This window comes from Coffea eugenioides, chromosome 7, assembly GCF_003713205.1.
Source record: "Coffea eugenioides isolate CCC68of chromosome 7, Ceug_1.0, whole genome shotgun sequence".
Lineage (NCBI taxonomy): Eukaryota > Viridiplantae > Streptophyta > Magnoliopsida > Gentianales > Rubiaceae > Coffea > Coffea eugenioides.
In genome coordinates, this window is record NC_040041.1 from 4035799 (window position 1) to 4158523 (window position 122725).

A 122725-nucleotide genomic window follows, 5' to 3' on the forward strand; every position below is an offset into this window, starting at 1 on the left:
GATAAATAAATTTGAATTTGGATGATTATGACTAAATTTTAGACACAATTTTTGTTGTGTTGTTACATATAATTACTAGTTTTAGTACTTACATTTATTATTTTAATGTCTGTATTCCTTGGATTAATGTGTATATTACACGGTAGAGTTGTCACTGATAATTGTAGAAGTCTAGAACCCAAAAATGGGGATATTCATCTGCTACGGACGTGGGCTTCTTTCTTGTAGCTTTGTGGGTACTGAGTTGAGTCCTATTCATCCTCCAGATATCGTCAACGTCTATTTGAATACCTTTTTCCTTGTGTCACTAAATTGAAATCATCATGAAGATTTTTAGATGGAAGGCAAGATACATAGTTTTGGAAGACGAGATTCTTTGACATCCATGAAATGAAATATCAAAATGAATTATAGACATATACTTTGAGAATTTAAGTAAATTGCAACTGCAGAAAATGAAAAGGACAAGAGTTTAAATGCAAAATAAGGGATTAATTTCAGCAAATAATCTAATCAAAGACCAAAATTTTTAGCCCTCAAAAGTGTTCCACGGAACAACGATAGTAAGATCCACGCCAACTGCACGATATTGTATTTAGTCCATTTCAGAAGCAGTTGTGAGGAGAAAAACTTGGAAAAAGAGCCGTAGACTTGTTATATTATGGATCATAAGTTTATAAGAAGTGAACCCCAGATGAGCTCCACATGAAATGAGATATCAAATTGAAGCCATGGAGCCTGTAAAGAGATGATCCTAATGATTTCTAAGCACATTTGGCATGTCGAAATCAAGAAAGAAACAAGGGCAATTTGCTTTCAGCATTTGTAATTTGAGTTGTTAATTGAGAAACTAGTTTTAAAAATTATGAACAAATTTAGCCACAAGAAGTTCGTTTTTCTATTTTACATTGATTCCTCTATTTCATCCTAATCTTCTTTGACCATAGAAGAATACTTGGGGCTACACGTAAGAAAATTAGTTAAGGGCTAATTCCATTAACAAAATATAAATTTCGTATCTTATTCTTGTTTAGTTTCAGAAAAAAATTTCACAAAAAGGTTGATTACTAATTCTTTTGTTTTTCATTTAGTCCAATATACTATGTTTCATCTATAAAGTGACAAAAATGCCTCTACAAATGTAGTGTGAGATCACGTGTCATGAATAACCGAGCAAGATCGAATGATCCAATTAATCACTTTTAGGAGCTTAGTTAGTAGGGGTACATTCGAATCAAGTTGAATTTGAGTAGTGTATTACTCGAGTTCAACTCGAGATAAAATAATTGAACTCGAATTCGACTTCAATTTACCTTACTCAAGGTTGAACTCAAACTCGAGTTTAATTAAATCTAATGGAGTCAAAACAAACTCAATCAAACCTATTCGAGTGTAATCGAGTTCAATTGAGCCTATTCAAGTCTAATAAAACTCACGCAATAGAAATTAATATTTTATATATAATTTTAAATAAAGGATATTATTGATATTTCACAATAATGAATATAAAAAATTTAAAAATATATATTGTAAAAAGCTCGATTAGGCTCGTCGAGCCTTCGAGTACAAAATATTGGAATTCGAACTCGACTTATGAGTTCAAACAAGTAATCCAACTAGAGTTCGAGCTTGGTCAAAACAAGCTCGAGTCGAATTATTGACTGAGTAGCTCGCGAGTTTAAGTCGAACTACTTGGTTCAGCATCATCTCTATAAAATAGTATAGTAAACTAGATGAAATTTTGAAAACATTTGGTGAATGATGGTGCAATTTATTCTTTGATTCACACATATAATCTTCTTTTAATGCTTTCTTCAGCTCAATTTTTTTATTTTAGAAAAGTTGTCAATATAAACTTTTTTATAAATTTCATAAGCTATAAAACTAACACAATTTGGTCATACTTCACCAAAAAATCCAATGATATCTTACTATCTGCACCAAAAATTCAGTTTTTTTTTTTCAAATTTTATAGCTAGAGCAATAGTTAGAATTACTAAAGTATTTTGTTCCCAAAGAATTATAAACAAAAAAAAAAGTAATTTTAAACCCTATTTAACTGATATTGAATAGGTAAATGAGCTTATCTTCAAGCTTGGATTAGTTATAGAATTCAAACCAAAAAATTTAACAAGGTCCAACTTTGACTTTGTTATCCCTCTATGATTTTCATTTTTACAAGGAAAAAAATCTAAGCACATTAATTTCAAATCTTGACAATAAATGTCATGCAAACCCTTAAGATTTTGAGTATTGATTCAAATTTGAAGGACTAATTCCATTGTGCATTCACCTAATAACTTATACTCAATTCTAATTTTGCATCTTAAATTTCAATTTTGAACATATTGCGCTATAAACTCTTGGATCTAACCCATTTGAATCCAGTCTAAAGAGTTTCTTATGTTGCCAATGTCATAATTTGAGCAATAATTCAATTTGCCAAAGTTTTTTAAATTAAGCTTGTTAATTATTGGATCAAACTCAAATATACTTTTATCAATTCAAACTTGAGTAGCCTGAAATTTTTTACGCAAATCTCAAATTAGCATAAGGTTGAGTTGAATTTAAAAATTTACACACTCAAAATGCTATTCATTTCGGTTTGATTAGTTAGTGATCCTCTGAAATGAACTCTTATTGAACCGTACTCAATTTGAATATCAAATAAATTGATTTTCTCTTTCAACCCTAAGTTTAAATACGTATGGGCTCCAAATGGAAAGCATTAATAAGCTCCAATAATGACTTTCTTGGTCTTTATTAATTTCGTTCTTACAAGGAAATAAATCTAGGCCCATTAATTTCAAAATGCGACCATAAATGCATGCCATGCATGCAAACCCTCCAGAATTAGTCAACTTGAATGAAAAGCACTAAGCAGTATCATTTACATCTTAACTACATATTGGCAGATCTGGTAGTAATTTAATAACTACCAATTTAGCAAATCTCCGTCCAATTTTTTGACTATAAATAAGCCTCGAGGGATACGTTGGTTGTATCACTTACAAAATCACTGCTCCATCATGGAGAATAGCCCTACAAACTCTGTTGCTAAAAACAACCCTTGTCAACCAAAAATTCCACCGAGGGATACTGAAAGTAGCCCTGTTGCTAGTGACCAGCAACCTCCAACTGGTGATCAGGTGGATTTGCCGGCTGATAACGTCCCAATCCAAGTCCCTGATCACTCCGCTGGAGCCCTCGACCAAGAGGGAAACTTCCCTTGCTATTTCTGTTTTAGTTCGTTTACAACACAAAGAGCCCTTCTCGAGCACTTGAGGATTAATCCTCCTCCTCTAGTGTACTCTAGGGAAGAATTGATGCATCTCGGATTACTGCAGAATCCTGAGACGGATGATGACGATGAGGAAGTTGCAGCAGACGTTGGTGGTGGAGGGGAGCTGTCTGAGGAGGCTCCACCAGATCATGCAACAGCTGAAGCTGACCAAGGAGCTAGAGCTACAACTAGAGCTCCTCTTGGGATTGATCTCAATGTGGAACCCCTGCCGGAGCTGCCTGATTTGAACCTTTCTCCTCCACCAAATGATGGCAATGACTAGAAGATCAAAGTTCTTTGTTTTGCATGCTTTCTTTTGGTTTCGATCAGTTGTTCTCTGTTGTTGTTGCGGTGTTGTTATTATTTTCTATTCTTCTTGTTTTTTTTTTCTTTTCGGTATTCCAATTAGAAAGACTCATGTTGTCCAAAATGTATAACACATTTCTCTCAAAGTCTTAGTCTGTAATGCAATTATTCTGGTTTCGAATGATTTGATCTTTTTTGCTTCACGTCTTTTTTGTTTTGTTTTTCCTTTTTGTTTAATTTTTTTGGTGTTTTACTTGATTACATGTTGTATATAATATTTTCAAATCTCTATTAATGTTATTTTTGTAAAGCGAAGTAGTATTTTGGTGGAAGGAAACTAGTATAACTCTATCCAGGATGGGTTCCAAAAAAAAAGCTATTATCAATAAAGTCTTTGGAACTTTTTTTGTAGTGTAACTTGGGTGCATTTGATGGAACTAAAATCTGAAAACTGAAGTTTGAATCTAAAATATGAAATTTGAATCTATTAAGTTATTGAATTATTAAGTATTAAATCTAATATATTTGAGTGTATATCACATTCAGTGATAAGTGAATAACTTATCACTTAATTTTGGGAGCAAATTTTATTTAAAAAAATTCGGTGCCATCTAATTAATTTAGATGCTCAATTTTTGGATATCAAACGGTTTGAATGTGTTAAGATTTGAATCCATTAAATTTACGTACTTAATTGGGTCATCAAATAAGACCTTATACTCCCTTCCTCATACCACCACCCAATCCATCCCCCAAAATCCTTGGAAATTGAACAAGATTGAATTTGTAAATTGCTCATAAATCATGTTCTTAGTGCGTTATGTTTTTTTTTAACAAACCATTTTTTTTCAGAATGATATGGCACAATTTAATCAAATGGAATCACTGAAATTATGTATGTAATGCTCAATAATATTCTTTTGGACTCTAGGGCTCCTTGTGGCTACAAAATCCTAATACACTACCATTTGATCGAAGGTGGGTTCAATTTCTTTGGTGCCAATCAATGAGGTATTATATACTACCATACGTGCATGGCATTCAAATGCAACGTGCAGGTTAGTAAGCTGGACTGTTGCTGTGAAACTCTACTTAGAATATGCTCTAAACCTCTGAGGTACAAAATGGACAGTGCAAAATCAGTCTTTCACTTGTATGCACGTGCCCCAATTCCCTTCATTTCCCCCATTACACCATAATTCTTAAGCAATAAATTGCTGCAGAATAATACGAGACAAAATAGATAATGGACCAAATGTGCTGGCTGCTCTGAATTTTTTTTGAAAACTTATCCATGTCAAGATTAATGGTATTCACATAATATATTTTGTGGACCTAACTTTCCAGTTATTTTTCCTCAAAAATTCCAGCCTCAAAACTTCTTAAAGCTTTCCCTTAATTTTGGCTAACTTTCTGTAGCCTCAAATTTTGAAGTGTTATCTATAGAGTAGCCGTGGCGTCATTTTTACCGAAAAATTTGCCTATCTGAGTCCAGACAAGAGAATTATAATCTCCTACTCTAGTTGCACAAACACCCATTCCACTTTGGATTCATCGAGCCATAGATAACTCTTTCCATTTTTTTGTGTCAATTTGCTCAGAAAATTATTCTACGTGTACTAAATTGTGTATTTTCTTTTTATTTATGGCTTTGATTATTATATGTTATGTCATTTTTTCTATTAACTAAAGGTAATGTTATCACTCTGAAATATGCGTTTTCAAAAGAGGTAGTATTTTTTTCTTTAGATTTTATTGAAAATATTGAGTGTTATAAAGTTTGAGAAACAACTTCTAATTAAAATAATCAAAACAAGAATAAGAAGCTCGAAGAATACATATTCAATAATTTCCATCCAATTCCAATGGAAGAAATTCCGAAGATACATTTACTAAACTAATCGGTTTGGCATATCAGTTGCAGTGATAATAACATTAACCCAAACACCTGAAAATCCCCACCAATCTGCTATTCTTATAAGGGAAAATGATCAGTTTCATCCTTCACATTTCACAAAAATATTCTTTTCATCCTTCACTTTTAAAAGGAAGCAATTTCCTCCTTGACATTTAAAAACTGAAGTTCTTACATCCCTGAACCCAAATTTCAATTTGAATCAAACCACCAATCAACCTGATTACAAATTTTGGGGGTCTAATTGATAAATCACTTAGTTAACTCAACTTGATATTCATGTAAAATTTAATGAACCCAAAAATAAAAAATTATAACATAAAAAAGAAAGATTAATCTTTCCTATATTATCATTGTATACACTGACGGTTTTATGTACCGCATATCATTTCAATTTAAATTTAAACATCAAATTTTGTATTTATGATACACATCTAGATTCGCAAGTCGATATACTGACGGTGTATGAAAAGATTTATCCAAAAAAAAAACTCTACTATTCCAAGACAAAGAATGGTCTTTTATGTTATAATTTTTATTTTTTTGATTTAATAAATGTCATGTGAATATGATGAAATTGATCGAGTTATCTATCAATTCTATTTCCTAAATTTATTATTGGGTTATTGAATGGTTTGATTCAGATTGAAAATTTGGTTAAGGGATGTAATAGCTTTAATTTTTAAATGTCAGGGACGAATTTGTTTCATTTTAAAATTGAGAGACGAAAAGAATATTTTTGTGAAATGTGAAGGATGAAAAATATCATTTTCCCTTCTTATAAGCCTAATCCTTGATCATGGCTTACTAAAATCAAAGGGTCCATCAGATCCAACGGTCTGTGGACTTTTCTAGGCGTAAGGGATGTTCCAGAGAAACTTAACTACCATCGACGAAGAATATAAACGGGCCGTGTGCCATTCCCTCCTCTTAGTTCGTACTCAAACACTTAGAGCCCAAAATTCCTCTGTATCTTCTTTTCTTCAACTAAAAGGGTCATCAATGGATCCTTACAAGGTACAGAATTTCATTCAATAATGCTTCAAAAATGTTTCTTTTCAAGTTTTCTCAGTTGGGTCTTCAGTTTAAGTACAAAAATTTTATTGTTTTAAGCATCTTTGAGGCTGGAAACTAGAAATAGTGATTCGTTTCTTTAAATGTGTAGTATACTATTTTATATTGCCTTTAGTTTCCAATATTTTTGGTGAGTGGCTGTGGCATTTGGATGTTTTTGTGAAAATTTTCTCAGTAGTGATTATGCTTTTCTTCATGATGTGGTGCAGTTTCGTCCATCAAGTGCATACAACTCTACATTCTTTACTACAAACTCCGGGGCTCCTGTTTGGAACAATAACTCATCTCTGACAGTTGGATCAAGAGGTAAGTCTTATGCTTCATATGGTTTTGCATGGTCTTTGTGCTTGTGGACTTCATGTCATTCATTTTGCGGCTTTATGAAGAGTAATTCTTTCTGAACTTTAGTGTTCCACCAAAATTGGTTAATTAATGCAGCAAAGTTTTTCAGACTTCTAAGAGAAAAGAAATGATACATGGAATCATCCTCATAGCGTGCAGACTCTTCCGTCTATCATCCTGTAATGAAAGACCTGCAAATAGGGAGGAAGAGCTAAAACAAGCAAAGAAAATAAATGAGGAAAGGCCAAAATTGAGGCTGATATAAGCTGATTTTTCTTAATAAACATACCTATTATCAACTTAGAGTATGTAATCAACAAACCTTATTCTGCATTTATATAATTATTTGAGTAGCTAAAGAATCTTAAGTGAGGTATATGTTTGTACGTTTTATTATAGAGGCTTCCAAGTTCCGCTTTTGGTCTTCAGCAAGATATATCTTGATCTGACTCGTTGAAACATTTTTTCCATGAGAAGAGGGTTGCTTATATTGAACTGAGCTCATTTATGCATTGATGTTAATTCTTAATTCATGTGATATGCAGTCTATGTAACGTTTCATTTCAAATTTTGACATTGACGCCCCATATATTACTGTCTCATTTATGTTCATGCTTGAAGAAGTGCATAACTCATGAATATTAGATTTATTATAAGAAATAAAATGATAAAGTTGATAAGCTCATCTAACTGCACTTAATTTTGTTTCTTTCACATACAACCAATGATTCGAAAACAAGTGATGCATTGAATTTTTCTCAAAATTTTTCCAGGTCCAGTTCTTCTGGAAGATTACCATTTGGTGGAGAAACTTGCCAATTTTGACAGGGAACGGATCCCAGAACGTGTTGTTCATGCCCGAGGGGCTAGTGCCAAAGGGTTCTTTGAGGTCACACATGATATATCTCAGCTTACTTGTGCTGATTTCCTTCGTACCCCTGGTGTCCAGACCCCTGTCATCGTGAGGTTTTCAACTGTTATACATGAAAGGGGCAGTCCTGAAACTTTAAGGGATCCTCGAGGTTTTGCAGTGAAGTTCTACACCAGAGAGGTGTGACATATAGTAAATTGCGAATGGCTTTTCTCTTATACAATCTTCATTTTTCTCCAACTTTTTGTCTTTTGTGGGTCAAATATAAAGGTCTCTACAAGGATACCAAATCAGTATTTTGGCTCGGAGGCATGAATGCCAGGAGCTTGCTGGTGCGAGACACTAGCACACAATCACTAATCCTATTTTAAGTGGTTGTCAGCTTTGCTTGATTTTGTGTCAGAGACAGATTTCAGGCTGTTCTTTGGGTGTTTACTGATGCATGTGTAGCTCCAATTCTAAACATATTTCTATTTTCTGATTCGATGCAAGAAAGAGATTTTCCCCCTTTTTGATTGACAAGCACGAACACGTACTGTACTTTTGGAGCTACAGTATTTCTTTGTGATAATATGATGTATTAACAGAATGACAACTGCTTCTTTCATCAGTATGCATGCAATAAATTATGTATTTAAGGAACTAGTTTTACTTTCCTTGGTAAGCATGCCTACGCGATACATACTAGTATATTATCTTCTTGCCTGGTAAACATGCATAACAGTATAGATTAACTCTATTCTCCTTAATTTGCATGTTTGTTAACAATGAACAGTTTTCATTGATGTTGACTTTAATAAGCCTCTACATGGTACTATGCCATTGTTATTCTGAGGAATGAATGCTTGGGTTACCAGAGTGTTAGCTTCTTAGTTTATGACTAGCACACTCCATTCAGACCTGTTTTTATATGCTTTAGTTTATCAGACTTGCTGCAGTGTATTAGCTGTCTTACTGATTCAGGCAGTATTGATATTTTGAATCATGCAGCAGATACACAGCTTGTGCTGTTTCTGTTTGCATGAACCTACGAGTTTCTGCATGCTTAGAATTTTGCTTCACGTTGTCTATAATCAAGAGGAATCTTTAAGTTGTTCATTTAATACTATCCATTCATGATGCTGTAGTCATTATGGAATAGATGTTTATGCACTTAATACATATGGACCCGTAATGTTTTTCTCATTAAGCATGTGTGTTTTATACACACACCAGCTGGTATCTTTTCCCAGATAAGCATGTCAAAACATTTTTAGGCAATGTGTGGTTGTTCATCAATTGTTAATTCAACTGAAACCCTGTTATTCAACGAGTGTTCCATCATGATATTAAGCTTATCCATTTGATCTCATTTGAGTTTTCCAACTTCTGAGTGTGATTCTTCTTAATCAGGGAAATTTTGATCTGGTGGGGAACAATTTTCCTGTCTTTTTCATCCGTGATGGCATGAAGTTTCCTGACATGGTCCATTCTCTGAAACCAAATCCCAAGTCCCATATTCAGGAAAACTGGAGGATCGTTGACTTCTTTTCCCATCATCCTGAGAGTTTGCACATGTTCACTTTCCTCTTTGATGATATAGGTGTACCACAGGATTACAGGCACATGGATGGATCTGGTGTTAACACATATACATTGATCAATAAGGCAGGGAAAGCACATTATGTGAAGTTTCACTGGAAGCCCACTTGTGGAGTAAAGAGTTTGCTGGAGGAAGAGGCTATTAAGGTTGGTGGAGCAAATCATAGCCATGCTACTCAAGACCTCTACGACTCCATAGCAGCTGGAAACTACCCTGAGTGGAAGCTTTTCATCCAGACAATTGATCCTGATTATGAAGACAAATATGACTTTGACCCACTTGATGTGACTAAGACTTGGCCTGAGGATATCTTGCCCCTGCAGCCAGTAGGCCGTCTAGTTTTGAACAGAAACATTGATAATTTCTTTAATGAGAATGAGCAGCTGGCTTTCTGCCCTGCTATTGTGGTGCCAGGAATACACTATTCTGATGATAAGTTACTCCAAACCCGTATCTTCTCCTATGCTGACACACAGAGGCACCGTCTTGGACCCAATTATTTGCAGCTACCCGCCAACGCTCCCAAGTGTGCTCACCACAACAATCACCATGACGGTTTTATGAACTTCATGCACAGAGATGAGGAGGTTCTCTCTCTCTCTCTCTCTCCCCACAACAGATTGCACATTTTGTCCTTGTGTCACATTGTTTTACTTGCACTAGGTAAACAATAAATGATTTATTATTTTAGCATATCAACATCAATCTTAGTAGCAGAATGTTCATTATAGTAGCACTCAAAAGTTATCTGATATGTGCAATCTATTTATGTTAATACTACCATTTTTACTCCCATCAGATCCTCATTTTGCAAGTTAGTTTGTTTGTGTTAGGTAATCTGATGTGATATCAATTTACAGGTGGACTACTTCCCCTCGCGGTATGATCCTGTCAGGCATGCTGAGATGCACCCAATTCCTTCTGCAGTTCTCACTGGAAGACGTGAGAAGGTACATTCCTTTTGCTGGTGCTCCTTATAGATGAGAAGCTGAACTGGAATATGGTTTATATTGCATTGTGCAATCTTCATCCATTTCTAGAACTTGTTTCTCTGTAATTCATTTTTGGGCCTTTATGTGGTCTTGTAACACTTAGCTGCAATATTTTTATATGTTTATGCCAAATAAAGTCGTTGCATTTTTCTTCTTCATAGGATTTTTAAAACCTGCTTGTTACAATTCATTCCTGAGAGTGAAATGGGGTGATTAAATTTAAGCATCTACTCTGTTGTCTAAATGCTTATTGCTCTTATCTCAGACTATAATTCCAAAAGAAAACAATTTCAAACAACCTGGTGAGCGCTACCGTTCATTTGCACCAGACAGGTTTGTTCTTTATTCATGTCCATTGGGTGTGTTATCAAGTGATCTCTTGTTTTCTGCCTGATACAATCTAATTGTCTTTGCAGACAAGAACGCTTTATCTGTCGCTGGGTTGATGCCTTATCTGACCCAAGGGTCACTTACGAGATACGCAGTATTTGGATCTCATACTGGTCTCAGGTAAACCATCTCTTTCTTTTCCTCTTTCAATGCGTCACATATGTTTTTGCGTCATTCTTGTTCTCTCGACTTTTGCAATGTGCTTTGCTGGGAACTTGTAATTTCTTCATGACACCAGCCTTGTCATGGAAAATGCAATACTTGCTTGATGTGAAAAGTGACTACAAATATGTTACATGCTGCAGGCTGACAAATCTCTAGGTCAGAAGCTTGCTTCTCGCCTCAGTATCAGACCAAGCATATAAAAACGTTACTGCAACCTGCGCCATTCCCTTCTCGAGAAGGTGCTGCAGAAAAAAGAGGGAAAATGGTAGTTTTTGTATGATGGTCATCCTGGTTGACAGAACCTGCAGTAAAGACAGTATTCATTCGGGTGCTGAAATAATTTCTTTTGTTGCTAGTCCAATTAGGTACAAGATTAACGGATATTTTTACTGTTCGATGCCTTATATCGATGTATCATTGTTCGTTCATTTGGTTGGTTGATATACTGATTTACAGCCACCCAATTTTCTGAAAGTATAATGTTAACAATGATGCAGGTGTATAAGCAGTATCATTTCAAGGTTTTACTGCTTATATTGCCAGTGTAATACCTTATCCTGCCAAAGTTTTAGCCTACAAGGCAAACATTAAGCTGCTATAATCCAGCAAACTGGCTGCTTGTCAACCAAATTTATTGTGTTAATTACTTAATTTGGTTGATCGTTAATTAATGAGACTGCACAGTGAATTGAAACCTTGGCTAACTTGGTAATAACCTCAAATTCATGGCATTAAGCTTTTTAAAGATTTCAAACTTGATTATAGTTGAAACCAGTGTTGCCTAAACTGGACCGAATTAAGCAGTTATGTTAAATTCTTGGAAATTTAGCTAGCAAATCCTCTAGATGTGGATGAGACATTATTATAGTTCATAGAGTCACGGTTTCATGACTTTAAAGGTGATGTAGGTTATGACGTTGGAACTCATCTTGATTTAGTTCATGTTGGAATAGGTTTAGGCATCCCACTTTGTGTGAATATAACATTTTTATGGGTTCTATTTTTTTTGTAGTGGTGATTTAGAAAAGTACTAAAAGAAAAGAAAAAGAATAGTACTATTTTTTCTTTGTTTTTTAGAGCAGGGAAAGTGTGGAATATAAGAAGTGGGGAGAGAAATATGAACCCAAAACTTCTAATTTCCGAAATTTCAACCTTTAACTACCCACAGAAAAAAAGATTCATGTATCGAAACTTTTCTTTTTTTCGCATTGCATTTGCTCCTCTCTGGCTTTTTTATATACATGGTACCATCCATGCAAAATTGTACCTATTTTTCTTTCTTTGTGTTTTTTCTTTACTTTTATTTTTGAAGGAAGTATACCTGGATTTTTTAAAGCAAAATTAACTTACTCGTATACACAATGGAAATCTTTGCTTTCAAATCAAAGCTATACATCCTTCTTTGGCCTTTTTCCATGTTTACTGATAGCTTAAACCAAGGAGTCAAGGAAGAATCTTTAAATAAAATAAAATCTAGCAATCCTTAAAGAGATGCATCAAGCCTTTTTCCTTAGTTGATTTAAGGGATAATTTCAGAAGCCTCCCTTAAGGTTTCATGAAATATCACTTAGCTCCCCTAAACTTTTCAAAATCTCACTTAACACCCTTGAAGTGATAGTAGGGCCATATACTAATATCAAAGGTGATGAATTGTCAATAATACCCTCATATTTAAATTTTTTGAACTTGGTTTTCTTTCTCTAAATTTCCTACTTTTCTTTAACAATGTCTATACAAACATACATACATACATATATATATATGTATGTATGTATAATTGAATTGCAAATGTCAATGAAATATAGGATTTAATCAATGAAATATTCAATGCATTTGGAGAAGAATAGCTGCAGGTTCTTTTTATTTTTTTCCTTTTTTGGTGTTTCACAACTTTATTTATTTATTTATTCCTATTCATGTAGAGCGCAAGAGAATTAAAGTAATTGAAACTCCAAATAGTTTTTCAAATTCGGACTTTTTCTATAATAAAATTTTCATATTTTACACCCATAAAAAAAGTCTGTCTATTTTGAGTAAATTTTTTGTATGATATTGAAGTTAAATTTCATCCATTACTTAGTTTTTTTTGTTCAAATATATGATTTTACATGCTAATTACCTTCAACGCTATGAAGGGTTCTATTTGTAGAAATGGTTTAAAAAATAGTATTTGCTTTTACTATCTCTTGCTACTGTAGAAGTGACTATTGGCTGTAACATAAAATCTTATCAATTTTCATCTCCTCACTTTTAAGATGGTTCCAATTTAGTACTTTTTTTTCTTGGTTTGTAAAATGTTCATTTTTTATAGCCTAAGGGTATTAAAGGCACTAAAATAATCTCTCTCCTCAAACATGAATTTTTTAATATTACTTTTGGTTAGAAGGGCTTCCAATGTTACCAAAATGTCAATTCAATGGGTGATAAGTGAGATTTTGAAAACTTCAAGGGTGCTACGTGATACTTCATAAAACCTCAGGGGAGGTTTATAAAATTATCCCTTGATTTAAACTTGAAATTTCAAAATGACAACCATCACCAAAGTATTTTCTCTTACTCTCCTTCCGTTGGAAAACTTCTCATATATTTCATATCAAGCTACGTACATGTATGGGAAATAAGAAGATGATAATTCGTAAGAGTTACGGACACATCTAAGTCATTAGATGATTTGAAGTATCACACATGAAACTTTTTACGGGCCAATCGGCAAGTGCAATTGCTTTTTGTTTTGGTGACGGTTTCTTTCCTCATTCTCTCTTTCCATGTCCACATTAGTCACCCTTTCTACCTTTCTTTCTACCTTTCTCTTATGTTGTTGCATTTCTCTCTTCTCCCTTCCTCTCACCATCGCACTATCTTTAGAGTTCTCAATTCTTCTATAACTTTTTAAAGTAGCATATTTCAATCGGCAATTCCTACCTTTTTACCAAATAACATCTACCTCAATTTTCTTCGAACCCTAAATTGAGACTAACAATTATGCATCGATTCAATCTTTGTATCCAACTTTAAACTAAGAAGTTACTCTGCTTTGTAACCAATGACCAATTAGAAGGAATTGGAATTTTTTACAGAAAGTGAAGATTCTGCCGTGACTAAATTGAGCATTAGTAGTTGTGTGAGGTAGAGTTTTCTGGCAGTTGTTTGTAGTATGTGTTGAAACTTTTGTAAATCTAATTGTAAAATTATATTGGATAAATTACATTTTACCCCCCCTCCCCGTGGTTTAGTATTTTTTTACATAACTCCCCTATGATCTCGAAAGTTATACATAATCCTTCATAGTTTGGATTAAAGTGTCAAAGTGAAGGAAATAGTCATTCGTAACGAAACTTCTAAAAATGTCGAAATTATCCTTATCAATACATGACACACTAAACCCGTATGATTTTTATATTTTACCGTATAATCCCCTTATGATTTAATATTTTACCATATAACCCCCTTATAATTTTCAAAATATACACATAACCCCCTTTGGTTAATAAATAACTTTCAACTTTACATAAAGGGCATTTTTTACGTTTTAGATGATTCCGTTACGAATGATCATTTCCGTCACTTTGATACTTTAATCCAAATCATGAGGGGGTTATGTATAGCTTTTGAAACCATAAGGGAATTACGTAAAAAAATACTAAATCTCTGGGGATAAAGTGGAATTTGCCCAATTATATTCATTAGGTTGAACAGATTTCCAACTAGGTTATCCATTTTTCAAGATTCATTGTAATTCGCCAATTTGTGATTATTTTCAACGAATAATAGATGACCATCGCCAGTTCTCGGTATGGCATCGTTCTTGCTTAAACTTTGAAAAGCAAAGGAATTTTAGCACCAAAAACCAAGCAAAATAAAAAAGAGTAAAACTTAAGCTAGACAACTGGTAGATATAGCATTTGTAAGTTTTGTTGTTGTTTAAGTAAGGAAAAACAAAGGAATTTTAGTACCAAAAAACAATCAAAATAAAAAGAGAAAAAAGTAAAACTTAAGCTTAACAACTTGTGTGCATATGTGTGTGTGTATATATATATATACACACACATGTATATATAAACAGAGGTTCAATGATAGTAAAAGAAAAATCTTTTTGAACGATTATAAATCATATTGACATTTTTATTAGTTTACAAAGATGTACAAATCATGTACTATTTTAACACGATCAATTGATATGTTTAGAACGTTAATTGCTCATAAGCAATTATTATAAATGGTTAATAAGCGGAATGAGGAGATTCAAATACAATTAAAAAATAATGTACGAGTTTGGCAATCTCACATTTGAGCAGAATTAATACGAATGGTGCCCATATTGAAAAAAAAATCTCGGTTTAATTTTTAGACCCTTTTCTCGTAAATGAGGATATTTACGTTTCCAAAATAAAACACACAAAAAAATAAAGGAAAAAAGGAATCCCTCAAAGTGGATAGGCACGACGACAAGTGGTGGCCTACTCAAACAACAGTGATGGATTACTGGCCGGCTGGTCCTTTCAAAACAGCACTGCAATCTAATCATTCATTTTTTTTTTTTTATTTTGCTATTCTTGCAATATTTACCTTGCTTAGTGCTTCGGGTTCGAGATCCATGGTGGTAGTATTTGGTCCGATATTCCGTAACAAGAAAGCGTTTTTAGCGTTCAAATTCTTCAACTGCTTCTTTCTTTGTGCTTAAAAAGTTCTCCCTCGCTTTCCTCCCTCCTTTCTGACTGTTTCCTAATTCCAAGAGTTTGGATTGGATCTCTTTCTCTCTCTCTCTCTCTCTCTCTCTCGTTCTTGAGAGGCCTCACTTCTCCACTCAGGTACTCATTTTTTTTCTTTATCTTTTTAATTTTGATCTGCGGATATTAGTCAATTGACGTGATCAATTTGCAATTTGGCTTTTCTCGATGCATTTTGCATCTGGGTTGTTGCTATTTTCTGTTTTTTCTCCATTAAAGTATGCTCTTTGGCTCTTGCCCAACCCGGGATGCCACTGTGTATACAAAGCGGGCTACTGCCAGTAGTCGGATAAGCTGAATTTTTGCATGGTTAGATTGTTGGCGCCTAAAAGGAAGATGGGTAATTTTAAAGAATAACCCGTTTGTTTTAAGCCTGACTTGTCTACTTGGGCACTGAATTTGATTCCTTAGTTTCGAGCTTGGATGCTTAATTGTTGTGATCAATCTGGCATTTCTTGATCCATTTTCATTTGAGTTCGAGGTATATTTTCATTCTTTCTGGGAAATAATTTGAATGATGTTGGCCTGCCCGGGGAAAGGGGATGCGTATATAGCTTTGAACTTTAAAACATGCTAAAGAATATGCTGACCTTTTGCATGGTATTGTTTAGTTGTTGACGCCTCAAGTATCCTGTTTACTTTAGATGCTAAATGCTTTATATCCATTTGGGATTTTCTCTTGATTTATTTTCAGCTGGGTTTCCACTTTTATTAGGAGTAAATATTTGCCAATGCTGTAGCAGGTAGGCTAAACTTTTGCAATGTATGGTTTGCAGCTTCTTAAGAAAAGTTTCTAATTTAAAGGATCATTATCAGTTATTTAGATACCGAGCAACTGACAGTTTGAATTCTGTATTTATTTTATAGTGATTGAATTCTCAATAATGATGGAGAAGGCAGACCCTGCACAGAAGCTCTACACGAGGTTGCGGCTCTGGGAGTTTCCGGACGAATATGTTATTGAGCCCACTGATGGTTCTTCTGGTTCCTCCTTGTCCATCAGTCGTGTGGATGGATCTATAAAGCTCATTGGTTGGTTAATTCATGCTGCTGTAGTCTGCAAGGATATTCTCTTTCTGTTAAGTTTTAAGTTTTTATATTGTCTAGCAGCTGGAGTTCGGCATCTTAAAAAGTGTCGATTTGTTTCTTCCAGATGACATACCACAGTGCACTTCACTTCGTGTTCCTAAAATACAGACCATTTTTGGTGTAGTCGGGCTGTTAAAGCTTCTCGCAGGCAGGTTTTTCTTATCCAAAACCTAATATTTTGAAGAAATTTCGGATGTGTTTTTATCTTTATGTGATTGTTTATCTAGTATAGCTGCATGGCCATTTATAGTTTTGATAACGAGGCAAATCAGCATTTTTTTAAAACATATGGAACATTGTCTTTAGTTCTTTTGTTTGTTTATGCCTCCCTAGCATAGAAGAGACTATTGGGGACGACCATTTAAACATTGTGTGGGTAGTAGATTAGTTTTGTATGGTTAAATTCTTGTGGAAGTTTGTATAGTCAAGATGTTGGATTTAATTGAGCTCACATGTCATCCTGGAGTCAGTGTGTCAGAACTGTTGTTCATATTGTGATATGGAATGTTTGAAGGCTGCTATTGTTTTTAATTTAGTAGTTGATGATCCTGGAGTAGTACAATCATTACTATAGTGCTTGTTATTAATTTTTTTTGTTGATAACTTTGTGTGCTTTTAGGGTCGTATTTATTGGTTATAACTGAACGTGAATGTGTTGGATCTTACCTGGGGCATCCAATCTTCAAGGTCTCATCAATGAAGGTTTTTCCTTGTGACCATTCTCTCAAAAACTCTCCAGCTGAGCAGGTCTATTCTCAATCTTCTTTTGCCTTATATACTTTGATTTCAGTTAGCGTCCGTTGTTCTTGAGCAAATAGTAATATGTGAAGTATTTGGCAGAAGAAGATGGAAACTGAGTTTTCTGGACTTCTTAGTGTTGCAGAAAAGACTCCTGGTTTGTATTTCTCTTACGATGTCAACATCACGCTCAGGTAATTCTTGTTTTGATTTCTTTGTTTCATTTTGAACCTAGAACTGCAATTGAATGAGATTGTCTAGTGGTTTGTTAATGAAAAAAAAAAATTCAGACATACCATTGTTTTCAAATTTTGAGCAATAAACAGAAATAATCATTTTTCTGCCACATGAAGTCAGAAATCATGTTATGCTTCAGAACTCTTTTGGTTTTTCGTTGATACAGGGAACCTTGCTATACTGTGTGGTGGTCTTCATCAGTCTAGATATGGTTCTTTTTCTAATGTTGTATGCATGTCTCTGGGTAGAAAGTTGAAGCCTAATGATGAGAAAAATCTTCTTCTTTGAAGATTTAAGATGCCAAATTTTTAATGTTCTCATTAAGCTATGCACATGTGTCTTGCTCTAGTGCATTAAATCATTGTTTTTCTAATTTAAAGGTAGAAATGTCTATGAGGAAAGTGTATTGGAGAAAAGCTTTGTTTGAGATCTTTCTTTTGCTGTACTCTTTCTTTCAGTCCTCACATGAGATTTGAAGGCAAGGAGTTGAGTGTCCCATCTAATGGATCTAGTGTGTTTATTCTACAAGTGCCTTTCTAGTCTCTAGGATTTGTACAAGAAATTTCTGTTTATTTTGCAATCTAAAATCATTTTGAATCATGAAGACACTGTTTAATTTGTATTGCAGCGCACAAAGATTACATGATTTAGGTGATGAATCAAAGCTACTCCCTTTATGGAGACAAGTAAGCTAACTTGATTTTAATGTTGCTTCAAAACATTTGCTTAGAAAACAAAGGTTGATGTTATCACTACCAAACCTGAGTTTTGTTTTAGTTGGTTGGGCTGAGTACAAGCATTTATGTCTCTGACATCACCTTACGCATTCATCACAAACATTTTATTCTTCAGGCAGATCCTCGATTTCTTTGGAACAATTATATGTTGGAAGTGCTTATAGATCACAAGGTTAGAAATTTCCTAGACTAGTGATGTCAATTCTTAACTCATTCTCTTAAAGTTTCTTAGACATTTCTGTCTTATGTAACATGTGCAGCTTGATCCTTACTTGCTTCCTCTGGTTCAAGGGAGTATCCTCCTTTGTTAATTTGTAAAATTTGGATTTCTGAGCTTTAAATTTAGTTGATATACTTGAGCTGGTTCGCTCTGAAAAGAGGTTTTATGTATCAATCCATGTTGCCAAAACCTTAACTTCCTTTTTTGTTTATTTGTAAAATGTGGATTTCTGAGCTTTAAATTTAGTTGATATGCTTGAGCTGGTTCGCTATGAAAGAGGTTTTGTATATCAGTCCATGTTGCAAAAACCTTAACTTACCATCAGGTTTCAATCACTTTCAAGCTGCTATTGGAAAGGACATCATTGATGTTACACTGATTGCTCGGAGATGCACCAGGAGAACTGGTATTGAAAATTCTGGCCGTTAACTTTTATTACTCTTTTGTCCTTTTTCTAATTTAGTCTTTGCATAGAAACAAATGTCCGAAGATATTAAAAATTTGAGGAACCAAAAAATGAGAAAAGAGGAGCTAAGTTATGGAAGATACGGTGGGAAGTTTTCATGTACCACTTCCAGTTTGAGTTTCAGATCTGATCATGATGTATATACTTGGAATTGGCTAGAACCCAAATTCTTTGTCTTTCTACCCAGCCTGCTCTTCAATTGGATGTGATTGTTCAATCTTGGAGTATGTGCTCTCAGTTGCATCTGATGCTTGATAAGTGGTATTGTAAAAAATGCTTGGCAGAAAAGTTGCTTGAAAATTGAAAGGTTGTTCTTGTAATTAAAGCTCTGAGAATTTAAAAAATATATATATGGAATAAATCGTAAAAAAAAATATATGAAAAGGCATTTGTGTCATTTCAAGCTACATTTTGCTGAAAAGAAATTGGATGAGGTTAGTTCAGTCAATTAAGAAGTTGTCTCTAATTGTTTCTTACGATTACTTCTTTCCAGTTACACTACCCAACGAAAATGATCTCTTATATAGCTTCATTTTGTATCTTACCTGCATTGTCTTCGGTACTGCTTAATTTTGTTGCTCCCACATTATTGACCCTGTGGCTGGATACCATTCAACTTTGTGTTGCTTTGACACTATTGTTGCAACCGAGCATGGATAATGTCAACATATTGAACCACCCATGTACTCAAAAAAGAAAAGAAAGGAAAAGTTTCTTTGTGGTGTGATACTCTTCATTATTCAATTTTCTTGGCTGCCCTCTCAACTAATGCTGATAATGTTTGAAGGTACAAGAATGTGGAGAAGAGGAGCTGATTCTGATGGTTTTGTGGCAAACTTTGTGGAAAGTGAACAGATTGTACAGTTGAATGGCCATACAGCATCTTTTGTTCAGGTTCAAGTCTTCATTTTCTCTCTTCTAATCATTTCTAGTTTTTTTTCACATGCCATTTTTGTTAGTTGAACTGCTTTTGGTTTTATGAACATAGATGACTAAACTTATTAGTGGAAGAGCCAGGAAAATATCAGTGGAAGCACAAGTATATATGCATCATTTTTTAGTTCTATGGTATGGAACAATAGTGATATTCACACAGAAAGTGATAACAATTAGCAAAATAAATAATCAGTAAATTTTATGCTTGGATGCTGCTCTATTTTCTTGTGTGATATCTAGCCTTGACGCTGCTGTATCTTCTTGTCTGATATCTAGCCTTGACGCTGCTGTATTTTCTTGTCTGATCTCTATAACCTTGATGGATAAACAGCTAATAAGTCTGATAAGTCTAATATTGCTCCAGCTAGAAACTAATGCTTCCTGTTGTAAGGAAGATGAGGTCCTTTTCAGGATCTGACAAAATCTTGAGTTGCAGACATGCCAGTTCTGCATAAGTCTTTTACTTAACTTTTCAATTAAATTCTTCCATTGATGTTTTTCTTATCAGCTGCTACTGTCACTGGAAACTTTTCCATGTCGCAATCATCTTTGTCATGAGTTTAGCTAATTTAATTGAAGAAATCTGTTCAGAAACCAAATATTTTAAAAAGACTTGTCCTTGAACATGATGGAATGCAAGCTTTTGTAGTATATAGTAGTGATGTCAAATTCTTGATTGAAGATACATTTTAGTAGCATCAGTTTTATCTTAAATATAATTATTCTGATAATGTTTCTGTTTCAGGTCCGAGGTTCAATTCCATTAATGTGGGACCAGATTGTTGATTTGACATATAAGCCTAAGTTTGAGATTGTGAGGCTTGAGGAAGCTGTAAGTGGCAAAGCTCTGTAATTCTAGATTTGCTTCCAAAACCTGTGCCCTTCATTCTTTTAATGAATCATGTAAAATGCTGCAGCCTCGAGTAGCTGAGCGCCACATTTTGGATCTGAGAAAGAAATATGGAAACGTTCTAGCAGTAGATCTTGTTAATAAGGTACACTTTTGCTTTTATCATCCCAATTCAGATTTATTTCTATGGAATTAGTTGGGACATTTCTGCTGGAAGTTACCTTGAAATGCTTTATAGGGATGCCAGCACCTGTAATTACTTGTACAATTTTGAGATATCATATGCCAAATTATAGCTTTCAATAAGCTGAATGAACGAGAATCAACTGGACATGTTGATAAATGTAGTAATGCTTTTGATTGGTGTCAGAGTACGTGTTTACTCGTTCATAACATCGATATAATTTTGATCTGATGATGGCATGAGTTAATTCAAATCAGGTGGTTGAACATAGATTTTGGTTGTAAGTTTTCTGGAAAGAAGAGATAGATTTACTGGTTCAATTTAGGAAAAATACATTATGACTCTGATGATTGTTTGCAATAAAGCAAAAGAATTGATGCAAAGTTTGTGTGACTTGTCTAAGTAATTTGATAGCTGGGTTGTTCATAATATAGATGAAGTTTTAAGCTGGTGGAGCATTCTGAACCATACTTCTGCCTCCTTTGTCTTCCCCCTTTTTTTTTTGGGAATGATAAGCTTCTTGACGTATGTGCATGCATGGGAATATACATGCAATAATGTCTGAATTCTTTGTTCTTAGCGTTTCTAATATCTTTACCAGCATGGAGGTGAGGGTCGCTTGTGTGAAAAGTTTGCCAATGCAATGCAGCATGTTGTTAGTGATGATGTGAGGTATAATCATTTCCACGTAAGGCTATTTGTCAATTGAATGTTAAGTGAACTATAATTTTTGTTTTAATATCTTCTGAGTGTTGCAGATACCTGCACTTCGATTTTCACCAAATATGCGGGCATGTTCACTTCGAGCGCCTCTCTATCTTATATGATCAAATTGAAAATTTCCTCATAAAGAATCGGTATGGATTAAAAGTTCATCTGCTGGATTCAATATTTAGTCTTGTTAGACTGATTGATCATCATTGATATCACATACTAATATTGCTTCTTAACATAATTTTGTTCATAGAGTTTATTGTTTCTTCTTGTTGGCCTTTCCTATTGAATGGCAAAATATTAGGACTATAATATAGCATTTGTGAGTTAAAATGTGGAAGGAAATATCTATTGAAAATTATGTAAAATCTGGAGTGGCCCAATTTGCTTTAATTGGTGGGGTTGACAATTTCAGGCATTGAGGATCATTTTGGGGGTGTCACTTAATATTGATACTTTTCAATCCATTGTCCATCATCCAGTGTTTGTAGTGCCTTACGCTTTTTCAATCAGATTCATACTTATGCTTTTGAGATTGTAGGTACTTTTTGTTAAATGAAAAAGGTGAGAAAGTTGAGGTGCAACTTGGAGTTGTGAGGACCAATTGCATTGATTGCTTAGACCGCACAAATGTTACCCAGGTACATTTCTCCTCCTATAATGGTGATGTTCGTTAATGTTAATGTTTAAAGGTAATTTGCTGCCCCTCCTGTTCCTGTACTTTATTTATGGTTGTTCAACTCTCCGAAAAAGTAATGAGCCAATCACCCTCATTTTGAATACTTGTGTCCTTTGTTTGTGTAGGAGCAGGTTGGATGAATTTTGATACCTCTTCTTAATTTATATCTAACGCAACATGTTAGAATGGGTTGTTTTGTGTCATATTTGCTATATAGTTGATGTGGAAAAACCAATTTAAGTGGTATGATCACCCTCTACCTCCTTGAGGTTGATGTGAGCATATGCATGTTAATGTTGAGGTTAATGTTGCATAGATGATTTCGTAGAGACATCTTACTTGAGTTTCAGTTTTGGTGAATTTTATAAAAGCAACTCCCTCTCTTAAAAATTGAATGCGTGTTCTTTACTTTTTCCAGTTAAGCTGTTGTCTCCTAGAGGTGCATCTGTTTGATCTTTTTAAGCAGAAATACTTAAAAAGCATTAAATAATTGGGAGATATGTTTGTGTGGAATGACTTGAGAAAATTCTACTATGCGGGAATTTGGCTTTCAGAAAAGTGTAATTTAAGGATTCTGATACTTTAAGGAACTGACCACTATCTGATCAAGTAAAATCGGGTAGTAGATTTCAGACTAAGTAATAAACTCTGAGTACTTCTGTGGAATAATTTGAACGAGGACAATTCTGCCCATGCTTTGATTAAAGCCAGGGTTTAAGATTAAGTTAATTTTCTTTGCCACTTTTTTCTAGTTATACTAATTTCTTCTCATGATGGTTTTGGTTACAGAGCATGCTTGGTCGAAAAATGTTGGAATTTCAACTTAGAAGACTTGGTATTTTTGATGCTGAAGAAACTATCAGCACACATCCAAACTTTGATGAAAGTTTCAAAATTTGTGCGTATCTCATTGTAGTCTGTTACAATGAACCTCTGCTGACTTGGTTCTACTGAGTCTTTTGTTATGCTTGATGTGTACTTGTTAACTTTGGTTTTTATGATTCTCTTTACGACTCTGGCTTGTTTTAAACCTTATTTTTTCTGTCCTTTCCTTATTTATGCCTTTGTTGTCCTTATTTCTTCCAGTGTGGGCTAACCATGGTGATGACATAAGCATCCAGTATTCTGGTACTCCAGCTCTAAAAGGAGATTTTGTCAGGTACCCTTTTATGATCTTCCTTGATTGCATTTTCTGCATCCCATAGAAGATATTAGTCAAGGGCAATGTCCCAAGATACATATGTTTGAGCTTCTAGTCAAGTGTTTTAAGTTGATATCCTTTTGGGAGCATAGAGACTCTTGTATATAGAAATGGTTCAATTATGTCGGTGAACCCTTTTGTGTACGCCAAGGTAGCCAGCAAAGAAACAAATCATCAGTAAACACTATCATGGCACCGGAATTTTGTACTAAGAATTCTGTTTTTTTTTTTTTTTTTTTTTTGTTTTGGATGCATCAGTTGTACTTCCTTTTTCTTTCACTTGTTATCTGGAGAATAGAGGACCAAAAAGCTGGAGAATAATAAAGGAAAAATGAATTACATATCCAAATACTTGTGTTACGATAAGACTATTGAGTATGTATTTCATTAGAAGAGAAGAAGGGACTGGAGAAAACAAACAAAAGACAGCAGTCTAGCTTACCTTGTTCTGGTGAGATTTGATACACAAGGCACTTTTCTGTGGGCTTCGCGGAAAGGAGTCTAGTTGCTGCCTCCATGGTGTTATTTCAACAGAGTTTTCCTTGTGGAAATAAATGTTTTGTGGGAAAAACCAAAATGAATTTCTTTTCTACCTCATTAGCGTGATGAACTTGCAATGTTCAAATATTCATCAAATTTGTCTTCTGGTCACTTTGTAGATACGGTCAGCGCACAATCCAAGGAATCCTGAAAGATGGCTGGAATGCTCTTATGCGCTATTACTTGAACAACTTTTGTGACGGTACAAAACAGGTTTGTACACTTCAGCACATATGCCTAAGACGACATTATGATACATAAATCAGTTCCATTAAATTTTATGTTCTTTCTAACATGACACATTGAGATTTTTGCTTATTGTGTAAGAGGTGAAGAGTCAAGCCTCTTTTTGTATATGAATGTTTCGCTGGCATCATTGATGTTGAATATTGGAAATCTTGATTGTTAGTGAAGCTGCGGATCTGTTTTCTTTTCTGTCTTTGGATATAGCAGATATAGCTTTTTGAATGAATTGCAGTTTCTTTCTTTGTAAACTTAAGAGAAAAATTTGGGTTGGCGTGCAGTAAGATTCTCATTGTTCCACTGTTTTGGTAATAGTTTTTTCCTTACCGTCTTCTTCCTCTTTTGCGTGCTTTTGAAGGATGCAATTGATCTGCTACAAGGACATTTCATTGTTTCTGTCTCTCGAGATATGACTCCCACATCTCAAAAGGGAGGAATTGAGGCTATAGCGGTGAGCATGAATTCCTTGCATTTTCTGATTTGTTCTGGATGCTACATTTTAATACTAATTCAACACTCTAACACAATTCTATTTCTCTCCTCTGGTTTTACTAAAAGAACGCTAAGCAAATTTTTGTACCAAAAGATCATCATTAACCTTTCTTTCTTGTTTTGCAGTCCTTCCCATTAGCGTTATCTGTGATAATGACTGGATTCTTTTTTGCACTCATGTCACTAAGGCGAGGTGAGTTCACATATATATCAACAAATTTCTTTTCTTCTTATTCACAGCAATTATGTTGTGTTTTTTTTCCTCCCAATTGTTTTCATGAGTTTTTCCCTTTCCAGCTTTAGCCCTCACGCTCAAACGCATAATATGTCTTTGGATCTAGAATTTTTAGAGAAAAAGCATATGTAAATTAATATTAAAATTGACTGGACAATCACTTGTAATTATCCTTATGAATGAAAGAAATCAGTCTTTACACTTGAAATTCGTTTTGAAGCATTATTCAAACAAAGAGGACCTTGCCAGATAGACAGACGAGTCATGGCTATTCGACTGTAATTCTAAGAGGAACTGTTGACCTTTGAAAAGGAATTCTTTTGAAGGCATTCAAGACAAATCCTTTTCTGCAATGCAATATACAGTGCTTCCCTAGGGATATAGACCCATAAAGAGAATGTCTTATTTGCTCATTTTCATCTCGACTGCAATTCTAAGAGGAACTGTTGACCTTTGAAAAGGAATTCTTTTGAAGGCATTCAAGACAAATCCTTTTCTGCAATGCAATAGACAGTGCTTCCCTAGGGATATAGACCCATAAAGAGAATGTCTTATTTGCTCATTTTCATCTCGACGGAACGTTTAAGATTGGTAACCCCTGTTGATTGAGCAGCAGCATTTTACCATCAGTCAGTTGTAGACAATGCTCTGCATCGCATCTAGTAAGATGTTGTGAAACCTAGCAAGATGCTTTTGTCCCATTTTAGTCATAGACAATTCTGCGTCGTACTTATTTTTCAACTCTCAATAGCTTTTTCTCTATACTAAATCTTTGCACATAATTGCTTTTTTTGTTTTCCCCTCTCGGAACAGTTCGAAGTGATTTCTGGCAATTGTTATTCTCAATTTTGTGGGCGGGTGGAAGTTTGGCAATAGCAGCTTTTGTGAAGGCAAATGGTCGAGTTTTCTGTAACCGACCTCGTCTGCACCAACCTCGACGTTGATTCTGGATCGAGGGAGGACACCGAGCATTTGATGTTTATCAGTGAATTTACAGCATAAGATCATCTTCATATGTATGCTCAGACTAATTCTTTGCATTTATATGGTTTCGCACATTGCGTTTTTGGTTACACGAGTCTTTCTGTTGCTCAAACTGACGCACCATTGGCGCCTTCAACAGCCAAAATTCATTTGCTCAGAGCCATTTTTGGTTAGACAAATTGCTCTGTAAATCGAGTACTTTTTGTCCAGTTATATCAATTGGGTAAACTAAATCAAATTTTCAATTTGTTGAATCTTTGAAAGGATGGCATCCTCTCAACTCACAGGTGCCGCTAAGGTCGTCCTAGTTTTTTCTTTCAACAACCTTGCAAGATAATTGCTGACTCTGTTAACTTCTTCAGGTGGATTTCGAGAAAGATGAGCTGACAATTTTTGTTTTTTTTCTTCTTTTAAATACCAAGATGCGACCGTCGAGAAAGACAAGTTTAAGAAATCTCAGAAAGAAGGATGCAACCTTCAACCACCAACCCTACAGTTTTGAGGATGTATGCGTAAATAATCAGCAAAGCATCAAATTAGCATGGAAATGAAGTCATAAGAGTAGCAGAGGGATTGGGTTGTAGTAGTCATTCGTTATTATTGCTACAAGTATCTGGGGTGGACAATTGAAATGACAAGAATCAATAATTTCCAGATCGAATTCGGAGTAGCGTTCTTGTACCATCATTACCTGTGAATTTTTGTGAACTCCGGACGAAAAGCAGAAGATGCAGCTTAGGTTGCTTGAAGCTTTTCAAAATTGCTTCTTTCTCTTCTCAAAAAGTGGATGAGCTCTCTGGAAATTCAGTATAGCCCAGACAAGGTGCTCCAAACCAACCTCGGGCCAAAGAGCCTTTGGTGAATACAACAGGCCATTCCATGTCTGCCAGAGAAGGAAATTGCTAAGCCGAGTTTCCCCTGAAGATCTTACCAGAATATCCACATCAGGTGCCACTCCCATGTACATGTTCCTCTCAATATCTGATAGCTTTATATTTGGTTGAACCTCCTTCATTTCTTTGACAAAACCCTTCTGCTCTTCTTCACTCTTCTCCTCCAGCTTTCCATTGCTCAACTCCTGTTTTTCTTCACTTGCATTCTCCAGCTTTTCCCCGTTGGGGAAATCCCCCTGCTTTTCTTTGCCCAATTCCTCGTGCTTTTCTTCTTCGCTCGGTTCCTTGCTCTTTTCTTCACTTTTATCCTCCCGCTTTTCGCCATTTGCCTCCCCTTGCTCCCTTTCTTCAGGTTTCTCCTCCTCCTTTCCATTCATTATCTCGCTTATCTTCCCAAATGGAGCTCCACTTAGCTTTTCTCTCGCTATCTCGTTTATCTTCCCAAATGGAGTTCCACTTAGCTTTTCTTTCGCTATCTCGTTTATCTTCCCAAATGGAGCTCCACTTGGTTTTAGTGCTTGCAATTCATTGCCCAGCTGTTCAGAAGATTCTTGAGCAGCATGCACCATCTCATGCAATTCCTCGCTTATCTTCCCAAACGGAGCTCCACTTGGTTTTAGTGCTTGCAATTCATCGCTTATCTTCCCAAATGGAGCCTCACTTGGTTTTAGTGCTTGCAATTCATCGCACAGCTGTTCACAAGATTCTTGAGCAGCATGCACTATCTCATCAGTCGAAGTATAAGCAACGCAGATGAGGAGAATGCTCCTGCTGTTCTTCGCTGTGGCTTTCATTGCCTGTTCAGCTGCATGCCTGACATTATCATCCAGAAGTTTCAAGTCCCCTATAAAGTACACCCTCACCCCATATTCTTCCACTATAGTCTTTTCCTTGAGCATCCCTTCAATCTTCTCCAGCATCAAATCCATCAAACACTTGACCTCATGAGGCTTTCTTTTGAAATTATCAATGCTGAATGCATAAATGGAGATGTACTTGATCTGCAACTCATAGCAATACTTGATCAAGGACATGAGGGAGAGAAATCCAGCTCTATGTCCCATTCCTTCTCCCAACTTCCATTTCCTAGCATACCTTCTGTTTCCATCCAAAATGAAGGCAACATGGTTGGGGATTGGACCAGCAGACAGAACATCAAACAGAAATCTTCTCATGTGGCTAATTGAGCTGCCACATAACCTCCCAACAAGGCTGTGCTTTTGAGGCTCCATTTCCTGCCTAAAGCTAAGCCACAAGATTGCTGCAAGGTGAAGTGGAAGTTAAGCACATTTACACCGACAGGGCAGAAATGGAAAAAGGCAACGCCGACTTCATATTAAGATTAGATTTGTGTGTATCAAATTATTAGACTCTGTTTACCTTCCAAAGAGAGATAAAATCATTAAACTAGCACTAAAGCACGAATTTAGAATCGTAGGTAGAACTGCAGAAGTGAGAGCAGCCTAGACATTAACCTGTATGCAGAATCCCCGGTAAAAGAAGTCGTATACCAGTTCAGAGCTTGCACCAACATATAATCAAATACACTGGCAACTACAGTGACGGGACTTCCAACAACCAGATCTACGCTGATTTGTTACCATCTTTTGGTTTCAGAACTAAAAATAATTTTCATGTTGCCATCAATCACTGTTCTTGGTTAAGTGCCTTACTTTCAAAAGCCAACAGCTGTTCTTAATTTGTTCGGTTTGTATTCCACTTCATTGGCACCTATGGCATAAGAACGACAAAAAAATGGAATAAAACTAAACCAACTCTTAGTTAGTTCAAAAGCTCTTGTTTTCTTTCATTCACATCCAAGCTAGGACACGGAAAACACATGCAGATCAAAGTCAAGCCCAGGAAACAGAAGAACAACAAAGTCAACAAATGAAACTTCATCACATTCACTGAAAGAGCTCGAAAACAACGAAGAGTACATCCGAGTTCCCTTGATGGATGAAATGGAAGTATCAAAAACCCTTTATATTCGAACAAGAATATAACCAATTACTTCAAAATGGCATAAAGTATAGTAAAAGAAACCAGATGAAAACGTGAAAATAATTATAACTTCTCACCTAGAAGACAAGAAGCAGAGTGGAGTGAGCAGCAGAAACTATAAGCTATGGGAACTGGTAAGGAATATGGTACTACAATATATTGTTGTTAATGGCTTGTCTTAAAAAGTCTTGAAACGCACCAGCGTTTGGAAACTTAATGGCCTGGGCTTGGGTAGTACCGGGAATATCTACTTATAGGCCAAGCACAAGCAGTACGTACCACAATGGTTTGGAACCTTAACAAACGTACGTACCACAATGGTTTATATGTTGAACGAAAAATCAATCTGAATTTACATGGTTCAAAGACTCGGCCGAGTCATCATCAGGGCGCTCCGAGACTGTTTCTAGAGATTTTCTTTACTAAATTTTTTTTTTACTATTTTTGTTTAGCATTTTTTAAAATAATTATTTACAATTTTTAAAATAATAAATGCTGTAAAATATGCATGTCGTTGAAACATAACTGATATGTCGAGATTGATTTGAAATGAGACAGATCTGGGAGCTCAAGGTTATTGAGAATCACACAGATTTTGTGTGTTTCAGAATTTTCTTCATGCAATCCCATGTCTGTTGAATTCTTCCTTAATTTGTTTGCTGTATAAAGCGTTCGATAGCGTAGAAATAATGCAATGGTCCCGTGTTCTCATTTCTCACTTCATAAAAAAGGGAAGAACACCCCAAAAGTGACGCTTCCTTTCTATCTGGCATTTTGTGGATGTAGATTTTTGTGATCCATAATTCAAGCTTACCTCTGAGTTTGCGCAGTAGAATTTATGATGATAAAGCTAGCTTTTCTTTTCCCTTCCCTGCCAAAACCAAAAGGTAGAAATTATTAGTAGAATCTTGAAGTAGTAAAAAATAAAACAAATAAATAAAAGAGTGATTCGTCTTTTGACTCTCTGGAGATACTTTTTGGGGCAGAAACTTTTTGGTGTCTACATTTATTTTTTTTTAATCTGAGTGCTCAAATGATTGTCAGATTGGTGGGACTGGAAAGCATTCAAGTAAATCTACTGTAACCTGACACGTGATTTTTGTGCCCTATGAATTGTATGTACGTACCCTTTTGCTTGCGTTATTGCCATGTGTGACCGGAGCAGTTAGGTTAGGTGGTGTAGAATAATACTAGGCTAGGCCGGGTTTCGTTACTAGAAACTGCATAATGATGATCGGATGATTAATTTCTTTAGAAGTGGTCAGTCAATCTTGAGGATACTTTTCCACTAGAAAAAGAAAAATGGTTCGGAAATGTCCTTTAAGATGTTGGGATTTCTTTCTAATTGTTTTGGCCTCTCAATTTTCTCATGATTTTTATCTATCCCCTTTGGGGATGGGAGGTCGCTTGGAAAAAAAAAAATATATATATATAGGACCTTCCCCTTGTTTTTTTCCTTTTTTTTTCTGTGGCTTTAGATTTTTTTTGTTTATTCCAAGATAAAAACCTAGGATTTTCTAGATGCTGGTTTTTGTTTCTTCTTTCATGTTTTCATTATTTTCAGATGGTAGTATTATGTGTTGTTGCGAGATCATGACCTCTATAAATTTGGTGAATTTGCGCCGCCCATGCATGCTCTGATACGGACGAATGAAGAATCTTGTATGGTTTTAAAATTTCTTCGTGTACCAATAAAATATAACTTATCTATTCCCCAATTTGATCAACCCTGGCGGTCACTAATACCCCTCCAAGAAACATCACACCAAGTTTTTCTTTTAAACTAAAAATATTAAAATTGAAATTAATATATTTGTCCAAAAATTTTTTATTGTTTAGCACATAAATTGGATTTATCTACAAGAGTTGGATGCCAGACACCGCACCAGTCGATGTCAAGACCACGTTGGCAGGATTGCGGTCATACGGCATTGTCTCGTGGCATCAATTTCCAGTGGAAACCAACAAGCAGTAGGGCAGATAACCAACCTCCCCCACCACCTCTCCCTCCCCCTGCCGGAAGTTGCAACATCAGAAACAAAACAAAAAAATTATTTCTTTTTCCTCTCTCCTCCTCTCCTCCCCTTTCCCCTCCCCCACCGCCTCTCTCTCCCTTGTATAGGTTAAAGTAGGAATAGAATAGATGTTGCCATTTGATTTTTAAAAAAAAAAAAAAAAAACCAGTAGGGCATATACTTTAACACAAAACAACCAGTAAAGCATATATTTTACCTTCTTCACAGGGATTTTCTGAAAATTTCACCGGCGAGTGCACGTGCATCCATTTGATTCGACGGTAGTTCAGTTCTCTTCCTCGTAACATAAGACAGAAGTAGGTGCAGAATAAAAATTATTATATATGCAGACTTCAGCACATATGCCTAAGTTTGAGATTGTGAGGCTTGAGGAAGCTGTAAGTGGCAAAGCTCTGTAATTCTAGATTTGTTTCCAAAACCTGTGCCCTTCATTCTTTTAATGAATCATGTAAAATGCTGCAGCCTCGAGTAGTTGAGCGCCACATTTTGGATCTGAGAAAGAAATATGGAAACGTTCTAGCAGTAGATCTTGTTAATAAGGTACACTTTTGCTTTTATCATCCCAATTCAGATTTATTTCTATGGAATTAGTTGGGACATTTCTGCTGGAAGTTACCTTGAAATGTTTTATAGGGATGCCAGCACCTGTAATTACTTGTACAATTTTGAGATATCATATGTCAAATTATAGCTTTCGATAAGCTGAAAGAATGAGAATCAACTGGACATGTTGATAAATGTAGTAATGCTTTTGACTGGTGTCAGAGTACGTGTTTACTCGTTCATAACATCGATATAATTTTGATCTGATGATGGCATGAGTTAATTCAAATCAGGTGGTTGAACATAGATTTTGGTCGTAAGTTTTCTGGAAAGAAGAGATAGATTTACTGGTTCAATTTAGGAAAAATACATTATGACTCTGATGATTGTTTGCAATAAAGCAAAAGAATTGATGCAAAGTTTGTGTGACTTGTCTAAGTAATTTGATAGCATAATATAGATGAAGTTTTAAGCTGGTGGAGCATTCTGAACCATACTTCTGCCTCCTTTGTCTTCCCCCCTTTTTTTTTGGGAATGATAAGCTTCTTGACGTATGTGCATGCATGGGAATATACATGCAATAATGTCTGAATTCTTTGTTCTTAGCGTTTCTAATATCTTTACCAGCATGGAGGTGAGGGTCGCTTGTGTGAAAAGTTTGCCAATGCAATGCAGCATGTTGTCAGTGATGATGTGAGGTATAATCATTTCCACATAAGGCTATTTGTCAATTGAATGTTAAGTGAACTATAATTTTTGTTTTAATATCTTCTGAGTGTTGCAGATACCTGCACTTCGATTTTCACCAAATATGCGGGCATGTTCACTTCGAGCGCCTCTCTATCCTATATGATCAAATTGAAAATTTCCTCATAAAGAATCGGTATGGATTAAAAGTTCATCTGATGTGAGGTACTGATTTGATCATCATTCATATCACGTACTAATATTGCTTCTTAACATAATTTTGTTCATAGAGTTTATCGTTTCTTCTTGTTGGCCTTTCCTATTGAATGGCAAAATATTAGGACTATAATATAGCATTTGTGAGTTAAAATGTGGAAGGAAATATCTATTGAAAATTATGTAAAATCTGGAGTGGCCCAATTTGCTTTAATTGGTGGGGTTGACAATTTCAGACATTGAGGATCATTTTGGGGGTGTCACTTAATATTGCTACTTTTCAATCCATTGTCCATCATCCAGTGTTTGTAGTGCCTTATCCAAATTGCTCTGTAAATCGAGTACTTTTTGTCCGGTTATATCAATTGGGTAAACTAAATCAATTTTCAATTTGTTGAATCTTTGAAAGGATGGCATCCTCTCAAGTTACAGGTGCCGCTAAGGTCCTCCTACTTCTTCAGGTGGATTCCGAGAAAGATGAGCTGACAATTTTTACTTTTTTTTTTCTTTTAAATACCAAGATGCGACCGTCGAGAAAGACAAGAAAAAGAAATCTCAGAAAGAAGGATGCAACCTTCAACTACCAACCCTGCAGTTTTGAGGGATTAGGTTGTAGTAGTCATTCGTTATTATTGCTGCAAGTATCTGGGGTGGATAATTGAAATGACAAGAATCAATAATTTCCAGATCGAATTCGGAGTAGCATTCTTGTCCCATCATTACCTGTGAATTTGTATGAACTCCGGACGAAAAGCAGAAGATGCAGCTTAGGTTGCTTGAAGCTTTTCAAAATTGCTTCTTTCTCTTCTCAAAAAGTGGATGAGCTCTCTGGAAATTCAGTATAGCCCAGACAAGGTGCTCCAAACCAACCTCGGGCCAAAGAGCCTTTGGTGAATACAACAGGCCATTCCATGTCTGCCAGAGAAGGAAATTGCTAAGCCGAGTTTCCCCTGAAGATCTTACCAGAATATCCACATCAGGTGCCACTCCCATGTACATGTTCCTCTCAATATCTGATAGCTTTATATTTGGTTGAACCTCCTTCATTTCTTTGACAAAACCCTTCTGCTCTTCTTCACTCTTCTCCTCCAGCTTTCCATTGCTCAACTCCTGTTTTTCTTCACTTGCATTCTCCAGCTTTTCCCCGTTGGGGAAATCCCCCTGCTTTTCTTTGCCCAATTCCTCGTGCTTTTCTTCTTCGCTCGGTTCCTTGCTCTTTTCTTCACTTTTATCCTCCCGCTTTTCGCCATTTGCCTCCCCTTGCTCCCTTTCTTCAGGTTTCTCCTCCTCCTTTCCATTCATTATCTCGCTTATCTTCCCAAATGGAGCTCCACTTAGCTTTTCTCTCGCTATCTCGTTTATCTTCCCAAATGGAGTTCCACTTAGCTTTTCTTTCGCTATCTCGTTTATCTTCCCAAATGGAGCTCCACTTGGTTTTAGTGCTTGCAATTCATTGCCCAGCTGTTCAGAAGATTCTTGAGCAGCATGCACCATCTCATGCAATTCCTCGCTTATCTTCCCAAACGGAGCTCCACTTGGTTTTAGTGCTTGCAATTCATCGCACAGCTGTTCACAAGATTCTTCAGCAGCATGCACTATCTCATCAGTCGAAGTATAAGGAACGCAGATGAGGAGAATGCTCCTGCTGTTCTTCGCTGTGGCTTTCATTGCCTGTTCAGCTGCATGCCTGACATTATCATCCAGAAGTTTCAAGTCCCCTATAAAGTACACCCTCACCCCATATTCTTCCACTATAGTCTTTTCCTTGAGCATCCCTTCAATCTTCTCCAGCATTAAATCCATCACATACTTGACCTCATGAGGCTTTCTTTTGAAATTATCAATGCTGAATGCATAAATGGAGATGTACTTGATCTGCAACTCATAGCAGTACTTGATCAAGGACATGAGGGAGAGAAATCCAGCTCTATGTCCCATTCCTTCTCCCAACTTCCATTTCCTAGCATACCTTCTGTTTCCATCCAAAATGAAGGCAACATGGTTGGGGATTGGACCAGCAGACAGAACATCAAACAGAAATCTTCTCATGTGGCTAATTGAGCTGCCACATAACCTCCCAACAAGGCTGTGCTTTTGAGGCTCCATTTCCTGCCTAAAGCTAAGCCACAAGATAGCTGCAAGGTGAAGTGGAAGTTAAGCACATTTGCACCGACAGGGCAGAAATGGAAAAAGGCAACGCAGACATAAAAACATTGCTTTTCAAATTCATCACTGATTGATCACAGAACTTGCATGCAAATAAACTGAAAAGTCCAGATGAGAATACATCACAAGATAAGACTACTAACTCTAGAAATACACACACCTTGCAAGAACACTGTTGGACTCGTTGTAAAGCGGCAGAAACTAAAGGTCCGATTCTGAACTGGAATATTCTTGAGATACAAAAATAAATGAAAGCCTCAAAGGAAGTGAACAGAACACTCCCTTCCAGTTAAAAGAAAATTGTTATGCAAATTCTTGCATCTACAGCCCACTTCATATTAAGATTAGATTTGTGTGTATCAAATTATTAGACTCTGTTTACCTTCCAAAGAGAGATAAAATCATTAAACTAGCACTAAAGCACGAATTTAGAATCGTAGGTAGAACTGCAGAAGTGAGAGCAGCCTAGACATTAACCTGTATGCAGAATCCCCGGTAAAAGAAGTCGTATACCAGTTCAGAGCTTGCACCAACATATAATCAAATACACTGGCAACTACAGTGACGGGACTTCCAACAACCAGATCTACGCTGATTTGTTACCATCTTTTGGTTTCAGAACTAAAAATAATTTTCATGTTGCCATCAATCACTGTTCTTGGTTAAGTGCCTTACTTTCAAAAGCCAACAGCTGTTCTTAATTTGTTCGGTTTGTATTCCACTTCATTGGCACCTATGACATAAGAACGACAAAAAAATGGAATAAAACTAAACCAACTCTTAGTTAGTTCAAAAGCTCTTGTTTTCTTTCATTCACATCCAAGCCAGGACACGGAAAACACATGCAGATCAAAGTCAAGCCCAGGAAACAGAAGAACGACAAAGTCAACAATTGAAACTTCATCACATTCACCGAAAGAGCTCGAAAACAACGAAGAGTACATCCGAGTTCCCTTGATGAAATGGAAGTATCAAAAACCCTTTATACTCCAGCAAAAATATGACCAAGAATATTACCAATTACTTCAAAATGGCATAAAGTATAATAAAAGAAACCAGATGAAAACGTGAAAATAATTATAACTTCTCACCTAGAAGATAAGAAGCAGAGTGGAGTGAGCAGCAGAAACTATAAGCTATGGGAACTGGTAAGGAATATGGTTGTTAAGGAACTGGTAAGAAACTACAATATTGTTGTTAATGGCACTACAATATTGTTGTTAATGGCTTGTCTTAAAAAGTCTTGAAACGCACCAGCGTTTGGAAAACTATTAATGGCCTGGGCTTGAGTGGCACCGGGAGTATCTACTTAGAGCATCCACAATACTATTACACCCTGTGTGGAGTGTAATCCACATGCCACGTCAGCATTCCACTTTCTCCTCTTTTATTACACTTTCACTCACAATGGATTACACTCCATAAGGTGTAATAGCATGGGTCCACAATTAAATCAAATATTTATTTTAATAATGTATAACTCATATCCCATAAATAAATAAAGTAATTTTTAAAAATAATTTTGTTATTTTTAAAAAATAAAGTACTAACTTTCATTAAATTTTTTACATTTTGAATTTTTTATTTTCTAAAAATGATATTATTAATTTTTAAGTTTGAATAATATATCTTTTTCTATCTTTCAAAAATAATATATTGTTTTTTTTCAAAAATAATTATGCAAGAAATTAAACAAATATTTGATACCTCAAATGCGAAGATATCATAATAATCCATACTTAATTAATAATTCAGAATGTAATTAGTTGAACTCCATAACATAATATTACATAATTTAAATCAAATAAAATACAAATAATAACAAAATGAATACTAGTTTTCATTGTCATTGCCTTCGAATCGTTCCCAAATATGCTAAAATGTGTTGTGTGCTGGCAAATTAACTGTTGAAGCAAAAATTGAATGTAACCGTTGGTGGCTAAAATTACTTTACATTTAATCATGGATCCCACCTTCTAATGTAACCGTGTCATGATGGGTGTAATCTCCATGACATGGAGCGGTGTAATGGCCCTCCATTACACCCGCGCTGCTGTTGCTCTTATAGGCCAAGCACAGTCAGTTTGGAACCTTAACAAACGTACGTACCACAATGGTTTATATGTTGAACGAAAAATCAATCCGAATTTATGGTTCAAAGACTCGGCCGAGTCATCATCAGGGCGCTCCGAGACCGTTTCTAGAGATTTACTTTACTATTTTTGGGGCAGAAGCTTTTCGGTGTCTACATTTTTTTTTCTTTTTAATTTGAGTGCTCAAATGATTGTCAGATTGGTGGGACTGGAAAGCAGGCAAGTAAATCTACTGTAACCTGACACGTGATTTTCGTGCCCTATGAATTGTATGTATGTACCCTTTTGCTTGCGTTATTGCCGCCATGTGTGACCGGAGCACTTAGGTTAGGTTAGGTGGTGTAGAATAATACCAGGCTAGGCCGGGTTTCGTTTCTAGAAACTGCATAATGATGATCGGATGATTAATTTCTTTAGAAGTGGTCAGTCAATCTTGAGGATACTTTTCCACTAGAAAAAGAAAAATGGTTCGGAAATGTCCTTTAAGATGTTGGGATTTCTTTCTAATTGTTTTGGCCTCTCAATTTTCTTATGATTTTTATCTATCCCCTTTGGGAATGGGAGGTTGTTTGGAAAAAAAAAAAATATATATATATATATATATATATATATATAACCTTCCCCTTGTTTTTTTCCTTTTTTTTTCTGTGGCTTTAGATTTTTTTTGTTTATTCAAAGATAAAAACCTAGGATTTTCTGGATGCTGGTTTTTGTTTCTTTTTTCATGTTTTCATTATTTTCAGATAGTAGTATTATGTGTTGTTGCGGGATCATGACTAGGGGCAGGACAGTAATGTCCTTGTCCCCTATAAATTTGGTGAATTTGCGCCGCCCATGCATGCTCTGATACGGACGAATGAAGAATCCTGTATGGTTTTAAAATTTCTTCGTGTACCAATAAAATATAACTTATCTATTGCCCAATTTGATCAACCCTGGTGGTCACTAATACCTCCAAGAAACATCACACCAAGTTTTTCTTTTAAACTAAAAATATTAAAATTGAAATTAACATATTTGTCCAAAATTTTTTGATTGTTTAGCACATAAATTGGATTTATCTACAAGAGTTGGATGCCAGAAACCGCACCAATCGATGTCAAGACTCAAGACCACGTTGGCAGGATTGCAGTCATACAGCATTGTCTCGTGGCATCAATTTCCAGTGGAAACCAACAAGCAGTAGGGCAGACAACCAACCTCCCCCACCACCTCTCCCTCCCCCTGCCGGAAGTTGCAATAGCATAAACTAAAAAAAATTTATTTCTTTTTCCTCTCTCCTCCTCTCCTCCCCTTCCCCCTCCCCCACCACCTCTCTCTCTCTGCCGCCGGAAGTTGCAACAGCAGAAACAGAACAAAAAAAAAAATTTCTCTCTCCCCCTTTCTCTCCATCTCCTCCCTCTCTCCCTTGTATAGGCTAAATTAAGAATAGAATAGATGTTGCCGTTTGATAAAAAAAAAAAAAAATACCAGTAGGGCATATACTTTAACACAAAACAACCAGTAAAGCATATATTTTACCTTCTTCACAGGGATTTTCTGAAAATTTCACCGGTGAGTGCACATGCATCCATTTGATCCGATGATAGTTCAATTCTCTTTCTCGTGACATAAGATAGAAGCAGAATAAAAATTATTATATATACACGCTCTTTAGTACAGTGGACAAAAGCTTTAATTGCAAAGGACAAAGACGTGACCAGGAGCACTCCTCTTTTCAAGTTCAATCTTTTTTTATTTTATGCCTGCGAGTGAATAGGATCATAAATAATTGTGGGACGTCCATTTAAAGGTTCCGCTGTATTCAAAGATGAGTGTGCGGATTTATGCGATCTCGTGCTCTTTCAAAAGGCGAGCCTGGATCTGCATGGGGTCTTGTCTGTGTCTTGACTTTTGTGCTGGGCGGACAATCTAACCATGATGAGAGGAGGAACCCCTGAACGTGGGGAATAAAAAAACCCCCTATCAATGGGGGCACGTAGCACTCTTTAACACGACACAGTGCTTGCTTACATTTATTATGAATTCTCTAGCAAATTCTTATATAAAAGGGTAAACACTTTTTTGTCTGTGCTGTTGGGTAGCAGCAAAAGGTTAATAATGATTTCAAAATAAGTACTGGATGGAACAAAGATCGGTAAACCTAATGGTGCATCAATTATGAGATGAATTTCTTTTATTCAACGACAACAATAATCTACCCTACTCCTCGGACTGCTCCTATCCTATACTTGGGGAGCTGAATCGGGTTCACTGCACCTATAGAAGAACTTTTCTTTTTTGTTGCCCTTTTTGGGTTGGTGGGGGGACATTTCGTGGTAATTTCTGAATTGTATCACAGTTTGTACTTTGTACTGGCTGATCGAATCAACGCAGGAATCCAGATCGATGCATGCCCGATTGGTGGATCAATCATAAATGTTTTTGACCTCACGTCCAATTCATATCCGAGACATTGCTAAATCACAACAACCACCCTCCTTGTGAATCATATGTTGCTGGGGTCACCGAAGGAGAATGATATTAGCACTAGAAAAAAAAAAAAAAAAAAACTCTAGCACTTCATACCCTTTTTTATGCTTCTAATAAAGAAAGGATGGAACGGAACGTTAGCGGTCTTTTATTAAGTGCCAATGACATATCCCGTAACAACCAGAGCTTAGTTTAGTGGCCACTAGGAGGGACTTGGGCTGTAGGTAACAAAAAAAAATCTAAAGATAGTGTCATACCACTTTTTCTTGATCTAGTTGAGTCTGTTCCGTATATCCACTAGTCCCTAATACACAATCCTTCTTAAAGTCCTCCTCCCCATAGAGTAGGTTATACGATGTATTTTTGCTGGAAAAAAAAAAAAAAAAAAAAGAAGACATATCCCGTAGCAACTGCGCCTCACGTGTTTATCGTGGTTGGTTGGGAATTGGGATGCGTGAACCGAAACCCCAAAATTCAATTCCGCAAACGCAATGCTACCAACAACTAAGACCACACTCTACATTTTCTGTCAGGAAACATGTGCACGCTAGCCAGTTCAATGGAATTGGCCCCCTGATTTTGCACCCCACCAATCCGTGACTAACACTTGTTTTCTAGTCAGGACAACACCAAGAAATAATCTTGTGACAGACTGCCAGACCCATTTATCGTGGTTTGTTTTTTACCCGTTATTCTTACCTTAATGATGATATGGTATTGGCAGTTTTTGTGCTTTCGTCTTCTCCTGGGAAGAAGTTGGGCAACCAGAACACAGGAATTGGTTTGTACGTTTTGATGACGGTCTAAATTTTTTTATTTTATTTTTGGGTCATTCAAAGAACATATATTATTATTATTATTATTATTATTATTAATCTAATCTCATTAAAGTACAATATTTGCCACATCTACATAGCTACTTGCAATTAACCTGGCATTCTATCACACGATACAGAAAAAATCATGGTTTCTTTTTCTCACATTACAACACATTCTCTACTATAAAAACAAAAGATGAAGGAATAAACCAAAATTGGCAAAAAGAATTGACTACATGGCAGAAAAAAAATTGACAAAAGTTGTGAGTGATCAAAATTTGCTGCTACACATTTCAGGTAAGAACAGACAAATTGACACCTTGCACTGTAGTGTCAACTTCCAGCTCCAAACCCAGGCCCATGGTGGCTTGGATGATAGGGAGATCGCCGATGACTGGAAAGAAGGTCGCGATGAGAAAATGAAGAGTGCGAGGAATTAGAACGGACAGACCCACTTTTGGATTCTTTGGGCTTCTCTTTGATAGCCTCAATCTGTTCCAGTATTTCTATCACTTCTTTCATGGATGGCCTCTTTTTGGGCTCTGCTTCTAGGCATCTTAGAGCAAGTTGAGCAGCCTGCAAAGCTGCTTTCGAAGAATACTGCCCTTCAATCCTAGCATCCATAATGGTCTTCAGCTTTCGTTTATGAGAAATCAGCGGCTTTGCATAATCCACCAAATTATGCTGCCCGCTAGGCCTTCTAGTATCTAGTGCTCTTAGGCCTGTCAGCATTTCAAGCAGCACAACCCCAAACCCATACACATCACTCTTCACGTATAAATGACCTGGTGTTTTAGGAAACGAGGTCAGAATTTAACAAGACAAGTTTGTCACAAAAAAACATCATCATTGAGATCAGTTGAAGCAGCAGTGAGAAAGGCTCCTAACGCTATGAAGGCTCCCGCGAGTTATGTTACGCAGCCAGTAATGCTAGATTAAAGAGATGCGAGTTGCTCATACATGTTGGTACCAACCTATCATTCGCACATCACAGTTACTCGTCCTGAAACCCCAAATTTGCTGCTTTGGCAAAGTACATATATTCTAAATGACTTTCAAGTGCAAGGAAAACCATCCAAAAGTAACTTCCAATGCCCTCATTCACAAGCAATGACAAAAGCCAAACTAAGGCTCTCATGGCTAAAATTGCACCAGCTGGGGCAGGATTCCCTTCTAAAGATTCCTCCACTAAAGTTACAAGACTATTTGTCCTACCTAGAACGTTTGCTACAAGAGAGCCATCTCCAGCATCAAATTATGCTAATAACAGTATAGCATTTCCCACAATCCACTCCTATATGCCCGCTTGCACTAGCGCCGTCAAAATGCACCTCTTTCCATTGTCAGACACCTCAACATTGGCCACTTCCCCAAATCAGCCACCAATTGCAATGTACTTTCATCAGGAAGAAAAACCACTATGACCAAAAAATTACCAGAATTGCCCATCACAAAACCCTCAATTAGCTTGCATAAAATCTATCCACAACCACCACATCAATAGCAACTATACGCATCCTTCCATTATTTCACCAGTCATTTCATTGTGTGTGTGTGTGTGTTTGAGAGAGAGAGAGAGAGAGTCATATTAATATTGCATATCAAGATGAGAAGAAAGGTTTTGGTGCACTTTTTGGGTTACTTCTAATCCAGTAGAGATGAGGTACTGGCAGTATAATGTTCGTGGACATTATACATAATCCAGGTGGTTGAAGGTTTGCATAAGGGTAAGGTTTGGTGGGTATTCAACTTCAGCATATGTAGGTCAAGTTTTAGTCTAGTCAACATGGATTTTATTATCCCTAGCAACCACAAGGATTTTACTATCCCTAGCAACCACAAGGATTTTACTTTTCTACATCTAAGCAATTATAGGTAAACGGTTTCATTCCCTTCCCTTGATTATGGTGCCAAAATAATGCTAATTGAAACTTAATATGAGACCCAAGTAAGATTCCCTTCTTTGTTTAGTGCACAAAGCAAAATGCACAAATTAGCTTAATTATTCTACCCTTTCCTGTATATTCTCTTATCCAGCTCCCAATCAGTAGCCACCTTAATAAACTCCTGCTTCAATACGCAACTTGCAACCACGAGTATCTATAATCACTGCTTCCATAGATTTCAAAAACATCTTTTTCACTTGAAACAAATGCCTACCTGTTGCAATGTATTCAGGAGCAGCATAACCATATGTGCCCATAACTCGTGTTGTCACATGGCTCATTCCACCTGAAGGCCCCAGTTTTGCTAAGCCAAAATCAGCTAATTTTGCATTATAATTCTGCAAGCAACAAAGCAAATCTAAATCTGTAACATAGAAAAAGTTTCCTTTACCCTAACTCCACAATTATGACAGGGAAGAAATTTTCATAAGCAAATTACGCTATAACACAAAGGCATGAGTTGCAGAAACTTACCCCGTCAAGCAATATATTAGAAGCCTTAAAGTCCCTATAAATGACTTGCTTTTCCGAAGAATGCAGAAAAGCAAGGCCACGTGCTGCTCCTATGGCAATTTTCAACCGTGTATCCCAAGAGAGTGGTTCGACAGCTGAGCTTCCTGCATAACAAAAGTAAGCCAGGGATCAAAACTATGTATCAGAAAATATTTCACACACCCCCTCCCAACTCCTTCAAGGGTTTTAGTTCAGAATGAGTTCTTACTCCTAAAAAGATGGTTTTCCAGGCTTCCCCTCTGCATAAATTCATACACAAGCAGCAGTTCTTTATCTTCCCAACAGTATCCTAACAGCTTAACTAAGTTGGGATGTGAAAGTCTTCCCAAGAAGTTAACTTCTGACTGCACTTTCAAACAAAGAGACCTATAATTAGCCACAAAGGAAATGTTTAACTAGTGATAACATTAAATACAAAAACCAGTAAAACAAATAGTACTACAATTTACGGGAAAGATTGAAGTGTACAACAATAAAAGTCCACTTGTCATCATTTCAAATTGAATAATCAAGAGTAAACTTGTAAGTTGATTCCCCAAAAGTGAGGTTCATCAGTATCCAAAAAGTATGCACCCCCAGTGACAACACAAAAGCATAAAAAAAAGATCATGTAACCAAGTCCAGAATTTAGCTAATGATCTACAAGCTATCAGATGAGAAAAGGATGCATAGAAGACATATGTAGGAAACATCAATCTTTCCAAGGAATACATCAAACGGACCTGGTAACAATCTATATATAGCTCCACTAAGAATTCTTAATGCTGCCCAAAAATAAGATTCTAGAAGATCAGAATCTTAATAAAAGCATTTGGCCCGTTAACAGAGAAAACTCACAGCAAATCAACAAAATAGGTCAAAGTAACAAAGACTCAGGTATTTGTTGCAGGAAGATGTCACAAACTAAAAGCAATTGAAATGTAAACAGTTAGACTCTGCCAAGGGACAAAGATCAGATCATTACAAGTGTTGTAGATGTATAGTGTTAGATTATTGCTTGTAAAAACATCTAGACATTTGATAAAAATAGACTTCACCATATATATGCTCAGGCACTCATTAAAATTCCCATAACCAATTCCAAAAATTAAATGTATCTGTAACAGGGCAAGTTAGTTTTTAATATTTCAGGGGCCATTCAGGTGACCAATAGTATAAAGGGGTCAAATTGTCAAGAAATTAACTTCATACTTCACAAACAAAACCACTGGACCATTTAATTTAGATCATACTGAATCCAATTTCCATAGAAGCAGTTTCCCTAGCCTAAATACCAGCTAAATAAACTATTTCTCAGCCCCTTAAAACCACAAAAAAATTCCATGATTTGATTTGGGTTAGTATTTCGGGAGGAAGCTACTTTGGCATTGCCTAGTCTAGACACATATTGTCAAACATATAGCCTACGACCATATTATCAATTTGGTGTACTAATTCATTCCCAAAATGCCGATCTTTTGACTGCAACCACCACATGAATGACATTTCAGAAGAATATTTGTTTCTTAAATAATCTATTCAACCACATCTACTATGGGAATCTGAAAACGGTAATTGACAACAATGCTAAGCCACTAAAACAGTAAACAGACAATTTAAGGTGTAGTACCTGCCATTCTTCAAAGCCTTGCATACTCTCAGGATTTAGTTTCTTAATAGCAACAATCATCCCACTACCAAATTTAGCAGGTGCAAGAGTCTTTTCATCAACCCATCCCTTAAATACAGTCCCAAAACCTCCCACTCCCAACACTGTATCGGACCGGAAATTCCTTGTGGCACTCTTCAAATCAGCAAAACTATACATCTTCAAATTTGGAGTGGGCAATATTTCACCTGGCGACAAAGGTTCCTCGCTTATTGCTGCCGAAAATCGGCTTTGGCCAGCACTGCTGCTTGTGGCAGAAAGACCACCACCATTGCTGTAATAATTTGATGTTCCTATAATCACAGATCAAAAGTCAACTCCAAGTATCCTTACTCCCACCTATTATGCAAATAACTACATTACCACAAAAGGGGTAACAAAATCCGGCTCTGGACAAATTTGATATGCCAATTACAGCATTATGTTCGAATAAAATCGAAACTTTAACATAACCCCGTGGATGATCTTGCAAGAATAATAAATTTCAACCAAAAAGATCACAAATTTACAAGAACATGCACTAGAACAGTGTCAAAGCACTTGATTTCAACTTTCGAAAATGACCTAAAAAGTTAATAAAGGGGGAAAAATCAAGAAACACGTGAAAACAATAAAAGCCCAGAAAAAGCAAAGACCATAAATGTAAGAATTTGGGGTCATTTCAGAAAATTACCAACACTAGAAGGCTTGGTTAAGTTGCTGGAGTTGATAGTGCTAGGGCTTGTACTAACTGATTTTGATCCAAAGCAGTTTCCCATTAATCGCAACCCCCAGATTATGCTTCTCAGATCTTCCTCTGTAGCTTTAGCAGTAGCATAACTAAGAATCTCCACCAACCAAAAATGCAGAATAAAATTAATTAAAAAAATAAGTGGCCAGGAAACAAGAAGGCAAAAAACAAGAAAAGAGAAATGGGGTTTGGCTTGTTCTTTACTGACAGAAATTCCAGGTTTGTTTATTAATGACTTTCTAGGTTGGACTTTGGACGCCTTCAACAGTTAGTTATTTTCTAGGGAGTGATGATGTTGTTTCTCTCTGATTTTTCTTTTTTGTGTGGATGGCAACAATATGTATATATATACGGGTACAAAACACTTTTTTCTTTGCGCCATTTTTTGGTACTGTATTCGTTTTATCTTCTTGATAGCCGCTAATTCTTGCAGTGATAGAATTTTTGCAGTCAACGGAGCCGTGTTAATGTTTTGAGTCATGTGCGCCAAAAAATGGGCTTGGACCTTTTGGGCACTCGGGTCTTAGTTGAGATTTTCATGATTACATATTTTTTTCTCCACAAACAAAAAGTTATACAAGTTGTAATACAGTTAATTTAAACAATAATGATGTTACATATGAAGTGACATAAATACATTTCAGTAGAAAGATATCTTTTTTAAAAAAGTTCAAATATATCTAAGATAACATGGAACCCATAATAAATTTACAAAAATTAAAAGATAAAACTGAAATTTGAATCTATTAAATTGATGAATTATTAAAGTACTAAAATCCTAATATATTGAGCATATTCTGCATTAAATAATAAGTCAGCAGCATATCACTTATTTGTCCCGAGTAAAATTTTAAGTTATATTTTTTATTATCAAATACGTTTGAACATATTAAAATCTAAATTCATTAAATTTAAATATTGAATTTAGTTATCAAACAGGATTAGTCATTCACACCGTATTAGTAAAACATAACAATCGAAAATCTGAAATTTCAAATTTTAAATTATATATATCACCAAGAACTCTGGTCTAATCTAAATCAAAAGGTATGACAAATAAACTAATAACCGGATTTTGAGTAGTGGAGGTTGATAGTAACTTGAATGAGAAGTATAAAATGATTAAGTGAATCTTGAACATTTGAATGTGTGAAAATGATAGGACATTACGCGTACCTTCCTTAATGGTCAGAAGGATGTTAAGCAATGAGGAGGAGGAGTAATGATTTGTCAAGGAGGTTTGACAGTTAAAAAACTGTGAAATGATTTATGCGTTGAGAGAGACTAAAATGATTTATTGAAGAGGTTTGGTAGGTTAAAAAACACCACTTAAACTATGGGAGAAAAAAACAGTAGAATGTTGACATGATTATTAAAAGATTTTTGTTCAATGAGACTTCACCATACGAGAAGCGTAAGAAGGATCTGACTAGAAAGTCATTCGGACTTGATGGAAAAACTAATGTCGAATGAAGCAAAGAGTTGACTGTAAACAAATATTAGTTTGAAAGGCTTGTTGAATTAATTCTTTTAGAATTATGGATTTCAACAAGAGGAGATTTCAGGTAATCAACAAAAACGCAAGAATTTAAAAGGCGAATTAGTCATAGAGAAGTAAGCATTTACATCTTGATAGTATACAAAGATTTTATAGTTTCTCCTGAAAACCATAATCTCAAGTTTTCTACCGTTTGTAGACATATATTTATAGCATTTCAACTTCTATTTTTTCCTCTTCTCAAACTTGGAAGACTGCGAACAGATTGAGGGCCAAACAAAATCAACCTCATGTCTAGAGAACAAAGCGACATTTCTAATCTTTTTTTTATTTTAAAATACGGGTGAAAGATTTCAAATCGAAAACTTCTCACTTATACTTCTTCCTCCCTCTGTACCACCTAATTCATCTCTCTCCCCACAACATTTTTAATCCTAATCCAACCTTAAACTCTTGTAATCATCTGCCCTTCTTCTTCCACTCACGCAACTCCCTCCTATGAGCTTGTTCCACGACATATATGTGTTGGAAGGACAAATTCTGTCAACTCAAGGCGAGGCTTTAAAAAGAAAAAAAAAAGTCAAAAAGAGGATGCAATATTTTCTTCAGTCAAAGCCTAACTTCAGTGACAAAATTATTTCTAGAAAGCTAGTATAATTTTTTATACCAAACTCTGCATGATTTTTCTATCTCTCCCTGCTAATACTAATTTAAAATGGAAAATTTTCAATCAAAAAAACAGATGACTAAGAGTAGATGTGTCAACGGGTCGGATTCGAGTCAGAATTGAAAATTTCGGACCCGTTTTTATGTAGCAAACCCCCATCCAACCAGTCTACCCGACGAGTCTCGACCTTATAGTCCAGAAACTGGGTCTGATAGGTCCCGAGTCGGGTCCAAGTCTACCCAAAAAGAAAAGATCCAAATTTAAACATTCCAAAATTAAATCCAAGACCAATCTCCAAACTTAAACAAATCAAATTACAAAGCTAAATCACAAATAATTCGCAATATTCAATCCAAAACTAATCACAAATCAATCTATAAATTGGGGCTCTAAATTATTATACATTCATTATGCTCCTCAATGATTTAAAAATTATTGCCGATTTGATCCCCAAATTTATTCATAATTTAACACATTACTCTTGTTCTAATCATTTTGTATTTTAATTGGTATTCATTTGATCACTTATACCTAGTTATATCTTGAATCCTTAATCAATGATTTAAGGAACAAATAAAAATTGATTAATTTAAACTAGAATACACCTTAGACTGTAAAATGATTAGTTATAATTTACAAATTTATAATTTACAATGATTAGTAATAAGTGACATTAGTTACAAACTTATAATTTACAATAATTAGTGATAAGTTACTAAGTTACAAACTTATAATTTATTTCAAATAAAAATACAACTTACTTACTTACTTATGTTGTTGTGTAGTTGTATACACAATGTCACTTATTTGCTTATAAATTACAAATTATGTAATGCATTACACTTACATTTATTCTTATTTCTTATATAACTTTTTTGGAAAAATTTGCAAATGACTTAATTGCTTTTAATAGTGAAAACCAATATACTAATATGTTGATGTGCAATTCATATGCATTCACTTAGACTGTTTAGTTGTCTTGTCTATGCTTAAATCCTTGAAATTAGTGAATAGAGAATATGAATTTTCATATTAAATATGTAATGTAATTTTAGAGCACACCAATACTTGTAAGTTATAAGTTACGCATTCAAATATTCAATAATTCAAACATGAATGATGTACCAAACTACCAATATCTAAATTCTAATTATATTTATTATTTAATATTTAGTATTATACCTATACTTATTAATTATTATCTAATTTTAGTCATGTATAAAATGATAAGTATTATAGTCATGTTATGTATTGTTATATATTTGTATTATTATAGTCATATAACAATTAACAAATACTAAAATAGTATAATGTACATCATTATATATTATTATTATCATAAGTACATGATAATACCATATACTAACTATTATTAATAGCATTTACCTATATATTATATAATTTTATAAATTAATTTGATATTCGAACGCGGTAATACGTACTCTATTTCATTTTATCGAATTTAAATTCGAAATCGATTATTAACAAATTCATAATTTCATTACCTATTTCATACCATATTAGAATTCGATAAATTTACTAAATACCGCTTTTGTACCAAATTACCAAATATACTATTTTAAATTACCAAATTGAATTTGAACTCAAGTATGAATTCGGTTTCGTACCGAATTTGCTCACCCCTACCTTAACTAGGTGGAATTGCCATGAAAATTGAAATTGTTTTCCTTGAATCTTCCATTAGATGAGAAAAGAAAGTGGCGTAGTACGCAGTAGAATATACTCCAAAACGATGTTAACTCGACTGTGGAAGCACGATGCGTCCTACGTGTGGGCGCTTGTTTGGTTATTCGGGCATTTGCAGTTTAAGTGAAGTACAGCACAGTTATTTCGGCCGGCTTTTGATATGCGGATCAGAAATGCTTTCCTTATTTGGATATTTCATCTCTGTGTCTCAATTGAGGGTTGGTGGTACGAAAAAGGACGATGACTAGTTCGTAATTAAAGTCAATTTTGTGAATGAATACTCTTCTCATGTTGCTGAATTTTGGAAACATCATTATTATTATTTCCACTCATGCATTTCTTGCTTCTATTCTCCATTTTTTTCCCATAATAAAGGAATATTTTGAGATAAAAAGTTAAACCAAATTTTGATGATCAAAGAAACAACTGCCGAAAAATTGCAACAACAATCTTTTCGCTTTTTTTTTTTGGCTATAAATAAAATATATACCTAAAAAGACCAAAAAGTGAAAGTATTCTCTTATGAAAGTCATTAGGGCACACCAAGAATGAGGTCGGGGTTCAATTATTACTCATCCCAAGTTGTGAAAATTTTTAACCTGAAATTCTAAAACTTTTGCAGGCAAATTAATCTGGAAATCATCTTTCATCAAAAGAGCATGGAATAGAGAAACCCAAAATTAAATTGAACCTTGTAATTTTCTTGAAATAAAAACTATCAATAGGTGGGCTTGTCTCGTTCTTTTAAGTTGTTAGGAACGAGAACGAGCAGTGTATCATTTTCTCATAAATCTCAATATACTTAAAAGCTTAAGCGAGTCTTAATAATCCAAGTTCACTAACCAAACAATGCCTAAATCCATGTGAAATTATTCCATGACGGGATATTTTTTCAATCGAGTAAAAGAACCATTAAATTATCTTCATCCAATCTATTGCCGGGTCGAGAGAATTGCCACGGTTATAACACGTAATGAAAGCCATTGAAAGTGACAATTAGAAGACTTTGGTTAGATGCATCTTCCCTGTTTCTTCCTGCCGAGACTCGCATGCATGGAGATGGAGCCCCCTCCTTCACTCGTTTTCCAAGACCGGCGGGACTTTGTTGAATTTCTGGTCAATTGGATCCATCCTTTTCGTGATATGAATGGATAGAAAGTCTCTTTTTTCCTTCCAAAAAAAAAAAAAAAGATCCATCCTTTTCCAAGTCTAATAGTATAACGAAAAAGCTTACATTCCTTTGTCCCTACTTTTCCCAATCATGATTCATGAACTAAGCTGTAGTGTTATTCATTCATGAAAGCATATATATAAATGTCGCAACGGAATTCATGAACCCTACCGACCAGCTGCCATGTTCCAGACTACTCAGCTGTTATCTACTTTCTACATACGTGAAACACTGCACCAGTTCCCCTCGTGCGGCTTCTTTTAGATTCATCTGGGTTGGGTGCGTAATGCATCCATATAATTTAATGATGGTTTAATTCTCGTCGGTTTCTCATGACTCTCTGTTAGGTCATCTCCTAGAATAAGTTCATGCCCCTTTAAAAAAATAAAATAAAATGCTGTGCCAGGAGTTGGAATTTGACCTAAAGTGGGGATGTTGCTTGCTCCACAACCAACAGGGAGCCAGTTCTATTGGTCTATGTATTGCCTCTAGCACTACATCTTTCTTGCACTCTTGGCCAATGATAAGCACTTTTAATTCCTTCCTTCCTTCCTGTGACCCAAAAAGGGGGGAAACAAGAAAAAGAAGCAAGCTGTGGTTGGTGAAAGAACACCTATTTTCTTGAAGGATTTAGCACAAGTACTAGTTAATTGGGCTCGACCTTTGATTGCTCGTTGGTTAACAAAATATTCAACCATAACCAGCAGAAGTTCCAAGTTTATATAATCAATCACCAAGGGCAACTCCTTAGAGCTACAAGCTCAAGTACAAGCTCAAGTGTGTTATATATATATATATATATTTAAAGTTGTATTTAGTGTGTGTGTGATACTGCTAGAATCGAAAGTCCATTTTAGTTATTAAATCTAATTTCATTTGTATTTCCTGAATTACTAACCGGAAAATACTCAATTACGTGCACAAGCTTTTGTTGTTTATTGGAATTTGTTGATCATATACTCTACTCTCCATAGATATTAATGCAAAACGTCGTGATTATGAATTATGAATAATTCATTGGTCAAATAAATGACCGGAAATGTGTAGGAAAATGAATCATCATCATTGTCAATTGACTAAGGCAGCATATGACCACTGACGAGGAGACCCAGTTAAACTAAGGGCCTCTTTGGCAAACAACTTTTTAGCCAAGTTTATCTGTTATAAGTTTTTCAACAACTTTAGCTACAGTAACTTTAAAAACTTTTCAAAGTTTTTAAATTATATATTTCAAAATATTTACGCACTTTAAAAATTTTTTCTATAATTTCTACGGTAAGCTACAGTAAAATTTTAGACAAACATCCAAAAAATCTATTTGCCAAATGGGGCCTAAACTGAAGGTTGAAATATATTTTCAAGTGTGCTCCAGTGTTATGTCGCCAACATTAACTGCTGTCGTCAGCACAAGTGACGCTATCCTTTCCTTTGCTACCATTAGTTTTATTTTTCACCAAAAATTTAGTTGTATTAAAAAGGACAATTAGTTTTAAAATGAATCTATTGACTTCTAAAATGAAACTCCAATCTCCCTTCTTTGACCGTTGCCTGGGAAGCTGCCGGAAGAGGTGCCACTGGATTTTTGGTTAGAGGAATTGGACAGCAATTTCCAGGGAAAGAACACTACAAATATTTGTTGTTGTTGTTGTTGTTTTTTTTTTTTTAAATTCCCTTTTGGCTGCATAAGAACAGTAGAAATTCTGAAATTCATGCTATATTGGAAATGGCATCATTACGGTTAAATTATCTACTATTTGATCCACATGCCTTATGGGACGAATTAGACTCGATCCATTCAATTATGAAAATAACAGTTGGAGAAGTAACTGCCATAAAAATTTACAGGACAGTTTGCAATTTGCCTTATTTATTTATTGATAAATAAAAGTTTGATGCATTCGACTCCGATCACTATCAAGGATTAGTACATACTCATGAACTCATAAGTCGTAAGTCGTTTATAAAGGTTCTTATAGACTACTCATTAATACAGTTGTTATATTAGCAGAATTCGAACAAAATCGTCCTTAAACACAGCTCTCATATCAACAGCGAAATTCGAACACACACTACCTTTTTAAGCGGCCTTGTCTTTAATAATTAAGCCACCTTGTATTGATGCCCCTATTCCCAACTTTGGCCAGCACATAAGATAAGTATTAATACAGTTGTTACATTAGCAGAATTCGAACAAGATCGTCCTTGAACACAGCTCTCATATCAACAGCGAAATTCGAACACACACTACCTTTTTAAGCGGCCTTGTCTTTAATAATTAAGCCACACAACACAATCCCCCAATACACACAACAACCCAAGCCCACAACAAAGGGAGAGCCAAAGGTCCTTTGATTCTTTTTGCCAGATTTGGCCGGCCCAATTAAAGTGAAGCGAATGTTCATTCATTCATTCATTCTTCACACGACAAATTGTGTTCTGCAACAACTCATTCCATCGATCATATTTTCCGTTTCTCCAACTAATAATCGATAATGGCAGATTCCTAATGTTTGATCTTAGACATGATTTTGACAAGTTATAGTATTTGATGAAAGAAATCAAACAAAATATGACACAAAGTGCAACCTTCGTTGGAAAAGACCCCGCCCACTTTATACTGCTGAAACTGAAAAACCTATATCTCTTTTATCTATCTCGTGTTTTAGAGTAATGAAGTTTTGTAAAATAGCACGTTTTTAATAATAATTTTATTTTTAGTACACAAAACTGTCTATTAAAATCACTATATACATTTTCTTTTTTTTTCATTTACTTGTACAAGTATTTAAAACACTTTTTTATCACCTTTTTTTTTTTTATCTTTCCTATCATTAAAAGTGTTATAGTAATTGCCCTATACAATTTTTCCAAACACACTCAGCCTGTTTTGGATAATATTCCAATAAATATACAATCTCATTACACCACCTATTCCAATAAATACACAATCTCACTACACCACCTAGCTAAAGGTTTAGAGTAACAAACTTGCTTAATGTACATACAAGTATATGTATTAGAAAAAAGGTAAATATTGGGACAGAAAAGTGCAAACATTATATAAACCTTCAGCAAGTTGTCATCCATAACCTGCAAACAAGCCAATTCTCTCTTTCTGTATGGCCACATCTACATTGAGAACTTATAAATCACAGAAAATCATCCAACGAAGAGACAAAAAGGCAAATTTGGCGAATCATATAGGAACAAGATCATCAACTATATTCCAAAATGATCAAACTCTAAGATGGAATAAAAGTTTAAGTTAAGTTGAACCTTAGTATCAAAAAGCAGGGCATATGGTGAGAGATATTTTTACAGTTTCCATATGATGATTCCTTGTTGCTTTAATCCCTAATTGTATTTCATGCTCTAAAGCAAGGATAATGTTCGAGATTGGTTTTCAAGAGCTCTAGCCCTATGCCTTCTCTTAAAGATATCTTGCCTGAACTTTTTGGTTTCCCACTGTATGTCCAAGAAGGGCTTCTTCTCTATGCTTTCTTTTTCACTTTCTATCATTCGCTGCCTTTTTGCCACTGCCATTGCTGCAGCTTCATCCTCCTCCAGCTGCCTTTTCACCTCTCCCTGCAGATAATAACCATAGCTACCATTAATCATTCTACACGCGCACATGCAGTGCCACATGCAACCCTGAATTCATAATTGATTAGGTTGTTTGTATCTTTCAATACGATAAACTCTATTGACAGAAGTCCAAAAGTACCTGTAAAGACTGATTGTATGTGATTTCATTTTCCCAACCTTAAAAGCATTCACATAATTATTTTCAAATGCAACTTGAACCAAAAGTACTACCAAGGCAACAAACCCTTGGTAGGATAAATGCATTTGGGAAGAATAATGTGAATCATGATATGTATTGCACCTACGCTAACCTGCTCAAAAAGTGTTTAAAATACCAAAAAATCTGTGTTAATCAAGATTGTCCATTGTCTACTTCATTCTTCACTTTATACTAGACAGATTTGGTCTAGATCCTGAGGAATTTGTGGCTGCTTAGTCTCAACTCGCAAAAGACAGGGAGTTAGGCCAGACAATCCCCAAAGCACTCCAAACCTCTCACAGTTTCATTAGAATCCATTTGCAAGAAGGTGACTTCTGAAAATTGGAGTAGACTGCTGAAAGAAAGATCTATAAATATGGAAGAATTCTAATCAAATTACTTAGATCATTCCTAAATGAATGTAAACGCAACCGAAGATAACATTAACAAACAGAGGATCATAAACCTGGAGGTCCTGAATCAGACTATCAAGGGATTTGATCTTTCGATGTGGCCAACGAGGAATACCAAATTCTCTGCACTTCTTCTTGAGTACTGTAAGACCAACTTTAAGATTCTTTGAAGCTTCAATAATTGGAAGATCAAAGTACTTGGCAAGATCTTCCAATGCAAGTCTTGCTATATCTTTGGTTGCAGCCCTCTTTTGCTTCTTCTCTACTACACCTGCAATCTTCCATCTATTTATAAACCAGTAGACATTAACAGAAAACAAATTCCCACATGGAAAAACATTTAAAACTTATATCCAGTTATCTTCTATCGTTCTGGTGAAAATGGTAAAAGAAACCTTCAAGACAGACTTGTTTTCCAACATGCAAACTTTCTCAACTGGTCTACAGGTTTACATATATGCTGACACCATTTGCCTGTGATTAAGATCAAAATTGAGTTCTAGCTCTCATCCTGAAACCTTGCTAATAGCAACCTTCTTAGAACTCGTGACTTGAGCTCCTTCGGAATTATATCTCAACCATGAATATTATAAGGAAGTTAGGATTTTCCAGAATTTCAGTTTAGCAGGTTCGTTTGTGAAAAGAAATTGGATGATATGGAGTTCATGCCAAAGCATTCCAAAGAGGCGATAGAAGTTAGAATTCATTTCTGTCAACTCCTTCAGAGTTCTTATGTGTATCACATTCTGTAGAGGACCACAACTTCAATCGGATACCATTTAGAACAGATGTAGATGGAAAAAAATCTCTGACACCCTCCTTCAGCTTATTTTGGCGCATTAAGAAGGATAGTAATGCAAAGCAAAAATGTCTACATCCGACCATTTTCTCAATAGATAAACCATCACCTTTTATAATTCTTGGAGCTTGTCAAACCTCTTCTTTTCCATTCCATGGGTTTTAGAAGAAATTGATTTCTTTGAATAGTAAGAGACGTGTTTTTCTTAGTAGCATGAACATCAATTACAAAGCTCTAGTGACAGCTGATACTTGGACAAGTATGATTTTGTGTAACTTTTTGAAAGTGGAAAACAGATGTGCTACTTGCTAATACAAGTTATTCTTTTTTATCCTAAAACAGCTCATAAAGAATTGATTGGGTTTAATATAACAACCCTAAAAGCCTTTTCGCCAAATGACGAACCACAATGTGTGTCATTCCCATTCCTTCTCATGACACCATAGTCCAAATGAGAATGAAAGTGTAGCTTTCTAAGATGTAATTGGTTATATAGTTGAAGTAAAATATATGTAATTGGTTATATAGTTGAAGTAAAATAAACATTAAATCATTGAAATACGAGAGGTAAGTATTTTAAGAGAATTCCTTTCTTCATGCCTAAATGTCAAGAATCACATTTACAACAAACGACCGTGTGAAAATTTCAAGTCTCTAGTTCAAAGACCACCTGTCCACCACAAATGAGTGAGGGGTACCTAAAAACTATATTAAGCATAACATTTGTTTTTTAGGGTACATAAGTATATTGTTAAGGAAAAGGGTGGTGGGAGAGAGACAGGTAGGATGCTCAGCTTCAGGTTTTGGAGGACAACATTGATCATACACCTTAGACATTCTCTTTTCTTTTCAGAGACCACAGAAGTCGAGCGGCTCAGATAGTTGCATTTTGGTACATATTCATAGTATATATAATGACCACAATTCATGTATACTTGCGTTTTAAGTGTCACTCTCCATCTAAGGAAAGTAAGTCATTGTGATCTGAATTTATCTATTTCGTTTAATATGTCAAGGCCACGTACTTTAGAAGCACACTTCCCACGTGGACAAGGCGTTCGGCTTCAATTCTGTGGATCACTGACGCAACAAGGAAAAACCAATGAAAACACTTCACTACGTCAGTCGTATTAGTGACCTCTACTAATCTACCCCACCCTTGAACTTTTTCCGTTTTCCTTGCGTAATGATAAACTTTATTCGTTTGTCATAGCAAATAAGTATATTCTGCGTTCACATAATACACATGGACTTTACTTCAGAATCACCGAAGACAAGCTTCCAAACTCACTGATCATCTTTTGTCATGGAGAAAGAAAATGACTTTCTCTTATTCATTTAAATAAAGAGTTTTGAAGTTTAACCTGCTGCATTCTGGTTATTCTCTTCATTATCAGATCCAGAACACGGAAGTGAGTTAAGATCCAACACAGGCACATGCTGAGCCCTTTGAGTAAGATGACCAACATCACTGTGAATTTCCTCTCCTTCCTTAGGTAAAACTTTTGATGGATCTCCACATTCTATTTTGTGTCCCAATTTGAAGATCATTTGAAGATCATTTGACAAGGACGGGATTGATGCCAGCTTAGGGTTTCTACATGACAATGGGCAGCAACAAAGCAAGTTAAAATGACCTTTAATGAAAGCAAGATAACAACTATCAAACTTGAGTGCAGAAGAAATCATTGTGTCTTTGGGAAGACATCAACGTCATGCTAACCTGAATTTGAATTTCTAACCCGTCTTGACTCTTGAAGAGTAAGCATATCACAATACATCATGATGTTTGATGTAATTGTCAGACAATTACAGAGCAGAAATCACTTCCACAAGGAGTAGGCCTTAGCCAAAAGTTAAATACTAGAGCTTAATTTGTGAATGTTCAACAAAAATTCAATTGTTAAAGGGGAGAAGCTTCAATGACGTAGATGGAGATGTTTTGATTGGGGCCAAAGACAACTTTTAAGGCTCTTAGAATACGACTGGTGCCACAAATCAATACCAATTCTGGTTTATCGCCCACTAGTATCCTTTCAGAATCATCATGTAAAAGAAGCATTAATAACATGAAAGTTGAATTTTGAAGAATTCGTCCTGAAACAATCTTGAAAATAATTTTGTCATCAACTCTTATACATTCAAGCCATATCACTGGTGAAATGGATGAGGTATAGAAGAATCAAGTTCCAAGATATGGAACAACTTGGTGGATGTACCCTATATTTTCTTAGAAATACAAACACCTTAATCAATCAATTTAGCAAGTATACAGTAAATGTTCAGCCAGCTCACAAGGTTATGGAGCCATAAATGACATCAACAAGTTTTCCTACTGAATAAATCAGCCTTTTAGTTTCACTGTCTGCCTTTTACAGGAACAAACGTAAGGGGAAAAATGTGCATTTTTACCATGTTCAGTCACCCCTGTTGCTATTTTTCTCAATGTTAGTTTCATCAATTCATTAAATTTCTGAAGTCCCACATCCAAGAACCATTGCTAACAGCAGCGAATTGCACAGCGGGTCAAAATAAACAGTTCTTGTAAAATATAAATAATCAGAAAATTAATTAGACTTAATCAGGGATAAATATTATTAACAAAGAAAAAAATATAGGAGATGGAGAACTCAGTAAATTTGTGATACCTAGTAATTGACAAATCCTCCGGAATCATTTCCAGATTAGGCTGCTTGTCTAAGTCCATGTTAAACACATAAATGCAATCCCAAACACCATTAGCCATCCCTGCAAAATGTGCTGAGACATCAAATTTCTGCAGGGTGAAAACTTTGCCAAGGAACTTCATCTCCTCATATTCAAGATTCTCAAGAAACAGATACTCCCTCTCTACGACCTCCTCTGCCCCTCCCTCCAATTGGTACACATGAATACTCCTGATCAGCTCTGAGAGAAAAGTTCAAAATTTTCAAATAAAAAAGAAAAAGAAAAACATACATGCAACATGAAAAAGTTGGCAAACATATTTTATCTGCATATTTAAGGATATCCCAAATGGAATTTTTTTTTTTTTAGTTAATCATGCAAAACAATTCAGAACCAATGAAATTGAATAACCGATGAAATCGAATAAAGAAAAAAAAATAAAGAGTGAAAATGAAAAAGACTAACCTTTGTGAATGCGGTTTCGAAAGACAACAAGTGCTTTGAGAGGCGGGGATGCTTGGAGTGAAGCCATGGAGAAGAGAGTGGGGAAGTGATATTAGTAACTGTTTTGGGAGAAATGAGAGAACAGAGAAGAAAAGAAAAAGATGAAGTAGTAGTAGTAGAAGAAGAAGAAGAGGAAGAGGCTTAAAGAGTTAAGAAGAGGCTTGCATGAGCCTCAGTTGTCACTTCCAAGAGGAGAGAGAGAAGCAGAGTGGAGAAAGGTAGTCAACATATTTATTGCAACCTTTTTTCTTCTTTTTTTTTTTTCTGTGTGCTGTATTTTGTTTTCTTTTCTAACCTCTTTTGTCCCTTGGTGCAATGAAGGCATGGCATTGAAAGCTGATGAAGAGCTCATCTTTAAAACTACTTACTACCAAACACTGAATTTCACTGGATTTTGATCCCTTTTTACCCGTCTTTGCAAAGATTTTTCCCTTTTCGAGACTAAGGATACGAGTGAGGAGTATCTACTGCCTAATGCACAGAGTCAGGTTTTGATAAATGTGTGTCTGTGTGTTGTGCCGCCGCCCGCGCGGGGAGGGGGGGGGGGGGGGGGAGCTATTTGATTTTATTTATGGAACGTCTATAATAACATAAATCACAAGCAAAAATGTAGTTATCTTTTAATTTATCTAAAATACCCTTATTCAATGTAGGTTGTTATTAGTATAAATTACCTTATTTAATATAGATTGTTATTGAATATAACCTACCCTATTTAATGTAAAATGAGGATTGATTTTTTCTTGACCATCAATTCAAATTCCCATAAACTATTAATTCAAATTCCCATGAATAATTGATATAAAGTTGTACTCTGTTTAATGTAAGAGTATTTTAGAAAAATAGTAATTTAAATTTATTTTTCCAACAAAGTTAATTTCTTTTTCTTAAATTGTGTGAAAAAAAAACTAGAACTATCAAAATGGGACAGAGGGAATAACATAAGCCACTAGCATATTACATTCAACTGGAACGTCTAAAAAGGATAATTAGCAGTACATTAATGAAATAGAAAAAAAATTAATTAAATACTAGAGCATTTATTAGTCAAAAAGCATATGGTAAAGATTTAATTTAGTCATGTATCCGTAACCTTATTTTTGGTGGAGGTTTCTTATGGTACGAAAGATGTGATTTCGAGAGTCATAATCACATATACAAATTTAAATTATGAGATTTTAAATAATTATTACATAATTGTCTATCTAATAAGAGGTGAATATGCCATCATTATTCTTGAGAGATTCAACATGTAATACCTGTCTACGTTAGTAATTTTCCCAGGAACGTTGGGAACTAATATCGAATTTCCTTTCCCACAAGTTGTAGTAGTTCAATAGTGCATTTAAAGGCTTGCGGCTTTATGAGATTACTGCCTTCTCTAACAACGACGACCTTTAAAGGCGTGTTCTTGCACTAGTTTCCAGATTCTCATGCCTTGAAACCGTCTCTTGAAAGCTGCACTATTCCCAAATGTAAATTCTGAAGGCGCAGACTCTGGCCTCTAAGTATCGAGAGTCTTGATAGATTTGCCAACAAAGGCGTGCTTTCTCCGCTTCCCGCCTTTTTTTATTGAACTTTTCCCTGTTCGAAGGAAGGTTTTATCCAAGACCAAGTGTTAAATATTTCTTCATTCTGTTCCTCGGTCGAATTAATCCTCTTCATGTTTAGAGTAGAAAATGAACATCTCTGAAGATGTTCACATTTTCCTTTTTCTTTATTAAAAAAAAAAAAACTGGCGTTGTTTGCATTTGCTTCCCTTTTGAGATGTGGATAGGCACGATGCTCTATCTGAAAAGATATCTAAATCAACGCAAATTCTTTATGTGTTATCGAGTAAAATTTTTATATTATCTAAAACCAATTAGTGGTGAGGAAACAAATGTCCAAGAGGGCAAAATCGATGCTTTTCTAATGTTCAAATGACTATCAACATTTTGCCGAATTCGGCAAAATATAGATAGATAGGAACACCCAATCCATTGTTTGGATAGGGTATTATTTGAAATAATTACTGTAGCACTTTTTGTGATGTGATGTATGTAAGATAAAAAGATGGTTGGAAATATAAAAAAGTGAATTGAAAAATGTGTTTATAATGCAAACGAAATATTATTTGGGATAAGTTAACTATTTTAGTAGATTATTAAATGGTTCTTGTAGAATGTGAATGAAAAAGAAAAGCTCAACTTCCCAAATGTGCATAGAGGAGTCCTAATCCCATCATTGACTTGAAAGATCGTAAAGATGAAAAATGACCCCTTGCACCAATGCACCAGCTTCAAAATCAGAACTTTTTAGCAGTTTCAGTTCTCCTATTACTGCCCTGTTTGGCACGTGATTTTTTTGCCAAGTTTGTCTGTTACAAGTTTTTTAAAAACTTTAGTTATAGTAATCTCAAAAAAATTTTAAAATTTTTAAACTATACACTTCAAAATATTTAAAAATTTATACACTTCAAAAAATTATTTTAAAACTTTTACAATAAGTTATAGTAAAATTTTAAGCAAACATCCAAAAAACTCACTTGCCTAACGGGGTGGTTTTCAAGGCTCGAAGGGCAGGGTCTGTTTCCTGGAAGTATTGTCCTTCCAATCCAAACAAATGGAAGATCATAAAGTCCTGGCCCAATAATCAAGAGCCTGGAACCAAAATGCCTAAGAGGGCTTTCTCACAAGCCAGTTCCAGACTTGCACGCAACATCACGGGGTTAGACACTTAGACCTTCCACTGTTGGTGCTGGATTAAATTTGACAGTCCGATGAGCAATCCTCTGCGCCTCTCATTATCAATTTTCTTTGTATTTGGTCAACAAGCGAACTCTTTTCTTTTGGGTCAATTCCAGTAATTTTCCCCTTGAATGTCTAATTAAATCAATTCACCTCAAATTTCTCAATCAGCTACTGCAGAGCCCAATTTCAGGCTAAATTTGAACATGTTCAGTTGACCATTTTCACGAGACAGTTTGGATAGCTGTTATTTGGTGCATCACAAACACAATTTTCAATTTTCAACGCACTTTTTTATCTCACGTACATCATATCATAGAAAATGATATAATAATTATTTCAAATAATCTCAAATCCAAACACAAGTGTTGATACACTCGAATACTAGGCTACATTGTGTGCAGTGCGTAGCGAAACGTTTAGGCAGAAATGTCATCTCAATTATTATCGTACGTATCTTTTTTGTTCTGCCAAACTAGAAATGCGTTAAAATTTGATCGAGCCATTTGCTTCATTATACAAGAGACTAAAAATGGGCAGGTTGGGACTCACCTGCGCTAAGAATGAAGCCAGGTGACAAACTGCAAGAAAAAGGAAAACAAAATCATTGGCATTAAAGATGAAACCGTCCAATAGTACAAGTATAGATATAACTCCACAACTCAGGTGATTCAAATACGATGCCATACAAGATGTACATCAGGGGGACTTTTATCATCTCCCAGCTCCAACTAAGCGGGAAAGGACAAAATTTCGATAAGTAAAAGAACAAAACGGAGCAAAAATTACAACATTATGGTGCTTATCCTCCGGAGACGAGCATCAAAAATTACCCCGGGTAAACTAGGGAGGGAAGATCTTTGGTTTTTGTTTTCTCAGGATCCTCATTCTCGCTAGAAAAAGATCAAAACACCTAGGAGTCTAATTGCTCAAACGCGCCATCTTCTGCAACCTCAATGGATGAGGTCGCCTCTGGAAAAAATTCTTCGTTGGGATACATCTTGTGAAAAAGCTGCCATTAACAACACAAGTGTCCTACTTCAGTAAACATGTTAATGAGCAAAAGAAAGAATTCATCTTTAAGTGTCAAGATAGAAATATTAAAATGGCAGTTTTTCTAAATCTAAATAGAGCATCTTATACCTTAGTCGTAGCATCTAGAAGGTTGTTGTATTGTAGATTCCCATCAGGCATAAAGGTTGAACTCACACAACCAAATGCACCCTACAAATTACAAACAAATAAGGGCCATTTGCTCAAGAACTTAATGCACATTCTCAATCAAAATAATATAGGGATATGGAAACCAACAGAGAAGAACTGGAAAAACAAATGACAAATACTTCCAAGCATAACCATTAACACAATGAGAATCTCAACGAGTAGCATAGGAACAAAATACCAACCATTGTGAGCTCCTGTATATAAACTGTACTCCACAGTAAACTGGGTTTCAATCCTAACACTGTATTTTCACCATGAGAATCAGTAGAGTTTTCCTCGGGTTTCCCAGAAATAGGAATTGAAAACAAAGCATTCATTGCTTCATTTACTATCTTCTTCCCTTGTCCAACATCTTCGCATAGAGTCGATAGGTAAACAACAAACCTGAACCAGGGAAGGAAGAGCATCAATCAGTGCATTGCACTCAAAATCTCTGAAAGACTCATTAGAGGGCAAGGTAACCATGCAAGGGCTAAGTGAGACAAATTTATTCGGTAACTTACATGCCAGAGGGACAAGCAGCAACATTGCTACTCAATTGGAAAACTCGGACGGATGTCATCTGCTCTGCAAACAAAGCTGGAGACAGAAAGTTAAATGTAAGCTAGTTAACTAAAATCAAAAACAAGAAATGACAAGATAAATGCAGAACTCACATCGAGGGGGAAAGAACACCAGACAATTTGCAACATCCAGTTTTAGGGAACTTTTTGTGATGCATATTCCCCTAACCACCTTTACTTTTTCATCTAGCAGGCCAAAATCATGGCCACCATCTGGCTCAGGATACAAGTAAGAAGGAGCGAAACCTGATGGAAGAATGAATGAGGGATCAAGGATCAGCTTATGGCTGAATAATTCTTGACCAGAAAGCAACTTAACACCCTTATAATTCCCAACTTCCTGCAAAATGATGAATACAAATTCATACCTTTCTCATCATTTTTTAGACAACTATATATTCCAACAGGGGAAAAATATCAATTACCCAAAAATAACATAAAATTCAATTAGACCTTATCTGCTAGTAGACCAACCACAGGCATTCGCAGGACCTGCATGAAAATTTTGAAACTTGAGGTGAGCGTGGGATTTCAACAAAATAATAAGAACTCTATAAAACTCACAGCAATTAAGCCCTGAAACAGAATAGATTTAAATAAAAATAAAAAGTACAGAATGAAGTAGGATAAGAATAGTAGATACACTTTGGGAAATCTTTCTCCTGTCATTACGTTTTCTCTTCCTAAACTGATCTATTCTTTTCCCTTCCACTTTTGGTGACGAAAACCAAATAAAAAGAAATCTAGCACAAAATAAGCAAACCAGAGTTGCTCAAAAAATATGTTTAATCTATCAGGCAGTACTTACATGGATAGAACCTTTAACGGCAGCACGACGGCAAAATGCTTGTAGAAGTTCTCCTTGCCCGTAGAGTGGATATATCATGGCACCAGGTGCATTAGGAAACCTAAAAGCATAATACGAGCACAAAGCACCCATTAATGTGAACCTTAAGGAGCGCACAGAATCAGCACATAATATCTCTATTCTTGGTTGACAAGAAAAGAAAACTAGTTGCAATAAAAAGTTGAGACAACTTTGCTTCAAGACAGAAGCCAATCATTGCACCTAGCATTGTGGTAAATTCATACGATTAATCTTGATAAAGTAGAGGATGCTTATTGAAGTCAATGTCCTGTAAGCTCTCCACCTCCAATATTTCAACATGAAAGAATCTGTTCCTATCACCATATATAAGAAATGTCAAGCAAACAGGGTACACGAAATAACCTGCCTCCAGATTTATGATAGAGTATTAAAAGATCGATTCCGTCTTTCGTCTCGAGGACGTCCTTGCAGACTTCCAAGTTGTCTTGTTCATAATGTGCCATCGAAATTGCATACAAAATAATCCTAGACAAGCAGAAAGGTTGTGTAAAACATATGCTAGAAATGCAACTCAACTTTAAGTGAAGTGGGAAAATAAAAAGGGGAAGGAAAAGGCCTGGCAGAAAAAAAGAACAAAGATATAATTTAAGAACTTTTGAGCATTACAAAATGCAAAAAGGCATCAATAGTTACCACAGGAGGATCAAGCATAATCAGATCACGTAATAACAGCTTTTTAACAAATGGATCCAAGCATATGTCCAATCATTTCCAAATGAAGCTTATGAAAAACCAATATAACACACTCAAAGTTAAATCCTTTCCGGATCACAATTAGAACCAAAACAGCAACAAAAAGAAAAGGACAAAATTCCAGGATATAAGAAATGCAAATTAAAATTCAAGTTGGATTCGTAACTAGCCTAATATTTCGTAAGCATATGAAAGCATAATGAAAGTGTAAATAAACAAAGCGCTCTCACTAACAGAGAGAAAGAGCAAGTGCAAGAGCAAAAGGCGAATCGGATCAGTACGATTTTAGCTTCTGCGACAACCCAATCTTCCGGCTCAAAAACTCCACAAATGGACTCTTTAAATCTTCCTCAGAAATTTTCTTGCTTTCCTCGTCACTCCCATCACCAAAATGATCCTGAACAAGCTTGAAGAACCTCATCAACTGATTCTTCTCTGTAAAGCTCAAGCTCTTATCCTTGAATATGGCACTTCGCGAATCTGGTACATTCCGCAAATTCCCCTCCTCACCCTCACAAATAAAGCTAGCATCTACACTCTTGAACTCCATGCAGTGATTAATCTCCGTTTTCAAAATCAAGTCGATCATCTTATCGGCACAGAACAAGACCCTAGGCCCTGCTAAATCGAGGTTGAATTGGTTTGACTGCTGGAGAATTTCGGGGGAAAACACGCTAGTTTCGATGGAGGAGTAGACAGGGCTAGTGGTGAGGGGAAGAACGTTGAATTCGCCGGAGGAGCTGGGTTGGGTTTCGGGAGCGGAGGGTAGGGAGTGGGTCTGGAGGAATTCGGTGAAGTCGTGGAGATGTAGAGAGGCGAAGTGGCTGCCGTAGTAAGGGTTGGGGTCGAGGTGGAGGACGGTTTTGCCGGAGCTGGACGCAGCGGCGGCAAGGATGGATTCCGGGAGGCCTGTGCCGATGACGATTAGATCGAAGTTGGCGGGTTCTATAGGAGGATACGACATCGCTTCGTCCATGACAAAGGAGGGAAAAATTTTTATCACCAAACTAGCGAAGCACCAGACTTTATGACTTTATAGTTTATTCCCCGGCATTTCTTTTTCTCTTTTTTTTTTTTTACTTGTGAATCAATTTTTCTTTTCTTGGATACGGCATGCCGCATATCATATATTTCTTTTATCCATCCTTCCATAAAAACATAAATCTGGATACTATTTTGTTTTGTTCCTTCTCCAATATAATTCTATCATTTAGTTTCTTTTTATTTTTTTTGTTCACACAAAATTATCTTCTTTGCTTTTATCTTCTTTTTGCTCCTAATCATTTCATCCGAAAATATACTTCATTCTTTTACATCTAAGAAAATTTTCCGAGGAGAATAGTGTATCCACACTTCGGGTACAGAATATTTTACTCTCATACCATCGGCAATCTTGCATCTAGTGACTAGTTTCCTTTTAGTGGAGATTTTTCTATGGCGATTCTTAAGACGGAAGCATTCCAGTTAGGAGTAAGGGCCGTAAACTTGCTTTATAGACCCTGTGAAATACTTCTCAAAAGTGAATAACTGGAAGTTGATTCAATTTGAGCTTTGTTGCTGCTTTCATTTGTAGTGAAGCAGTTATGTCGTACTTGTTGGAAGCACGCTGTTCAGAGAAATGTAGATAGTAGTGTGTACCAATGTTAGTTCAACCGCGCGGCAGCAAAAGCGAAAAAATTCAACTGAACTTACACAACATTTAGCTTTTGATGTATTATAGAATTGGCTAGATCCCCAGTGTTTTATATTTGTTGTTTCCTCTGAATCCTCACTCGAGCAAAAATCCCAACACTTTCGCTCGGATGCACCATCTTCTATGACCTCATTCGATGAGGTTTCCTTTGAACGAATTCTTCATCACGATACACGCTCTGAAATAGCTGCCATGAAAAGTACAAAAATCCCCATCGCAGTGAGAGTCTTAACATGCAACAGAAAAGGTGTCGAGATTGGCGAATAATACCAAGACAATTTTCGTTAAACTAACTAAAATATCACCTACCTTTTCTGATGCATCTACAAGATTGTCGTGTTGCAAATTTCCGTCAGGCATAAAGGCTGAAATAACACCATCAAATACACCCTAAAAACCAAACAGAAATAAGGGCGATCAGCTGGAGAAGTCAGTGCATATATCAGACCAGGAAAAAACAGACATGGAAACAAAGGGGAAAAATGTGAGAAACAAATGAATAGAGTAATTAGTTGCCAAAGTAAAGATGCGATGATTCAAAAAGTAAAAGAAGGAAAGCAGTAAGACACAAACCACAGTTTGCTCTTGTATATACACAGTACTCCAAAGCAAAGTGGGTTTTACTTTCACTACTGTATTGCACTCTGATGATCCTCAGAATCTTCCTCAGAGTTTCCAGAAACAGGAACAAAAAACAAATCATTTATGGCTGTAGTTAGTAATTCTTTCCCTTGAGCTGCATCTTCACAAATTGTTGATACATAAACGACAAACCTGTAGCATGGGAGCAACAAAACGAGATCAAATTTGACTCCACAGAGCAGAAACCTAGTTAAACGAACTTTCAAGATTCAAAAGGCTGAAGACTGATGAGACAAAATTTGTCATTAGGAATCTTTGCCCAACAGCCTAAACCATATTTTGGCACCTATTCAATGTGTCTTAGAAGATGAGTTGTAGAAAATCTTAATTGCATGTCATTTCTCTCTTTCTTTCCTTTCTTAATGGACACTGTGATTGGGCTTTTCATTTTCCCCCTTCATAAAATCAACAAACTAATGCACGAGTAGCTTACATGCCAGAAGGACAAACATTCATATCACTGCTCAAATGGAGGACTCGGATTGATGTTAGCCGCTCCGGGAACAAAGCTAGACACAGAAAGTTTGGTCATAACTACCATACAAAACCAAAGACACGTTAAAGGAAAAAAAAAAAAAAAAGATTGAATGCAGGGCAGACCTTGAGGGGGATATAGCAGCAGACAATTTGCTATATCTGGTTTTAAGGAACTTGCTGTGATGCATACTCCCCTAAGTACCTTGTCTTTGGCATCCTGCAGCCTAGAATCATGATTATAGGAGCTAATCCTGAGGGAAGATTAAATGAAGGAGCAAGGATGAGCTGGTGGCTGAATAATTCTTGACCACAAACCAACTTAACACCCTTATAATCCCCAACAACCTAAAATATAGGCAAAATGACAGATAAAAGCACCTATAGTTCTTATAACCAGATATGTTTACTGCAAAATCCAGAAGAGAAAAATAAAATACAACAAAAACAAGAAACTTGGTCAAACCTTGTCTGTAAGTAGACCAACCACAGACATCCCTTGACCCTGTTTGAACAATTGCAAACATAAGATAAGCATAAGGGTTCAACAAAATAACAAGCAATCCTCTAGAGGACTCATAGAAATTCTGCCCATCAGCAAATTGGATTAAGAAAACAGAACAAACAAGAAATAATGGGAGTAGATGATATTTCTTCTCCGACAGTGATGTTTGTCTTTGCCTAGTTATCTTCCCTTTTCCCTTGTACATGGGGTAGACCATAGCCCAAACCAAAAAACTTAAGCTAACTGGTAACCGAAAAAATCCACCACAAATAAAAATGTAGCACAAATCATCAACTAAAGTTGTCTAGATGAAATACTTAACGTAAGTTTTAGCACTTACATCAAGACAATCCTTGTCAGCAGCATGAGCACGACAGAAAACTGCTAGAAGTGGAATTACGCCTTGCCGGCAAGGTCGATATATCATGCCACCAGGTGCATTAGGAAACCTTTACAAACGTTGATAGTACTATGACATACCTTAAGTATCAACTTTCAAAATTGGAAAAGGAAAATATAAAATAAAAGTACTAAAACATAGGGCTTTCGTATCTATTGACAAGAAAAGAACAATAAATGACAATTTTGCTTCAAGACAGAAGCCAATTACCAACAGATAACAGTGCCAAATTGATAGACAAATTAATCTCAAACAAATTCTGCTTGCGTGTAGATTAATTGGATATGAAAAGAACTGCATTTTACTGAGGAATCAATATATCAAATGTATATTAAACAGGGGAATGGATCTGTTCTAATATGGACATGCATCATGTATGTACAACAGTAAAAACATGCAAGAAACGAGGTAAAAAATATCCTGGCAACTGATGAATGACAAAGCATTAAGCGATCTATTCCATCTTTTGTTTTAAGAATGTATTTACAGTCTTCCACATTGTCTTGGTCATAATCTGCCATGGCAATTGCATACAGAATAATCCTAAACAGGTGAAAGAAACTGAAGTCAAAAATGCTGAATGCAGGTAAAATCAAAAGTTAAATAACTCAACAACAGTGATTATAAAGATATGAAATTCTGAACTAACTGAGCAAAACATGAGCTACAGAGTAGAAGTTTTAGCTTTGAGAAACCTAATTATTTTGTTATTCTTGAACATAATCTATAAAGAAAAGAGAAAGGGCTAAATGGGTATCAGTTTGTACGATTTTAGCTCCGAAAACGGACTCTCTAAGTCCTCCTCTGGAATTTTCCTATCTTCTTCGTCATTCCCATGTCCAAAATGCCCCTGAACCAGCTTGTAGAACCTCATCAGCTGATTCTTCTCTGCAAAAGTCAAGCTCTTATCTATAAATATGGCGCTCCGCGAATAAGGCACAACATTCCACAAATTTTTACCGCCATCTTCATCAGTCCTACATATGAAGCTCGCATCCATTCCAGGCAATTGAACCTAATGAACTCGTCTATATCCACATTTAAAATCCTATCAGTTTTCAAAATCAATTCCATCATAGGATCAGCACAGAATAAAACCCTAGGCCCCGCTAAATCAACGCTGAATAGTCCATAATTGTCAATAATTTCTGGGGAATATACGCTAATTTCGACAGAGGAGTACATGGGGCGAGTGGTCAGAGGAAGGACGTTGAATTCGCCGGAGGAGGATCCGGGTTTGAGTTCGGGTTGCGGGCATGATTTTGAGTGGGTGTGGAGAAAATCAGTGAAGTCTTGCAGAGGGAGAGAGGCGAAGTGGCCACCGAAGAAAGGGTAATGGTCGACGATGAGGACGGTTTTGCCGGCGAGGGATGCCGCGCAGGCGAGTATGGTTTCTTCGAGGCCGGAACCGATCACAATTAAGTCGAAATTGGTAGGTTGGATGGAGGAAGGAAATTTTTGGGAAATCTGTTGAAAATTGCCGGGAAGGGGGAGGAGACCGTTAACTTGGGACGTGAAGGAAGATGTTGGATTTTGGAGGGAAAGTGTATATAAGTTAGGACTGGTTCTACACGACTACATGTGATATTATTGGATTACGAATCTCAGGGCATGTTTTGCTTGGTTAAGATTTTACAAAAACTAATTAGAATTAGTCAAAACCTATTTACAAAAAAAACTTTTTAGTAAATTATGAATTTTAGATTTTTTGACTTTTAAAAAATCTAAAATCTATCTACAAAAAAATCTAAATAAAAAAGAACATCAAGGGAAAAAAACTAATTATCCAATATCAAAATATATAGTTTGGTGAAATAATTGATTAAGAACAAGCGTTCCAATATCAAAATCAAGTAAAATAATCAACGGAAAACAAGCACTCTAATAGAGAAATTGGAAAAAGTATGCTCTATCTCATGAATTCTGATTTTTACCACCAAGGGAAAAAATATTCATGCAACCTTTCACTTTAACCTTATTTTATCTAAGGAGATAGCACAACTTTCATTCTATTTGCAATTATGCTAATTTAATTACTTTGTGCATATCATCATACTACTAGAAAAGTAGTTCTTGACGAGAACATTAATTTATATATATATATATATATATATATATATATATATATATAAAAGTAAGAGGTCTTGAATCTTGAATTCAATACCTCTTAATTACAATTTTTTCCACTTTACCACTTCGGGCAGAACGTTTAGATTGTTTTCTTTTAAGCCAGCGTCTACACTGCCCATGCGACGAATTGAGTGGAGGAAGCCATTTGCGTTAAGTTGATTGTGCTTCTCGCATAGACTTTTAGGTATCGGATATAGACTTGAGGAAGCAAAAGGACCTTTGGGAAAGCTAGTGAACTCGGACTTGTTCTGTTTAAAATTTAAGTACTGGCAAACCCGTCTTAAAGGACCTCGTGGACTGCCTGAACCTTTGCAAACTCTTTTTTGGTAGAAAGATTGCGATGAGGAAGACTTCCCAATCGGACGACAAACGACGACGTCTCTTTCGCTGAACTGACCCAAAAGCTTACGCTTTCACATCTTCTATTCGCTCCTGACGGATAAAGCTACCATTTAATTCTGATTCTATACTTACGATATCAATTTTGAAAAACAAATAAGTTTTTTTTTTTACTACACGTCGACAGAAGAAACCTCATATTCTTTCTGTCATTGCTAAACCTAAACTCATCAACTTTTAAGTACGCTTTATAGATAAAATTGTGGTTCTTTCACAATTCCAAGGAAGATTATGGGAAATTCCTGAAATCGACGCTAGGTACGCTATTATATTCTCTTCCTAATTTTTCCTCATGCACACATCGCGCTACTGATCAGGTGTAAGCCTATGTTATTTTTTCACTGTCAGGGGTTTAGCATTCAAATCCTATAACCAGGAAATTGGATGTGAGAAAGGTGCGAGGAGGAGGGATGGAAAAGTATATAATAATAATAATAAAGTATGAGCCCATCCAAGGCCTCTACCAGCTCACAATAAATTGACACGTCTGTATCATAAGCTCACCGGGTGGGTGGAATTCCGGAAGATTTGACCGAAAAGAATGAATACAGAATCTCTTTATTATTAACAGTACAATGTGGCCAAAGTCAAGCAAGTAAACAACCGAAGTTATATCTTTTGCTCCTCGCAGGAAAGAACACAACAAAGTCGCTGGACTGCCATCTATGAAAATTCAAATGTCGATGCTTACACTCAGGTGTGTGCCAACGAGAAAAGGGCCAAAGGGATCTTCTGACCAAAGGAGGCGGCAAGCTGCGGCTACTCGAATGATTTCACAAACTCTCTGATTACACCGCATCAGGTCAGGTCACATAGTTTAAACAGTTCAACGATGAAAAATTGAAACCAGGTTTAATGTATTGTGTGACATACGCGTTAAATCAAAGCCCTCTTTTTCCTTCAAAAAAAAAAAATTTATTAATCAAAGCGCCCCCCCCCTTCCCAAAATAAAGTAGTATATATTCATTCACATTTCACAGGTGGTGGTGCTAAACTAAACCAGGTGCCTTCTCTTTTGCCTTCCCTTTCCAAGATTGCTCTGTCTTTTTGATCAAATTCACTCAATGGGTTCGTTTTTTTCAAGTCTTCGTAACCCAATGGCCGATCAAAACACCGGAACTTACTACCGGCAACTGTTCACAAGCTTCTCCGAAAACTTTATGGCTGCCTGGCGCAACATTTCCGACTTTCTCTCTGAATTTGAGCTCCCCGCAGCCATTTTCCCTAATGACATCTTCGTATCCACTATGACGGCCATCCTTGCACTTCTGCAGCTGAAATATCACCAGGACGGCTCAATAAATCCGTTTGAATCGCACCCCATAATTTCCGCGCTTGCCATTACTAGTTTGCTGCTATATGGCTTAGCATACAGCGCTGAAGTCAGGTTTTCATCCGATCATTCCGGGCGTTTCAGAAATGTAGTTCGCTTCAGCATGTGGCTCACTGGTTGCTTTTGTTTAGCTTCCATGGCATCGTTCCTGTTCCCTCAATCGGTTAGGCCTCTAGTATTTGCATTTTTCTTCATAATGCTGTCAGCTGAAATGCTGTATTGGTTTTATCAAAGATTTCATCAGGAACTTGGAACATTTCACGGAGGATGGAGGCGCATCCGACAGAGCTTCATGGGCATCTGGAGGCGCATCACTCAATGCTTTACTAATCGGGGCCCAATTCTTCCACTTTGACCACATAGATTGTTTGCTTACTTGGAGTGTTACAGCTACAGAGATCACATTTGTAATTTGTCATTGCTAGATGATCCATGTTTCTTTTTTTTTTTCATTGTTTACTTGAAGCGATTTTTACATCAGTGGCGATGGAGTGCACGAAGAATGTTGTAATTCCAAGCAATATTGCGACCTTTGAGCCCCAAAAAAATTTGTAGGAACGTGAGTCAGACACTTAAAAAGTCTTTATAATTATCAAGCTTGTCATAAATGGGGGTGAGTCCGTTAATTGTAACTGGAAAACAAAATAATAATCATACTTTTTCTCTTTTGTGCAACACATGCACTACCACAGGCATTAAGAACCAGAAAGAAGAGACTGTTCTTCGAAAAGAACAAAAGAAAGGACACATGCATCACCGCTGATTGATTTTTCTACCCATGAATTCCTTCCTTTTTCTAAAAGAAAAAATAACAAAAGAAACCAAGTCATCAAACAGGCCTTTAAGGACCACATTACTTGTTTAAACAAGCGATTTAAAACTCACAAGACAGTTCCAAGTATTTAGTCCAAAAATGAAGTGTAAGACCTATAGATATTCAACCTGTAATCAACACAGAAATACTGTTCTTGCTTTTCATATCAAAGGTGTTTCACTGTTCTGGCTTTTCATATCACAAACCAGACCCAATAATTGTCACAGAGTACATCACAAAACCCAAGACAAGATACAGTTGTCATGGTAAAGAAACCCAAATGACCCATTGGAAGAGATGACAAAACTAACATATCAGCTATTTCTAAACATCATTTATCTTCACTGTCTTGATCTTGACTCTGCTCGTCTAGCTTCATCTGGCGTTGAAGGGAACAGCTCTATGTACCGTGTACCAATCAATTTGTTGTCCCTACACATGGCTTTCTTGGCCTCCTCAGCAGAACTAAACTCAACATATGCTTCTCCAGTAGCTTTTCCATCATGACGATACCCAATATGCACTTTGTCATCTGTCAGATTAAAGTCTCCAAAAAACTTCACAATATCTGACTTCTTCACAGAGTAAGGGAGGCCTCGCAACTTCAGCACCTCAGTATACTCCAACTTATCCTTGTCAAGAGATCTCTTTGGACGAGGAGGCGGCGTTCCATGATAGTCATCATAACCACCATCATAATGCATCTCAGCAGCTATAGCATGATAATAATCCTGCTTTTTGCACCTGAAAACTTCCACATATCTCCTTCCCATGTTCTGCCTATCTCTCTGAAGAGCAAATTCAGCCTGCACAGGAGAAGCAAAGACAACAAAAGCCTCCCCAGAAAACCGTCCACCTTTGCTTACCAGGAAAACATCCACAATGTCCAGCCCAGCAAAGAACTTGAAAATGTCAATATCTGTGCAGTCGAATGGAAGACCCCTCAGACGAACCACAGGAAACACAGAGGACTGATATCCACCGCCAAAGCCATAACCGCTTGAACCGCTGCCAACTGCGAAGTAGGGATTCGATTCCATCATTCTTGGTCTCTTTGAGCCGATCTCGTACCCGTCCGAAACCCCCCCGCTCCCCAACATTGCCCTTCAATTATTCATACCCAACAAAAAGGAGAAACCCCCACTCAACCTTGTTAATAAAACCAAACCCAACCCATGATGTTCCTAAAAACCTAGAAGTCATACTCCTATTTTGCCTACAAACAATTTATTCATACTTAAAGCAACCCACCTTTGAACAAAAAAACACATACTCATATACACTTACCTATAAAAATAATAACACAAATACAACCAGAACAGGGAATATTTGAAATGAGAACGCAAACCTATATTAACCATGATTAGAATTGCATCTTTATGCAAAATAAGATCCCCGAAACATCTATTGATATGCCACATTACCAGGGCAAATGACAATTAGCTGACAACGTAACAGATTAGGCTAAATGTGAATCATTGTGCAGGGAGCTCGTGCAGGTAACTTAGTAACTAAAACCTGAATTTATTTTATACTTGCAAACCTGAAACACTTTTTTTTCTAAAATTTCATATAAAAATTAACTAAAGAAAGCAATCAGTTATTCACAAGTCAGGACCAAACAAGAAAAAAGAACAGCTTAAGAAGCTTCATGCATAGGAAATTGATTAATGATCTCCAAAAAAATCCCAAAGTTTGTTACAAAATTGACAACCACCCTAAATGCCCAAAGAATGTAACATATATAATTACATATATTTTTTTCCTAATTCTAAACTAGCTAATGGGCCTGGGAAAATAGGGAAAACAAACAGCAGGTCATTTGTTTTATTGATTTCATTCAAAAGCTTTCGATACCTTTTGATTTAAAAACATGGAATCAAAACCAAACCCAGGACAAGCTGATAAAAATCACAGAGGAAAAACCAACAATCAGATAAAAATCAAAGAGAAAAACCAACAAAGAAGAACCCCCCCCCCCCCACAAAAAAAACTTGTACCATACCACAAAAACAGGGCAAACATGATATATAAAACAATAAAATTTGACATTTTTTAATGTTTGTAGCAAGATTCTGAATAGGTTTTCCGTTTCCGTTACAACATAACTTTTATTCCCTAGCAGTCAATCCTAAGGAAAAGTCGAACTAAACCTAAATCAAGCAGCAAACAATTAAAGAATTAAACCTAAATCAAGCAGAATATACAGATAACCCAGAAATCAGATTCCATGACATACATCAATTATTAATCCCTTCGTAAACCAAAAAAAGAAAGAAGCAAAGCAGCCCACTACATAACGATTTTAATCCACAATCACTGACATAACACATAAAATATCCAGAATGAACCAAAAATCTGGCTTAGAAGCTTACCCCCTTGATCCGTACATGGCTACAGAATCTTCTTGCGAAGTCCTCCTCCGGAGAGAGCAAAAAAAACCCTAGAGAGAACAATCACGCGCGATGACACTGATCGTAATTTAGAAATATGCCCAGCTGGCGAATGTGATACTGTCATAAATACCTGTTCCCGTTGATTCTCTGGTCATTTACATAAATACCCTTATAGCTATAACACATAATTTAACACATAAGGGTAATTTAGGAAGTAACTAAAGACTGGAGACAAGGTCTTTCTTCCGTCTCACGACACCGTTTTGAACGGTCAAATAAGGAAAGTAAATACCGTAGTTCATCAAACGTGTTAATTCTTGGAAACACATAAGTGTATTGTTATATTTAGGAAAGTTACCCATTAAACTGAGCCTGAGAAATCTTTCTGACCTCTCAAACTTGGCCCAACAGTTTGCCTTTCACCCTACTATTACTACATATAGATAGTACACTAATCAACAAATATTGCTCCGTCTTTTTTCAGTTGTAGTTTTGCTCTGCAGTCTCTCCTTTCTTGCGTGTAAGAAGAAATATCGTTGACAAGTAAGAACTAGAAAGAAGGCTTTCAACTTTCAAGGATGGTGGCAATGGCTACCAATTCAGAAGAGGAGAATCGGGGGAAGGAAGACAAGAAAAACAAGCGCATTCATCCTACCATGAGAGCCAAAAAGCAGAGTTTCAGGAAAAGAAAAGACTGTGTTCTGAAGAAAAGTATGGAACTCTCTGTTCTTTGTGATATCAAGGTTTGTGCTATTGTCATTGATGCAAACGGGAAGGTTGAAACTTGGCCAGAAAACAAAGATGATCTGATGAAAATTGCTAAGTTGTACAAGGATTCTCTTGATAGGAAAGATGGCTGTGATAAGAAGAGGGTTGTTGAAATTGAATGCGGGCAGGAGGCTACCTCAGAAGCTGCTGATCAGCATCAGATCATTTTGCATCCGCAGCATGAATGGGAAGATACTGAAAGTTGGATTGAGGGATTCCTGACTGACATAAATGATCCTATGAACGATGATATGCCTGCCTGCTGCCCTGTATCAGGATTCTTGTGATGGAAAAGATGGGAAGGAGGCTAACTCAGAAGTTGCCGGTCGTCAGCTTATTTCACATTCCCAGCACGAACCAGAAGAAATTGATAGTTCCATCGAGGGATCATCAGCGGACGAATTCTTGAGTGACATCAATGACCCAATGAATGATAACATGCCTGCTGCACTGGTTGCGCGTGACGACGAACAAGCAATGGAACCAGGAATTGTGGATGATCAGATCAATCCCTGGTATTCCTTTGATGATCGGCAAAACATTGACGAGTGGCTCAACGCACTGCTAAACTGGAACAGTTTTGAACAGGATGCTCTAGTGCTTGATACACTTGATACAAGATTTTTGGTGTAATACTACCATCTGATTTGCATGTATCACATTAAAAATTTTTGTTGCTTCAGATTATTTGTTTCAGGTTATTAGTCATAATCTAACTTTTCCTTTGACTTTTAAATATGAAAAGTATATAAATACAATAGAGGGATAATTGTCAATATATATATATATGAACAGGTCAAAGCAGATTTTGTTTGGTTGACAATTAAACTACATCAACTTAAGTACTATTTATGATCAGTGTGGGGAGAATCTTAAAAAAAAAAAAAAAAAAAAATCAAAGTGCGGGGAGAAGGCTATGGAGTATATATATCGTCTCCCGTAAATAATTAAACTAGGTTTCCGAACTTGCTTTAATTTGATATCTACAATACCAAACAAGATTTAGAAGAACTTCGTCCGAAGCAATTTACCAATACACTGAATTGTGGATACGCATAACGGTGAAAAAAGAAATACACAACAAACTCAAATTTCTCAAAATAAGCTTTGTATCTATAACCAATTTCCTGCTCTGCTTTAGAACCTGAGACCTTGCCCGGCCGCCTGCTCAGCAATTCTACTTCAATACTTTTCGGCTGATAATCTTGCTAACCCTGGAAGAAACTATTAGCCAAGGTATAATCCCAACCTGAAGTTGTAATAGACAAGTAATCAGAAACCTCATAAAGGTAAAAACCTAACTGCATTCATGGACTAAACAATAATTTTCATTTCCACAACCCTCTGTAACCTGCCTGCCCAACCCAGGAGGAAAGACTGGAAGTTAAAGATGCAAAGAAATGACATCGAACAGAAGTGTGACAAAGAATGAAAAGACTAAATCGAGCTGCAGGTGTAATTAAGGATTGAGTTGATGACTTATAATACAGGATCGAGTATAACTCAAAAAGCACAGGAAAAAGTTGAAGTATATGTGACAGACTGGTAACCCTATGGCGAGGCAGCAAGCATCTTGATCAACACGCAGCCAGATAAAATTTATGATTCTAATAGACCATGCTTCGAACAATATACTGTTAGTCTAACGGCCATAGATGGAGAAATTTATTGCTCCCATGGTCACAAGAGTTTTATGCATATACAACTATCCACTCTTTGCATGCCCTCCTAATGCCTTAGAAAAAGTATTCCCCACAGCCTTGACAGGGTTCAACTCAAGACAGTAAACCGTGAACTTAAAGCATGCATCAGACACTAATGCAATTCTACTTTCCAGATATTGTACTGTATTTTAAGGCCACAATATGAAAATTACTCTATTTACCATGACATTGTCGTTTACAGAACCTCCAGCCCTCCACGACAAAATTTTACCTGAAAGGAAAAGAAGTATTTCACCAAATCAACGTTGCACTTAATTCATCAACCAATAAATGGATGTTATTGTCTAAATATTCAAACATGTAGGAGCAAATTAATTCTTTTTGAACAAAAGAGGTGATCAGCACATTTCAAATGCCATTTGGGTGTAAATTGCAAATGCTATAAAAAAAAATCGGCATAAGAGTATTTACCAAAAGGTTGCACAAGTCTCTCAGATATGGCAGCTACAGGGATCCTCCAAAACCAAATAATCAACACAGCATATGTAAAAACCTGTAACAGTTAACTGGTTACCAAAAATTTAAGACCTCTTAGGCATCAAATTCTTCATCTATGAAGTATTACCTTTACCATCTTCAGGACCTTTGCGTGTGAGTCGTATGACGATTTCATTACATTGCTATGCATTTCTTGAACTGCATACCACATAAAGCAACACATCAGCTTCCCATTACTCAAGGAACATCATATCCGTGCGTCCTTTAAAAAATAAGCAATGCAGGCTACATTCTAAGTAAAGGAAAAATAACGACTAAAGTAGCCCATAAATATAAAAACAACAACCAACTAGAAGAAAGAACTCAGGATGTGATTAATTCAATGAGATTACTTGGAAACTGGTTATGCAAGAGAACAGAGGCAAAGAAAGGACGAACAAGTTAGTCTCATCATTGGCCTACTGACACCTGAACAATTTTCCCTAGGCCTACCGTGTGTTTTATTGGTTAGTCCCAAGATACCATATCAGAAACATTCAAAAACTTCATTCTAACAATTTCAGGTTCATAATATATATTTGGAGAACCAGCAGAAGAATGAGAAGTAAATGTGTTGGTGAAAACCTCAGAATAAACCTCGAAAAGTGACTTCTGGTCAAAAGGCTGACTTTAAAAGCCTAAGGTTCCGATGTAACACTTACACCTACCCCCCTTTCCTCCAACTAAAAAGAAACACTGGACCTACTCCATAGCAGAGACATAGATAGAATTGTAACTTGTGCTGCAATCCTAGCCAAAGCCTAGTAGGCCACATTGTCAAAGGTTCCATGAGTCCCAGGTAGTATTTAACCAAGAAAGCTTAAAAAGATTTGTATAAACGAGTCCCCAATAATCAGGTGATGTTTTGCAGTGAATTAGAAGGCTCTCAAAACCTGCTTCTGACTTCAGGGTGTACTGAAATATCAGATATTTCACCAAGGCACCTTCTTTGGAAAGAAAAAGAAAAATAAGCAGAGCTCAAGTTAAGAGGCAGACTCTTTTGAAGAGAATGTTGTAGAAATTCTGGAGTATTGTCCACCTTGAAAACATCTGATTTTGAAAACTGATAAAGTAATTCCTTATTGCCCATAAGAAGTGACAAGAAACCATCTGTGTATCTCTGCATTTTTCAGAAGTTCAAAAATCAGTTTATATATGTTTGTTATTTTCTACCCAACTGGAAGAAAACAATTAAAAGACAGATGCCTGGGGATCTATAAAGCAGGACCACAGAAGCAAGATAAGTCAATTGTCTATCTCTGTCGTATCTCTACTTCAAAGGGAAAAGGATTAAATAAGAACATAGCTGACAGACATATAAAGTTCAACCAATTGCATACCTTTCGTTAGCTCCTTCTCCTTAGCTGCTGCCATCCTCCTGAGTTTTGCAGCTTGTGCAAATGTTGAAGGCCTGAAATAAACATAAAATAAGAGTTCCACCTTGTTATAAGTACAAGGAATGAGCACCCAATACAAAACAACTTCTACAGGACACAAACGCCAAAGAAACCAAAAAGACCGAAAAAGGGAACATGTGCAATAACCCTGGAGAAGTGAGGGATTCACCCACCACATGGAAAAGAAATTAAAATTTATTAGTAAATTTATTAGTTATCAGAACCATAAGAGTCTTGAACCTCCAACTGCGACCATCTGTGGCAGTAATATTAATGATAGAATGTGCATTAAATTTCAAACAGAAACCATGCGTTCTAGTGTGCATTAAATTTCAAACAGAAACCATGCATTCTAGAGTTTCTGTTGCCAAGCTTTTTATAAGCAAAAGTTGGTCAGATAAAACTATTCTTCTAAGCACCTACACTTTTTCAATAGAAGTAAATTGGTTCAACGATCCTTTAGCAAACTAAACTTTCATGCATTAAATTTGAATTATCATATGCATCATTTCATACTTAGGACAATAGGTCTAAAAACTCAAAAGAGAAGGGCATTAGAAACACAATGAACTTAAACCAACTGAGCCTGCTTGCAAAGCGGATTCATGATACAAAATAAGCACTTACTAGGTAGTTAACCACAAGAAAATAAAGATAAGTGCGATCAAAGGCCTGTTAAAGAACTCCTAATACAAAAGCAAGGTTAGAAGCCGACCACACTGGGAAAGAACTCATTGTACCAAACTGAAAGGAAGCAGTAAGCAATACTAAACCACATGGGCAACTATCAGGGACAGGCAGCAATAGAAATGATAGATTTATGAAGGTGAATGAATAAAACTGAAGTAGCAGAACGCACTGACGGTAACCCACCATCAAGTTCACATAACAAAAATCTCATGTACGTTTATGGGTGACTGCAACAGTTTCTCCATGCTATCCCGCAAAGCAATCAAGCTAAGATATAAATCATAAACAATCAACTTGAGTCTCAAAATGCCTATAATCAAATATCTAATAACACTTGCAAAACAAAATACAACCTCAAAATTTTGAAACTAAATATTTCTTCACAAAAATTCAGACACCAAAAATGCCGAAATTAATCAACCCTATAGAACTATTAAACTAGCAGTACAGCATCTTAATGAAAAAGCAGCCCTCACCCTGAATAGGAATTAGCTTCCTTCAATAGCTTCTTAATCTCTTCCCGCAGCTGAAGCTCTTCATCAGTCTTAATTCCTTTCTGGATACCAATATTTTTGGGAAAAAATGATAGCATGATCAGGAAAAATTTTAAATTAAAAGTGTCAATTTAGCATAAATTTCTTCATAGCTTAACACGTAAAGCATAAGGTCATTATCAATAGCAATACGAATAATATCATCCCTAATTCATGGTCTCAACTTTTGAGAAAAGAAGACAGTATATTAATTTGCCAGCAGTTAATGCTTACCCAAAACAATAGAATTCGTAAATTTGATTTGCTAGAAAATCACTAAAATTGCATACCTTCTTGTTGAGTTCGAGATATCTGGAGAGCAGCTGGAAAACCACAACAATGAGGAAAACCAACGGAGCTGCCAGAGATTTTCCATGTTCTTCCAATCCTTCCGCCATTTCTCTTTCGAATCTATTTATTACCCCAAAAAAACGCCTAGATTTTTAGTATATTATAAATAATTATTCTGGTTTTGCTTACTCGATCAATTACCATGACGATCAGGATCCAGGAAGATGGAATTTCTCGGTTCCTTTTTTCCCCCCCTTCAACAATTCCTTTTGATACGGGGGCTGGGTTTACCTACAACTACAAGGCCGAGGACCATGAATTGGACCAATCGACGCGGAGGTTCGACCGCTCTGGCCCAAAGAGGAGCTTCAATCCCTTGAACAAGAGAGTAATAATTAAGAAATTTTTTTATATAATTCAAATGGATTAATATTTTATAGACCAACTATGTACAATAATAAGCTTATAATGCATATCATATATACATATATATATAGTTTATATTTTAACTTCAAATTATGATTAGTTATCATATATTAAAAACTGACACTATATACACACTATAACATTAATTATAATTTAAATTGCATTATATGTTTTTTGCTCACTAATATGAACCATTTCCATAAATTTATGAGGAAAAAAAAAAAGAAGAAGAAACTCCCGAACAGGTGACTAATTTTTATGGAAAATTTCTATACTAAGCCACAATATGACTGAAGACAAAAAAAAAGTAAAGAAATAATTTTAGATGCCTCCCCCGAAGTTTTTCACAATATCACTCAGTTCTCCTAAAGTTTTAAAATTTCACTTGCCTCCCTTGGATTAACATATCATGTAACATTTTAATTCCTTTGGAGGAAATACATGAAAGGTAAAAAACTTTATTCCAATACTACTCTTATGTTATTCTACTTATAAAATTTATAACAACAATAACAAATAAAATAAGGTGTAAATTTTATAAGGTGTAAATTTCTCGATGTAAACTATTTAATTTAGCTATATTGGAACAAAAGCAAAATTTACACCTTGAAAAATTCACACATATGAAGATATTATTTTAGTTTTCAATACAACTTAAACTACGCTATTAATTAAAACATATTTCCCCCAAAAAAATCTTGACTTTCTTAATTATAAATGTGCACGGAATTTTTTAAGATGTTAATTACTCACAAAAATCCTGCTAAATGGTTGATTTTGATTAGATTTAATTTATCCATGCCATTTGTTGTCCTACCGTGACCCTAATGTAAAAAAATATGGACCATTATTAGCTAGCGATCTATATATATATATATATATTTTTTTTTTTTTTTGCATTTTTTGGTTAAATAGTTATTAAGAGCAAGGTAATGTTGTCAAATTGTGACATTTGATAGGAATATTTAGTCTTATCAAGTTGACAAATGAGATAAGTGAGATTTTAAAAATTTTAAGGGAGTTGAGTGATATTTTGACAAACCTCATGAGACATATATAAAATTATCCCTATATTAAAATATGGCTCAACTCCTTAATTTTAGAAATTCCATATTTATGCCTATCATTCAAAAATATTGTGATTTTAAATCATTTTTTATAAGTAAACTCTTTGTTGCACACGCATGCATGGTTAGTGGGTAGATTTTGTTATTGGAATTTTGCTACAAGGAATTATGCTCTGTAGTTTTTTTTTTTTCTAAGAAACAATTAGGCCCTTACATCATTTGCATACGCACTAGTCAAGCAACTTAATTGCTAGTGATAACAAAAAAAACCCTATTAAATAACACTATGCTAATATGCGTTTACCTATGGAACATTTTAGTTGGAATAGTTAAATGTAGCTTTATTAGGACTTAAAATACGTGGCCCCGAGTTTTTTTATTTTAGTAATATTTTATTCTCTGTGTCACTCCGGTAACTTTGGCAAGCCGCTGGTTTTATGGTTATTTATTTAGGGAGCCTTAGAACATCAGGGCAGGCCACTGTTTGAGATTTGTACACATATTTATTTTTGTAATTGCCAAATCTTGAGATTCTTTACAAAATTTGTTTTGTTTGATCCGATTTGATCTAGCATCAGCATAGACACTGTTTAAAAATTATAAGATCCAGTAATGCATCGATTTGTACGTTATTTGTTAGAGTTTGGCTAATTATTTCAATATCAATTATTTTTATTTTTATTTTTGAGTTTTACGTGTTCCGGCTCATCATTCCAAATACTTTTTGCTGATCATTTATCACTCCATGTGAAAATTCTTCGACTCTGTCAATAAATTTTTATATATAAAAAAAACTTGGTAGAAAACGCATAAGAGCTGTTATTTGATAGGAGGTTATTTGAAATATTTATTTGAGATAATTACTGTAGCATTTTTTGTGATGTAATATATGTGAAATAAAAAGATGGTTGAAAATTGTGTTTATGACGTAAGTGAACAAAAATTTGAAATTTTGTTTGCAAATCTTCCTATCCAAACAAACTCTCGAAACAATAGACTTGAAAAAAAAAAAACTCCGCTACTTCTTTTTACCACTTGAAGAGTAACTTTCGCTTTTTAAAATAATAATAACAATACTAATGGGCTTGTTTGGTACGTGAGGTTTTTCCACGAGTTTTTCTTCCGCAAACTCTTTAACCAATCTAACTACCGTAATTTCAAAAAAAAAAATCAAAATTTTTAAAATACACACCTCAACTACTCAAAAAACAAACCAAAAAAAATTCTTTCTTAAAAAACTCACCACCCAAATAGATCTTTCTTTTTTTTTTCTTTTACCTTCCTGTACCTTAGTCTCACGATTAGCACATAAGGGGGAGAGAGAAGGGGTCCAATGAAGCGGGAACGGTAGATGAGAAAATAGAAGAGGGAGGGAGGGAAAAAAGAAAGATAGGGACTCATCGGCGTTGAGGACCGGGAGGAATGGGGTGGTGGCAGGTTGGGGGGATTATAAAGGAAAGGAATAAGAAAAGGAATAGGTAGAGGCAGATAAAAAACAAAAACAATCCTTTTTTCAATCCTTAAAAAGTTTTTCTACATTTTTTGCACTAAACTATAGTAAAATTTTTAACAAACACAAAAAAAAAAATCGCATGCCAAATAAGTTGCATTGATAGAAGATTATTTGAAATAATGTTGTGTTGTGAAAAATCTAAATCGTAAGTCATTTTTCAACAAAATAAGTCGCATGGCGAGATTTAACAATCAAAAAATATATGATTTGTTAAGTCAAAGGACGGGGACGGAATGTAACCGTAAAATGCTACGTGACATTATTATTGAATATGCAGCACCCCATAAAAATAATTATCCCCACTTTTTTATTAAAAAAATAAAGATTCAAAATTCAAATACTAGTAACATTTTTGAGTTATAAGTATATCATATTGTAAATGGCTTTAACAGATGTTGGTTGCCACTTACAGATGCTAAAGGTTTTTTTTTTTCCACAACGATAACATTTTTATAACCGATTCTATTGTATTTTAAGAGGAAAATAAACCTAATTGACAAGCCACGAAAAGTAACTAATGGGAGGCCACCCTTAACATCCCACACACAACCAAAATTTGAAGTTTTGGTGGTGACCAACAGAGATCAAATGGCGATTGGCACGTATGCTCAAGGCCAGTTTTCATACACTTGAGAGTGAGATCAATTGAGTTAAACTTTCTACAGTTAATGCATGCTATGATTAATCATATATATATTCATTTCAAAATGCAACTTTACCATATTTCAGATTAAGAAATATGTACTGATTTTGTTAGACAACAACAAGTGCCTTTGCCTTCTGGATGACATTTTTAATTATGATGTCTTAGGTTTGGTACATTAGTACTGTGTACCTGTGTGTGTGGTAAGCGTCAAGTGACTTAGAAGTTGCGATGACATCAAGTACATTTCAAGCTTAACATAACAAGCAATTGCAAAGTTTAACTTAATACTATGAGATAAACATAACAAGCAATTTCTGTCTTTAAAAGCTTTAATCATTTTTTGTATAAGAGGCGGTATGAACGGTTAATCCTATCATTTAAGATTGTGATTAACTGACCAGTATATTGTAGTAATCGTTTTAATTGAGAAAAAGGTACTATTATTGGCGTACAAATAAACCGAAGGATAAATGTGGGATTAATTGACTCTACCAAAACTTGGTACGACACCAATCTTGTTTGTATCACCTAATCTACACACGGTCACATATTAGATACAAACCTCGCTTTAACCAGCAGATTACCCTAATATGTTGAAAACTTGTTTGTTAAAATTTTTGGACTTCCTTAATCAATCAAATAAAATTCAATCATTATGTAATCTTTTATTGGAAGGGATTTCAACCTTGTAAGTGAGAAAGTTAAAGTTTGTTTGGATTGTTATTTTCTAATGTTTTTGTAGAAATTATGCTATAACTATTTGACGTATATGAAATAAAAATATAATTTAAAAATGTAAAATTTTTGTGGAAAAAGTGTGTTTGGATATCTCATTTTTTCAAATAAAATATTTCACTTGTATCATAAACACATATTTCAACTTATTTTTTGACATTTCTAATATTTTTTTTTATCTCAAATACATTGCATCCAAAAAAGTGTTACAGTAATTATTCTTGTTTGGATTAGCTGTTTTTTTGAGATATTTGTTAAAAAAAATACTGTAGTAATGTATATAAAAAAATTTTTATTATAAATTTTTTTTGAAATATTTGATATTTTATATGGATGAGATGTTTTTTGAGTTATGTGTATTATTGTAACATTATATTTCAAAATTTTATTTTTGAAAAAATGACCAACCCAAATAGAGCTACTGTACCCAAACAATTCTACATAGAAAATGTAGAAAAATACTTTTGATCTACCCATATAATGCAACTACAATTACTAATACTTTTGTTCTACATAGAAAGTGTCGAGGAAAAATTTAAAAATAGCAAAACAGAAGAACCAAGATGAAGAATATCACAACAACACACAAAATGACAAAAATGTCCCTAGAAGTCACTAACGCGGATTTCAATCATTTCATATATATCGAGAATTCTTTAATAGGGCCACAACGACCCCGACTGAACCGTCATAACCCAAAAGAAGGGCTAATTCCGTCATTTCACAGCCAAACTACGACACGTATGGATCAATTACCAAAAACCCCTCAAGAGATCCCATCCCTCCAGGTGTCCGCTCTGTTCCGCCAGCGATCCATCGGAAGGCCATTATCCTTCCCCAAAGAAGCACAGAGAAAACACAGAGCCAAGCGACCCCCAACGAAGCAATTCCACAGGGGCTTACCTCCAATAGAATCAATTCACTCGGATCGATGACGTGGCCGGAGATTTTTGAAATCCCGCCCAAACCAGACCGCGGACTTGAAATCGTTTCTGTGATTCAATTTTCTCTCACAAAAATAACACTACTCTAACTAGTCACACACACTAGTTTCTCTCTCTATCCCCCTCCTTCAAACCCCTTCTTATCTCTCCCTTTCGCAACGCAGCCCACGCACACAACACAACACGCATTACCAAAGGGCTAAAGCATATCCCTTTGCTTCCTCTCTCTTTCTCTTCTTCTTATCTCTCTCTTTCTCTACCTCGAGGTATGACTCGGTCGCCTGCCTCCGCTCACTCGCCCGGTTCGCACCGGTTTTAACCGATTCCTGAACGATTCTCACTGGTTTTCGTGGTTTTCTTGCAGGTTTCGTCATGAAGGGAGGAAAATCGAAGGCTAAGGCTGATACCAAGTGAGTTTTGTGGCTTTTCGTTTGTTTTCAGTATTCAATTTTTTTAGATCTATTGCGTCTGTTGTTCGTGTTTTTTTTTGTTGTCTTCGTCGTATCATTTATCTGATCGTTTCTATTTTTTTTATTGAATTTCTTGCAGGCTTTCTGTGAAGAAAGGTGCTGCCGCCGGGAAGAAGCCGGTGAAGAAGGGAAAGGCTGCCAAGGATCCTAACAAGCCTAAGAGGCCTGCTAGCGCTTTCTTCGTTTTCATGTAAAACATTCCTCGCCTTCTGTTTTTCGATTTTTTTTGGCCTATTCTGATTTTTTTTTTTGGATCTGTAAGCGATTGATATGTATTTGATTATTTGAATAGCGGTTATTTCCTTTTATTTTTTTAATTTTTAGTACGTTTTTTTGTCGAATTAAATAGGGAGGAGTTTAGGAAACAGTACAAGGAAAAGCATCCAAATAACAAATCTGTGGCAGCTGTAAGTTCATTTTCTCTAAGTTTGATAGTGTTTTACCGTTAGATCCAAAAATCGCGCTATTTCTGTTGATGAGCCTTTTGACCTTTTTAACTGTTATAAAAGCTTTTTTTAATTTTAAATTCATTTTGAATTTAGGTTGGTAAAGCTGGTGGAGACAAGTGGAAGTCCATGTCCGACGCTGTGCGTAATTTTTCTAAATCTGAAGTAGATTATCCCTGTTTGTCAAAAATTACTGTTTCTAAATCGACCGTTTCTCTTGTTGTTTTCCTTGTCGATTTTAGGAAAAAGCTCCATACATAGCTAAGGCTGATAAGAGGAAGGTTGAATATGAGAAGAATCTTCAGGCTTACAACAAGAGACTGGTATCTACTTTTAACGTTTGAATTCAAAACCATAATTATGTCTGTTCTGATTTATTTTGTCGTTTCTGTAGATGTTAATGCTTTGAAAATATATTATTTCAATACAGGCTGATGGACCTGGAGCCGAGGAGGAGGAATCTGACAAATCTAGGTCCGAGGTTAACGATGATGAGGAGGATGATGAGGAAGGAAGTGGAGAGGTCCTGTGAATTAACAATTAACTACAATTCTTATTTTATTGGTCAGAAGATAATTATTTATGCTGATGTTTTCATTGATCTATATGTTGCTTACAATAGAATTTAATGTTTGTTTACAGGAGGAGGATGATGATGAGTAAAGGGACCGTGGGGGGCCAGAAGTTTAGGATGTGAAGAAAAATGTCATGACCTCTACCTTTTGATTAGTAGTATCCTAAGATAAATAGTTTCTTTTTTACCTTTTATGGTTTTTAATTTTTTTTGAAGAGGTTAGTTGAAGAAGAAAAGAAAAATTAGTTTTCAGTAGCCAGGCAGTTGCTTAAGCTGCGTCCATGGCTTTGTACTTTTATCCTTTTCTATTATGCTTAATGATAATGTAGTTAGAATTTGTCTTCGTTTGGCTCGCATTTTGTTCTTTGAATTCTTATCCTAAGCTTTAGCCTTGAGCCCTGATTCACATTAATTGAGTGTATGTTTTATTGATGTGGAAGAGGTATGAATCCGTGATAATTGTTGGAGGAGGTTGCTTTCTTTGCCTTTATAATTTTGGGACCAATTTGTTATTGGCTGTGTAAACGCCAGCAATTTGCTAGGGGTGCCTGCCGATACAAGAAAAAGATGCACGATAAGACCGGAGACAGCTAACTGTGCAGAAAAAAATATCTTCGTGAGATATTTGGTCAAAACATAATCGAGTGTTAACCTGTGAAATGGCTGCTTCTATTTGTATGACTTGGCCTTTAAATAGGAGTTTAGGGAATTACGTTTTCCATTGACGAATAATAATAGGAGCAAGAAATTACTTAGGACTTGAATGAATGCCTGTCGATAGTGATCATATTATTGGAATTTCACGGGATTTCGAGCTTTTTTTCTTTTCTCTACCTGTTACATTGGCCAATTCTTCTTGCAAGTTACATTGAGAGGATACTAAAAAAAATAATTACACGTTAATGCATAAAAGGATAATTTTAAAAAATTAAAATTGTTGTAATGTTTTTGTAAATTGAGAGTTTATGTTTGTTTGCATCCTTTCAAAATCAGAAGTACTTGTACACTGCTGCTTAATTCTCTGCGTTCGAGTTGCCTTTGCTTGTTTTTTTTTTTTTTTTTTTGATTCCTATATTGCTTTTGTTAGGATCACATCCCCTGGTCTGGCAATTCAATTTTCTAACTGTAATGCCAGCAATATTTTGTATTTCAATTCCAATTGCCCTTACTTTTTAGTGCTGTAGCGTACCTATTTGTCCTTTTCAATTTAATAAAGATTCGGGATTGCCCAGTACGGTGTTTAACCTGGAAAACCTTGCACGCAACGAAATTCTATGGGCTCTCCTGAAAAATCCGTTTGATAAAGAAAAGTCTGAAAAGTCAATTGGTTTTCACCACTTGGGGCGAAAAGATATTCATTGGCCAATGGGAAGATATTGAACGCCAGGCCCCTTGGCAAATTCAACGATTGGATGACAAATATCTTTGGCATATTGTACTGTTGGGTCCATGTGCCTTTCATATTTTATTTTTTTTTCTGTATGTTCATTAATTGGAGTATTATTCCTTCTCCCTCTCCGCAGTGGAGAGGTTGAGGCTCAAGAATGGATCTGTCTTTTGTGTGCATTTTGGCACATGGAAGATGGAACCATTGTTAATTTCTCTATTTATTTTTCTGTTCAATAATTGATTGCCAAGTTCTTCTCCTTTGCCGTGCACTTGTATAAGTGGCATCTTTCCCATTTCCCACGAAGCTTCTTTTCACCATAATTATTTTCACTTTTCTTAGTCAAGAAACAGAGAGAAAACAGCCGTTTTACTAATTACTCTCATCTTCAAATTAGACTTTGTTTTAGCAATATATCTATCACGTGTTCTTTGGAAAAGGGTTAGATTGAGTAGTAAAGTGTGAGGAGTTATTTGATTTAGAACTCGCTGTTGATAAAAAAAACAAAGTTATGTTTCACAATAAAAAGTTATACTAGCACTTTTCATCAAATTAAAGTACTATGAGTTTACATATACTCCATACAAATATTCATTTCGACCGAGTTTAGTTAATTAATTTTTTTTGGAAAAGATTTTCGTTAATTAAGTTGATCACACTTGAAACTTCTCGAGCCAAAACTCTAGCCCACAATGTATAAAGTCCGCACCCAGCTAGCAACTAGGCTCGAGTATTCGAAAAGAGCGCCAAAACTACGTCGTTGGTCTAAATTTCGCTTCAAAAAGTAGAGTGAGAGAGTTTTAAAAACCTGCGAGAGCGAAGAGGAAGAAAGAGAGTAGTGAGGCAGCGTCGGAGGAGAAGAGGAGATATGGCAGCGGCTGCTCCGGCGAAATGTTTTCTCGTTACCGGTCCTCCGGTAGTTTATACTCATTTCCAAAGCTCTCAATGCATTTTTTTTTTTTTTTTTTTTCTAGATAAGTTTTATGATGTTGAATAATTGGTGAATTTTTGTCCGCAGGGCGTAGGGAAGACGACACTCATAATTCGAGTGTTGGAAAGCCTAAAAACTGCTTACCCAAACTTGAAGGTTCAAGGTTTCTATACTCGTAAGCGCTCTCTCTCTATCTATATTTCTTATTCTTATTTCGAGGAAAAAACGTAGCATTTGAAAAACCTAGTCGAAATGAATATTTGAATTGAAAAAAGGTGAAATAAGAGAAGGAAGTGAGAGAGTAGGCTTTGAAGTGGTGACACTCGATGGACGTACTGGTCCTCTCGCTTCCAACAAAATCTCCAGGTATTATTTCGTCATTTTTTTTCTCGTTTTCGTTTTTACTGCTTAGTTACCGTGACATTTTCTCGTCATTGTTTGAGATGAACCGTATGTCATATTTGATTTTTTCTCTGAAGTGGAGAGAAGCAGTTGATCAGGCTCATTGCTATGTTTTTGTTTTGTCTGCATCAATTAGTTGAATTCTTTGAATAAGTAATGCGAGCTTCTGGATAAAATTAGTGTAAGATACTTCATTACTTCTGTATTAGCATGAATATTGTTTTAAATTCTTATTAGCTCGAAGTTTTTGTTAAATTTAGAAATTTAAATTGAGTAGGTGACCTTGTTTAGCTCCTTCTTCTATTTCTTCTGATTTTGGCTGAGAATTTGTTGTTTATTCCTGTGAAGAGGTGTGTGCAGGTGATTGAGAATTGTATTGTGTTTGCTCAAACAAGACATGTTTAGTAAGTTTTGGAAACATTCAAGTGATGCGGCTGTTAATTTCACTGTTTCTTTCTCTCTGTGGCTCTTTGGTTGTGGTTTGAGACTTTGTCCAATGTTCGCGAATTTTTAAGTAGTGAAGTAATGCTGACTTCCAATCTTCTTAAAGTGGATTCAAGGGAAGAATGGTAGAGAACCTGATAGGTTACTGAAGATTGTTTCTCTAGTTATATCTTTTGACTGACTCTGGCATTAGATGGATCTGCAGTTTGGCTTTGTCATTTTCAACTCTGTTCCGCATTTTCTTTTGAATTAGCTGTCTTTGGTTAGATGATCAAGCCATTTGTTTTCCTGCTTTGTCTTTTGGAATGTTGTCATGTTTCTGACGTGGAGTGGGTGGTAATGGTGATTTGAATTTTTTTTGGCATTCTTTTGTCCTTATTTTTCCATGGCAGCGCTGAGTCTCTTAGATGGCCTACCGTAGGGAGGTACAGAGTAGATGTGGCTTCCTTTGAATCACTAGCGTTGCCAGAGTTGCAGGTGGCTTAAATAACTGTCAAATCCAGATTTAAACTTGTATTTATTTTTTCATTAGATCTTTAGGTTTGATTCATTTGTTAAGTTTGCTTGCATTCTAAAAAACTCTGTTTACTAATTGATGGAATTTTTATGACGATGATTTTTGTTTCATAGGTCAAGGAAGATACTGAACTTTTTATCATTGATGAAGTTGGTAAGATGGAGCTGTGCAGTTCCTTTTTCTTTCCTGCTGTACTAAGAGTCCTGCAGTCAAATATTCCACTCTTGGCTTCTATTCCCATACCAAAATCTGGCAGAGATATACCTGGAGGTTTGTGTTTGTGGACCTCTAACTATTTTACTATAGTTGCATGCACCACCTATTTGGAGCTCATTGCTGGAATCAATTATCTATTGATTTTAATCATACTTGAAGCCCAAATATTGGTGCTATTTTTCTTCAGATGATAAACCTAATAGGCATATTGAATGGGCTTAGAATCTGTAAAACCGTAAGACGAGTCTTTCCATCTTTCATCTTAAAAAATTAAAAAGGTGGGAAAGAAATAGTAGCACTTTTTGGCCAGAACTAAATTGATTAATGCATCTCTTTGTTATTGAAGCATAACTATGCTGTCTGTAAATTTACAGTTGCAAGGTTGAGAAATGAACCTGGTGCTACTGTTTTTACGTTGAGTAAAAATAACAGAGATGCCATGAAAGAGCAGATCTATTCCCATCTGACAGACTTGCTACCTAAGCTGTAGATGTCTTGACATTACGGTACTCATACTGCCAGTACACACTTAAAATTTTGAAGATATTTTCTTTAGCTGCTTCTTTTGTTTTGGAATTATTTCTTTGTGTGGAGTATGACAGAAGCATTCACTTAGCTGATAAAGCAATTTTATGCCTTAAATTATTCCATCTGCATTAAATGCATAAACCATATTGTGTGCTGGATACTCTTCCAATGTGCTTCCTGCCTCGAGGGTCTTTTGTTTGAGATAGCCATGTATGTGGTTGCTGAAAATGCATAAGCCAACTGTTGTCCTGGGAAAATTTTTATAAAATTTTTCAGATGTGATTCTGTAGTAATTAATTGAGGTTCATTCAGTTTTTATTGCCTTGCATACTATCTTCTTCTTAGAAAAGCTTTATGTAAGATCAAACTGGTATCTATTTTTGTAAAGTATTGGAAAAATGGAAGTATCAGCAACTGCCAAGTTTTCGTAAAAGTATGCGGATGCTTTTCTTTGTACTTCTACTCCGTGTAGTAGTTTGACTCGGAGAGCAACTTTCTGGTGTGTTGGTGGAGATTGGAATTACTAGTTCAAGTATCCTTCTCTCTTTTTGAGGGAGTGTAACTAGTTTCTGCTGTTGTTTTTCTTGCTGTTTTACTATTACTGCTAAGAAACCTTTTAGAAAGCTTGGGTATAGGAAAGCCTTTGTCAGTTTGAATCAGAAATGGGAGAGGTGAGAAAGCGTTCCTTTTTGCTTTTTGTTCATTTGGCACTTGATTTCAAGTTTGACTTGCCTTTTCTATAATTTATTTTGGTATCTTTGTGTCACTCACTTGGGCCTGAAATCGCCTTTTCTCTTTAAGCATAATTGTCATCATACCGTCACCAAAACTATAGCTTTTTGGCGTTCTAGCTGTAATTTGGCATTGGAGCCGAACAAAGTTTGATTGCTTTAAGAGGTACCCCGCCATTCGAGAAACTACATCAGTACAGCATGTCTTTTGACATATATGCCTGGCATGTCGTTATTTGATGATTGACTGATTAAGGAACCCATTGGAGCCCAGCAATTTCATTTTCAATACCACAGCCACAATAGGTGCCCATGGGCTTGAAATGATTTGAGTTCATATGAAAGCTGAGAGATGTTAAAAAACAATTCTAAAGAAGGGAAGTAATGAAATTTGAGGATTTAGCGTATTTTGGCTGGTATGGTTCTTCAGGGTAGACCAAATGGTCCAAATAAAGTTCAGTTTACGTGACAAAACAGTGAACCTTTAGAAAGTAAAAAAGAAAAATATAATCCTCATTAATTTACAGGAAAAAGATATTCATTTCTGTAGAAAAAAATGCATATAAATACAATTGACCCAAAAATCTACCTAGGTAAACCATTTCAACAAATACAAGCAGCGCACTCCTTGGTCAGGGTTTTTAACAAATTAGAATGGCTGTACAAGCAAAAGAACTAGTGAAAAACAAATGGAAGGTTGGAAAATAGAAAAAATAATCCAACACTTTGGTAAAATATATTTACCAAATGATTAGAAAGGATCAACTTCGTTTGTCATTTTCAGTAAATCGCAAAACTTCTTTGGCCATAGAAGAAAACGATCTGGCGGTGTCCTGCATCTCGGAAGATTTCAAACCTATCCCCTGCATGATAAAACAAATTTGTCTTAGTTTCTGGTTAAATCCTAGATGCTTGCGTTAAACAGGTTTCAGATTGTTGGGATTAAAGGTGACCTGTTTTGGCACCAAACCATTCTATTGAAACTAAGCTTGTAATATCTTCATTTGTCAACAGTTCTCCATAATCTAAATCATCTAAAAATTATTTGGTATAAGGGAAGATGATCCTTTAAAGGTTCTCTTGGCAGAAAGGTATAGTCAGGAATATCTCATCTGAGACTGTTTTAGGAATTCCGCAAGAGAAGATTTAGTGATATAAGTAATGCTACCAATTTCGATATATTGATGTTTAAGGAAATATAACGACCTGAATTTATGAGAAGAGTCCATTACTAAAGAATTTGAGCAATTTGCAAAAGCTCGAGAATTATTTACTATAATGTGGTTTTAGTGCAACATTTATAATGAAAAGACTAGATATCTTTAGATTGAAATGTTTTTCTCTTGAGATAGATTAACGGAAAATAGAGAATGCCATTTTCTATTTTAAGCAACTTAAGGCCTGTCTATGTAAGAACTAACTTGTATTACTAAACAATAGTCTTTTTGCTTTTTCATAGGAATCGGTTAACCATGAAAGGCTCGCAGGCTATCTCAGCCTTCATTTGATCCTCTCTACAATCTAGTAAAGGCCTGTGTGAATATTGAAAGGAGGGACAGTGAGACAATACCTGCAACTTCTTCAAATTCTCAGTCAGCTTTGTTTTCGCAACAGTTGCAACACACGGTTCCTGCACAGAAAGAAGGAAAGAGAACGTTTTAGGTTTTGATGCACCTTTTTTGGTACTTCGAAAATAGCTATATGCAGCTTATTGTCCCAAGGCAAGAAAATTCTTCTACTTTCTTCAATCATTTTCACCTTGGTGAAAATCAAATTTCAGCTTATACAAAAATCTGTGATTTATTAGCAGTTGAAGGCCCCATGATTCTAGTATTCTTCATTGTCATTATCATCCAAAATCTAAGTATCTGACAATGACAAGTTTATCAAGCATCATTATTTAGCAGCATATTTTAACTATGGATACTTACACCAGTGGATGTGTATCCATACTTTTTCTTTATCTGGTCAACAGAATCACCCTTCTCGTCTTGCATCACTTCATTTGTTGACTTTTTATCGGTCTTTACCTTCATATGTTTAAATCTGCCTGCAAATTGAAGATAATGAACGCCATTGTCTTACTAGAAATATATACAAAAGTTAACACTCATCTGCGACAACAATAGGATGGCAAACTGGACAGATTAAAAAGGGAATTCACTCAGAAGTGATGTGAGATGTACTTTAACCTTGTAGGCTACAATCTTGGAATAAAAGTCCTTACAATCCTAGATGACTATAGTCGTGACATAATGCATGAAACTAAGAAAAAAGCAACAAGTAAAGAAAGACGTTCATCCTGAAATCACAGGCAGACTAACCTTTAAATGTCTGAAACGTATCTGCCAAATTCTGTTTGTTTAGAGCTGCCATTACTCCATATCCTTTCTGCTTCTCACCAGGATCTTCAATGTCAATATCATCTTTTCAAGTGCAAAACATGTGATTATGGTTGGTTGCGTTAATGACTCAGTGTAACAAAACATGCACACAACAAAGAGCAAACTAGATGTTCATAAAGGACAAAATTGTGAATAAGGCACAGCAGAAATAAACTCAAAAGCACCAGTGTCGAACTAATGTATTCAACAGCCGCTGGTGTTGGTACAAATTAGCTTTTTCCTTGAGAAGAGGCATATTAATAAAATAGTTTAAAGGAAGTACCTATGTCCAGATCAGTGTCATCTTTGCCCGCACTCTTTTCTTCACTATCTACTTCTTCCGGAAAGTTAGCAACTGAGAAGATAGTAGACAATGCTTCAATACTTTCTTTTGCATCTTCAACTTCAACATCTGTCTCGCTCTTTGCTTTAGTCCCCTTAATATCTTTAATAACAGATCCGAATAAACCCTGTTGCTCCAAGTTTGACAGACAGTGGTTCAGTTTCTACACTTAACAGTCTTGGGGCAGTTCAGGTAGTTTCAAAATGTGTACCTTCTTCTTTTCTTTATGAATGATGTGCGAGGATTCTTGTACAACCATTAGGTCATGTGAATGGACTTGGGAAGCATCATCCAGAAACCTAGATAGCAGATGAGATCATCACAAAGGAAAATCACCACAGATCAGCCTGTTTGATTTCCCCACATTTTATACATGGGAGGTCAGAAAGTACTTCCTACTACTGCCATACGGAATCATTCCCATATTCTAACAGTGTGGAGGTTAGATTAAAGCGAACAGAATAGGCATTAGTAATCATTCCCGGAGTCAGTAATGCCTTTTACCTGTAGATATCCTTTTGGAGTGATACTGAGATAAAAAATGCTTCCTGATCACCTTCCACCTGCAAAATTGTGGCGTTATAATCTTGAATGAGGTATAGAATATCAAACAACTGAAGCAGCTTAGAGATATTAATATACCAAAACCATGTCACCGTTGACTGAGAAGCACACTAAAGTGTTAGAAATTGAGTTCTGCTTTGGAATTGAAGGTCTGACGCCTCTCACAGAAGTTTCCTTTAGAAGAGATAATTCTGGCAAGGATCTGAATTTAAGTACATAAGTATTTCGTGATCTAGACATGTCAATCAGAACTTGGAAAACATTACAACTTCATATATGCAATTTAGTAGAAACCACTCTTTTCCTTCTCATACGTGTACAACTATTTCCAAAAGTAACAATTAGAGCAACAAAATAACTTATCCTAGCAGCAAAATTGATACATCCTCTCTCAATCAACTGCAAGTATTCAATATTGCAGGTAAAGTTCATAGCCATTATGCCAACTGACTGTGGAACAAGGATGGTATTCATGTACACAACTAATGTAACTAGAGTAATTGATGGAGCAGAATTAGAAAGAAGAAACACCTGATCTCGATCTTTCCACTCGAAAATAGAAGAATCAACCCTGAACCAGGACTTTCAAGAATTGATGCCCAGCAACAAGAAGAGGAATGGAACTTCTTCTTATTGTGCACCTTCTTAATACCCTAAACAAACAAAAACAACATTTGCCAAAGATCAGAGGAAAGCAGATCAAGTACTTTCTCCATGCGTTACATGTACCTAATGATGACATGTTTTCTAACCTGTAGAATGTGAACCAAGGAGTAGACATAAACAGCTTTCTCAGAGCAAACCACCACTACTTGTTGCTTTGATTGTAGACTGTCAGAATTCCCCTTGATAGTTTCTGTCCTTTCTGATGTGTTAGGACACCTACCAGATACCTCCAGTCCATCTGTAAAGATTTCACAGGGAAGGAAAGAGATAAAACTTGACTGATTTTAAATGCTGCCATGAGCTGAGCAACATCTCAAGGAAAACAGGAACAAAAGAAAGAAAAAACTTAATAACAAATTACCCAAAATCTGCATGTACAAAGCTCTAGAAGGTTTCTTAGGACGTATCATGTTAGTGTTGAGAGTATTTCCTGATTCAGTCTCGAGTGCTACCACAGAAGAATCCTTAGTTGCAGCAACCAAAACATTCTTTTCAAAACCATGCAAGCTGCAAGTTACAGATTGCAAAGAGATTATTCCTGTACTGAGTTCACTTGCAAAATGTCTCTCATACAACAAAGTCCGTCCCTCAAGATTAATCAGGCAAACCTGTTTAAGACGTTAAAACAAAAAAAAAAGAAGAAAAGTTAGCATCTTCATTTACATAGTTAAAAAATAATGACAAAAATATATCTGAATTAATCAAAATCTTTCCTAATCATTATGCATTAAATGAGTAAAAGTATACAGTACATTCTTCCTGATAGTGTTATTCGTCTAAAGGGTGGTCACTGTTACTAGCACACCCAAGTCCAGTGCACCGTTCATATTCTAAGTCAGAAAGTCTCAAACTTATCCCCGTTATCATCCATCATGCAACTCCTCCTCACACATTTACCATACAAAATAAGTAAACCATACTCTTTATCCATTCATAAATTCTGAGGAACTATAGACAACAATGTAAATATTCAAAATTAGATGCCAATAATCTGAATATAGGAGAGGAAAGCATACATATCCTTGATCTGTCCCAACTGCAAGATATTTAGCATTCTGGCTTGAGTTTATGAAAAGTACAGCTCCATTAACCTGCAGAAGTTTAATACTCTGGATGACGCTCCCCTTCTTTGAAACTCCTGGCAATGAGCACATGCAAAATCGTTAGATGATATGTGTGATTTTTGGAAGCTCAAGTACAGTTGGAGTGAGCATGAATGAAGACGAATTTGACTAAATATACAGCTTATGGATCAAATAAACTCATGGGCCTAGTAAAAAAACAAAAACAGTTAGGTAGAATTTGCCATTTCTGTTGAAATTTTTTCCAGCATGCAATTTACAAATTAGAATCTTTAACAAGCAACTTAGATTTGATGACATAATGGCTCCTAGGCCATTGTGAAGGAAGCTGCTTTGTGGTAAATGTTTGGGACGTGTAGACTGATGTTTTCTTCTACTGAGGTATATTAGAATGGTTTCTCTAGTTCAAACCTACAATGTATGACATGACAAAAGATTCAGCTAAAAATATTCCCAGCAACATCTCTAATACCTTGCAGGGACAAGAAACTGGTTTCTGGGGCAAAAAGCTCAGGTTTAAATTTATACATCCGTATCTGCATAAAGTGCATGATGAAAGCTTAGAATCAACATGAAAACAAAAGTGGATATCTTTCTTCTGTCAATTTCATGAACAAAAAGACTTTACCAGTCCACCTTGATCGCCAGAAACAAAGATCTGTAAATCACTAGTGCAATACAGTGCTGTCAGTGGTACACCACTTAGAGAAGTATCTTCCTCACTCTGCATATGATCAGTCGCTTTGGAATTAAGAAAAGCTAGAGGAGAGAGGAGATGAAATACATTATAATGTTGAAAGAAGAAAAAAGTAAAGCAGTCCGACGTTCTCAGCAGTTACATGTCAAGCCCATCTGCAGATGTTAAACATGATGATTCATTGAAGTTTAGTTGAAAAACTTCTTCTATGATTGAAATTTGGAGGGCACACCCTTCTGTAAGGCATATAGAATAAAGAGATACAAACTCTTTGTAATAACAGGAATTGTCAAATAGCACTTCATAGTTGACGGAACAAGTGAGGAATGTCGGAGGTTTGGCTCCTCCTGCCAACCAAGGGTTATTTCTCAAACTGATCCATCAACTTACTGCTTCCCCAGAAGGGGAAAGGAAAACAAGAGGGGCACTTGACTATCTTCTTGAAGGAATCTAAACTGAAAGCAGAAGTATCATATACTGTATGAAATTACCTGCTGAGTTACTGATAGAATTGGACGCATGAGTGGGCAAGAAACATCCCATATTCTTATGGCTCCATTGTCATGTCCAGTTATATATAAGTTCTTCGCCTTTGAAAGCCCCCTAGGTTGTGTTGAGTTTGAGCTCGTTCCATCTTTTTGTATTGTCTCAAATGGAAAAAGTGGTAATATGTCTTTTGCTAGTGAATCATAGTCCTAAACATTTTCAAAGAAGTCAAATTGTTGAAAATTAAGCAAGGAGGAGAAAAAGAAGTAACATAACTCAGTCACTACCTGATCCTTCAAGTATAGGAGATGTGGGTTATCTTGCACGAATCTTGCGACTGTGATACTTGTATCAGCAAATGGCAATTTCACCTTTATCTCCTTTGGAAGTGATGGGGAGGACTTGGATTGGCACTGTAATAGGTACCTTTCAATGAGGTAATCGTCATAGGTGTATATATGACCTGACTTTCCAAGCAAAAGGAGAGAGTTGTTCTTTTGCTTGCATTGTGGATTAAAGCTCGATACTATCTCCAGATCAATAGGAGATTCGTGGGTATGGAGCCCCAATTTGATTGTACGGGATTCAATAGTATCATTGAGTAGAACTACCTGCAGATTAGCACCAAGTTAGTTCAAAAATTAAATAAAATCAACTAACAGGAGAGCTAACATAATCATCAAATGAGTCCAGAATTAGAGAATCCTTCAGAACAAAAGTTGTGGGTTCAACATGGTTCACTGACTCTCATAGTTAACTTTGGGATAACAAGATGCCTTACTATTATATTGACAAGGACCCTCCACAACAGGTGTGGAGAAATTTATGCTTTTACTCAACAGAAATATTGAAATTAGTACGACTTGTCATTGACTAGTGTTGTCCCATATTGACAACTGAGAGTGCAGTAGATTAAGTCGAAAGCTAAATAGTCTGATGAACTGAAAATGTTTTTGCATGACTTCCCTGCTGTCACAATGGAAGTCAAATTTTTGTTTACTGGTAACGACATGAGCACTTAAGAAGAAATCCTATATTCAAGACCACGCAATGGCAGCATCCCCGTGCTTTAAATTTGCTATTAATGAAAACTCAAGTATACACCTTTATGAGTAAGACAAAGACTCTTATAATAACTTGTGAAATCACAATTTTCAGAAAGGACATTGGATACCCCAAAAAAAAGAAAAAAAAATGAAAGAAAAGGAAATGTTACTTGTAGCAAGTTTGCTGAAGCATAGTCAGAGCTTCCTATAACATATAATCGACTTGCTTTTCCATCTGCATGATCCCACCTTAACTTTGCAATAGGTATTTTGTCCAGTTTGTATCCAAGATTTAGTTTAATAACTGGACCATTTTGAGCATAAGGGTCCTTCTCTTTTGTTTGTTCAACTTTTGAGTGCAAAGGAGCTGGAATACTCCACATGAAAATCTCTCCATTGCTGTATCCCACAACTACTTTGCTTCCAAATGGGCAAGCCCAAGTTGCTGCAGTCACTTTCTTTGTTTCATGGGATGTTGCTTGCAATGTTGTCCCACCAGCCGTGAAAATGGCTTTGCTATCTTGGATGTCCCATAATGTCATAAAACCATCAGTATAAATGATAAGAACCCTGCATCAAAATCAAATTGTTGGGGAAAAAAGCCCACAGAGAAGTTGACAAAATAATGAGAGTCCAAGAGTAAAGTAAATCAGTTTGTCTATTTCCATATCAAATTCTACTTCTTACAGCTACTTGTGTTTCTGGTGAAATAACCTTACCTGATATACAATTTAGAAAGGAATTATACAAATGGATGCAGATAACGATACTTGCGGAAAGAGCACTCACAGTGAAGGATGACGTTAACTCTCTTTGTTTTTTCTATTCTGAATTTTATGATTAGATGCTGCCTTATGCATGTAAGTAATTACTTTGCTACGGCATTTGAACGAACAAAATGGTACCTCTTACTTTCCGCTGTAGGTTGAGGCAGTATATGAATGACGGCAATATCAGCAGGAACTTGACCTGACTTCCCTGTAGGAAGGTGAGTCATCAGGATTTGTGCATGATAGATGCTGTTGCATCTTCTCTCACTACAAGGTATTGTTAATTCCTCTATGTAGCTGACTAAATTAATTGTTGATTACTTTGTTTTCCCACTCTCAGGTAGTCTTTTTCCTCCATTGGCCAATCTCAAATATTCATAACCACAAAACCAAAAAAAATATATATGTATACATATGACTATAACACTGTAAAAATCTGAGAAAGTAGACAAAAAAGTATGTAGTACTATATCAAAGAAACTGTTATTCTCTCACCGTGGGATGCTGAGAGTGGTATATGGTACTTCATCTGCTCTATAATAGTTGTCTCTTGATTAACCTTGAAAACGGAAACATTACCAGCAGAATCTCCAAAATACCTGCCATATACATTTATAATCTTTAGATCAACTAGAGTCTTAAGCTATTGATAAGGTATGCTATTAACTACTGAGTTGCATCGAACGTTGTATAACTTACATGTATGGAGCATGAAACATGGATGTACAAGAGGTGATTTCCTTTTTGAAGTCATAAATATAAGACAAGCACCTCTTTTCTAGATCCCAGACCTACATAGTGCTTAAACTAGTAAAGACTACGTACTGCTTAAACTAGTAAAGATTGCAAGTTACTATCAACAAAGGAAATACAGGAAAAGAAACAGCCTACAAGCAGAACCAAAGTTTCTCCTGACTTGATAATCTCTTAAAGCTTTACCAGACAAAAGCAAAACAACTTGTAAAGGATCTCAAAATTGGTCAACTTGCCTCAATGTGATTATTGGAATTTGTGTTTACAAGGATTTCTTGGTTCTCGATGAACTGCACGACAAGAAATATAGGTCAAAATAAGTTGCAACACTTTCCAAACCAGGGGAAAGGATCGGTTCATGTAAATTATCACATGAAGTAGAACACATGCTGGAGGGCCAATAGATATACATACTCATGGTTCTAATAGCAACGTCAATGATCAATATCTCTCACCACAGTCGGAAAAAATTATGAAAGCTGAAAAGCACGCTATAGGTGGACTACCTGCAGAAATTTGCTTGGCAACAATTCAGGAGATTCCAACAAGGCCTGGCTGCCATTTTTCCCAAATAATTTAATCCGACCATCCCTGCAAATATTATGACAATTGATTTAATTAGTAACAGACTCAGACGTGACAAGTCAAGCATCACTATAATGGGCTAATGGTGCAATTTGGGATCTTCTAGCCTAATGCTGGACATCAAATGTCAAGTACAAGAAAAGATGAACTCTTCAGAATAACGAGGTTTGCAAGGATAATATCATGCGGAAATCTGCAAATCCATTGTCCCACATAAACTTATTATAGTACTAAATCAAACGCATTTGTGTATTTTCACACTCAAAATGTTTAAAAAGTAAAAGCATTAGTAGATTTAATCGGTCAGTAAATGAATGACACATTCGAGAAACACAAGTGAACCATGACGGTGAAATTCTGTCAAGTAGAAAGAACGGAAGCTAAATTTCCATGAGTGGTCTAAATGATTGATTCATCTCATCATTGTAACAGAGACTCACCCAACTGAAATAGCTAAAATCTTTTTAGTATTATTGTAAGCAAACAAATTAGCTCCTGATGGGATGCCATAATGGAAAATCAAGCGGGGATCTACATCTTCAGGTTTCAAACCATCTGTCCCTCCAGGCTGCAACAAGCATAAAAAAGATCAAAACAAGATAACTGGTATATTTCCTACCTTATAAGTCGCTACTAGGCAAAAGTGAACTGGGCATCTATACTAAACATTCATAACTGTCAGATGATAGAGAATTTCATGGATCTCTAACTTTTTATTCTTCACCAAATAATAAAAAGAATTACTACCTGGTACCACAATAGCATATATTATGACAATTTCTTTCTCAAAATTCATATGCAATCACAACGAGACTATAAAGAGAAAGGAAAAACCTAAAATTCAAAATGCAAAAGCATCCATTATTACTTTTATTATCAATCCTTTGCTCTACTTTAGCACTACCATAAATAGTGGCTAATTGTTCCATTATGCTATTCAAGAAATATGCATCTACAGAATTTGTCAAGAATAGTTTTTTTGTACTTGAACATCATGACCAAAAAATGGATCATTGAGAATACAAAATAGAAAATGGTAAAAAAAAAAAAACGTACTTTTAGGTTCCTACTTTATACATCATTCAATTTGAAATTGCATAGTTTGCATTGTCATACGGAAAAGCATCCTCAAATCAAATGCTAGATTAATTCCCAAGTTAATTTGCTTGATTGCTAGAATTGCAATTCAATATCATGCAGATCAGAAAGTTATCTATGTAATCATGCTCCTATTGATTTGCTAAAGGCTAAATACCTGGTGCCCCTAAGTGGGGGGCAGCTATCCTTTTCTATTTCGAGTGATTACCAGCAGCAATAATATTCCATACATATCACCAATAATTGGACATCACTTAGTATTCTTAATGAATATGTTGCCACGGTATTTGCCTTTCTTCTACATACGACTCACGTGACTAAACTTCATACTAAATGGATTACTATTTACTAATCCAATAATTCCTAAGGAAACTGTTGGCTTAGTTCATCTGGGTCTTGAGTCTTGCGTATGGGCTTAACAGCACAAGGGGACCACGGCAGACCCGAATTGGTGATTGTGGAGCCTCTTAAACATACCGGTGGTCTTAGGATACAATTTGCACGTTGGTGGCTTTAATTTCTTCCACCGTCCATCACATGCTCACGGAACCGAAGGAAGATTTCTCTATAAAATTTATTATATTCTCAGCTTAGTGCAGCTGTCATGTGTACTTGATCCAAAAAAACAAAAATCATTCATTCTCACCAGAAGCGTTGGGTTACTAAGGAAAAGAAGACGAAAGAAAGTATAGTAATATGGAATATTTAATGCCTTGACCACGAAAATTCTTTTTCTTGGTTTTTCTCAACTTTATCCCAGTTGGCCAAAAAAAATCATTTATTCTCACCAAAAGCATTGGGTTAGTAAGGAAAAGAAGACGAAAGCAAGTAGAAGCCAAAGAGAGAAAAACAGTTACGACGATCTCTTTATGAAGACCCATATAGTAATCTGGAATATTTAATACCTTGACCACAAAAATTCTTTTTCTTGTTTTTTCTTAACTTTATCCCAGTTGGCCAACTTATGGTTTCGACTATTCCAAGTTGTTTTATTTACAATTGCCCACACTCCCTGCTAAGTGGGCAAGTGCATGCTTAAATTCTAACTCCTATTGCTGATTTTTGGCTACGAGAAAGAAACAATTTGACGGTGAAATCACTTTTAACATAACATGCAGGGATAAATTAACGCATAAAAGAAAACAACTCTTCCCCTATAGCATCACTCTTATCACTCATAATTACCGGCATCCCATGCTTTTGCCGCTTCACTCCATCTACCGGCCCCTCCCCACATAGAATCCCATCTTAAACAACAATGACAAGCATATGTAGAAGTTGTCAACATGAGATGTCAATAACGGCCAAATACAGCTTTGACCCAATGTTTACCTCCAATAATTGATCACATCCGGCATAAAAAAAACAATATTATATATGCTTGTTCATTTCCTCCTTGTTCTTTCGGTCAAGGGGAAACAAACAAGGACGTATGCCTCAAAAAACTTTAAGACGGAACCAAGGTAAGCCAAGTAAGTTAAACACGTGGAATTGTTGAGGTCATTTATTCCAAGGTGCTTTCTATTGTCAAATTCAGGATTAAAATGTGGAAAGGAGAGGGGGAGGGTGAAAAAAAAAAAAGTTAAAAACATTGGGGCCGGATGTCTTTGGATAATTATCCTAGTCCAGTAGCTTCAAAAGTAACACGTAGCAGAGATTAAGATGTAAACGACTTTTAACTTCCCAATCGTCTTTACACGGTCAAAAAATAATACAACCAATTGATTGTCACCATAAAGCGAGCAAATTAGTTGAAAAAAGAAGAAGGCACCAAAAATTAAACAATGTAAATTCTATATCTTGCCTTAGTGTCGCATACCAAAACAAAAGGTCGTGATGACATTTCATTTAGTAAACTTTACAGTCAGCACCGGGCACACAAACCTTTATCTTAACCGAAATGGATAATACACGTCTTTACGTGACTACATACTTTTAACTTTAACTGCCCAAATTGCTAAATTAAAAAAAATGCACTAAAACAACTAAATTCGCAATTCTCTGGTTGTTTTCGTGGTTTGTGCTTTTTCACGCCCATCATTATCCTGGACACCTAAGTGTTCGTTAATCACATTGAAAGTTGCAGTTCAATTTATGTATTTTAATGAGATACTTAATATCTTGTCACCGTCATAGGATGCGCACATCACTGTCATGTGATCAAAGCCTTGAATAAATCGTACCCAAAAAAAAAAAATCTATAGTAATTTAAACCTATTTAATCCCGAATCGGTAACTTCAATATGAAGATGATTCTTTTCCACAAACACGTTATGATAGGTCCAGCCAAAAAGCTACCGAGTATGAACAAGATCATGAGCGGATTCTCAGTCTATATATAATTCGTGATCTGGAATGTCCAGAAGAGCTCAATTTCAGGCATATTGAAACCATTTTATAGTAACTACTTTACACTTTTTTTGTACTACTACGGTTCAAACAAGCTAATGTATTGGGACCTTCTAAATAAACAATTCATTACAAAATTCAGAATTATCGAAGAGTGATCACACCGTAGCTTTTATTGGTTTCAGTATTCAACAAATATATAATGATAATTAAAATTAAACATACAAATCAACAGAGAAGCAGAATGACCGGAATTCAAACTCAAGCATACGATTCCGAGCTCCTCGAAAACAGAGCATTCTGATGGAAAACTACTCCAGTGAGTAACAAAAATAAAAAAACAACATAGGCACTTCAAACTATGAAACGACGTCATTTTGCAGTTTGCAGAGACGAAAGTTTCAAATCACTGTACTAGCAGTTGCAGAATGCTGATTAAAGTTCAAAAATTAGCATTCAAATTCGCCTAAAATAGCTCCAGCAAAATATCCTTTATTATTAAAACTTTTTGCAGTTTCTACAAATGAAAAATGTCAAATCCTCCAAATATCAGATAATTTGCATATAAATTAGGAAATGAAGCAAAAACTTACCTTCTTCACGAAAGAAGCCTTCTCCACAAGCTTCTTCACAAACATGTCTACAAATAAATATATCTATCAGGATGAAACGGAAATATTAACGATGAAGATAAGCTTGATAAATTTACGAAGTTAGGAAATTGAAGCCTCCGCTTTTTTTTTTTTTTTTGTCTCTCTTAACTTGGACTTGGAGAATGGAGAGAAACCGCCGAGGAAATGAAAGTTTGAGAGAAGGAGAGCGTGAGAAGAGAGTGAGGGAGAAAGACGATTTAATACAGTTTCAGCTTTGGTTATTTGTTTCTTTTATTTAAGTAGACAAGCGGACAGCCTAATTGATCAAAGATGGTTTTGGATTGGGACACGTGGCTGATGATTGAGTTTGTCCGATACTTGCGAGAGAGAAAGAGAGAGGCACATAGATTTGGACGGTGCGATTTCATGTTTCTTTTCTTACCAACCGCTGTTGGAAACGACAAAAGAAGAAGGTAAACTAAGGCAGCGTTTGTTTGAAGGGAAAAGTGTGGGAAAGTGAAGGATAGTCTTGCTCATAGATTGCCTTTTTCCTCAAAAATTTTTACCCATTCTGTGAATTACTTTTTTTATCTTATGTACACCAAATCATATAATACATTTTTTTATAAAAATTAAAAAAAAACCCAAGTGGGCTTACCTTTTATCTTTTTCTTTATATGTTTTGGTTGGTACGAAATTACGAATGTTGATTTTTTTTTTTTGGCATTTTCCTACTTTCCTCTATTTTGTGCCTTAAAAAATTTGTAGGATTTTGAAGGAAAATAGCTGGTTACTCACACAAATTTCAATAACTACTACTAATTGTCACTAACTTTCTATACTTTCTCAATATTTTTCTTAGTAACCAAAAGAGTGTATGGAAAACTTTCCTTATTCAAATTGGATTAAAAACCCCATAATGATTAAGATTTAAAGACGCTGAGATGTTGGAAAACTCCCAGTGATTTGATAAAAGTTTAGAGGAAGATGAGACTCATTCTATTCCAAAACCTTCACGTTGAGAGGTTCGGCGAGGCTTAAGGTGGTTATATAAAATTTTCTGCCAACGGCCCTTCAACTAGCAAAAGAACACGAGCATTGCTCCTACCACAAAGGCCAAGTCTTCACAAACTAGATTTATATTTTTTCATTCTGCGTATTACTAATAAGATGCTGGTTTAGAGGTTAGGCAGGAAAAATTGATTAACTAAACATCCCCTGTTGAAGATTGTTCCATACTCCTTCACAAAAAAGCAAAAAAAAAAAAAAGATTGTTCCATACTTCCATTTCATTTGAATTGTTTTATTGAATTACACTTCCAAAGAGTTGTCTCCATTATTGTAATTTTCTTTTGTCCTTGGGCCAACCCCATATATCATACAGTATAAACCAGATATTTTACTTAAAGATTGTTTTACTTTTCTTGAGTATTCTTTTATTAATGGCGCAATCATCCATATCCATATCCATATCATATCATATCAGATATCCTATCCTCCCTCTTCCAAAATTACTGCTTTCATGGGCAAATGAGAATCTTGCTTTCACCTGTTGAAGCTTTATCTTTTCGCAAATCACAACCATTTTAAGAACCTTGCTTTCACCTATTTAAAAAGTCATGTTGTTTCCCTAGCTTCTTTCCATATAGTACTCATGTTTGACATAAAAAATATTAACTCACTTGTACCTTGTCTATTTGCTCTTTTCATTTTATTTCCTTTTATTTTGACAATTGCTTATAGAAAGTCTAGCATTTTCCACAATTTTTAATCACCTTTTTTGTAATCAATCGATAGAAATGATCACTTGTTATCTATACAATTTCAAATAATAATGAATCCAGATTTTAACAAGGCCGATCCTAAAAATCCAAATAACAAGAAACCATGCCCAAAAATGTTGGGGTACGGACAGAAGAAGCCAAGAAAATCATGGTTGTACATTCTGAAGGTCTAAATCTACGTAACATGGCAAAAATGACAATGGGTTCAATCATCCGTATTTTAGCACATATAGATATGTTGCAAGCAACCAACGATCCTTTGGACGGTTCGTCATCATTAAAGGCTTTAAATTTTATTAATAGAATGAAAGATCAAAAATTCAAATTTTATTTTTTATTAATATATTACTATACATAGTTTCTTCTAAATTTATAACGTGCATGGTATATTCGTATGATCAATCGGTTTCTCTAAACTATGTTGGGTATCTGTCTTCCCTCTCAATGTAGGTTAGAGCAGAAGTAGAAATACGTTAAACTACCTGCTGTTGACGTCTGGTCATAAAAAAAGAAGAAGATACGTGGCAGGCAGCTGTGGGCTGGCTTTACCAAACGTTTGGCGAGTCCCTGGAGAGTGGACCACCCAGTCAAAATTATTTCTGCAGCTGGATAGAGCCACAGGTTATTCTTCAATGATTCTACATTGTACAAATTAGAGAGCAGCACGTGGACTCTAATTACTACCAGCTTTCTCTCTCTTCTTTCGAAGGAAAAATCGTCACAAGTACGTTAAACTCGTTTTTTTTAAATTTTATTTTATAACTTCGGCCTTGAGTGCTGAGGAAAATTTCAACTTGCTAGTGAGGAGAGGTTGTGCCCTTCCTGGGTAGCTCAGCCAGTGACCACATGCGGTAGTATCCCGTAGGTCACCGGTTCGAGTCCCAGTAACGAAAATGGGGTAACCCAACAACCCGAATAAGGGTTGGAGCCTGAAGTAGGGCCAGGTCCTTTTTTTTTGACAAAAAAAAAAAAAAAGTGAGGAGAGGTTGTGCTGGTGTCTTCCTTATGGGCCTCAAAAGATGATTGGGCTTCGTTTACGGAAGGAGCGAAGTGTTGCCTTGAGTATGCCGGACTGGCAAGCGTGGAGAAACGTCCGGGAGGTTGGGCTCGCAGAAACTTAAATGTAGTTCACGGACAGATGTAGCATGCGGCCCAACAAGGGAAACCATTTCTCTATGTTTTGGTTAAAGCTTGATTTAGTCACCAGTAATCAAACTACCGACTACATATTCAAGTTCATAGGCTACCGGTTGCAAGAGATCAATATGAAATTTTGAGACCAACAGTTCTCACATTCAAGTTCAATTTTGTCACTTTGGGTTTGGGCCTATTTAATTTCTTTGTATAGGGAATTATATATCTCCACCTGTATGCTCAAAAATGTTGCTCACTATTTCTTATTGAGAGAAAAAAAATTGAGATCAGAGTATTGGGTCTATTGGAAGTCATTGTAGTATTTGACCTGTGAGGCAAACAATTTAGGCTTCAACTTCACAATATTGAAGTGGAAATAGATCCTCCTGAAGCAGTGAGAAATATATTGGGAACTCCTCGTCTGACATGGACAGAATCTTGATTATCTTTTTAGCATTAAGGAGATCTTCTTATGAGAAGCACAAGTCTGTGAGTTTGCATGTGATTCATAAACTTGACTAGTCAGAAGTAGCTTTACCACTCTCATCATATCCCAACCGAACTTAATCATTAAGAGACTGGGAGTAGCTCATAAATTTTTCAGCCAAGCTTTGTTTGGATTGCATTTTTCTGAACTTTTTGTAGAAAAATTATTGCAGCGATTTGATATATGTGAGGTAAAAAAGTGTTTGAAAAATGTGTTCACGGAAAACGTAATAATTTTTCTTTAAAAATCTGCAATCTAAACACAAAATCATATATGTGTGCATGTCTACACGCACGCATATATATATATATATATAAATGAAAAATAACAATTGATTTGGGTTTTTTTTTAAATCATGGTTACTTTTCCTTATGAAACCGAAGTCAATTTTCTTTCTCTTTTAAAAGAATTCTTTTGGGTTATTAGGAATTTTATTGAGTCATGTTTTCTCCCATAAACTACAAATTCTATTCATCAAAGAAGAAAAGGGATAAAAACCCCTACTACAATTTGTATCCAAAAGAAAGATGGGAAACGATCTTTTTGGTCCCTTATGTTTGGGGTATTAGTCAATTTGATCCCTTATCTTACTAATTTAATCCCTTAATTAAGCCCGTGTAGAAAACATTTAACGAAAAATTGGAAAAATTCGAATGAAAATAAAATTTGATTTTCTTTCTCTTGTACAACAACTCTTTTAGGGTATTCCATACATTAGAACCTTTCTCGATTCATTTTTCCCCCCCTTAAAACTATAAATTTGGACTTTTAACAAAGGGATACAAGCAAACCTATAACTTGTATCTAAAAGAAAGATGAACAAAAATGTATTTATGAGCCTATTACCATTAGTGTTGATAATGATATTCATTCTCTAGGTAGCTTAGTATCGATTTATTTGGTCCCCATTTGATGGTCCATTGACACGACCCCGTATTAATGGGATTTCGGTCACTAAGCTGTAAGCTCTCACTCAAATCTCATGCTTCCAGATTTCCAGTTTCATGCACATGACGCACGCATTCTCCATCATTTGATGGGCTTTTGCTTTTACAACTTCAAAGCCCCACCATACATAGCCATCATCTTCATGAGTTGTAAGGGCATAGCCTTTGCTTTTCACCAAGCCTCTACCTAGACGCATATGTGTTAAGGTAGGAGCAGCTTTTATACACTACTTGCATAAAAGGGAATAAGAATAATGGCAACCCTTTAATTTAAGGTTGATTGGGTCCTCGATTGAGTCTATAGTAACATGCATGTGTGATCTGTCTGCTTGTTCCTCACTTTTACTCCGCCAAACTTTCCCCTCACTTTCTGTGTATAATACATGCATCTTGGAAAGAGAAAGTTGGCAGCTCCATGTTAGAGTCCGGCTCCTAATAAATAATAATATTATTGCTAATAATTAACTCATTAGTAGTAGGTTTTTTTTTTTGTTTTTGTTTTTGTTTTGGAGGATATGAAGGTAAGCACTGAGTGAACAGACGCAAATGCTACCTTTTCCTATCACGGACCTCACAAAATTTTTTTTTGTCCAGTTCAAATCGGCTCGTATAATTCTTACAATTTTTTTTGTGTAAATTTGTATAATTTGAGTGTAAATTTAAAATTGTGTACAAGCTAACTGAGTAGTTAATTATGTGTTCTTCAAGAAAGGAATTGCCATTATACTATCCTATGTGGTTGCTTAATTATGTAAAGTAGTTAACCTTTAAAATATTAATTTGTGAAATATTGAAATTTTAGATTATATATGAAATATTGACTTATAGAATTTGGGTTGAAATCTCCCTTCTCCCTCTTCGCTATTTAAATCCCACATTTCTCCTGCTAAAATATATAAAAAAAAAGGACATTCCACTTTTTATTGTTGATACTTAATTTTTTTAATGTAAGTGAGAGATTTTGAATTCGAAAACTCTCATTTACACTCTCTTTCCAGGTACCATCCAATCCATCCCTCATTCTTTGTTGATAATTAACTTTCTTCATATGTATTATTTATATGTTTCAATAAAACTTGAAAAGAACTTCTAATAATTACAGTGAAAACTCCAAACCTTAGAAATTTTGGGTTCATATCCTTTTTTCCCTTTCCCCTTTCTTGCTTCTTAAATCCTACCATTTTTTGCTAAAATATATTTAAAGAAAAAAAAAAGTGCCTATATGGTAACTATTTTTTGGAGTGTTTTTGAAAAATTTTACTGTAGCAGAGTTTTTAGAGTATATTTTAAAATATTTAAGAGTAGTATAGTTTTTAAAATATTTTTTGGGATATTTTTTGGATATTAAAAAAAATTTAGGCGACTTTTTAAAGTATCGTTTAAAGTACTTTTTAAAAATTTTATTGAAAAACTAGTGAATCCAAATAGAGGGACAAATTTTAGTGCACGAAAACCAACTACTACCATTAACCAATATTTCTCTTTTTCCACACAACTTCAACTTCATATGACAATACATTATTCAAACTTTGATCACCATCTCCTACAAACGAAAATGGAGGATCCCATCCCTCGTTCTGACACCTTAAATACTACTAACAAGAAAGGAATTTCACAAAAATGTCTTAATTATAGGAAAGCTCTTGAAAAGTAATTAGAAGTCATGATCACTCAATAAAGCAAAACTGCAAGTTAAAAGTTCCGGCTAGACTAATTAATACAACCAATAATTATACAATATCAAATGTGAAGTTAAGAGCATTATGAGCTGCAACTTTTAAGTAACATAAGCGAAATCACATTTATTGCTGATCGTGCGGGCTTGTGTAGACAGATTAGGATGTCTCTTGTCCCGTTGTCCGTGTGTCAATCTTGTGCCTGTTTGACATTTGAATGAATTATATACGCTGGTTTCTTATTAGTCACCAACTCACCGTAGAATGGCAGAAATATCAAATAGAAGAACTCTAGCTAGGCGTGCCTCTCGAATTCCTACTTTCTTCACAACCCTGTTTGATATTTTTGAAATCAGCGACTAAAAAGAAAAGTAAATTTATTTTTAAGTGTCCACAACATTTCTAGGGATAATGAAAAAGTACTCTGTCGATCTTTATATCATTTATCATTCACTCGTCTAATGCGCTTATTAAAAATATTTGTTTAAACTTAGTTTGATTTTTAACGTAATAGAAATTGCTACTCTAAAATATTATCTTCATTCTCTTACAAATTCTCTGATCCAGACTATGTTGGAGGGATGGAATTTAAGAAAGAAGTAACAAGAGAGAAAGGAATTTGAACCCATAATTTATTTTTTCAAGTTTGAACTTTAATTATTAACCAATCTGTGCAAAAAAAAAACTTAATTATTAGATTAAAGCCGATTCTACGGGAAAAATTCTAGTTGGTCCTTGATAAGAAAATATAAGGCCAGGTTTGGATTCTCTATTACTTTTTTTACTCACATACATTAAATCGCTACAGTAATTTTTCTACAAAAAAAATCCAAGAAAATGCAATCCAAACAAGGCCTAAGTTTGTAGAAAATCAATTAGGTCTGTGTTTTTTTTATTGGTTGCTTGTTCATTTATTGTTGCATTATCTATAGGAAAGCAAAGACGTGAAGCCAAGAGCAACTTAAGACCGTTTTAATATGGCGCCAAATGGAGGCCGTCGTACGTAAAAGTAACTGTTTCGGACGTCTGAGCTGCTTATTCTTTTTTATCTCAGTGTTAAAATCATTCCCTTGCAAGCAACAACTTAGTCGGATGACAGCAAAATTGTCAATTCAGGCAGGTCAATGACAGCGACAGCCTAACGTACTCCGTTAATTGACGGCATTATCACTATCCGGGGGATGTGGGAGAGAAAATCAGGTGTTTTTCAACGCACCACAGGTCTACAACTGCTCTTGAACTTCTACCAATTGGGAGCAAATCATGGCTGACAATTTGGGATCAAATTTTTTTACAGGTTTGACTTTTCTTTTATCATTAGCAGTCTAACTAATCCATTTTCACTTGTCCACAAACCTGATAATTTATGAATTGTTTTTCCATGTTCTAATTTGATCAACAAAATATTGTTAATTTTATGACTCGACACTCAACATTTTAGTTTGAAATCAATCGCGGTTAATTATCTAACCCCTGCATGCAAATGTGCATCCCATTTCAAATGGGATTGCTTTATAGATCTAATGCATTTTTGCATCTAGTCGTCTACTTTTTGAGTCCTCCCATTGCAGCTTAATAAATTTTTCCTTTTTTTTCGACAATTTAATGATAAAGTCCGTGATTCAGTATAATAAAACTCTGTTCAAAAGTGGAGTCTAAAATACAAGCATGTTCGTTTGTTTTTAAAACGACAAAAACAAGCAAAGGATCACAACTTGAAATTAATCCAATTTTTTATGATTTGTCAAAGACAATTATAATTAGGCTTGTGATCTCAACTATTTTCTCAATTTCACAAAGTATCTAAGATGCAAACGAATAAGAATTTAACATTAACTTTTTATACACGGACAATATATATATTTTTATCATTAGATGCACGACACATAATTTAAATTTGAATTTGAAATCCAAATTTTGTATATGTATCGTGCATCCAACCGTAATAGTGTATACATTGTCAGTTTATATAAGAATTATTCTAAAATTTACCCCACCAACCTTTTAGAAACATATATGATATCAAGTTCAATTAAAACGATATGTTGAATTAAGATAATCTTTTCTGATCTTTGTCTTCTCCTATCTCTTTATGACCCATATTTGCAATGGAAGAGAACGTTGACAAAAGAATGAGTGACCGGGCAGTGGACAAGCATATCTTTGGTTGAAATATTTACCAAAATTCGTGTTCCATAATTGACTTTTAACAATTTAGTCCATTTGGATCGATGATTATGTGGAAAATTATTTTTTGAGATAATATCGTAACACTTCTTGAGATATGATGCATGTGAAAATAAAAAAAAAGTTTAAAAAAATAATTGGGAAAAAAAAATATTTAGGATGCAATAAATTTTTTTTGGAAAAAATGTCAATCCAAACACTAATAACGTGATACATGAAAACCGGGTCGATGCTACACCAAGTCAAAAAAGGCCGAAGACAACATAACGAAGCTGTCAAATTGAAGCCCGCAATTTTTTCAACATACTTATGGTGGTCCATTTACGTACCTGATCTCTATCCTAACAACTTAAAAGAGAAAAAAAAGAAAAAAAAAAAGGAAATACAAAAAACAAAACAGACCAGAAAACAGAAAAACAAGAAAGAGAGAGAGGACCTTTTTGATCGTGTGCAGGCGAGCGAGTGATTATTCCCGCAATGGACTCTCATGCTAAAAGGCGAACTTTTTTCACTCAATGGTTGTTATTATACTTATCAGTATTTGTATTATTTGTTTTTTCTTTCACTCACTCTCCTTTTCTCTTTCTTCTCATTCCACGGTACACACTTTTCATGCATTTCTCCTCTGTCAAATACAGAACTCTCTCTCTTCTCTTTCTTTGCTTCTCTATCCAAATTCAAAGTCTTAACTAAATTCTTACAACTGTTATGGCTGAAATTTGACTCCTTTTACAAGAATCCCTGAAAGTTTTGATTCTGCCCGAGCATTAAGCTTCTGCTGATTTATTAAGTAAGTCCCAGATTGTGCTTAATCATCATTGTACCATCCCAGATTCTCAAAAGATTAAATTTTGCTGTTGATGGTATGAATTCGAGTGTCTTATAGGAGTTTTCGTCTGGGCTTATCTTTGAATTTGTCATGAGCCTGCTGCTTTCGTGTTTCTTGATCGTTGTTAAAAGTTTATTTTCACTTTTGTGGGATTTGTGTGATGGGTTGGTATTCATGTTTTCTTTTGTTGGAAGTTGAAAATTGATCATTCCACTGAAGTTAGGAATGATGCTTGTATAAGTAAAATTTTGCGTGGTCGTTGTGCTTGGATTTCTGTTTCTAGTGTACTAGTTTTAGAGTTGTTCATTTCTATAATGGCATGAACTTTTTGTAGTCGGTAAATCATGTGCACTACAGCATTTGCTGGATCAGTCAAATTTTCTACTTTTACCTGCAATAACGTCACTTTATTAGCTTGGAAACGTATAAGATATAGGAAAAAGAATAGAATTTTGGATCACTACATACTGTTGGGAATTCTCAGGTTTTCACCCATGATACAATTAACTGCAATTTTCAGGTTGGTAGATTATTTCTTTGTGGTGCATAGTTCATGTATTTAACTAATTATTATTCATCAAGTGTTTAACTTTTATACTTGAGTCCGTGAACCGCATGCCAAAATCTGAAGAGGAACTTTAACCTGAACTTGGAAGTTGCTTTTGAGGATAAAAGTAAAGAAAATACTGTGTGGCTATTTGTAATACAAAATGTCATTTATACTTGGCGCTTTTCAACTTTGTTATATTAAAATGGAAAATGAAATCGCCTAGCTTCTAAAGAAAAATGATATATCAGGCAAAATGATTTTGTTTTCCAATGTTAATCTACTCAATCTCATTGATTTGCAGGTTTTTTTTAACCAATTTTGAGGGGTGCTTTCTGTTTGATGACATCTGGTAGCTTTTCGTTTTATGCAATGATACTGAGATGCCTTCCTAGGAAAATTGGAGTTTCTGGGCTGTCCCACAGCCTGAATGGGAAGTTTATTCCACGTCATTGACTATAATCAAGGCAACATGGCTAAGAAAGTTGTTACACAAAAAAGACAGGTTGATGGTGAGTATATTGTACGAAGTATAGATGGCAGATGGTGTGCTAGAACTAGCTATAATTCTATAGCTTATGTTGGCTCCACTTAATTGAATTTTTATTGTTTCAACTGAAAATTACTGTCTCTTTTTGGGCTTTTTTTCAACTCACTAAGGTGATTGGTTTTGGACTCCTTGGGTTTACTGCTGTGCTGTAAGCTCTTGCTTTACCACGTTTGGTTCAAGGCCGTGCATTCTGTTGTTTAAGAATTTGCTAATTCAGTTGGATGCCTTAGAAAAATCAAGTGGCCACTTCTAATTTATTTGAAAGTAAACACATTTTACATATTGTTTCCTCACGAGATTTATATTGCTTTTGTAAACTCGTCCGCAGGTTTAGAGGCACCTCGAAACAGCTTGGAGCTGCCAGTAGAAACTTCCCAGAGCTTTCATGGTGAAGACAATAGAATGGTACAACTTAATCACACTTATTGCATTTAAAGATTTCTCTATTCCCATTTTCTTGTTAATCGTTTCCCGCTAAAGAACTTTCAGGTACAAAGATGTTGTAGTCAATTGATATGAGCAGTGTAAAGCAGAAAATGTAAAGGTCAAGTTGGAACATTAAGGTCTGGAGTAATCATAAGAATAGTGTTTAGGAGAGGCAGAAGAGGTGATTAAGGGTGCAGTCAATATTCAACTTTCTCTGTTAGATCCTTCTTAACCTTAGCATGTAACTAAAAGATGTACCTGTATCTCCACAATACATGTGGATGCGGTCATGTATGTATGAAAAGCAATGTGTATGGATTGTATCTTACTATGTTCTGCAAATCTGAATCCACTATTCTTAGTGTATCTCAAATTATGAGAGACTTAAGGCTTTTAGACTTTTTGATAGGCTTGTTATCTCCCAATTTTGGACTTTCCACTCTTTGGGGTAGGTACCTGGAGTTTTCGCTTATATAGTGTTGTTGGTGGTCTTTCTTATAACATGGAAACAAGCTAATTAATTGTCTTTTCTGAAGAGCTAGGGTAAGAGGGATGGAATGAGAGTTGACAGATATTTGTCACATTTCTTTTGGCTTTTCAGTTGAGAGTTAGCATATATTTATCGGATTGACTTTTATTTTCTTGCTTCTTTTTTCACGTTAATTGTTTTGTCCATATTTTACTGTCTATCAGAAGGAATACCAATATTTACTGGTAAGGCTTATTTTTTTACAGATCCACTTAGCTTTTATTACTTCATGATATTAGTTGCATCTTTGCAACCAGATTTATGTCAAGTTTCAGATTTTCACTTCTAAAACATCCTTCAAGCTTAAAAGGGCATATATATAATGTTTATCTGGAATCTGGTGTATCACAATTTATGTTGTGCAATTTCACTCAAGGTTTCGTATTTGTTGCAGTTTGAATATGATGTGCCATACAACTGGCCTGAGAACCATTTTTCAACTGAGGCTCCAATGAAAAAGCTGATCAGTGAAGAAATATACAGAAAACAGAACACCAAAAATAATGCACCGAGTGTAATAGCCCGTTTAATGGGAGTAGATATGTTACCATCAGAAACAAAACCAGTTGCACAGAAAGTTGAGAAAAAGAATGAACTGCATGCACAAAACTTCTGTCAAGAGAACCTTTTGAAGAATGCCTCAATTGGTCATGTTCCTTATGCATCAAAGTCTTCCAGACACAAGAAGTTCAATTCTTTTGACAGTATTGAAGGAATGAATCCCGATCGATGGAATGACAATGCAATTTTGGATAAACCCAGACCTCGTGAACATCCTCAAGAGGAGGAACTACAGAAGTTTAAAAAAGAATTTGAAGCATGGCAATTGGCAAGGATGAAGGAATGTTCTAAGGTCATCGAACTTGATTGTACTCCAAGCCAGTGGATTGCTCAGGAGAACCTCAATAAGGAAAAGATGGTTCTTTATGCAAATTCAGTTAGAAAGATGGAAAGTGAAAAGCCCATTGAACTAAATGAGGGTAGAATGGCAGCAACTGAAAGAGATTATTTACATAACAAAAAAATGAAGTCTTTTACAGCTGGGCAACTGGAGTCAGTTAATGCAAGGAAAAGAACACCTAGTGTGGATTTTAAGCTGCCTCCTTTAGTGAATTCTGGTGAGGAATTTGATGCTGCCTCTGGACCCTCAAAAATTGTGATTCTGAGGCCTGGTCCTGATACAATGGGCAATTGTGAAGAGTCTTGGGCAAGTTCTCCATGTATTTCAGAAGAGCGGGGTAGTATAGAAGATTTTCTTGAGGAGGTCAAGGAAAGGCTGAAATCTGAGCTGCAAGGTAGAAATTCTAAAAGAAGCACAAGTGTCAGAGGAGGGGGAATCGAAACACCATATAGCGAAAAGCCATCAGATCCTAAACAGATAGCTCAACGTATAGCAAAACAGGTCAGAGAAAGTGTTACTAGGGACCTTGGAATGAACTTATTTCGCTCAGAATCTACAAGGTCTTATAGAAGTGAAATTCAGTTCAATGGAATGGGTTCTCCTGAGTTCATTAGCAGAGATACAAGAAGATTCTTGGCAGAAAGGTTGAGAAATGTTCTGAAGGAAGAAATTCATCAAGGTGTACCTGTTGTTGCTCAAGGAAGCACAAGATCATCAATGTTGAGTAGTGGAAGGAGAAGAACAGAAGAATCAAGAAAAGTCTTGAGTGGAAAAAATAAATTGAGGTATTGGGATGGCATGAAAGATGAATCAGATTTTCAAAGCAGATCTTTCAGACGGGAGCCCAATGACAATACAGAGATTCATGAGGAATTATCTCCAAGGAACCTCATTAGATCTTTGTCTGCCCCAGTATCGGGAACATCATTTGGGAAGCTGCTCCTTGAGGACCGGCACATGGTGACTGGGGCTCAGATCAGAAGAAAGCATGAAGCATTCGAAAAGGTGACATTGAATGTGAAAAAGAGAAAAAAGGAAAAGTTCAATCTCCGAGAAAAAGTTACTAGTCTCAAATACAGTTTTACACTTAAAGGTAGGCTCTTTGGTAGAAAGATCCAATCCTTAGAGGATCAACAGGATAATAAACCGGATTGTGTGAAAGATTTCTTGAGGCGGCCAAGCATGATGATGAGCTTTTATGATAGACATGTAAGGATCTTTCTGATTCTTCTTTCAATTTTTCCTTCCAAATGAAAAATGTTTCCAATAAAAAGGTTTCTTGTGAACAAACCCATTGAGGGTGAGTTGTGACTTAACGTTAATAGTGTCTTATGAATCTAGGAAAATCCTACCGAGGTGCCTCCAAGTCCTGCATCTGTGTGCAGCAGTGTTCATGAAGAGTACTGGAGGCCAGCAGAGTATTTTAGCTCAACATCAGTATCAGATGTAGCATCGGTAGAGGATAGCATGATGCCAAACGTTTTCAGAGAGATCAGATCGAATTTAAAAGGTAAGTGTAGACAATTGAACAGACAATTGCTTCAATTGTCTTCAACGATCTCTAAATGCTATTAGGACATTACTATTAGTTTGTAGATCAAGTAGTTGCATTTGCTTGGTCTCTTGAAGCAAACTGACTCTCTGTAGTGAAAGATACAGCACTTGGATAGTTTTCTCGTATATTACTTGTGATTTGCAAAGTATGCCTGAAATACAAGGTTGCATGGAGTTTAAAACAATAATTAACAGCACAATTCTTTTCAGATGCTAACAGTATTTTGGTTCATTGATAACACAGAGCTAAGGAGGCAATTGAATGAACTCGAAACTGATGGTTCCAAGGATGCTATTATTGATGAGCAGCCAATGGAAACTGATATCATTGAGATTGAAGACCCAATGGAAGCATATATTAGAGATTTGCTTCTGTTTTCCGGTTTGTATGATGGTTCATGTGATAAAGCGTTAGCAAAATGGGACCTACTTGGAAGGCCTATCACCAATCAGGTATTTGAAGAAGTGGAAGAATCTTACAAACATAGGAATAAGGATGATGAAGGGTCCATTAAGGATCAAGGTGAGAAGTCAAATCATAAAATACTGTATGATTTGTTGAATGAAGCACTTCCAAATGTACTTGGACCACCTGTGTCAATGTCTAAATTCATGAGAAAGGCCAGTCATCCTGCCGTGCGGCCATTACGTGGAAGGAAGTTATCGAATCAAGTGTGGCAAATTATCAGTGGTTATGTACATCCCCCACCAGACAAATCTTTTTATTCTCTTGATATGATGGTTGCTCGAGATCTGCAGTCCTCTCCATGGTCTAGATTGATGGATGATGATGTCAACGCTCTAGGAAAGGATACGGAATCTCAGATTTTTGGAGATCTAGTTGATGAAATGGTCAAGGATTTACAGTCCAATTTTATGGAAGAAAAATCCTGTGCATGTGGAGCCTTGTGAATTCTTCTTACCAAAGCAATGCAGCTGCTCTAAAACTGAGACTTGACTACTCGAGTAACATGCCAATTTCTTGGTATGCCTAATTGAGCTGACAAAAATGAATTCTTTCACTACCCGAAAGCACTTAATATAGACATAGTTGAATGTTTACGGTAGTATTATTTGTGGATGCTTTTTGTTGTTTGTATAGGACTTAGGTCTGTCTGGGGTTGTGATGTAAATTGGTTGGTGTATAGGAATATATTTTTTGGTCACTCAGTGTTATTTATTCGTTTGAATGAGTTCATCAATTGTCAAATACAAAGTTTGGTTGTTTTAGAAGCCAATACAGCAACAGCTTAGCCCAGCAAACGAATCCACTGGCAAGAATTCAAGGAAGTCCATCTTGAGAGTACGCGTTCATTTCTGTAAATGTTGCTGACCTTTGGGACAAAATCTATCTCACACACATGCAAACCAAGAAAATAGAAAGCCTTATGATTTCCTAGCCCGGGAAGTCTTTGTAATAAAGTAGTCGAGGCAGAAAACTTAGGGCCTGTTTGGAACCTGAGTTTTTTGGGAGTTTGTCTAAAACTTTACTGTAGTACACTGTAGAAGTTTTTGAAAAAATTTTGTAGAAGTTTTGTAAGGTGAAAAATTTTGTAGAAGTTTTTGTAAGGTGAAAAACTTTTTTTTTTCCTTTTCTTTTTTTTATTTTTTTTTCTCTTTCCCTTTCTTTTTCTTTTTCTTTCTTTCCTTTTTCTTTTCTTTCCTCTCTTTTTCTTCTTCTTCCCCGTTACCTCCGCCACCCCCAGCAGCAACTCCACCTCCCGCCGCCCCCCTCTGCCCCTTCCCCCTCAAGAAATTAACATATTTAATACCAAAATTCAAATTAATCCAAGAGACTAGTACGCCATATTGTAGGAGGTAATCAACCAATATAAAATGCTCTGTTGACTGGAATTCACGGGCGAAAAAAAAAAATTCAATCACAAGTCAACCTCCATTCAAAGCTACGGGATTTAGGAAATCAACCTAAATGGAAGCACAGCAGGCTTCCTTAAACACTCTTCGTTCCAGCCATGATGTTAGAGGCCGAGCGTGGTGGAGAGACAGACACAGCAGGTCGCACTTTCCTCAGCTGGTTGCTCCTTCCAAGTCCGTCGGTACCTTCAGCTTGGACCACACAAAGAACAATGAATGGGTTAACACCAGCTCCAGTTGTTTGCCGCTGCGTCCAATTGCTTCAATCGGCTCCACACTTTGTCGAATTGCTCAGCTGAGTTTGGGGTGCAATTTACTGTATAGGGCAAGCTTTCTGTGATTTCAAAATGCACAGTGAAGAGTCTGCTTTACCGAAGTGCAAGTGTGGGTTTGGTACTGAAAGGGAAAGTGAAAAACGACGTCGTCCTCTTTAAGTGTAACAAGGGACACGTGAGTTTTTGGAAGTTTTTTGAGATTCCTGTAGCAAAAGTTGTTAAAAAACTAGTAGGAAACAAACTTGGCTAAAAACCAAGGTTCCAAACAGGGCCTTAATCCCACTCAAAAACACTTTTCCGACAAAAGGGAACACTAAAATCTCATGCATGCTGAAAAAAATTTAGTAAGAAAAGGTAACACGGAAAAAGCAATTCACCATGACTACAAAAAGTCTTAAGGTGGATGTCCTTATAGGATCCCCACTACTTCCAAGATATACAAGAAAATTCAGGGTTATTTAGTACATTAGTTGTGACTTGGGGTTGGGGATCCAATATTAAGCTCCCATGCGAACATCAAAGAATTTCATGTTCTTCCCATATTAGATGGGCAAACAGCTTTCGCTTATGGGCTTGTTTGGTAAACCAATTTATCCTGTTTGGGCAGTGTTGAAGAAGAGTAATAACTTTGGCCTTGTTTGGCAACTGTTACAAGTTTTTTAATAACTTTAATTACAGTAAGCTCAATAAATTTCTTAAA

General features: G+C 35.7%; 15 protein-coding genes and 1 pseudogene across 25 annotated transcripts; 7 read left to right on the top strand and 9 right to left on the bottom strand.

Annotated features, from left to right (window-relative positions):
- The first annotated feature begins 6417 nt into the window (after positions 1-6417).
- LOC113777801 (catalase isozyme 1) lies at positions 6418-11550 on the top strand. Its single transcript, XM_027323003.1, has 8 exons — positions 6418-6521; positions 6788-6884; positions 7694-7971; positions 9184-9960; positions 10234-10323; positions 10631-10698; positions 10782-10875; positions 11061-11550. Exons 1-8 carry the CDS (start codon positions 6507-6509, stop codon positions 11118-11120), a joined length of 1479 nt encoding a protein of 492 aa, XP_027178804.1. The 5' UTR covers positions 6418-6506; the 3' UTR covers positions 11121-11550.
- Positions 11551-15454: 3904 nt separating this feature from the next.
- On the top strand, positions 15455-26455 carry LOC113777484 (phosphoinositide phosphatase SAC7-like). Its single transcript, XM_027322586.1, has 21 exons — positions 15455-15728; positions 16515-16679; positions 16801-16884; positions 17356-17483; positions 17577-17668; positions 18340-18397; positions 18564-18620; positions 18709-18742; positions 18994-19074; positions 19922-20028; positions 20816-20902; positions 20988-21065; positions 21706-21776; positions 21863-21961; positions 22360-22459; positions 23287-23395; positions 23584-23656; positions 24358-24451; positions 24840-24932; positions 25100-25166; positions 26022-26455. Exons 2-21 carry the CDS (start codon positions 16532-16534, stop codon positions 26150-26152), a joined length of 1791 nt encoding a protein of 596 aa, XP_027178387.1. The 5' UTR covers positions 15455-15728; positions 16515-16531; the 3' UTR covers positions 26153-26455.
- A 121-nt stretch (positions 26456-26576) lies between these two features.
- LOC113777485 (dehydrodolichyl diphosphate synthase 6-like) lies at positions 26577-35061 on the bottom strand. 3 transcript variants are annotated; one of them, XM_027322589.1, is made up of 3 exons: positions 29167-29323; positions 27514-28346; positions 26577-27465 (listed from the first exon to the last, which is right to left on the bottom strand). In XM_027322589.1, the coding sequence occupies exons 2-3, from the start codon at positions 28315-28317 to the stop codon at positions 26947-26949; spliced, it is 1323 nt and encodes a 440-aa protein (XP_027178390.1). In that variant the 5' UTR covers positions 28318-28346; positions 29167-29323; the 3' UTR covers positions 26577-26946. The 3 variants fall into 3 exon arrangements, with proteins under 3 accessions (XP_027178390.1, XP_027178389.1, XP_027178388.1); XM_027322588.1 differs by lacking the exon at positions 29167-29323 and adding an exon at positions 34898-35061 and having other exon boundaries at positions 26577-28346; XM_027322587.1 differs by having other exon boundaries at positions 26577-28346; positions 29167-29322.
- On the top strand, positions 31287-33273 carry LOC113777488 (phosphoinositide phosphatase SAC7-like). Its single transcript, XM_027322593.1, has 5 exons — positions 31287-31502; positions 31588-31665; positions 32296-32366; positions 32453-32551; positions 32981-33273. Exons 1-5 carry the CDS (start codon positions 31449-31451, stop codon positions 33231-33233), a joined length of 555 nt encoding a protein of 184 aa, XP_027178394.1. The 5' UTR covers positions 31287-31448; the 3' UTR covers positions 33234-33273.
- LOC113777486 (dehydrodolichyl diphosphate synthase 6-like) lies at positions 33125-35933 on the bottom strand. Of its 3 annotated transcripts, XM_027322592.1 has the most exons (3): positions 35829-35933; positions 33925-34706; positions 33125-33876 (listed from the first exon to the last, which is right to left on the bottom strand). In XM_027322592.1, exons 2-3 carry the CDS (start codon positions 34675-34677, stop codon positions 33358-33360), a joined length of 1272 nt encoding a protein of 423 aa, XP_027178393.1. In that variant the 5' UTR covers positions 34678-34706; positions 35829-35933; the 3' UTR covers positions 33125-33357. The 3 variants fall into 3 exon arrangements, with proteins under 3 accessions (XP_027178393.1, XP_027178391.1, XP_027178392.1); XM_027322590.1 differs by having other exon boundaries at positions 33125-34706; XM_027322591.1 differs by lacking the exon at positions 35829-35933 and adding an exon at positions 35215-35652 and having other exon boundaries at positions 33125-34706.
- Positions 35934-40222: 4289 nt separating this feature from the next.
- Positions 40223-45285, bottom strand: LOC113777936 (probable serine/threonine-protein kinase PIX13). Its single transcript, XM_027323171.1, has 6 exons — positions 44901-45285; positions 44189-44520; positions 42788-42923; positions 42541-42683; positions 42281-42404; positions 40223-40905 (listed from the first exon to the last, which is right to left on the bottom strand). The coding sequence occupies exons 1-6, from the start codon at positions 44983-44985 to the stop codon at positions 40454-40456; spliced, it is 1272 nt and encodes a 423-aa protein (XP_027178972.1). The 5' UTR covers positions 44986-45285; the 3' UTR covers positions 40223-40453.
- Positions 45286-53372: 8087 nt separating this feature from the next.
- Positions 53373-58195, bottom strand: LOC113777994 (protein RKD5). Its single transcript, XM_027323230.1, has 6 exons — positions 58129-58195; positions 57645-57903; positions 56361-56593; positions 56022-56076; positions 54251-54482; positions 53373-53585 (listed from the first exon to the last, which is right to left on the bottom strand). Exons 1-6 carry the CDS (start codon positions 58193-58195, stop codon positions 53373-53375), a joined length of 1059 nt encoding a protein of 352 aa, XP_027179031.1.
- A 3253-nt stretch (positions 58196-61448) lies between these two features.
- On the bottom strand, positions 61449-65242 carry LOC113778627 (rab escort protein 1-like). Of its 2 annotated transcripts, XR_003469299.1 has the most exons (10): positions 64547-65242; positions 63915-64037; positions 63492-63591; positions 63137-63175; positions 62777-63023; positions 62624-62699; positions 62303-62504; positions 62040-62120; positions 61730-61908; positions 61449-61477 (listed from the first exon to the last, which is right to left on the bottom strand). XR_003469299.1 is itself a non-coding variant. In XM_027324089.1 (9 exons), exons 1-9 carry the CDS (start codon positions 65239-65241, stop codon positions 61810-61812), a joined length of 1662 nt encoding a protein of 553 aa, XP_027179890.1. In that variant the 5' UTR covers position 65242; the 3' UTR covers positions 61484-61809. The 2 variants fall into 2 exon arrangements, 1 of the variants encoding a protein (XP_027179890.1); XM_027324089.1 differs by lacking the exon at positions 61449-61477 and having other exon boundaries at positions 61484-61908.
- A 688-nt stretch (positions 65243-65930) lies between these two features.
- On the bottom strand, positions 65931-71766 carry LOC113777995 (annotated as a pseudogene).
- A 1018-nt stretch (positions 71767-72784) lies between these two features.
- LOC113778270 (heterogeneous nuclear ribonucleoprotein H2) lies at positions 72785-75124 on the bottom strand. 2 transcript variants are annotated; one of them, XM_027323611.1, is made up of 2 exons: positions 75031-75124; positions 72785-73759 (listed from the first exon to the last, which is right to left on the bottom strand). In XM_027323611.1, the coding sequence occupies exons 1-2, from the start codon at positions 75045-75047 to the stop codon at positions 72997-72999; spliced, it is 780 nt and encodes a 259-aa protein (XP_027179412.1). In that variant the 5' UTR covers positions 75048-75124; the 3' UTR covers positions 72785-72996. The 2 variants fall into 2 exon arrangements, with proteins under 2 accessions (XP_027179412.1, XP_027179414.1); XM_027323613.1 differs by having other exon boundaries at positions 72785-73871; positions 75031-75114.
- Positions 75125-75629: 505 nt separating this feature from the next.
- LOC113777996 lies at positions 75630-76452 on the top strand. The gene is made up of 2 exons (XM_027323232.1): positions 75630-76020; positions 76115-76452. Exons 1-2 carry the CDS (start codon positions 75630-75632, stop codon positions 76450-76452), a joined length of 729 nt encoding a protein of 242 aa, XP_027179033.1.
- Positions 76453-76720: 268 nt separating this feature from the next.
- On the bottom strand, positions 76721-81302 carry LOC113778029. Its single transcript, XM_027323277.1, has 7 exons — positions 80931-81302; positions 80584-80663; positions 79361-79431; positions 78109-78179; positions 77955-78036; positions 77705-77754; positions 76721-77068 (listed from the first exon to the last, which is right to left on the bottom strand). Exons 1-7 carry the CDS (start codon positions 81036-81038, stop codon positions 76997-76999), a joined length of 534 nt encoding a protein of 177 aa, XP_027179078.1. The 5' UTR covers positions 81039-81302; the 3' UTR covers positions 76721-76996.
- A 5057-nt stretch (positions 81303-86359) lies between these two features.
- On the top strand, positions 86360-88101 carry LOC113777641 (HMG1/2-like protein). Its single transcript, XM_027322796.1, has 8 exons — positions 86360-86528; positions 86627-86672; positions 86812-86922; positions 87082-87139; positions 87275-87319; positions 87421-87501; positions 87609-87701; positions 87821-88101. Exons 2-8 carry the CDS (start codon positions 86635-86637, stop codon positions 87839-87841), a joined length of 447 nt encoding a protein of 148 aa, XP_027178597.1. The 5' UTR covers positions 86360-86528; positions 86627-86634; the 3' UTR covers positions 87842-88101.
- Positions 88102-89891: 1790 nt separating this feature from the next.
- Positions 89892-101335, top strand: LOC113778249 (cancer-related nucleoside-triphosphatase homolog). Of its 4 annotated transcripts, XR_003469242.1 has the most exons (8): positions 89892-90055; positions 90158-90245; positions 90346-90436; positions 91309-91393; positions 91547-91703; positions 92024-92155; positions 101101-101164; positions 101287-101335. XR_003469242.1 is itself a non-coding variant. In XM_027323580.1 (7 exons), the coding sequence occupies exons 1-6, from the start codon at positions 90008-90010 to the stop codon at positions 92137-92139; spliced, it is 585 nt and encodes a 194-aa protein (XP_027179381.1). In that variant the 5' UTR covers positions 89892-90007; the 3' UTR covers positions 92140-92155; positions 101101-101188. The 4 variants fall into 4 exon arrangements, 3 of the variants coding, with proteins under 3 accessions (XP_027179381.1, XP_027179382.1, XP_027179383.1); XM_027323580.1 differs by lacking the exon at positions 101287-101335 and having other exon boundaries at positions 101101-101188; XM_027323581.1 differs by lacking the exons at positions 101101-101164; positions 101287-101335 and adding an exon at positions 94368-94472.
- On the bottom strand, positions 93392-106550 carry LOC113778248. Of its 2 annotated transcripts, XM_027323579.1 has the most exons (25): positions 106325-106550; positions 102725-102852; positions 102206-102290; positions 101936-101989; positions 101646-101737; positions 101442-101545; positions 101082-101154; positions 100347-100746; positions 99418-99741; positions 99136-99339; positions 98576-98671; positions 98420-98483; positions 97882-98003; positions 97227-97473; positions 96952-97103; positions 96731-96852; positions 96278-96401; positions 96140-96198; positions 95847-95934; positions 95576-95762; positions 95233-95334; positions 94840-94958; positions 94479-94538; positions 93653-93771; positions 93392-93566 (listed from the first exon to the last, which is right to left on the bottom strand). In XM_027323579.1, exons 1-24 carry the CDS (start codon positions 106367-106369, stop codon positions 93670-93672), a joined length of 3153 nt encoding a protein of 1050 aa, XP_027179380.1. In that variant the 5' UTR covers positions 106370-106550; the 3' UTR covers positions 93392-93566; positions 93653-93669. The 2 variants fall into 2 exon arrangements, with proteins under 2 accessions (XP_027179380.1, XP_027179379.1); XM_027323578.1 differs by having other exon boundaries at positions 93392-93771.
- Positions 106551-115204: 8654 nt separating this feature from the next.
- LOC113777546 lies at positions 115205-121071 on the top strand. The gene is made up of 6 exons (XM_027322662.1): positions 115205-115329; positions 116220-116427; positions 116794-116870; positions 117815-119530; positions 119663-119831; positions 120120-121071. Exons 2-6 carry the CDS (start codon positions 116346-116348, stop codon positions 120785-120787), a joined length of 2712 nt encoding a protein of 903 aa, XP_027178463.1. The 5' UTR covers positions 115205-115329; positions 116220-116345; the 3' UTR covers positions 120788-121071.
- Positions 121072-122725: the final 1654 nt, after the last annotated feature.

What these genes read in the sequence shown, in the direction of transcription:
- LOC113777801 (XM_027323003.1), top strand. An exon ending in TCATGCACAGAGATGAGGAG is followed by an intron (nt 9,961 to 10,233) that starts GTTCTCTCTCTC and finishes ATCAATTTACAG; the next exon opens with GTGGACTACTTCCCCTCGCG. An exon ending in GGATCTCATACTGGTCTCAG is followed by an intron (nt 10,876 to 11,060) that starts GTAAACCATCTC and finishes TACATGCTGCAG; the next exon opens with GCTGACAAATCTCTAGGTCA.
- LOC113777484 (XM_027322586.1), top strand. Translation starts at nt 16,532, where the DNA reads ATGATGGAGAAGGCAGACCCTGCACAGAAGCTCTACACGAGGTTGCGG. An exon ending in TGGATCTATAAAGCTCATTG is followed by an intron (nt 16,680 to 16,800) that starts GTTGGTTAATTC and finishes TGTTTCTTCCAG; the next exon opens with ATGACATACCACAGTGCACT. An exon ending in GCTTCCTCTGGTTCAAGGGA is followed by an intron (nt 18,743 to 18,993) that starts GTATCCTCCTTT and finishes ACTTACCATCAG; the next exon opens with GTTTCAATCACTTTCAAGCT.
- LOC113777485 (XM_027322588.1), bottom strand. Translation starts at nt 28,317, where the DNA reads ATGGAGCCTCAAAAGCACAGCCTTGTTGGGAGGTTATGTGGCAGCTCA.
- LOC113777488 (XM_027322593.1), top strand. Translation starts at nt 31,449, where the DNA reads ATGCAGACTTCAGCACATATGCCTAAGTTTGAGATTGTGAGGCTTGAG. An exon ending in TTGTGAGGCTTGAGGAAGCT is followed by an intron (nt 31,503 to 31,587) that starts GTAAGTGGCAAA and finishes AAAATGCTGCAG; the next exon opens with CCTCGAGTAGTTGAGCGCCA. An exon ending in AATTTCCTCATAAAGAATCG is followed by an intron (nt 32,552 to 32,980) that starts GTATGGATTAAA and finishes AATCTTTGAAAG; the next exon opens with GATGGCATCCTCTCAAGTTA.
- LOC113777486 (XM_027322590.1), bottom strand. Translation starts at nt 34,677, where the DNA reads ATGGAGCCTCAAAAGCACAGCCTTGTTGGGAGGTTATGTGGCAGCTCA.
- LOC113777936 (XM_027323171.1), bottom strand. Translation starts at nt 44,985, where the DNA reads ATGGGAAACTGCTTTGGATCAAAATCAGTTAGTACAAGCCCTAGCACT. An exon ending in AACCAAGCCTTCTAGTGTTG is followed by an intron (nt 44,521 to 44,900) that starts GTAATTTTCTGA and finishes CTGTGATTATAG; the next exon opens with GAACATCAAATTATTACAGC. An exon ending in AAGGCTTTGAAGAATGGCAG is followed by an intron (nt 42,924 to 44,188) that starts GTACTACACCTT and finishes TTGAAAGTGCAG; the next exon opens with TCAGAAGTTAACTTCTTGGG.
- LOC113777994 (XM_027323230.1), bottom strand. Translation starts at nt 58,195, where the DNA reads ATGGCTTCACTCCAAGCATCCCCGCCTCTCAAAGCACTTGTTGTCTTT. An exon ending in GAATAACCAGAATGCAGCAG is followed by an intron (nt 56,077 to 56,360) that starts GTTAAACTTCAA and finishes TTGTTGCGTCAG; the next exon opens with TGATCCACAGAATTGAAGCC. An exon ending in GTCTGATTCAGGACCTCCAG is followed by an intron (nt 53,586 to 54,250) that starts GTTTATGATCCT and finishes TATTATCTGCAG; the next exon opens with GGAGAGGTGAAAAGGCAGCT.
- LOC113778627 (XM_027324089.1), bottom strand. Translation starts at nt 65,241, where the DNA reads ATGGACGAAGCGATGTCGTATCCTCCTATAGAACCCGCCAACTTCGAT. An exon ending in TTGTCGCAGAAGCTAAAATC is followed by an intron (nt 64,038 to 64,546) that starts GTACTGATCCGA and finishes CTGCTTGTCTAG; the next exon opens with GATTATTTTGTATGCAATTT. An exon ending in TATCATAAATCTGGAGGCAG is followed by an intron (nt 63,592 to 63,914) that starts GTTATTTCGTGT and finishes TTATGCTTTTAG; the next exon opens with GTTTCCTAATGCACCTGGTG.
- LOC113777996 (XM_027323232.1), top strand. Translation starts at nt 75,630, where the DNA reads ATGGTGGCAATGGCTACCAATTCAGAAGAGGAGAATCGGGGGAAGGAA. An exon ending in TGAATGGGAAGATACTGAAA is followed by an intron (nt 76,021 to 76,114) that starts GTTGGATTGAGG and finishes GTGATGGAAAAG; the next exon opens with ATGGGAAGGAGGCTAACTCA.
- LOC113778029 (XM_027323277.1), bottom strand. Translation starts at nt 81,038, where the DNA reads ATGGCGGAAGGATTGGAAGAACATGGAAAATCTCTGGCAGCTCCGTTG. An exon ending in GAAGCTAATTCCTATTCAGG is followed by an intron (nt 79,432 to 80,583) that starts GTGAGGGCTGCT and finishes TGTTTATTTCAG; the next exon opens with GCCTTCAACATTTGCACAAG. An exon ending in AGGTCCTGAAGATGGTAAAG is followed by an intron (nt 78,037 to 78,108) that starts GTAATACTTCAT and finishes TAACTGTTACAG; the next exon opens with GTTTTTACATATGCTGTGTT.
- LOC113777641 (XM_027322796.1), top strand. Translation starts at nt 86,635, where the DNA reads ATGAAGGGAGGAAAATCGAAGGCTAAGGCTGATACCAA. An exon ending in GGAAGTCCATGTCCGACGCT is followed by an intron (nt 87,320 to 87,420) that starts GTGCGTAATTTT and finishes TGTCGATTTTAG; the next exon opens with GAAAAAGCTCCATACATAGC. An exon ending in AGGCTTACAACAAGAGACTG is followed by an intron (nt 87,502 to 87,608) that starts GTATCTACTTTT and finishes ATTTCAATACAG; the next exon opens with GCTGATGGACCTGGAGCCGA.
- LOC113778249 (XM_027323580.1), top strand. Translation starts at nt 90,008, where the DNA reads ATGGCAGCGGCTGCTCCGGCGAAATGTTTTCTCGTTACCGGTCCTCCG. An exon ending in GCTTCCAACAAAATCTCCAG is followed by an intron (nt 90,437 to 91,308) that starts GTATTATTTCGT and finishes TTTCCATGGCAG; the next exon opens with CGCTGAGTCTCTTAGATGGC. An exon ending in TAGCGTTGCCAGAGTTGCAG is followed by an intron (nt 91,394 to 91,546) that starts GTGGCTTAAATA and finishes TTTGTTTCATAG; the next exon opens with GTCAAGGAAGATACTGAACT.
- LOC113778248 (XM_027323579.1), bottom strand. Translation starts at nt 106,369, where the DNA reads ATGTTTGTGAAGAAGCTTGTGGAGAAGGCTTCTTTCGTGAAGAAG. An exon ending in ATTTTAGCTATTTCAGTTGG is followed by an intron (nt 102,291 to 102,724) that starts GTGAGTCTCTGT and finishes TAATATTTGCAG; the next exon opens with GGATGGTCGGATTAAATTAT. An exon ending in ATGTTTCATGCTCCATACAT is followed by an intron (nt 101,546 to 101,645) that starts GTAAGTTATACA and finishes TGTATATGGCAG; the next exon opens with GTATTTTGGAGATTCTGCTG.
- LOC113777546 (XM_027322662.1), top strand. Translation starts at nt 116,346, where the DNA reads ATGGGAAGTTTATTCCACGTCATTGACTATAATCAAGGCAACATGGCT. An exon ending in ATGGTGAAGACAATAGAATG is followed by an intron (nt 116,871 to 117,814) that starts GTACAACTTAAT and finishes TATTTGTTGCAG; the next exon opens with TTTGAATATGATGTGCCATA. An exon ending in TGAGCTTTTATGATAGACAT is followed by an intron (nt 119,531 to 119,662) that starts GTAAGGATCTTT and finishes TTATGAATCTAG; the next exon opens with GAAAATCCTACCGAGGTGCC.